Genomic DNA, 121,896 nt, shown 5'->3' on the forward strand with positions numbered 1-121,896 from the left:
CTCAGGGATAATACTGAAAACAGAGGAGCCAGAGGTGTAATTGGAGCAAGTTTTAAATTAGTAGTACAGTGGATATGGACAGAGCAGGAGAATTTGCCGGACACACAGCTGGGGATCAGCTGATGATACTGAACCCCAATAACACTAGAGCAAGCGTTGACTGTGCAGACGGCACTTCTGAGCAGCAACTAGCGGTGTTGGAGCCCAGGGTAAATACTAAAAACAGAGGAGCCAGAGGTATAATTGGAGCAAGTTTTAAATTAGTAGTACAGTGGATGTGGACAGAGCAGGAGAATTTGCCGGACACACAGCTGGGGATCAGCTGACGTTACTGAACCCCAATAACACTGGAGCAAGCGTTGACTGTGCAGATGGCACTTCTGAGCAGCAACTGGCGGTGTTGGAGCTCAGGGATTACAGTTCAGGTGGTAGAAACATGAACACAACAGGAGACCTGGATACTGTTGCCAACCAATTATTTATTCTGGAAGAGGACTGGCAAATTCATGCAAGATCCAGGCCTTGTTCATTTTCAGAAAAGTAAGCCGGTCAATGTTATCGGAGGATAGGCGCATGCGACGGTCTGTTAGTATACCACCTGCAGCACTAAAGATGTGTTCCGATAATACACTAGCAGCAGGGCAAGCCAGCACCTCCAATGCATACTGGCTAAGCTCTGGCCATGTATCCAGCTTAGAGACCCAAAACTTGAAGGGGGAAGAGCCGTCTGGGAGTACACGGAGAGGGCAAGACATGTAGTCTGTCACCATCTGACGGAAACGTTGCCTCCTGCTGACTGGAGCCATCTGTGATGGTGCAGACATTTGTGGTGGCGAGGACCCAAAACTTTGCCACATTTGGGCCATACTGGTCTTGCCTTGTGCTGAGGTGCCGCTTCTGCTCCCTCTTTGTGCAGAGCTTCCTCCACTGCCTCGACGCACTGAGCTGCTTTGTAAAGCACTAGCAGCACTGCTCTCGGTTGGAATGTAGAACATGATGGAATGCACCAGTGCGTCTTGGTACTCCCGCATTTTACGCTCCCGGTTCAAGGGTGTTATGAGGCTTTGTAAGTTGTCCCGGTAGCGAGGATCTAGGAGGGTGGAGACCCAATAATCAGCCATGTTGAGAATGTGGGCGATGCAGTGGTCGTTTCTCAGGCACTGCAGCATGAAATCAACCATGTTCTGCCGACTGCCAACTGGCCAAGAAACGCTGTCCCCTGCTTGAGGCGTGATCTCTGCCTGCTCTGCATCACCCCACCCTTGCTCTAGATACTGACTACTAGAGCATTGTGTACCTCCCTCCTCTGGACAGATGTCTTCCTCCTCCATTGACTCCTCCTCACAAAGTGTCCCCTGCCTAGGCCTTTGTGAGGAACCACGTTGCGCAGACTGTACAGAAGCAGATGGCATTTGTGACTCCTTATCCTCCACCTCTTCCAAAACCTCCTCCCTTAGTGCTTGCAGTGTTTTTTCAAGCAGGCAGATAAGGGGGATAGTCATGCTGACTAGTGCATCATCTGCACTCGCCATCCACGTGGAATAATCGAAGGCACGCAAAACGTGGCAAATGTCCTTCATAGAGGCCCACTCAGTGGTGGTGAAGTGTGAACGGCGCGCACTGGGACTTGTTTGCGCCTGCTGCAGCTGGTACTCCATTACTGCTGCCTGCTGCTCACACAACCTCTCCAACATATGTAACATTGAATTCCACCTGGTGGGTAGGTCACATATGATGCGATGTTCCGGAAGACGTAATCGGCGCTGCAGAGCTGCAATGCGCGATCTTGCGTTGCTGGAACGCCGCAAGTGAGCGCACTCTATGCGGACCTTGTGCAGCAGTGCATCAAGATCCGGATAGTCCCTCAAAAAACTCTGCACGACCAAGTTGAGTACATGTGCCAGACATGGGATGTGAGTGAGGTTGCCTAGGCCCAGAGCTGCCACCAGATTTCGGCCATTGTCACACACTACCATGCCTGGCTGGAGATTCGCTGGCACAAACCACACGTCACTCTGCTGCTTGATGGCATTCCAGAGCTCCTGCGCTGTGTGGCTTCGATTCCCCAAATAAATTAATTTTAATACGGCCTGTTGACGTTTGGCCACAGCTGTGCTCATATCAGTCATCATAACAGGTACGTTCACGGGTCAATGTGGAGGTAGACCGTGACGGCTCCTGCAGCGCTGATTCAGAGGAACTGGAGTATGAGGAGGAGTCAATGTATACAGGCTGGATTCCTGCAATCCTTGGAGTTGGCAGAACATGTACAGCGCCACTCTCAAGATCTGTACCCGACTCCACAACATTTACCCAATGGGCAGTGAGGGAAAGGTATCGTCCCTGTCCATGCTTACTGGTCCACGCATCGGTGGTCAGGTGGACCTTGCTACTGACGGCGTTTTGTAGCGCATGTTTAATTTTTCCCTCCACATGCTGTTGCAGGGCAAGGACGGCTTGCCTGCTGAAATAAAAGCGGCTGGGCACGTTGTATTGTGGGACTGCCAATGCCATAAAGTTACGGAAGGTGTCAGTCTCCACCAGCCTGAATGATAGCATTTCAAGGGCCAATAGTTTTGCAATGCCAGCATTCAGAGCCTGTGCTCGGGGGTGGTTTGCCGAGTATGGGCGCCTTTTCTCCCATGCCTGTGCTAACGATGGCTGTAGACTGGCCTGGGAGTGTGAGGATGACAGGGAAAGTGGTGCTGTGGGTGGAATTACACTGTGTCTCTGTACAACAGTGCCAGAGGTTCTTCCATGGCGATCCTGTGAGGAAGCCGAACCAGCTGTGTGTGAGCTGGAGGAAGAGGCTACAACACGAGCTGAAGAGGTGGTAGGTGGCGCTGTAGGTTGGCCTAGGTCTTCAGTGTGTTTTTGTAACTCCACCACGTGTTTGGTCCGCACATGTTTCCACACATTTGTGGTATTGAGGTTGCTGACACTTTTCCCTCTTTTCACCTTCTGATTACACAGCTCGCATTTGACAAAGCAAATGTCATCTGCAACTGTGTCAAAAAAGGACCAGGCACTGCAAGTCTTGGGAGCGCCCGCTTTGGATTTTGGAAGAGCCATGCTCCTAATGGGTGCCGAAGTGGAGGCTACAGGCAACCAAGTCTGCCCCCTCCCTCTCCCTCCTTTTTGGGCCGTTCGGGGAATCTCTTCCTCAGAGCTGCTCCCACCACCTTCCTGTCCCTCACGCCATGATGGGTCAAGGACCTCATCATCTACACCACCCTCTTCAAACAACTGCTTCTCCTGGATAGTCTCGACAGCACAGTACGCACCAGAAAGTGGCACCTGAGTCTCATCATCAGATGCGTACTGAGGTGTGCTGCTGACCATAGGCACTGGCCCACCCGCCTCTTCAGATTCAGAGACAAAACGGTTGCGCATCACTGCATACTTCCTCTTCTTCAAATTCTCGAATTCTGCTTGGCTGGCCCACTCTTTCCAAGCCAAGAGATTCAGAGAACAGAAGTAGAGATGGTTCCTGTCCAGGGCTCTCTGACTGCCTGGGCAATTTGGCAGGTGGTGAAGAGACAGATGGGTGCTCCTCAGTGCTCAGGACCTGAGAGGATCTGGAACTAATTGAAGTCGATGCGTTAGCTGCCATCCATCCGACAACGGCTTCAATTTGGTCCTCCCGCAGCAGTCGGGTATGGCTAGCTCCTACAAAGCTGCGCATAAAGGACTGTTCCCTGGTAAAACTGAGGGATGCTGAGTCACTGGTGCCTGCAGCAGGCACAGAATCCCCACGTCCTCTCCCTGCAGGCACAGAATCCTCACGTCCTCTCCCTGCAGAAACTTCACGCCCACGACCACATGCCTTACTTCTTGCCTTCTTCATCTTGGTAGACTGATAAAGATAGGCAGAAAAGTACTAAGGGCTTAGTGTGCTTATTCGTGAACAGCTGCTAACAGGTATAAGAAACACTAATTTTATAAAGTGTGGACTAGACTTTAATATGAGCTAATGTGGCCTACACAACTGTAAAGTGGAGTGTTTGGTGAACTCTATTTAGGTTTTTTTGGTCACAAAAAGACACTGGATGTGCCCAAAGATGTAATACCGATAGTATCACAAACTTTTTGTAGCTATTACAATGCAGGAAGGTAACCTACAATGCAATAGATGAGGCTACAAAAAATAGGCTAATACTAATCTGGCTGGGGCTGCAGGGCACAATGCTGCAGAAAGGCTCCTCTATATACTCCTATATAGTGTGTTTGGAACTATTGTAGCTGAATACGGATGGAACCACCACACTAATAGGAGAAATCAGGAAAAATGATCAATTAGCAAAAAAGGACAATGTATGAGGCAGTGACGCACGTTGAGCGCACTACAACCAGACGTGGCTGAAGCACACACTACAGCGTGAGCTGCACTCACACACAGAGACCTTGCAGACAGCCGTGAACAGTGCAGATGCAGAGCACTGTGCACTAGCGCTGCAAGACAAAAAAAAAAATTCTCTATCTACTCCTATATAGTGTGTTTGGAACCAATTTCGATGAATACGGATGGAACCACCACACTAATAGGAGAAATCAGGAAAAATGATCAATTAGCAAAAAAGGACAATGTATGAGGCAGTGACGCACGCTGAGCGCACTACAACCAGACATGGCTGAAGCACACACTAAAGCGTGAGCTGCACTCACACACAGAGACCTTGCAGACAGCGGTGAACAGCACAGAGAACTGTGCACTAGCGCTGCAAGGCACAGCGATTTATAACGTAGCTTGGGTAAAGCAGCATAGAGCAAATAGGTAGCTAGAACTGTCCCTCAGACCAACAGCGTCCTATCCCTAACTGAATTCACAGCAGAGTGAGCTCAAAATGGTGGCGGCGGCTTTTATAGTGCATCATGACATCATTTCAGCAGCCAATCACAGCCATGCCATTAGTTAACATGCCTACATGCCTAACCGGATGTGCCCACACTTCTTAGGATCCTCATTGGCTGAATAAAATGAAACTGGCTCATTGCATTATGGGAACTTCCGATTCCGGTATACGATATTCTAAAAGTATCGGAATTCAGATACCGCGAATATCGGCCGATACCCGATATTTCAGTATCGGAATGCTCAACAGTAGTGGCCATCATTACTTTAAGAAATGAAGGTCAGTTAGTCTGAAAAATTGGGCAAACTTTGAAAGTGTCCCCAAGTGCAGCTGCAAAAACCATCAAGCGCTACAAAGAAACTGGCTCACATGAGGACCGCCCAGGAAAGGAAGACCAAGAGTCACCTCTGCTTCTGAGGGTAAGTTTATCGGAGTCACCAGCCTCAGAAATCGCAGGTTAACAGCAGCTCAGATTAGAGACCAGGTCAATGCCACACAGAGTTCTAACAGCAGACACATCTCTTCAACAACTGTTAAGAGGAGACTTTGTGCAGCAGACCTTCATGGTAAAATAGCTGCTAGGAAACCACTGCTAAGGACAGGCAACAAGCAGAAGAGACTTGTTTGGGCTAAAGAACACAAGGAATGGACATTAGACCAGTGGAAATCTGTGCTTTGCTCTAATGATTCCAAATTTGAGATCTTTGGTTCCAACCACCGTGTCTTTGTGCGACGCAGAAAAGGTGAACGGATGGACTCTACATGCCTGGTTCCCACCGTGAAGCATGGAGGAAGAGGTGTGATGGTGTGGGAGTACTTTGCTGGTGACACTGTTGGGGATTTATTCAAAATTGAAGGCATACTGAACAAGCATGGCTACCACAGCATCTTGCAGCGGCATGCTATTCCATCCGGTTTGCGTTTAGCTGGACCATCATTTATTTTTCAACAGGACAATGACCCCAAACACACCTCCAGGCTGTGTAAGGGCTATTTGACCAAGAAGGAGAGTGATGGGGAAGCTTGGCACTTCGGGGACACATATCTCCCGTCCACGACCTGTCCGGCAGCCACCTTACATACCCCCCCTCTGCCCAAAGCCGGTCGGCTTGGCACCTTCTGTCACCATACAATAAACCCTTGACAAGGCATCAGCATTCCCATGTTGTTTCCCAGGCCCATGCTCTACCCGGAAACTAAAATCTTGTAGAGCCAGGAACCACCTAGTCAATCTGTCATTGTTCCCCTTCTTTTCTCGCATCCACCTCAGTGGGGAATGGTGTGACACTAACCTGAACCTTCTACCTAACAGGTAATACCTCAGAGTGTCTAACGCCCACTTAATGGCCAAACATTCTTTTTCTACAATGGAGTAGTTCTTCTCACAAGTGGAGAGCTTCTGACTGAGGTATATTACAGGGTGTTCTTCTCCGTTAATCTCCTGGGACAAGACTGCTCCCAGCCCGACATCCGATGCATCCGTCTGGAGCACAAACTCCTTGAAGAAGTTGGGCGCCACCAAGACTGGCTGTTTACAGAGGACCAGTTTCAATTCCTGGAAGGCCGCTTCCGCGGACCACTTGGCCATAGCTGACTTCGTCCCTTTCAGAAGATCCGTCAGCGGGGCAGCTATCAGGGCAAAGTTAGGGACAAATCTTCTATAGTATCCCACAATGCCTAGAAACGCCCTGACCTGCTTCTTCGAGAGGGGCTGTGGCCAGTTCAAGATAGTCTCGACCTTATTTATTTGTGGTTTTATTTCCCCTCTACCAACCACGTACCTTAGGTACTTGGCTTCCTCCTTCCCCATGGCACATTTCTTCTGGTTGATAGTAAAGCCTGCCATCCTTAGGGCATCAAGTATGGCTTGAACTTTGTCCAGGTGACTTTCCCAGTCCTGTCTGAATATGACGATGTCATCTAGGTAGGCCGTTGCATACTTTTTGTGGGGTGCTAAGATCCAGTCCATGGCTCTCTGTTAGGTGGCCGGAGCTCCCTGCAACCCAAACGGCATCCTGACGTATTGATAACATCCGTCTGGCGTCAAGAAGGCTGTCTTCTCCTTGGCCTCTTTGGACAGGGGAATTTGCCAATATCCTTTGGTGAGGTCCAGAGTGGTGATGTACCGAGTAGGTCCTAGCCTTTCGATAAGCTCATCTTCCCTAGGCATTGGGAAGGCGTCGAACTTCGAGACCTCGTTCAGCTTCCTATAGTCGTTGAAAGACCCCCATTCCCCCATCTGGTTTCGGTACTAAGACTATAGGACTGGACCATCCACTTTTGGACTCTTCAATGACTCCCAGGTTAAGCATTCGCCTCACTTCTGTTGAGATCACCTCTCTGCCGGCCTCGGGGATCCGGTATGGTTTTAGATTGATGCGAACATGAGGCTCTGTGAGAACCTCATGCTCTGTGACCTGAGTGAGTCCTGGCAACTCCGAAAACAGGTTTTTATTTCAGAGTTGCCACTCTTTGCACTGTTGCTTTTGGGCACGTGACAGTGACTCTGCCACCTTGACCTCTTTCACATCGGCCTCAGCCACTAAACAGGGAGCTTCCACGGGCTCTCTATCTTGCAATGGCTAAATCAAGTTAACATGGTAAATTTGGTAGGGCTTCCGCTTCTCCGGTTGGTGGATTTGATAGTTGACTTCCCCACCTTTCTCTACCACCTCATAGGGGCCCTACCACTTGGCCATGAACTTGCTCTCCACTGTGGGTACTAGCACAAGCACTCGATCTCCTGGGTTGAACGATCTCACCCTGGCCGACCTATTATACACCCTAGACTGTGCCTTTTGTGCCTTGAGGAGGTGCTCCCTCACAATGGGCATCACGTGGGCAATCCTCTCTTGCATCTGGGCAACGTGCTCCACCAGGCTCCTATAGGAATTGGTCTCAGCTTCCCAGGACTCTTTCACCACATCCAGGAGTCCTCGAGGGTGTCGTCCATAGAGTAGTTCAAACGGAGAGAAACCTGGGGAAGCTTGGGGAACTTCCCTGATGGCAAACAACAGATACGGAAGCAGACAGTCCCAGTCTCGGCCATCCTTTTCCACTGCTTTCCTCAACATTGCTTTCAAGGTTTTGTTAAACCTCTCGACCAGTCCGTCCGTCTGGGGATGGTACAAGGAGGTTCTCAGTTGTGCAATGTCTTGCACAATTCCCTCATGACCTTCGACATAAATGGAGTTCCTTGGTCTATTAGGATCTCCTTAGGCAACCCCATTCTTGAAAACATGTGGACTAACTCCCGGGCTATACACCTGGCAGAGGAGTTTCGTAATGGCACGGCCTCCGGATACCGTGTAGCATAATCTAATACCACCAGGATATACTGATGCCCTCAGCGGACTTGACCAGGGGCCCCACTAGATCCATTGCTATGCGTTCAAATAGAACCTCGATGATGGGCAAGGGCACTAGGGGACTGTGGAAGTTGGCCACTGGGGAGGTTATCTGGCATGTGGGGAAGGAACGACAATAACTCTATTTCTTTATAGCAACCTGGCCAGTAGGATCTTTGGATGATCCGTTCCTGAGTCTTATCTGCACCCAGGTGACCACCCAACACATGAGAATGAGCCAGGTCTAACACCATGCGTCTATAGGGCCCTGGCACCAGCAACTGCTCTCTTACCTCACCCCTTGGCTTAGTTACTCTGTACAGCAAATCCCCATTCACAGCAAAATAAGGGAACCGAGTGTCAGCCCCTGGTTCCTGAGTCACCCCATTTAACGCAGTAACATTTTAAAAGGCCCCTTTCAGAGTTAAATCCCTGAGTTGGACAGTTCCAAAGTTTCCCTCGGACACCTCCAGCTCAGGGATATTGGCCTCAAGGGATGTTGCCTCATCTTCATCGCTCACAAACACACACATGGGAAACTCATCTACCATGTTCTGCAGGTAAGTTTCCTTAGGGGCGATCTGGCTGTCGTCCGAGCAACCAGCTATCCCCGCTTTCCCCCACATTTCCCAGAATAATGCAAAATCACACCCAATTATTATGGGATGCAATAGGTCCTAAACGACTGCCACTTCATGAGATGTGGTGCCACAGTCCGTGTTTACATCCACCTTTGCCACCGGATAGTTTTTAGTGTCCCCATGGATACACCGGACACCCACCACCTTTCCAGGAACCAGTCAATGAGGGAGTGTGGCCCTTATCAGGGTCACCAAACTTCCGGAGTCCAATAGTCCAGAGACTTGTACCCAGTTTACTGACACTGAGCATGCCTGAGGGCCCTTGCCATATTGAGGAACCGCGCTGCAGGCGGGGTAGGCAAATTAGGAGCAACGCCGGCCCATGTTGCGGTCCATTGGCTCAGAGTTTATGGGACACCGGGCGGCAATATGGCCAGGGGTATGACATCTCCAACACACTATATTATGGGGTGGGACCTTGGGCAGCAACTCAGACACCTCTTGAACTCTAGGACGCCCCCAGGTGTGGCGCTAGCTCCCTTCTTTTGGGTACCCCAGTATTGAGAGGCTACGGCCCCTTGTTTTCCCAAAGGACTCTCAACCGCCTGGTATCTTTCCACCAACCCTACCAAGTCATCAGCATTATGGGGATCTCCCTGGGCAACTCAGGATTTCACCGACTTCGGGAAATAGTGTATAAACCTGTTTTTAACGATCTTCTCCACCATCTATGCTGGGGAGGAAGATTCAGGTTGCAACCACTTTTGGACCAGGTGTAGGAGGTTTGTCACTGCAATAGGCCCAGTGGAGCACCCCTTGCGCCCTGACAGTCAGAGTCACTCCCAAGCGTGCCAAAATCTCAGTTTTCAAATTAGCGTACTCTTTCGCGTCCTGCAAGGCCAAGTCATAATAGGCCTTCTGCGGCTCGCCTGTCAAATATGGCGCCAGTACCTCTGCCCACTGCTCTGAAGGCAATTTCTCCCGCTCTGCCACCCTCTCAAAGACAGTCAGGAACTGCTCAACGTCATCACCCGGGGTCATCTTTTGTAATGCTCTTCTTACCGTCTTCCTGACGTGTGAGTCATCACCTGGATCTGAGGATGTGGCGGTTGTCCTGTCACGGATCTGCTCTGCCAAGATTTCCATTTGTCTTTGCTGCTGTTGGATCTGCTGCATCATAAGTTTGTTTCCTGCTGCTGCCTGCTGGCTTTGCTGCCTCTGCAGGTACTGATGCTGGTGCTGCGCTTGTTGCACCTGCAACAGATGTTTAAGCAGGTCCTCCATTTTGTCCGGCGACACTTGCTGGCTTATGCCCTACTTCACCTAGGACATATACGTCTTCTTGTAGCAGTCACACTGCCGCTTGGGATCTGTGCCCGCATTCTCCACCAATTGTAGGGATTTGTACTCACTGAGCCGCGTTAGAGGTAGGCACAGGTTCACACAGTGATGCAGTCCGCGGGTTCAAACAAACTGGTGGTTTATTTAGTGTCCATACACCAGTGAGGAAACAAAAGTAACAGCCTTTTCCTGGCACAAAAAGGAATAACAGAACAAAGCTCAAAATAACAAGTCCATGCAGCATGGCCTAAGCCGTTTAAACAAAGTCCTTTTCTCTGCCTCCTGCAGAGACAAAGAAGCACATGCAAGGTCTGCTCACCTTGTCCAGCACACACAGACAGACTGAGACAGGTGCAGCTGTCTTAAATCAGCCTTCCAAGACCTGGACTAGAGGTAAGTGAGCAGCTGTTCCCCCCAGCTCTTTCAGCTGCTCGTAAAACCCGGCCTTGTAAGCCGGTCCCATTAAATTCCTCTCCGCACTATGTGTGCTGGAGCCTGCTTCTCCGGGTCCTACATCACCGAAGCTTGGCACTTCGGGGACACATACCTCCCGTCCACGACCTGTCCGGCAGCCACCTTACAACACACATACATATATATGCACACACATATACACACACACATATATATTTTAGTACTTTTTTTTCACTTACTCCCATTATGGGACTTTCACTTTCTGCAGTCTGATCGCAGGTATAAGGTATAGCAGTGCAGGATCACTATACTTATAACCTGTCAACCCTGCAGACACAAGATAGTTTGATCATGCACTGCGCATGATCAATCTACCTTGCTAGTGCCTGGTGACCCGGGTGTCATCATGACATCGGGTCACCATGGCAACAATCGCGACCCGCGATGATGTTGCGGGGTCTCCGATCCAAGAGCAGTGGGGTTTTTGTCCCTCTGCTCGCTATATGCTGCAGCATATATATGATCTCAGCAGTTAGGGTGTTAAAGTGCCGGGAGCGGTGCGGGCACCGCTCCTGGCACCGAGTGCCAGGTGTCAGCTGTCAGACTCAGCTGACATCCAGTGGTGATTGATCCCGCACAGCGTCTGAGCAAAGAGTGAGATATGTACCTGGTCCATAAAGCCCAGGGCTCAGGTACGTATTATTACGGCTCACATCAATAAGGGGTTAAACTTTTATTAGTCTGATTGCTGGTATAATGCATTACAATGCATTATATCTGTCAGTGCTGCACTGACAGAAGCCTCTTAGACCATGGTCTCATAGGCTTGCCGTAGCTGGCTGACATGCAGATAGTCATGAGAGAGCACCCTCCCTCTCCCAGCCTTCTAAATGCTGCAATTGCTATTGATCGCACGCAGCATTTAGGGGGTTAAATGGCCTGGGGCAGTGACAGCTGGGTTTCGGCTAGAACTTATAACTGTGCCCACATGATCGCCATGATGTAAATTTACAACGTTTTGCAGGAACCCCTTCCGGACCATTAAGTAAATTACTTCAAATGACGAGAACGGGTTGAAATAAAGATAAATTCCACAATTGGTGCATTAAAAACAATGTTCCAGTGCTGAGAATGTTATAAATATGCCCCTGCTGTATACTGTGTAATGGCTGTGTCTGACCGTGCAGGAACATGGTCTGATCATACTACAGCTCCTGGGCAGGGAAGGAAGCAAAAGAGTATACAGACAGGACAGCATGGGATCGCAAATGATTCTTTTTGTAAGAAAAAACAATTCCCTGCCTGTTTAAAAACTTATCAGCCGCGATCACATGGTGTATTTTCTGTATACTCTTGCTTCCTCCCCTGCCCAGGAGATGTGGTATGATCAGACCATGTTCCAGAATGATCAGACACAGACATTACACAGTACACAGCAGGGGCACATTTATAAGATTATATCAGCACAGGAACTTTTTTTTTTTTTTTTTTTGAACACATCCGATTTTGAAACTTATTTTTATTCCTTGATCTATTGATTAAAATGTAATTTGTACGTGGGAGATTCCCTTTAAATGTCTGTAATAGAAATACTCTTAGGTCCTGACTCACCATTTCCTTTGCATTTGAATTTTGTCTAGTCTTTTGTGTGCTTTGCTCCATTTCTTTGTTTGCAATCAATTCATTATTCTATTTGCGTCTATTTTATATGTGCTCACCTTTTTTTTGTTTTCCACTTTGTAGGTGGCATTTAAAGATTACAGATGTTTTTGCGTGATTCATCAACTACGACTTTAAAAGATGTCCTAAAATTTGGCACAACTTTACTCCGGTCCCCAGCTTGTGTACTTTTGAGTATGCTAGCATTTTTGTGATATTTAGAGCCAAAACTGTTAAAAAAAAGACCATTTTTAGACTTTGCATCAAATTCTTGAATAGAGTGCACCATTTTGATGATTTTGGCACCAAACGGCAATACCTAAAGACAAGGAAAGTGATTTAAAAAAACAAAAACATGCAAATGATAAATCGGGGCCTTAGTCTTCTGGTGGAAGCACAGGACTATGTTTGTTTCAGTGATAAAAAAAATTGCTGAATATGTTAGAGATCGCATATAGAGATAGATATTCTAAGGGAAGACTGGAAGCAGTTGACCTAGGGTAGAATTATCTCCAGTCCCCAACTTCATTTCTCAACTGGGGACAGACTATAATACAAAACAAATCAAACTATTTAAGCATCTGAAGTAGATATCACATTTATATAATTAACATTTTTGTAATGTAATTTTTTTAGAACTTTTGGCTCACCTCATTTGCAATGTTTTTTTCCATCATATTTGGTTCCCAGCAGCTATGACCTTTTCTATTGGCTGCATACAGTATGATAACTGAACCTGTCCAAACATCTGCAATTCTTGGTTTTAATCACTAGCATACAAACCAGGCAAATTTGCCGGAGTTTTTAAGATGCACCTAATTAACAGGTTGAATTCTTGCATTACGTAATGACCATGTACATTGATCAAATGAAAGTTCACATTGTATCTAAATTCTTCAACTTATTACTAATTGGCACTTGTGTGGCTATTGCTGGGATGCGGCATGCCAGGGGAGCAGTAATTCTGCTGGATACTTTAAGGCCATATAGACACAGAGGGACATGGTACATCCCAATAATGTTAATCTGGATGTCTTACCTTGGCAAATGAGATTTCTATAAAACACGGTCAGTTGAAAGCTTCAAAAATTCTATGTGGTTGAAAAATTTACAATTGGCATCTAAAAATCACTAAAGTTGACAAATCCCCGGGCCCGGATGGGATACACCCGCGAGTACTGCAGTAATAAAGTAACGTCATAGATAGACCATTATTTTTAATCTTTAAAGATTCCATAATAACAGGGTCTGTACCACAGGACTGGCATATAGCAAATGTGGTGCCAATATTCAAAAAGGGGACAAAAACCGAACTTGGAAATTATAGGCCAGTAAGCTTAACCTCTACTGTGGGTAAAATCCTGGAGGGTTTCCTAAGAGATGCTATACTAGAGTATCTGAAGAAGAATAACCTCATGACCCAATATCAACATGGGTTTACGAGGGACCGTTCCTGTCAAACTAATCTGATCAGTTTTTTATGAGGAGGCAAGTTCTGGACTGGACCAAGGAAATGCAGTGGATGTTGTGTATATGGACTTTTCAAAAGCTTTTAATACGGTTCCACACAAAACGTTGATACATAAAATGAGGACAATGGGGATAGGGGAAAATATATGTAAGTGGGTTAAGAACTGGATCAATGATAGGAAACAAAGGGTGGTTATTAATGGAACACACTCAGACTGGGTCACCATTAACAGTGGGGTACCACAGGGGTCAGTATTGGGTCCCCTTCTTTTTAACATTTATTAATGACCATGTAGGGGGCATACAAAGTAGTATTTCAATATTTGCAGATGGCACTAAACTCTGCAGGGTAATCAATACAGAGGAGGACAATTTTATATTACAGGAGGATCTATGTAAACTAGAAGCTTGGGCTGATAAATGGCAAAAGAGCTTTAATGGGGATAAATGTAAGGTAATGCACTTTGGCAGCGGAAATACAATTTTAATTATATGCTTAATTATACAACACTGGGCAAAACTGTCACTGAAAAAGACCTAGGTGTATTGGTGGTCGACAAGCTCACGTTTGGTGACCAGTGTCAGGCTGCTGCTACAAAGGCAAATAAAATAATGGGATGTATTAAAAGAGGCATAGATGCTCATGAAGAGAACATAATTTTACCACTATATAAGTCACTAGTGCGACCACACTTAGAATACTGTGTACAGTTCTGGTCTCCAGTGTATAAGGAAGACATAGCTGAACTATAGCGGGTGCAGAGAAGAGCGACCAAGGTTATTAGAGGACTGGGGGGTCTGCAATACAAAGACAGGTTATTACACTTGGGGTTATTTAGTTTGGAAAAACGAAGGCTTAGGGGTGATTTTACTACTACTATGTACAAATATATGAGGGGACAGTACAAAGACCTTTCTACTGATCTTTTTACTCTGAGGCCTGAGACGGGGTCAAGGGGGCATCTTCTACGTCTGGAGGAAAGAAGGTTTAATCATAATCACAGACGGGGATTCTTTACTGTAAGAGCAGTGAGACTATGGCACTCTCTGCCGCATGATGTTGTAATGAGTGATTCACTACTAAAATTTAAGAAGGGCATGGATGCCTTTCTTGAAAAGTATATTATTACAGGTTATATATACTAGATTCTTCGATAGGGCGTTGATCCAGGGAACTAGTCTGATTGCCGTATGGAGTCAGGAAGGAATTTTTTTCCCCAATGTGGAGCTTGGTGTTTGTGGATCAACATGTTAGGCTATGGGTTGAACTAGGTGGACTTACTCTTCCTTCAACCTTAAAAACTATGTTACTATGTATGTAACTTAGTTCTACAGAATTTGCTTACAAGGCAAAAAAAAAATTGGAACTTACAATAAAAGATTAGGAAAAGAAGTTTACCAAAGCGTGTACTTTTAAAGGTAACTATCTGCAGGCACGATATAATGGTGCTTGTAGACATGTCCCTGTAGAAAATACAGATTTTAATAGACGGGAGTAAGTGAAGTTATAAAGCTGGTGAGCACTGCTCACCAATAGTCATCTGGGTGGTACTGTAGCAGGAAGACAATCAAGTCACAGGGGGCAGCCCCGCCAATATGACTATTGCTTGCCAATTATTAGAACTTGATTTTCTACTGGCACGTCTACAAGCCGTATTAACCACAACGTTACTAATAGGTTCCCTTCAGCAAGACGTCTTCATTACCGATACATTACACCTCTCTACTACTACCCATTTCATTTTGAGGGCACTTTATATATGCTACATATAGTATCCAGGAGCTTCTTTAATAGCAGCATCACGACCCTGGGAATGTATGACAGTAACTGTCAGTCAACTCTAAGAGGAACACTAATACTAAGATGTGAATAGTAACATTATGAACATCTCATTTCTCCATAATGGCTTTAATACTGAGCAATGTCACCACACAAAGCATTACCTGATTCTGAATCGATGTTACGTATAGACAGAATCATGGCGTCTCTTTAGCAACACTTGTAACAAAGGCGGCTGAAGGCCTCATGTCTGCAGAACACAAATCATTCTACCAGGAATACTCCAACTGCAGCAGACGGGAGCATTTTGTGATTGTCAGCAGATGACCACTGTTAGCCTGCGCACAAGTGCCAATTGCATGCTTGGACAGAGCAGTAGAGGCTCAGTCTGTGTGGAGCATTACAATCATTTTCATTACTGGCACAGCTGAAACACCACCCTTGGTTAGGAGGGAAGCTGATAGATAGATGCCGATTAGCATGTAATATTTCATTAACACCAGAAAGCAGCTCAGAAGGGATGGACTCCTCTTCTTGTGCGGCCTTTGAAGTGGGAGCAGTGTTGTTGGTGCCAGTTCCTGCTGACCTCATTACTGACACCTCAGGCTTCTAGAGCAGACATCCCCCACTCCTTTCCCTGTTCTCCATCTGTTCTCTCCTACTAACACCCCTCTTCTCCCTCCCTTTTCTCTCCAGCAGAGTCTGTTTCTCCCCAAATCTCAAATCGCCTAACATACTCTATCTTCAGCACATAGCGTGCCCGTCTTACTACCCCCACCTCCAATCTACCTTTGAACCTTTCTTCTCTCTGTTAGGTGTTTTGGCTGCTCTTTCCTAAAAGATGGGAAATAAGAGGTAGCGCAGAAAGGAGAGGGGGAGGTGTGCAAAGGGAGGGAGACAGTGGTGCTGAGGAGATTAAAGACTGGGAAAAACCTTAAATGGACAGCATGAGACAAAAAAAACAGTAAAGGCCTCTTCTTCTCTCCCTCCTCTCCTCTGGTATCCATGGTAACATGTCACCCTCACACCTTCTGTCCCTGACATGTCACACAGCTCCTGGCTCTGTCCCCAGCCCCTGACATTGAGTGACAGTGGAAAGGGAAGTGCCTCGTAGAGACAAAACTCAGCGCCACGTCTCCTGTGCATCTCCTACAGTCAGCTACTTGCGCACAGTTATGCATCACCACACACTTTCAGGCATCTTTATATTCACACTGCACATTCTTCGCTGATCGAGATCAGGCTTATCTCTTAGTTGTGTTATCACGCAAAATGTTCACGTCACATACACTTTGCAATGACCAGAACAAATTTCATTTCCAATTTGAAGAAAATCACACCTCCTCTGTATTACCTATAATAAAGAGATGGCATAAAAAGGGGTTGTCCAGGGTTAGGCAAAGAGAATCTGCTCCTCACCCCCCTACCTCTTCCCGCCCTCCAGAACAGCACCACATCTGGTGCATTTAAGTGGGATCTGCTGAAATTCAAGGAGTAGTTCATGGTCAGACAGACAGGGTCTACTTTTAGGAGGGTTGTGGAAGAGGGGGTGAAATATAGTGAATGATAAAATTTAGGAGCAGTCTTCGTTTATCTGCCAAGTAGGTCCAGTAGGCTACAGCTACAACGAGGTTAGCGACTTTTACATCATGCAAACCTTTCTCTAAATGATCTAAAAGTGTTCTAAAATGACTACTCATTAATGTGTTATGATTTTAACAAGAAAAATTCTAAAGCTGCAGAAATCTCCCATTCTATAAGTACGTGTAACAAATCAGAGGTAAACCTCTTTTACTGACATACTGTTCACCATTACCACTGGTTGGCACTGTTTCACATCAGTCTAATGACTGAAGCAAGCATCTTGCCAGTTCATTGTATTTTGTTTTATTAGTGTGCTGTTCTTCCAATGTCATCTAGTTATGACCCTGACCTCTTCTTTCACTTGCATCTACAGTAGATATAAGAATGATCCATAAGGTTCTAGTAACCCAACGAATGCCAAAAGAGCGGCATCGAACCGGTATAAGTGGATCTAGTGGGCAGAAAAAATATAGTAGACTAAACAAAAAATAATACTATACTGTATACTTCACTGAAGCCTGGAGTTTGTTCTGTTTTGATGCAGTTCTGAGTGATCATCTTGGAAACCTTCTATGGTGTGCCTCTACTGTACATTGTGTCCACCACTAATCTTATGACCCTACGACCAAATGTTCTTTCACTGTTTAGTTGGCACTCATTTTTTAAGCAGCTATGGACATCATTTATCTTGTTAGCCTAAGTCACAGAGGGCAGTTATATGATTTCTCTTTACAAAGGAAAAAAATTATTGAACCCATCAGAAAGGAGCTGTTCTAATACCCCAGGAGACTGTACGCTGCTTTGTGCATCCGCCCCTGCAGGAACATTAGGGAACATCACACATTAGCGATCATTGGGGGTCTAAGAATCTAGAGAATCGCCAATCTGCAAAACATAAAATTCACTCCTAGTTTTTGCTGAAAAAAGTAAAATAGCAAATCAACATTAAATCTGTGCTGTGAACAATTGGAACTATGGTATGTTGGTCATCAGAGTTTTCAGCATAGTTTCTGCTCTGTCCAATAAAAATGTCTTGGAAATAAGTTTCATATTGACAAGTCAGGAACATGTTTTGATGCCTGGCATGGCTACTTTAGAAAGTTCCCCATGAAACAATTCTGGTTGGGTTGTGCCATTATACCTCTTGGAAATGAGTGAATAAATTGACAACTGTATGTCACCATTTCACTTGTCAATAAGGTACCTAGTTTGACATGGTCAGCGCTAGAGAGGAGTCAGAATTGATTTATAGGACTCCAGTCCATCGGTCAGGTTAGTAATTTTTGACCGCTTGATGGGAGTTCTGTGAATCTCCTTACCTCCCAGTATCTCTTTTAAATAGCCAGGCTGGCGCAGCATTGGGCATGTCACACCGCAATGATTTCGTCTGGCTAATCAAAACAGGAGCCGGGACGTAAGGGGATTCGCTGGGCAATGGACTGGAGTCCTGCAAATTGATTATCCCATCTATAATCAGGTCTAATTGGACAAAGCCAAGAAATATTCACACTGAATGATCATGTTCAAACCGATTCTTCAGTGAAATCTGCATTAAAAATTCTTTGGATAAACTTTTTATTAATTTCAAAATAATAACACCTATAGTTTAACATGGGGCTGCATCATTTTCCCTCATTTTTTGTATTTATTTTATGTTGATAAAGCGTCTCAGCGTAAAAAAAAAAAAAAAAAGGTTCAAATTTTGCAACGGAATGATTTAGCAGAAAACCCCCCACCCCATTCACAAAAAGCCAGAAAAATCCAAATCATGTGGCAAGGTTTGTTAAAGGCTCGGTATGGACGTTTATTATTGCTACCTCCAATAAGTGGCGCTAGAGTTCAAGTCCTCTTCCTCTCTGAAGAGGAAATTTGCATATGTTTAAAAAAACAAAAAACAAAACAAAAACCCAGGAGGATTCCCTCAGACCGTGTAGGAATATATAGAATCCATAACACACCAAAATAGGAAAGCACACCATCACACAAAGGGAGTGGTAACACCTATCACTTTCTACATCAAAGAAAAGCTAGCTTGATCATTTTATGGGGAACACCAGTATTTACGACTTAAAGGAGGCACTTGAGTCAAGCTGTAAAAAAAAAAAAAACATTTTCACTTCCCCATGCTTTACAATGCAGCATCCTCGAGCCTATAGAGACATGCACAACCCTGTATGCACATAAAATACCATATGCAAATTGCCTTCTCAGAGAAAAAGAGCACTTGAACTCTATAGCGCCACCTATTGGAAGCAGCAATCCTACTAGTCACAATCAACCCTTTAACGAGTGGTGCAATATTACACGGTGTTTCGGGCTGTTGGCCCTCATCAGTGCAAAGTATGAGAACTGATTTGGCTAGATGAGATAGCCGAAACTAAACCACCAGGGGTTTCACACAGAGAGGAGTGGAATGAAACAAGATTTATGGCACAAACAGACTACACCAGGGTTCCCCAACTCCAGTCCTCAAGGCCCACCAACAGGTCATGTTTTCAGGATTTCCTTAGTATTGCACAGGTGATAATTCCATCATCAGCACAGGCAATAATTCCATCACCTGTGCAATACTAAGGAAATCCTGAAAACATGACCTGTTGGTGGGCTTTGAGGACTGGAGTTGGGGAACCCTGGACTACACGGTCCATCTAATCTGTCCTAATTAGTGTTGAGCGAAGTTGCTCGGATAAGGTGTTATCCGAGCACACTCGAGTCCTAACCGAATGTCTTCGACGTGCTCGTAAAATATGTTCGAGTCATCGTGGCTGCATGTCTCGTGGCTTTTAGACAGTCGCAACACATGCAGGGATCGCCTGTTTGTTAGGCAATCCCTGCATGTGTTGCAACTGTCTAACAGCTACAAAACATGCAGCCACGGTGAAGTGACCATATTTTACGAGCATACCAAAGACACTCGGTTAGGACTCGAGCATGCTCGGATAACCCCTTATCCGAGCACGTTCACTCAACAGTAGTCCTAATATTTCCTTTTTTAAATGGGCAACACGGTGGCTCAGAGGTTAGCACTGCAGTTTTGCAGCGCTGGGGTCCTGGATTCAAATCCCACCAAGGACAACATCTGAAAGGAGTTAGGAGTGAGGGAGGTTTGAAATTAGAGAGCATACAAAGACATACTGATAAAAAATTTAGATAGTGAGCCCCATTGGGGACAGTGATGATGAGGTCTGTGAGGCATTGTGGAAAAAATGGTGATATAGAAGTCAATAAAATAAATACGTTTTTGGATAGATATTTCTGGCATGGTCATTTACTGTTCATGGTCTAGTCCCATCTGCTGAAAGCTTGTTCCAAGCATCTACTAATTTAAGTAAAAATATTTTTTTGCCATTGTTTGATCTTCCTCCCAAATTATTTCAGATTTTGCCATCACAAAAGGGCTGAGAAACAAGTTAATTTAAAGGTCATCCATAGGTAAAGACCATGTTTAACTCCTTATGGGGGCTGTAGATCATAATAAAAAGGGTGCGTTTACTCCCAGAAGCCACACCATGTTTGCTTATGAGCTGGCTTATGTCTGGCATTACAGCTCTGGTCCACCTTCTATTTTTATACTCGCCTACAGCTCCCTGCAAGGGTTGTCCCATGGCAAGTGGCCATCAGCTGACCAATCAACCAGTATAGGTATGTGAATATGGGAAAAAAAAATATATATTATATACACACACACACACACACACACACAGTTGAAACCAGAAGTTTACATGCACTATATAAAAAGACACATACGCATGTTTTTCTCAATATCGGACATATTGGGTCAATTAGGATAACCATAATTTTTTAATATTTGCCAAATGCCAGAATAATGAGAGAATGTTTTAAGGCATTTTTTATTACTTACTGCAAAGTCAAAAGTTTACATACATTTCATTAGCATTTGGTACCATTGCCCTTAAACTGAATGACTTGGGTCAAACGTTTGGGATATCCTTCCACAAGCTTCTCACAATAGTTGGTCGGAATTTGGGCCCATTTCTCCTGACAAAACTGGTGTAACTGGTCCAGGTTTGTAGGTCGTCTTGCTCGCACCTGCCTTGTCAGCTTTGCTCATACATTTTCAATAGGATTGAGATCAGGACTTTGTGATGGCCACTTCAAAACATTGACTTTGTTATCCTTAAGTCACATTGTTACCATTTTGGCAGTATGCTTTGGGTCATTGTCTATTTAGAAGACCCGTTTCTGCCCAGGCTTTAACGTCCTGGCGGATGTCTTGAGACGTTGCTTCAGTATTGCCACTTAATCGTCTTTTCTCACGATGCTATCTATTTTTTTTAAAGTGCACCATTCCCTCCTGCAGCAAAACAACCCCACAAGATGATGCTGCCACCCCCGTGTTTCACAATTGGGATGGTGTTCTTAGGCTTCCAAGCTTCTCCCTTTCCCCTCCAAATGGAACGATTGTCATTATACCCAAAAAGTTAAATTTTTGTTTCATAAGACCACAGGACAGGTCTTCAAAAATTAAGGTCTTTGTTTCTTTGAGCATTTGCAAACATTAATCTGGCTTTTTGTATGTTTATTTTGAAGTAATGGCTTCTTCCTGGCAGAGTGGCCTTTCAGTCCATGTTGATACAGTACTTGTTTCACTGTGGTTATTGACACAATCTTACCAGCTTCCGCCATCATCTTCACAAGGTCTTTTGCTTTTGTCCTTGGGTTGATATGCACATGTCTGACCAAAGCACGTTCATCTCTGGAACACAGAACCCATCTCTTTCCTGAGCAGTATGATTGCTGGATATTCCCATCTTATTTGTACTTGCGTATAATTGTTTGTACAAATGAATGAGGTACCTTCAGGTATCTTGAAATTGTACCCAAGGATGAGCCAGACTTGTGCAAGTCCACAATTCTCTTCCTGATATCTTAACTGATTTCTTTAGACTTTCCCATGATGGTACACAAAGAAGCAGTGTGTTTCAGGTGTGCATTAAAATACATCCACAGGTGTGTCTTTAACTCAGATGTTGCCAAAAACACTATCAGAAGCTTCCAAACACGTGACATCATTATATGGGCAGTCCCGAATTGTTTAAAGGCATAGTAATCTTAGTGTATGTAAACTTTTGACTTTGCAGTAAGTAATAAAAATGCCTTAAAACATTCTCTCTCATTATTCTGCCATTTGGTAAATATTAAAAATTATGGTAATCTGAATTTACCTAAAACGGGAAAAGTGTATTCTGATTTCATGTCAGATTTTGAGAAAACATGCATATGTGTCTTTTTATATAGTGTATGGAAACTTCTGGTTTCAATAATACATATATTATATATATACATGGATACCAGGAAGAGGGGCAGGTGAGGGGTGCCAAGCATACCAGGATGGTGGATGAGGGGTGCCATGCATATCAGGATGGGGGATGAGGGGTGCCATGCAGACCAGGAAGGAGGGGCCATATATACCAGGATGGAGGATATTAACAGAATTGGAGGACATTACCCCTATAACCGTGTCAGCAGAAGACCCCCTCCCACATTACAGTGCATCATGAGCACATTTTTTTTTCTATTTTACTTCTCTAAAACCTAGGGGCATCTTATGGTCTGGTGCATCTTAATAGTCCAAAAAATACGGTGCATACGTTGTCTTCATGGAACAACCCCTATTCATATGTGGATAGCTCATTTGACTTATGGAAATTTCTGTAATAGACCTACTAAATGTAATCATACCCATACTGTCGTAATTCTTTCAAAGCATAGCTTCCTTGTTAATACTTGATCACCCTTTATGCTTGAGAATAATCAGAGGTGGAATCTTAATTTTAGCGGATCAAGTTTGTTTTTACAGAATGCTACTTTGTAACTGGACTTTGTCAGGCAGGAGAAAGACTAAATGTGTGTGTGTTTTGTCGATGAACTAGCAAAACGACCCCCAAGACAATGAGCCAGTGTCCAAGAGGCTCATAAATTGTGCTGGATGAAAACGGTGACAGCAGCTGTGACCTCCAGTAAGAGCTTTACTGCAGCACCCTTATGACTGTCCGTTCCAGCTGCTTACTTCTCCATGGCTATACAACTGCTTCATCAGAGAAAATATATTTGAATTGTGGAACGCTATTAATAAATTAATGGAAACCAGATCTATATGATGCTGGGATTAAAGGCTGTAGGGGAAAACTCATGTTTTTTCACTAAACTAGGTAAAATATCCTAAACTGTTATGTATAAATGATTGACCAATACAAATGCCAATCACTAGGCAGTTTCTGCCCTCCTTTTTGTATACAATTAAAAAGGGAGGCTTCATCTGTGTATGTTTTCCAGGCAGGAAGCTGTATAATCTGCACGAATGATAATCTTAGTAGATATAGAACAGACAATAAATATGACAACTTAAAACAATAAACCCAGAAATTCTGGAGAAAAAAAAAAAGGCAGCCTGAAAATGACCACCAGCATCCTATGCCCTAACTAGTCTGATCATAGAGGAAGCCAAAAGATAATGGCTGTTGCCCCCACAAAGGCTACAGCCCATCAGATCTTGTGTAAGAATGCATAGCCCGACACATAAAAAGGCATTCTGAGGCTTCATCTTTTATTACCCTCCATGGCTGTTGTGACTGCATATTTCACAGCTGTATCTTGTGACCGTCTGATGTCAAAACAAGATTGCAATAGAGAGATAACTATAAAAAAAATATTAATAAATGAAAAATATATATTAATAAAAAAACCACAGGTAATCGATGTTACCCTGGAAATACTGGGCTGCATGGCATTGCATACACTTGTTTTCCTTAAATCTCCCTTTGAGCCTTCTCTTGTATTTGCCCACATCCGTGCCCTGTTAAAACCACCCGATACATAACTTCATGCACACGACAGATTTCTATTACACATAGCGATCTTGGAAATATTTCTCATTTTCACACAAACACATCCATTATATCACGCAAACAACCTTTTCCCTTTCTTGCATGCACACCTCTTACACACAGCTGTGTCAGTGCACATTGTACAGGGTCAGACATCTGGGCTGTTGCTGGGCAACGCAGCCCCCCCACTCGCCACTTACCTGGCAGTGAGACACCCCCCTGCAGGCAAATCTGGAGGAGCAGCAGTGACCTCCACCCCCCCACTAATCTACAGCAAGGCCAGAACAGAGGATTAACTAGCACCCTGCCAGAGAAAACCCTGCAGAGCTTTGAAAAAGTAACCCTTCCCCGGCCAGGGAAAGACATACAAAGCGTAGCAATGTATAAACCCTACAGAGCGTATCAATGCAACCTCTACCAAGCTCCTTCTAGAAGCAATCAAGACAACATTTCCCAACCAAAATGCATGAGCAGCAACTATATTAGTTTCTGAAAAGCCATCACATTTGTACGAATACGTCTCTGTCCATGTATGTGTAAATATGTGCTGGACGTGGATGTTTTGTATTACCGCAGTATGTGGAAGGCTTTCAGCAAGCAATGAGGTGTATCTGGGATAATTAGTATTGGAGGGCGATAGTGTTACAGGCCTGGGGGGATTGTGGGAGGACAGTCTGTTCTGAGCAAGAAGGGTCATAGAGCAGCAGGAGATTGTCACAGTGCTGGCACAGCTAGGAGAGAGGAACTGGCGATGGGGACATCAAGAGCCTGGTGTGAACTGATGAGGGAGAAGGGGGGCGCAGGGTACAGCAACTGCTGAGGAGAGGGCTAATGAATACGCACAAAAATCCAAAAATAACAAGGATGAGAATGCTAAAGGAAAATTTCAGGTACACGATCATATGATGAATTACTGGAATTGATGCCAAGAAACGGTAGATGCATTGGCAAGGTCAGGAGGAGAAGGAGATGATAGCAAGGAACAGCTGAGGAGAAAGATCACCACAAAGGTCTAAAAGTTAATGCGCATGTAGATTACAAGCAGAAAGGATTTGACAAAGCAAGTGTCCAGGCAGAGAGGTGCATGATCAAGGAGAGGGTGACGAGGATATAAAAGGTGAAATAAAGATGATAAACGATAGCATGAAGGCAGGCAGAATGTGTGAGGGAGAGATAACAAATGCAATGATGTGAGATAAAAGATAGAAAAGACAGGAGAAAAGAAGGAAGAGATATTAGGAAAGGGGGAAAGCTGGCTAAAGCTTTGTAAGAAGTAATACTGAAACAAGTGTTAATGAACGAGGGGAAGCACAAAGGAGCTCCTGGAGACCTGATCACAGTCTCCTTGGATTATCACACTTCTCAAATAACGCTATACAGACTCCAGGAAACGTATACACAAACACACATTCTCAGATGAAAAACACAAGGCTGGTTTGGACAATACACAATTTATGAGAAATCCTTATTTACAATAAATAGTTTTAACCGCCGAGGGTGGTGTTAGGGCTTTTAACATACGCAATTTCAGTGCAGCCGGTAGATGGGGGACACAGGGTGGTGGTGTAGGATTGGGGGTATGTGAGGGAAAGAGACCGGACTGTGGAACCATCTCCATGACAGAGGAGCCAGTGCACTGCAGGCAACTCGTATCAGAAGGGAATAAGATCAGACTTATACCCTTGCTACATTCCCTACCTCCCCCTCACATACTCCCCTTTACCCATATTTTTTTTTTATTTTATTTTTTACATTTTGAAACATTTAAAAAAATTTCTTATGTACAATTTTTGCTGGTTTTGTGAAGAAAGTAAAACAAGAAAAAAATTTAACAAAAAAGCACAAATTTCTTCTCAGAGGAGAACTGGAGGGAGCAGGTTCCAGAGCTCAGGGAGAAAGAGCACACTCATGATGTAGGTGGTGCAGGCTCAGAAGGGGATCCCACGGCGTTTTCTTCTGGCTTCTGTAGAGGGGAATGGTCTCAGCTGTGGATTTTAAGGAAAGAACAAACAATAATGTCAATAACAATCCACAGTAACAGGAGAAAAGTCAGAACACTATTACAGAAAAAACACAGACATGACTCACTGTGCTGGGTGTGTGCACGACATACAGCAGTATGGAGCATTAGCACGAATAGGACCGCAGTAATCGAAGGAGCAAAAAACAAAAAGACTGATCCCAGTCAGTTACCAGTCATGCTCCTGTGCTAATGAACAGCAAAACAATGCTACACAGGTTATATACTTAAGTACTAGCACTTTGGGCTAATCCACTGATTAAATAAGCCCAGAAAATTAGAGTAGGATCCTTAGATTTGCCAGGAAAAACAGCAGTAATAAGGTGGTAGGAAGGAAAGGAAATAAACAAAAGCAGGTAGGTGTGAACAGTGCACCACATATCTAAATAAGCCGTAGATTACTGATGAATTGGCACAAATACAAGATCTGCCCAATACACCAAACACACAATTCCAATTTAGACATCTTTGTTATGGAATAACTAAATAGGTTAAACTCCGTCACAATGTTATTTAATGTTTCAAAAGGATTCATTATAAATTAGTCAATTTAGAATGAGAATTGTGCAATACCTCTAGCTACCCAGCAGGTGTCAGTATTCAAACTAATGTGCATGCAAAGTACAGTATTTGACAAAGCTGCAAGATCAGCAGCAGAAACAGTGACATCTGCAGGCTAGACAATATATGTATACTAATTTCTTACTGAAAACCAAACTTTTATTTGTTAACAGTAGCACAAGCACCATGTGTAGTGTGTTAAATTAGTGGACTTTGGCCAATACCAAGACCATGGTTCACTTTCTTGTTTTAAACAAAACACAAATATCCAACCGTTGGCTATATTCAGCAAGGATACACTGCCTCAACACAAGATTGATACACAAAACCGAAATTGTACCGTAAAGTAAAAAAAATTATATTATACTTTGGGGGTGTGGTGTATACATTTCTCCAAAAGATGAATTCCAATTCAAAACTCTGTTCTCACTAGATATAATATTAATAAGTTAAACCTTCGGCCATGCTAGAATTCCAAGTGCACTAGTTCCAATTGTACACAGCAGTGTTAAGAGTCTTGCGACAGATCAATAGCCACAGTTTTACTACGACTTCGCCCATGACAAAATCACAATGCCAAAGCTACATTTCAGTGTACAAGGTACCACAACCACAACAAATCGCAAAAAAATCCAGATATTTCTGACATTTTGCAACCTGTTTGTCGCCATCGCGGTGCACTGCAGGTCACAATGCCATCGTATTCACCTCCAACAGACTGCAATATAGCAACTGTATGAAGCTTTGGTTGAATGACTAGTGTCGCGCCGAAAGTCACTATTTAGCAGAGCCTATAGAAAAAGGGATATTGAAATTACAAAATATCCTAAAACCTCTAGCATTAAATCTTTAGCAAGACTAAAAAGCGAGTGCGTGTTACTCTTCCAATCACCTTGGCAGTCTGCTAATATATATATATATATATATATACACATATACATACACATACATACATACACATTATATATATATATATATATATATATATATATATATATATATATATATATATATATATATACACACACACACACACACTGAAGGTATCAAAACTATGAATTAACATGTGGAATTATATACTTAACAAAAAGTGTGAAACAACTGAAAATATGTCTTATATTCTAGGTTCTTCAGAGTAGCCACCTTTTGCTTTGATGACTGCTTTGCACACTCTTGGCATTCTCTTGATGAGCTTCAAGAGGTAGTCACCGGAAATGGTTTTCACTTCACAGGTGTGCCCTGTCAGGTTTAATAAGTGGGATTTCTTGCCTTATAAATGGGGTTGGGACCATCAGTTGTGTTGTGCAGAAGTCAGATGGATACACAGCTGATAGTCCTACTGAATAGACTGTTAGAATTTGTATTATGGCAAGAAAAAAGCAGCCAAGTAAAGAAAAATGAGTGGCCATCATTACTTTAAGAAATGAAGGTCAATCAGTGCGAAAAATTGGGCAAACTTTGAATGTGTCCCCAAGTGCAGTTGCAAAAACCATCAAGCGCTACAAAGAAACTGGCTCACATGAGAACCGCCCCAGGAAAGGAAGACCAAGAGTCACCTCTGCTTCTGAGGATAAGTTTATCAGAGTCACCAGCCTCAGAAATCGCAGGTTAACAGCAGCTCAGATTAGAGACCAGGTCAATGCCACACAGAGTTCTACCAGCAGACATCTCTACAACAACTGTTAAGAGGAGACTTAATGCAGCAGGCCTTCATGGTAAAATAGCTGCTAGGAAACCACTGCTAAGGACAGACAACAAGCAGAAGAGACTTGTTTGGGCTAAAGAACACAAGGAATGGACATTAGACCAGTGGAAATCTGTGCTTTGCTCTGATGAGTCCAAATTTGAGATCTTTGGTTCCAACCACCGTGTCTTTGTGCGACGCAGAAAAGGTGAACGGATGGACTCTACATGCCTGGTTCCGTGACGCATGGAGGAGGAGGTGTGATGGTGCTTTGCTGGTGACACTGTTAGGGATTTATTCAAAATTGAAGGCATACTGAACCAGCATGGCTACCACAGCATCTTGCAGCGGCATGCTATTCCATCCGGTTTGCGTTTAGTTGGACCATCATTTATTTTTCAATAGGACAATGACCCCAAACACACCTCCAGGCTGTGTAAGGGCTATTTGACCAAGAAAGAGAGTGATGGGGTGCTACGCCAGATGACCTGGCCTCCACAGTCACCAGACCTGAACCCAATCGAGATGGTTTGGGGTGAGCTGGACCGCAGAGTGAAGGAAAAAGGGCGAACAAGTGCTAAGCATCTCGAGGAACTCCTTCAAGATTGTTGGAAGACCATTTCCGGTGACTACCACTTGAAGCTCATCAAGAGAATGCCAAGAGTGTGCAAAGCAGTCATCAAAGCAAAAGGTGGCTACTTTGAAGAACCTAGAATATAAGACATATTTTCAGTTATTTCACACTTTTTTGTTAAGTATATAATTCCACATGTGTTAATTCATAGTTTTGATGCCTTCAGTGTGAATGTACAATTTTTATAGTCATGAAAATACAGAAAAATCTTTAAATGAGAAGGTGTGTCCAAACTTTTGGTCTGTACTGTATACATACATACATATATATATATATATATATATATATATATATATATATATATATATATATATATATATATATATATATATATATATATATTACAGTGCCTACAAGTAGTATTCAACCCCCTGCAGATTTAGCTGGTTTGATAAGATGCCTTCAAACTGCAAACGAGAGTAGGTTTTATGAACAGAAGCATAAATCTTACAAACCAAAAAGTTATGTTGCTCAGTTGAATTTTATTAAATTTTAAACATAAAAGTGTGGGTCAATTATTATACAACCCCTATGTTTAATATTTTGTGGAATAACCCTTGTTTGCAATTACAGCTAATAATCGTCTTTTATAAGACCTGATCAGGCCGGCACAGGTCTGTGGAGTTATCTTGGCCCACTCCTCCATGCAGATCTTCTCCAAGTTATCTAGGTTCTTTGGGTGTCTCATGTGGACTTTATTCTTGAGCTCCTTCCACAAGTTTTCAATTGGGTTAAGGTCAGGAGACTGACTAGGCCACTCCAACACCTTGACTTTTTCCCTCTTGAACCAGGCCTTGGTTTTCTTGGCTGTGTGCTTTGGGTCGTTGTCTTGTTGGAAGATGAAATTAAGACCCATCTTAAGATCCTTGATGGAGGAGCGGAGGTTCTTGGCCAAAATCTCCAGGTAGGCCGTGCTATCCATCTTCCCATGGATGCGGACCAGATGGCCAGGCCCCTTGGCAGAGAAACAGCCCCACAGCATGATGCTGCCACCACCATGCTTGACTGTAGGGATGGTATTCTTGGGGTCGTATGCAGTGCCATCCAGTCTCCAAACGTCACGTGTGTGGTTGGCACCAAAGATCTCGATCTTGGTCTCATCAGACCATAGAACCTTGAACCAGTCTGTCTCAGAGTCCTCCAAGTGATCATGAGCAAACTGTAGACGAGCCTTGACATGACGCTTTGAAAGTAAAGGTACCTTACGGGCTCGTCTGGAACGGAGACCCTTGCAGTGGAGTACGTTACTTATGGTATTGACTGAAACCAATGTCCCCACTGCCATGAGATCTTCCCGGAGCTCCTTCCTTGTTGTCCTTGGGTTAGCCTTGACTCTTCGGACAAGCCTGGCCTCGGCACGGGAGGACACTTTCAAAGGCTGTCCTGGCCGTGGAAGGCTAACAGTAGTTCCATAAGCCTTCCACTTACGGATGATGCTCCCAACAGTGGAGACAGGTAGGCCCAACTCCTTGGAAAGGGTTTTGTACCCCTTGCCAGCCTTGTGACCCTCCAGGATCTTGTCTCTGATGGCCTTGGAATGCTCCTTTGTCTTTCCCATGTTGACCATGTCTGAGTGCTGTTCACAAGTTTGGGGAGGGTCTTAAATAGTCAGAAAAGGCTGGCAAAAGAGATCTTTAATCCACACATGTGAAGCTCATTATTCTTGGTGCCTGAACTACTTCTTAATACTTTAGGGGGACCAAACAGAATTCTTGTGGTTTGAGGGGTTGAATAATAAATGACACTCTGAATTAACTTTTAACGTTTGAAAAAAAAAAAAAAAAAAAAAAGCCAAAACAAAATTTGCTGCAGTGCATTTCCCACTTCCAGGCTGATCTACAGTACAAATGTCACAATGCCAAGTTAATTCCGCATGTGTCAACCAGCTAAATCTGCAGAGGGTTGAATACTACTTGTAGGCACTGTATATATATATATATATATACATACACACACATACAGCATATACACACACATTATATATACAGTGGGTACAGAAAGTATTCAGACCACTTTAAATTTTTCATTCTGTTTCATTGCAGCCATTTGGTAAATTCTAAAAAGTTCATTTTTTCTCATTAAAGTACACTCTGCACCCCATCTTGACTGAAAGAAACCAGAAATGTAGAAGTTTTTGCACATTTATTGAAAAAGAAAATCTGAAATATCACATGGTCGTAAGTATTCAGACCCTTCACTCAGTATTGAGTAGAAGCATCCTTTTGATCTAGTACAGCCATGAGTCTAATTGGGAATGATGCAACAAGTTTTTCACACCTGGATTGGGGATCCTCTGCCATTCTTCCTTACAGATCCTCTCCAGTTCCGTCAGGTTGGATGGCGAACGTTGGTGGACAGCCATTTTCAGGTCTCTCCAGAGATGCTCAATTGGGTTTAGGTCAGGGCCCTGGCTGGGCCAGTCACGAATGGTCACAGAGTTGTTCTGAAGCCACTCCTTTGTTATTTTAGCTGTGAGCTAAGGGTCAATGCCTTGTTGGAAGGTGAACCTTCAGCCAAGTCTGAGGTTAAGAGCATTCTGGAAGAGGTTTTCATCCAGGATATCTCTGTACTTGGCCGCATTCAAGTTTCCTTCAATTGCAACCAGTCACCCTGCCCTGCTGCTGAAAAACACCCCCATAGCATGATGCTGCCACCACGTTTCACTGTTGGGATTGTATTGGGCAGGTGATGAGCAGTGCCTGGTTTTCTCCACACATACTGCTTAGAATTATCACCAAAAAGTTCTATCTTCGTCTCATTAGACCAGAGAATCTTATTTCTCATAGTCTGGGAGTCCTTCATGTGTTTTTGAGCAAACTCTAAGCGGGCTTTCATATGTCTTGCACTGAGGAGAGGCTTCAGTCGGGCCACTCTGCCATAAAGGTCCGACTGGTGGAAGGCTGCAGTGATAGTTGACTTTGTGGAACTTTCTCCCATCTCCCTACTGCATCTCTGGAGCTCAGCCACAGTGATCTTGGGGTTCTTCTTTACCTCTCTCACCAAGGCTCTTCTCCCATGATTGCTCAGTTTGGCTGGACGGCCAGGTCTAGGAAGACTTCTGGTGGTCCCAAACTTCTTCCATTTAAGGATTATGGAGGCCACTGCTCTTAAGAACCTTGAATAATGCAGAAATTCTTTTGTAACCTTGGCCAGATCTGTGCCTTGCCACAATTCTGTCTCTGAGCTCCTTGGGCAGTTCCTTTGAGCTCATGATTCTCATTTGGTCTGACATGCACTGTGAGCTGTGAGGTCTTATATAGACAGGTGTGTGCCTTTCCAAATCAAGTCCTATCAGTTTAATTAAACACAGCTGGACTCCAATGAAGGAGTAGAATCATCTCAAGGAGGATCACAAAGAAATGGACAGCATGTGACTTAAATATGAGTGTCTGAGCAAAGGGTCTGAATACTTATGAACATGCGATATTTCAGTTTTTCTTTAATAAATTTGCAAATATCTGTACATTTTTTCTTCCAGTCAAGATGGGGTGCAGAGTGTACTTTAATGAAAACAAAAAAAAATGAACTTATTAGAATTTACCAAATGGCTGCAATGAAACAGAGTGAAAAATGTAAGAGGTCTGAATACTTTCCGTACCCACTGTGTGTGTAGATTGTGTGTATGTGTGTATGTATATACAGTACAGACCAAAAGTTTGGACACCTTCTCATTTAAAGATTTTTCTGTATTTTCATGACTTTGAAAATTGTACATTCACACTGAAGGCATCAAAACTATGAATTAACACATGTGGAATTATATACTTAACAAAAAAGTGTGAAAAAACTGAAAATATGTCTTATATTCTAGGTTCTTCAAAGTAGCCACCTTTTGCTTTGATGACATCCTTGCACACTCTTGGCATTCGCTTCACAAACGCTTCTACCTGGCAGGAAAAAAGCATGTACAATCCGCATGCGCTTTTCCTGCCAGGGAGAAGCGGAAAAAATATGCATTTCTGCATCGTGGGCTCATAGCCTAATTGTGCACATAATGATGCCTAATAAAATTTATGGAAATGTTTGAGCATTTTGTAAACTGAACACAGAGTAAAGTGGGATTTCCACCCCTCTCCCCTTCCAAAAAAATAAAAGAAAAAACAAACCCCCAAAAACATGTCATCTCTGGCTTAATGTAAAAGTCATTGTTTTTGTCCCATCTCTTCTGAAGATTCTTAAAATACATTGAAGCAAATTACCCTTTTTGATTGGGAATGAAGTAAAGAAAGATACTAGAGAACTAGCTGATTTTGCCAAGAGCATTTAATCCTCAGTCTGTCCAGTATCAGTTCATTTAAAATGGCAGTACTAGAGATGATCAAACAGACAGATTTTCCAGACCCTGGTTCAGGATCCATTGGACCTGAGCCCTCCAAGCTTCCTCCTACCAACATCCCAGGGTCCTCTTCTGACTGGTAGGCAGACGGCGACATCATGTGTCTATCGTGCCGCACCTTCTAATCAGAAGAAACGACTTGAATGCTTGGCTGCAGGTAGGAGGAGGTTCGTAGGGCTCTGGTTCAGTGGCCAAGGACTACCGCTGGACCAGGTCCCTGTGAATCTCTGATTATCTTTAGGCAGTGCCTATTGCACCTTACCATAGATGCTATACAAGGAAAAAGTGATACAAGACAAAAGGGAACCTGTCCTGTTTAACATGCAATTTGATCTTCCTACAATAAAGCAGGAGGTGCTAAGATTGACAAATAATTTTGTAGTAAAAGATCCAGAATACCTTGAATTTGTCATTTAAACCCTCGTAATTCTAATTTTGGGTGTCGGGTGGACAGTGAATCAGTGATTGACAGAATCTCTGCATGCATGCTCTTACTGGGAAGGCTGTCAACCATTGTGGATAATTACCCAACACACTCCTAACCATAGAACAGAACGTTTTAATCAATGAGTTACTATTGAGGTTACTATTGGGTTAGTGATCATAAAACTGGCACAGCCATAAATCTGCCATACTCAAACTAGTGAGCCATTCTCAAAGACCTATAGATCATGCAAGGGGTATAACCAAGAAACCGTTGACCATTTTGAATGGGTGTCAAGCTTATGTGCTTGATATGTAAGAAATACCAAAACAACAATCAATGTATCACCATTACATAGGGATACAAAAGGATCTGATATCACATGTAAAACATTTTTTTTTTTTTTTTTTTTTACAAATTTTACAAACTCTGCAAATGAGACCAGAGTGAATTAATGTCGCATGGCAAACATCTCACACTGTTAGAAACACATTTATGATAAAACAAGGTGCCAGAGGCCATGGAGTGCTTGTCAATGTAGAGGGTATATTGATTGAAACTAAATACATGACCGAGTCATTTTTAAAATACTTCAGAAAAGGTCTTTTTACCTTCGATATTACACCATATGCATGCCAGAGATGCCTGACAGATATGGGTCCCACCTCTGAGACTTGCACCATCTCCAGAACAAAACAAGCCCATGAGCCGGCCGCTGTATCCAGTCAGCCGGCTGCAGCATCCAGTCAGACTTTTGCTCACAACTTCCATAGAAGTTAATCCAGAAAGTCTCGCACATGGTTGGCAGCCATTCTATGGAGACTGACCGCAGATTCACACCATGCAGAATGGGGTTCTGGAGAGAGGTGTGAAGAATTTAAAGGGTAAAGAATAGTGATGGGTGAGCGTGCTCTGCACTGCTCGATCGAACACCGGGGTGCTCGATCAAGTATTGAGCAGTGCCGAGAAACACATGTCGCTCGAGTCCCCGTAAGAAGCTTATTTGAATTATCTGAGGAGAGACAGACTTGAGTTTGCCGTTCACTTCAACTATGCTTGCTACTCGAATCGATCACGCTTGAGCGTCTGACCTGCTTGACTCGAGTACCGAGCATTTCAGTGCTCAATCAACACTAGTAAATGAACATTTTGTAATTTTTTTTTATATTTTGATGTTCTTTTAAATGTAAGATGATCGGTCCTGAGACCCCCACCGATCACTCAAAAAATCTTAAAAAGCCTATGGTATCTTTTGTATCCATACTCCATTCTGTGTATGTGCTCAGGCAAGGAATATGACAAGCTTTTAAGGGGGTTTTGAGCAATTAGTGGCTGATCTCAACACCCGGACCACTAATGACCTGCTTACAGTTGAAAGGACATCAAAATGTAACAAAAATGTAAGGTTTAGTTACTCTACAACAGTACATTGTTTGGAATAAGAGTACTCAGCTATCGTCACGCTGATGACTACTGTTCTTGGTACTCATCTGACTTTCACTGGTGCATCAGAGCTGCAATTCTTTCTAGAACCAGGTAAGTGAAGCTGAAATCTTAACTTTGAACATAGAGTAGATCGCCATCAGTTAACGCTATGCTCATGTGTCCATTTAACTATTCAGTTTGTCTGTTCTGCTTAGAACAGAGATGAAATGAGGATCCTGTGCATTCTGGTTTCAAATGGAAATCAATGGAGGTAGAGGGGGCTCAATGATTTTTATGGGTTACATCTAGTTTCAGTTCGGTGTCAGTTTTTTTAGAAAAAGAAATAAAAAAAATCCTACATTCATAACTACTTCTTACCTTCTAAAAATAAATCGTAGAAAAATCGAGTGTGTCTGCTTTCCCTACAAACAGCAATACACGGAACCCTAAATCTGGTTGTCCGTTCTAAACCAAACAAACTGAATAGTTAAACGGACATGTGACCTGGGCCTCACACTTTGACTCCATAGGCATGCACATGATATTATGAAATCCAACATAACTAATCTTCTAACATCATAGCTAGGAAGACCCACATACAGGTACCCCATAGAATGGAAGCCAATTTCACAGAAATTGGCAGGTTTAGCTGATTTACCCAATTTGTATGCCCAGCTGGAAACGGATTTTTTTTTAAATTGGTATCATAGCCATTTACACAACATGTGTAAAATCAAATATGAAATGCCACATTGTGTGTTTTCTTCTACTGTTAGCATTCCCACTGGATTATTCCGCAAATCGTGTTGGATTACCAGACTGTTTTTATCCCTCATTGCAGCATAAGTAGAGAAACTCTAAGCAGAACCATGGGAAGACGTGCAACCTTTATGTCTTATACAGTGGTGTGAGAAAGTGATTGCCCCTTCCTGATTTCTTATTCTTTTGCATGTTTGTCACTTAAATGTTTCAGATCACAAAACAAATGTAAATATTAGACAAAGATAACACAAGTAAACACCAAATGCAGTTTTTAAATGAAGATCTTTATTAAGGGAAAAAGATATCTAAACCTACAAGGCCCTGTGTGAAAGTGATTGCGCCCTAAACCTAATAATTGATTGGGCCACCCTTAGCAGCAACAACTGCAATCAAGCGTTTGCAATAACTGGCAATGATCTATTACTACGCACTGGAGGAATTTTGGCCGACTCATCTTTGCAGAATTTTTATAATTCAGTCACATTAAAAGGTTTCCGAGGTTCAGAGACAGCAAAACAGCCCCAGACCATTACACTACCACCACATTGTACAGGAAAGTGAGGCCTGCAGTTCTTTGGATGTTGTTGTGGGGTCTTTTGTGACCTTTTGGATGAGTAGTCTTTGCGCTCTTGGGGTAATTTTGGTCAGCAGCCCACTCCTGGGAAGGTTCACCAGTGTTCCGTGTTTTCGCCATTTGTAGATAATGGCTCTCACTGTGGTTCCCTGCAGTCCCAAAGCTTTAGAAATGGCTTTATAACCTTTTCCAGACTGATAGATCTCAATTACTTTGTTTCTGATTTGTTCCTGAATCTCTTTGGATCGCAGTATGATGCCTAGCTTTTGATGATCTTTTGGTCTACTTCATTTGGTCAGGCAGGTCCTATTTAAGTAATTTCTTAATTGAGAACAGGTGTGGCAGTAATCAAGCCTGTGTGTTAGAGAAATTGAACTCAGCTTCAAAAAGATGTGATAAACCACAGTTAATTTATGTGTAAAAAGGGGTGGGGCAATCACTTTCACACAGAGCCCTGCAGGTTTGGATTTTTTTCCCTTAATAAGAGACCTTCACTTTTTCTCAGCACTGTACCTCTACTATATGGTAACAGATAAAACTATAAAAATAAACAAAAATGTCTATGCAGATACGTAAACACATCAGATTTGACGAAGACAGCGAGTCAATTTGTTCAACTGTCAACACCCTGATGGAAGTAATGTGTAATAGGCCTCAAGTCCGGTGACACTAAACCTGCCCTGTAGGAGTCTGCCCCAAAAGCAAGATAGCTATCAGCATGCTAAAAAGCATCAATTAATCTGTGTATGGCTATGTTCACATGTCCAGTAATGATCCATTAAAACGGATCCAGCAGAAATTCGTTAGGAAAAAAAAAGCTGTGCTTACAATTTTTAGTCTGTCATTTATGAAGGGAGGTCAAATGCCAAATTCAGTTACAGATACTATACCTGACCTAAGCAATTTAACAATTATATATTAATATATGCTGTTCATTCATCAATATTACTGAATGCACAGTAAACTTGGTTCTGATGTCAGATTATATGAAAGAATAAAGAAAAAAACATGGCTCCTAAATTAGTGGCTTGCAAAAGTATTCACACCGTTTAGCCTTTTACCCATTTTGTTAATTTACAACCGGTGTTAAAATATTTGTGTAATCCAAGATGTGTGTGATGCATCATCACTAAATAGGTAAGTTGGTGAAGTGAGAAAAATATAGCCATAAATTTAATTTATGGGATCAAATAACTAAAAATTGCCATGTGCATTATGTATTCACCCTTTTGATATGAAGCTCCTAGAAATTTCTGGTGCAAACATTTACATTCATAAGTCACATGCTACCTGTGTGCAATCTAAGTGTCACATGGTCTGTCAGCATATACACACCTTTTCCGAAAGGCCACAGAGGCTGCAACACCATTAAGAGGCACCGCTAAGCAAACACCACCATGGAGACCAAGTAGATCTCCAAACAAGCCCGAGACAAAGTTGCTCAGGGTTGAGTTATAAAAAAAAATAAAAATTATCCCAATCTCTGCTGACCTCCCAAAGCACCATCAAATCCATTATCATCAAATGGAAAGAACACAGTACCACAAAAAACCTGCCAAGAGAAAGCAGCCCACCAAAACTCTCAGCCCGGGCAAGTAGGGCATTAATCAGAGACGCAGCACAGAGACCAAAAATAACCCTGAAGGAGCTGCAGAGTTCCCAAGCAAAGACTGCAGTATCTGTCCATAGAACCACAATAAACCATACAGCTATTTCTTGAGCAAAACCTGTTTCAGTCTGTGAGTGATTTGAGACTGGGACGGAGGTTCACCTTCCATCAAGTCAATGACTAAAAGCATACTGCTAATGCAACACTCGAGTAGTTTATGGGGAAACATGTAAATGTTTTGGAGTGGCATAGTCAAAGCCCAGACCTTAATCCAATTGAGAATCTGTGGTCAGACTTGAAGATAGATGGTTTCCTCTGGTGAACAGCAAACTTTGAAAGAGCTGGAGCAGTTGTGCTTTGAGGAATGGGCAAAAATCCCAGTGGCAAGTTGTGGAAAACTCAGAGACTTATTCAAAGCAACTTGCAGCTGCAATTGCTACAAAAGGAGGTTCTAAAAAGTACTGACTTTAGGGGGGGGGGGGGGGGAGTGAATAGTTATGCACACTGAAGTTTTCAGTTATTTTTTCCTATTTGTTGTTTGCTTCACAATAAAAAGAACCAAATGTTCACAGTTGTAGGCACGTTCTTTATATGAACTAATGCAAGCCCACAAAAAAAGAAAAAAAAAAATCCAGGTTGTGATGTAGCAAAACCCCAAAACTGCCAAGGGGATAAATAGTTTGGCAAGCCACTCTACATTTTATGTCAAATCTGTGTTGAAAGCAAGCTGTGGACACCACCACACACATTTCTGGTTTTCGTTTAAGAGATATTTCCCAACATTAGGGATGAGGCTACAACACACCCTTGTGCTTTATGCATAATGCCCTACTTTTGGTGATGTCACTATGACTGTTTGCCTTCATATCACAATGCAAAGTTGCTGTCTATTCTCAGACAGATTGTACTCAAATAACAAAGATGTCCCAATCTCCAGATATCAGCATTGGTCCCAGCAGCTCTACTTCTACTTTTCCTGTGTTGGCATGTGACCAGTCACCTTCTCTTTGTATGCATCGCCTGTGCATCTTGCTGACACAGGAAACACTCTGCTGTGTTGAATACAAGCTAGTATCAGAGGTGCCAAGACCCAGGATTGACACCGATAACGGGAAATGGAGGCACCTTTGTTAATTGAACTATATGGGAAGATTGTGCATCTTGGTATTTTAGCCACATGTAAAGACAATTTTTAACCTCACTTATTCAAAATGTTTTTCAAGTTTCACTCATTTTCAGCACTATTTTTTGCATCTCTTAAAAACAAAATACGATAAAAAATGTTTTCCCTAGCAAAAGTCAATATACAATTAATATATCCAACATTGTTCAGCCTTCCCTGTTTAGGACATTCCTTGCTCCATGTATGTACAGCAATTAGCCGATAAATTTACATACTAATGTCACATTAGACAATGCATGGGTCTTTACATAAACATGGAACCTTTACTGGCTATTTCAAGTGACAGCTGTCCCTGTGGATGGATTGACCCTTAGTTGTCATGTTAAAAAAAAAAAATGAAGATAAAGCTAGCTCATAATTCAGTCCTGCTCATCGTAATTGGCACCCATGAAGTTTAAGTACATACTGTGGAATATCTCCTGCAAAAAATTAATCAAGTGAAATAGTTTTTTTTGTATAGAGCACTCATGTTAAATTCAAAAGGGTATATGTAAAACAAAAAACAATGGGAGTGAAAAACAGAAAAACCCATGTGAGATGAATTAGCCAATGAATGATGACGTCACGGTTTTAAAACGCATGGTAGGCCCTGTTCCTTTGTCACAACGGTGAAGACAAAGTAAATAACTGCTATTATTAGCAAACACAAGACCTCCAAAGGGTATAATATCATCTCCAAAGACCTTGGTATCCCAGTTTCAACAGTGCGCAATGTTATTAAGAAGTTTGCCAAGCATGGAACCGTCAAGAACCTCCCTGGATGTGGGAGAAAGAGGAAAATTGACAAGCGATGTCTTTTGAAGGTTGGTGTGAATGGTGGAAAAAACACCACATCAAACATCCAAAGACCTGAAGCCCAACCAGGGACAGTCTGCGGTCGTGGTTTCAACAAGTACCATACGGCGCTCACTAAACCAAGCAGAGCTTTATGGTGAAGACCAAGGAAATAACAATTGCTGAATTAAAAAATATAAAGCCAGGTATTAATTAGGGGTGCCTTTATTGCTGCATATGCTGCTTATTCGCTTTCTTCTTTGAAATTGCAACATGGAAGCTGAAAAACAATATTTTATTGTTGTATTACTTTGGAACACTAATTAAAAAATCCTGAGGATATAACTTTGGTACATTTCCATTTATTTCTGAAAATATTGTACAGCCTATGAATAAAATGAAGGGTGCCAATAATGGTGAGCAGCACTGACGATGTTGTGTCATACTTTACAACTTCTACTTAATGGAAATGCAAAAACCTGGAACTTTAGGAAAGCTAATTTCAACAAATTAAGGGAAGAGCTTAATCATGTAGACTGGGACCACGTCATGGTAACTGGGCATACTGAACATAAATGGGGCATGTTTAAAAGGAATCTGTCACCACCTGGGAGATATCAGACCTCTACTATGGGCATACAGGTTATAGAAAAGTAAATCTATACATACCTGTATGGGCCATAGCAGATGTTTGATTGCAGAGAAATGTGCTTTTATCACGTTTTCCATAGGCTTGGCGTACTGGGGACGCCAAGAAATCCCCGCCTAAATGTTTATTATTCCCTGAAATCCCCGCCTATGTGCTTAGTTATCATATTCCCCCCTCCCCTGCACTGTGCTCCCTGACCTCCCGGCCAAGCGCAAAGCGCCGCTCACATAGAGCGCGCTTTGCTTCATCCTGGCCGTCTACCTGTGCTCTGTGCCGCAGGGTTCTATTGCGCAGGCGCCAGGAAGTGACTGACTCCCCGGCGCCTGCGCAATAGAACCCTGCGGCGCAGCAGTGCACAGAGAGACAGGACCTGGATGAAGCAAAGCGTGCTCTATGTGAGTGGCACTTTGCACATACCCGGGAAGTCAGGGAGAACAGTGTACGTCACAGGGCCCTGTGACGTGCAGGGGAGGGGGGTGGGGTATATGATAGCTAAGCACATAGGCAGGGATTTCGGGGAATAATAAACAGTTAGGCGGGGATTGCCTGTGGAGAACAGAGGTGATAAAAACACTTTTTTCTGCAATCCAACCTCTACTATGGGCCTTACAGGTATGTATAGATTTATTTTTTTATAACCTGTATGCCCATAGTAGAGGTCTGATATCGCCCAGGGGGTGACAGATTCCCTTTAAGGAAATACTGCTAGAATCCTGTAGAAAATTTATACCCCCTGGTAATAAAATGTCCAGAAATAAAAAGAAATCATTATGGATAAATAAGACAGTACTAAGTTTAAGACTCAATGTCAAGCAGCAGCTGCAAAAGCAAACAAGATTTTAGGATGTATAAAAAGAGAAAATCCCACAATCCCTATCGTATTGTTAGCCCTTTATAAATCATTGGTGAGGCCACATCTAGATTATGGGATCCAGTTTTGGGCTCCACATTTTAAAAAGGATATTCAGAAGTTAGAGTCAGTTCAAAGACGGGCAACTAGATTACAAGGGATGGAAGGCCTCTCATATGATTGAGGTTAGAAAAGTTGGGCTTGTTTAGTTTTAAAAAAAAAAAAAAAAAAAAAAAGCCTAAAAGGAGATCTCATTTACATGTATAAATAAATATATATGGTCAGTACAAAGGACTTGCACATGACTTATTCCTTCCAAAGACCATACTAAGGACCAAGGGGCACTCATTATGGGTGGAAGAAAGACTATTCCGGCAGCTAAATAGGAAAGGGTTCTTTACAGTCAAAGCAGTCGGACTGTGGAATGCCCTATCACAAGAGGTAATAAAGGCAAATGCTATAACTAGTGTTGAGTGAGTATGTTCTGTTAACCCTTTCGCCGAGCATGCTCGGGCCGAGCTCCGAGTATTTATAGCTGCTCGGTGATGTGTTTGAATCGCTCCCGTGTACATGATTTAAGACTGTTTGACAGTTTTACTACATGTGAGGAATGTCTATTTCTTACACATTCCTCACATGTAATAAAGCTGTAAAACAGTCGCAAATCATGCACACGGGAGCGATTCAACCATATCACCAAGCAGCTGTAAATACTCGGAGCTCGCCCGAGCATACTCGGACAGAACATACTCGCTCAACACTAGCTATAACAGCTTTTAAAAAGGGCTGGATGATTTCCTTGATACACAACATTGTGGATTATAGTTAAATTACTGACAAAATGTACAATTGGTGGAGAAAGGTTAAAGACCTAGGTCAATCAAGTTCAACCTATGTACGGTAACTGTTTCATGAGGGAGGCTCTCCCTGCGCCTTTTTTAAACAGTGAGCAGAGGTTAAGCTACATATATTTTACAGCGGGGTATAATACCCCTTGGCATTATATATATGTAAATTTGCAATATCTCAAATTCAGAACACAAAGGAATACATATTCTATGCAAGGAAACATTACTCTGTCTTATAACAATATTCCATGCAAAAATAAAAAATTGAGGCAACTGTAAATCGATCTTACATTGTACAAATTAGACAAATATAGTGGGAACAAGCCTATATTCATGGTGATCGCCATCACCTGTAGTGCTGACTGAAGTCACTGTTGTGTGCTACTAGCACAGAGAGATGGAATTGGGTGGCGCTGCCTTAAACTGCAGTATGCTATATATTCTGCCCATCAAACAATTCCATATTTTCCCATATACAGTTATAATACACTCCAAAGACATACTGACAGGGAATTTTGATTGTGAGCCCCAGTGGGGACAGCGATGCTGATGTCTGTAAAGGGCTGTGGAATTAATGGCGCTATATAAGAATATTATATTATGTTGCCCTGGTGGATATGCCAGCACTCTGATCATTTGGTGGTCTGGTCACCAGAATCACCTCCCAAACACTAGAATTAGGTCACCACAGATAGAAAAATCCCTTACATTTAGGCCTCATTCAGATGTCTGATTTCTTTAATAAGTAAAAACTCGGACTGTTGGTCATCAGTTTTTGATTCGCTTTTCAGTAGTGTTTGGTCCGCCTGTCCGTTTTTACCATGAATGTTTTAATGATTTTTCACTGATGAAAAAATAAATAGCTAAGCTTGTCCTATTACAATGTTAATCACGGACAGCACACAGATATCATCAGTGTGCGATCTGTGATTTTCTAACTTGTAAACCTTGTATGGGTAATTTTGAATAATGACTTATATAAAAAACGGACACATCTCCATGATTTTTTGCCAACCACTTGGTCTGCAAAAATCAGACATGTGGACAGCCCCATAGACTCAAATGGGTACGTGTTCTCTGTGAAAGCCACAGCTAGAACACGTATGTAACTCATGAACGTCTGATCTGTTTAAACCTTATATAAACTTCAGTATTTTATTCTCATTGTTCCTTTCATAGTGCCATCCATAGATACGTTATACAGACAGAATACTCATTACATACAGGCATACACATATGAATTACAACATACATGAATGCATTTCCATATACTCCCTACATACATGGACGCACTCATACACATTCACTACACACATGGATGCACAAATAGACATTCACCACGCATGAATGCATTAATTACGCATATTCGGTACATACTTGGACACCTTGTACACATTAACACTGATGCAGCCCCTCAACCCCCACTTTATAGATATAGAGACAAACCCCTGAAAACCCCATAAGAAGCGATTGAGGGAGACCCTAGCAGCCCAGCCATAATTACAGTCCCCCACCCACATAGTAACAGTGATAGCAGCATTAATTATTATTACACTTGCTTATATAGTACCATTAATTCCACAGCGCTTTACAGACATAACCACTATCCTCATTGGGGCTCAATATCTAGATTCCCTATCCAAATGTCTTTGGAGTGTTTGTATGGGGAGAACATACAAACGCCTTGCAGATGGTGTCCTTGGTGGGATTTGAACCTAGGACCTCAGTGCAGCAAAGCAACAGTGCTAACCACTGAGCCACCATTAATCAAGTGAAACAACTGGGATTGATACTGAATCACAAAGCAGCTTCTTCTAAGTGCAAATGGATAAAAGGAAAATGAGGGTCACAACTAGAAATCAACTTCAGTCACAGCATGGCTGATCCCATCCTGAAGGAGTGGTGGGATTCGTAATCACAAGTTATATCAGAGTGTGGACAATAAAGTCCAGATCAGTGTTTCTCAACCTATTCAGGCTCAGTACAACATAACTAGAAATTCAAAACAGGTACCCCCAAGAAGCACCAATGTTAATTGAAAACAGGGGTCCACTCACACGGACGTCAGAGGCTGCATTTGGTGCCTATGTAGGCAGTTCCTTTAAATCTGACAGGAACAATAATGAACAGTGGCAGGACAGACTCACCATGGGAGAAGAACGGGCTTCCTGACCTGTACACATTGTGCTCTTCATGTCACAGAAAACTCTGATGGTGCAAGTGGGTTAGGGGCAGGTGTTGGTTTATTTTATATTTGACTGTGTCTGGAGTAAGCTGGGATAACATTATCTGTGTAATTTCAAGCAAAGTTCTGCGTGCAAAACAGAGAGAATAGTGATCTAATGCCTGCTGACTATCTAGGCCTTCTTCACCTTTCCGACATTCATGGCTTGAGTACGGACCACACTGCCACTGGAGTGGCCAAACTCAATAGCCTCATGAGCATACCTGAGGCTGTTAAGTTCAGGTCAAGAGAGCAGGCAGCAAGTGACTACATAGTACATACTCCAACTGAATATCAGATGTGTGAACCCGGTCTTATCAGTGATCTGCTCACAGAGGTTTGCCAGGAGGACATGCTCTTCTCCTCCATCAGACCACTGGAAATGTGACGTCAATGAGCAGTCAAAGGTTTCCATGGCAACGGCCCAAATGCAGGAAGGAAGCTTCCTGCAGCCGGGTCTTATTGCTTAACACAGTGCTCCCTTTCAGCAATCTGTTCAGGTTTTTTGTGTGACAGGGAGCTGATCATTTCACGTCAGAGTGATAGGCGCTGTCTGAAATACCTGTAATTAATATTACTGCTGGAAAGCTTTTGCAGGAACTGGCTTCCTGTTTTGAATAGTGGCCGCTCCTGTGTTCAGAAGTCGCATGCGTAGTAATGCACATTAGACTTTAAAGGGGTTGTCCACTACTACTGCTAGTGTGCCCCACATAAAAAATACCCTATAGAGCATCTTGGAGCGGCACCATTGCAGCCATTTGGGTTATCTGACTCCTGACGTTCATATGACTTTTGTTATGTCACGTGCATTGCAGTCGTTCATTGGCCACTGATTGGACTTATTTAATTTCACAGGAATGCTGGGAGTCACAATGCTCACATTTCTGGAACCTCGTCCAAGAGTATAACCTCGTCCAAGAATATAGTTTTTTTTTTATTTTTTGTGGGGCACAAGCACTACTAGCAGATTTCCAGTAGTGGAACATCTCATTAAAGCCAAAAGAGAAGAGAGAAAAGCAACATAATATTAATATGCACTCTTGTATATAATAAGACATTTATTGTAAAACCAGAAATCAGTACTCCATAAAAACAATTAAAATGTAAAAGTCACAACACTTAAAATCCCAATTATCAATGTGTATATGCAAAATATACCTAAACCGCTATACAATACAAAACAATAGAGGAATGTTGGTGGAGAAACCCCACGCGTATCACCGAACAAGTGCTTCATCGTGGGAAAAGAAAAGTCCCCCGATAAAGCTGACTTGTACAGCGATACGCGTGGAGTTTCTCAACCGATATTCCTCCATATTATGGGTTTTAACATATTAAATACTAGAATTACATTTCATATACATTATATTGTTGTTTAGGTTTATCTTTAACCATATTATATTTTTGGGCTATATACTGTAGTTTGTGCGCATCCATTTATGTACTGTCTTTATATGCTCCTTCACATTTATACACAGGCATTTGCACTTTATTATGAACAGAAATCTGCACCTTACTCAAATTCCTGCATATACTTAGGATTTATTTCTGAATATGTAGTCATTTAGCCATATTTGCACACAAGATCCACCTTTGTATATGCACACTGATACTGGGATGTCGAGTGTTGTGAATCTTTTTTGGATTTTAATCGCTTTTATGGCGTATTGATTTTTGGCTTTCTAATAAATATATGTTATATACAGGTGTGCACATTGATATTGTATTGCTTTTCTCTATTCCCTCTTGGCCATTTTATATTCTTCCTGATATAGCACCCTCATATTATATTTTTGGGCTGTGCAACTACTGTTACCTATATATTCATGAACCCCTTCAACAAAAGCATAAAAAGCTTGCAGAGCAATCAATGACATATGGGGTTAGTGACTTATGCTGATAACGGATTACTGCATATGCACACACGAGGCAGCCTATGACTTATACAAGTTGCTTTACTTTGCATCATAAATTTGTGGCAACATTTTGGAGCTAGCTGTCACATCTCAAACCACAACATTTTCCTACCATGTGCCTAATAGATGCACTAAATATGGTGTGAGGCCAGTAAGATAGTTCTTTTTTGGAGCAACTTGTGCAAGAGTTCTGGTGCATTTAGTAGTAGATCACCCCAGGATTTCTCTTGGACTGGGGTGATGCTTTTGCGTTATATTTTTAGTGTAGCTTTTGATAACAGGACAACTGATCAGCCTATATAATATGGTTCGCTTATATTAAGTGATAGATTCACGTTAAATACACTTCTTAATTAAATTAACAATTTGTTATCAGCTTTACTTTTCTAAAAGTTATGTAAGTTTACTAGGCTGCTAAGAACAGTTTTCAGATTCAATTCAACAGAAGCATGAAGAGAGCATTACCCACTATCCTACATCGTTAATTACAAAATATGCTTTGCATTGTTTTCGCTTCTCAGTAGCCAGTGCAATATCCCATGATATGCAGTGCTTTTATACCACTCCATTTTATGTAGGTAGCTATCCCAGGATGGATACAAACCAAACTTTGCAACAGGATTACTGTCTTTTATATCCAACATTTGCTTTTCACAGCTTCTATGGGAAACCTTGAGAAAGTAGCACATATTGATTCACTTGTAAGTTGCATTACTAAAAAATTCAGCTCACAACACTGGGTTCAAATCAACACATCACAGGTCATATTTGTCTTACAACGGACTGGCCATCTTTATATGCAATCTTCCATGGCAAAAAAATCTTTGCCAATGTCATGCAATTGTGGTTACCAAAACAATTCTTGGTATCTGTGTGATACCAATAGAAAATATGGAGATGTGCATGAGGCTTTAAGGTGTAGATATTGATGTGGACGGTGATTTTGATTCACAGTCCCCATGGCAACATGAAAAAAATAAGAGACATTGTCATTAGAAACTAATCACTGCAGTGGTCTTATGGTTATTACAACCTGACTTCACATTGTACATCAATTGATTTTCTGTATGTTTCCTCTGTCAAGTCTCCATTCACTGGATACGGCAAATATAACATTTAAAAATTTGACCGGTCTTCTGGTCCAAAAATAAATTGTCAGAAAGACATGTTGTTACTTCTAAGCACCTGGGGATGGAAAGCAGGAGATGCATTCTGCAGGCTACGAACAGTATCCCTCTTTAAACATCAAGGTATACACATCGCAAGAAATAATACACAACTCCGTGATTTAAATGCATCTCCTTTTTCGTCATATCTGGGGGAGAAAATTAGAATATGGGGTGCCCTTGCTCTGTCAGTGGGGGAATCAATGACATTAAAATTATGGTCCTCTCTAAATTCCTATAGGTTCTGGAACATTCAACCTCTAGAGTCTCACAAACTGACTTTGCAATGATCAACTCCCATTTAGCATCCTTCATATGGGGCTCAAACTGGCACAAACTGAAAGTGACCACACTTCAGAGGCCCAGGGATGAGGCAGGTTCAGCACTCCCGGACTACTTCTTATACTACTTAGCTGGCCAACTTCGCTTTCTACAACGCTGGATAGCAAATAATCAATTGCCTAATTCTGACCACCACCTTGAGCACTGATTAGAGTCTTCGAGTCTATAGGGGAGGCACCAGAGCAAAACTCAAGATCCTTCTTTCCAATCAACAGACTTGCGGTTCAAGAGTGGAGATTTTTCAATTCAAGGACACAGAAGCCGAGTTCCCCTTATGGTGTAACAGTGCTCTTCCCAAATTGCTACATTCCCAAGATGTTCAGTTTTGGTCAAACTCAGGGGTCAAGAGTGGCACAGGTATGTATCTAGGGTGTTCTTGCTTCCTTCGATCAACGTCAACAGCTCTATAAAGCCCCCAAACACGCTTTCTTTAGGTATCTACAACTAAGACATGCCCCAAATACCAAGTTCCCAGAAACTGGAAATATTTTCATATCCTTATACCGCCCAATATAAGGAGCCAGGGACCCTAGGGGTTGATCTTTTTATAAACCCAGTTACTAAGCAGGAGATGCTCCTCATCGTCATTGTTGGTTGAGGCCAAATGGAAAAAAGTAATACCATTCCTTACTGAGGAGGATTGGAGCGAGCGAAGTCTTAAGTTCCCCACAATATGTTCACCCGCCATTAACAAGCTAGTCCAAATGTATACCATCAATGCTACATGACAACTAGCAGGTTATATAAAATAGGTAGATCTACCACTATAGATTGCCATAGGTGTGGGGAAGAGGCGGCAGAATTTATACACCTGATGTGGCATTGCCCTCCTATTGAAGACTGTTGGAAAGAGGTCATCCTCAGCAAGATAATACAACCTCCTGCACCACTCTGCCCTAAGGTTTGTTTACGAATCCTTGATGAGGAAATCTGGTCTCACTACTCTCCCACTATTCACAGGGAAAAATTTTTAGCTCGTAAAGCTAACTACATGGCTAGAAGACCTCCATGGATTTCACATTGGGTCAATATGTTAAATACTGCAGCTTCTTATAAGAGGGTGGTATATAAACACACATGTGGTCAAAATTGTTGGTACCCCTTGTTTAATGAAAGAAAAACCCACAATGGACACAGAAATAACTTGAATCTGACAAAAGTAATAAATTAAAAATCTATGAAAATGAACAAATGAAAGTCAGTCATTGCTTTTCAACCCTGCTTCCACAGAATTTTTAAAAAATTAAACTCATGAAATAGACCAGGACAGAAATGGTACCCCTGAAAATAATGTGACAAAGGGACATGTTTAATCAAGTTGTGTCCACTAATTGATTACAAGATTGTAGACACCTGTGTTGCTAGTCAGTGGGCCAGGGGAAGCAAAGGAAAGCGTGGTCTCAGATTAGAAAGACAATTATAGACAAGCATGTTAAAGGTAAAGGTTATAAGACCATCTCCAAGCAGCTTGATGTTCCTATGATTACAGTTGCACATATTATTCAGAAATTTAAGATCCATGGGACTGTAGCCAACCTCTCTGGACGTGGCCGCAGGAGGAAAATTGATGACAAATCAAAGAGACGGATAATATGAATGGTAACAAAATAGCCCAGGATAACTTCTAAAGAGATTAAAGGTGAACTTCAAGCTCAAGAAACATCAGTGTCAGATCGCACTATCCGTTGTTGTTTGATCTAAAGTGGACTTCATGGGAGACGACCAAGGAGAACACCATTATTGAAAAAAAATCATAGTAAAGCCAGACTGGAATTTGCCAATTTACATGTTGACTAGCCACAAAGCTTCAGGGAGAATGTTCTATGGACAGATGAGACAAAAATGGAAGTTTTTGGCAAGGCACATCAGCTCTATGTTCACAGATGGAAAAATGAAGCATATCAGGAAAAGAACACTGTCCCTACTGTGAAACATGGAGGAGGCTCTGATATGTTCTGGGGCTGCTTTGATGCATCTGGCACAGGGTGTCTTGAATCTGTGCAGAGTACAATGAAATCTCAAGACTATCAAGGGATTCTAGAGAGAAATGTGCTGCCCAGTGTCAGAAAGCTTGGTCTCAGTCGCAGGTCATGGGTCTTGCAACAGGATAATGACCCAAAACACACAGCTAAAAACACCCAAGAATGGCTAAGAGGAAAACATTGGACTATTCTGAAGTGGCCTTATATGAGCCCTGACCTAAATCCTATTAAGCATCTTTGGAAAGAGCTGAAACATACAGTCTGGAAAAGGCAACCTTCAAATACAAGACAACTGGAGCAGTTTGCTCATGAGGAGTGGGCCAAAATACCTGTCGAGAGGTGCAGAAATCTCATTAACAGTTATAGGAATCATTTAATTGCAGTAATTGCCTCAAAATGTTGGTCAACAAAATATTAAGTTAAGAAGAACCATCATTTCTGTCCAGGCCTATTTCATGAGTTTAATTTTTTTTTTAAATTCTGTGGAAGCAGGGTGAAAAAGCAATGTCTCACTTTCATTTGTTCATTTACAAAGATTTGTAATGTATTACTTTTGTCAGATTCAAGTTATTTCTGTGACCATTGTGGGTTTTTCTTTCATTAAACAAGGGGTACCAACAATTTTGACCATGTGTGTAAAAATAGACACGGTCCTCAAAAATTTGATAAGATATGGAAGCCTTGCTTTGATTCTCCATTGACTCACATTAGTCCCCATGCGACGAGTATTCGCATGATAAACTATGTCATATTTGGTGTCTGACACCAAGGGCAGGGTTAAATTTGCTAGACAATACTGGATTTCTCTAGAATAAGACATTGGATCACATATCAACGTATAATTTTATTCAGCTTCCTATGACCTGCGTGCCCATATACAGTGCTGGCCAAAAGTATTGGCACCCCTGCAATTCTGTCACATAATACTCAGTTTCTTCCTGAAAATGATTGCAATCACAAATTCTTTGGTATTATCTTCATTTAATTTGTCTTCAATGAAAAAAACAAAAAGAATTGTCCTAAAGCCAAATTGGATATAATTCCACACCAAACCTAAAAAAGGGGGTGGACAAAAGTATTGGCACCGTTTGAAAAATCATGTGATGCTTCTCTAATTCGTGTAATTAACAGCACCTGTAACTTACCTGTGGCACCTAACAGGTGTTGGCAATAAATAAATCACACTTGCAGCCAGTTAACATGGATTAAAGTTGACTCAACCTCTGTCCTGTGTCCTTGTGTGTACCACATTGAGCATGGAAAAAAGAAAGACGACAAAAGAACTGTCTGAGGACTTGAGAAACCAAATTGTGAGGAAGCATGAGCAATCTCAAGGCTACAAGTCCATCTCCAAAGACCTGAATGTTCCTGTGTCTTCCGTGCGCAGTGTCATCAAGAAGTTTAAAGCCCATGGCACTGTGGCTAACCTCCCTAGATGTGGACAGAAAAGAAAAATTGACGAGAGATTTCAACCCAAGATTGTGAGGATGGTGGATAAAGAACCTCGACTAACATCCAAACAAGTTCAAGCTGCCCTGCAGTCCGAGGGTACAACAGTTTCAACCCGTACTATCTGTTGGCGTCTGAATGAAAAGGGACTGTATGGTAGGATACCCAGGAAGACCCCACTTCTTACCCTGAGACATAAATAAGCCAGGCTGGAGTTTGCCAAACTTACCCGAGAAAGCCTAAAACGTTTTGGAAGAATGTTCTCTGGTCAGATGAGACAAAAGTAGAGCTTTTTAGGAAAAAGCATCAACATAGAGAGTGTACAGGAAAAAAAAAAAAAAGGCATTCAAAGAAAAGAACATGGTCCCTACAGTCAAACATGGCGTAAGTTCCCTGATGTTTTGGGGTTGCTTTGCAGCCTCTGGCACTGGACTGCTTGACCGTGTGCATGGCATTATGAAGTCTGAAGACTGCCAACAAATTTTGCAGCATAATGTAGGGTCCAGTGTGAGAAAGCTGGGTCTCCCTCAGAGGTCATGGGTCTTCCAGCAGGACAATGACCCAAAACACTTCCAAAAGCACTATAAAATGGTTCTAGAGAAAGCACTGGAGACTTCTAAGGTGGCCAGCAATGAGTCCAGACCTGAATCCCACAGAACACCTGTGGAGAGATCTCAAAATGGCAGTTTGGAGAAGGCACCTTTCAAATATCAGGGACCTGGAGCAGTTTGCCAAAGAAGAATGGTCTACAATTCCAGCAGAGCATTGTAAGAAACTCATTGATGGTTACCGGAAGCGGTTGTTCGCAGTTATTTTGGCTAAAGGCTGTGCAACCAAGTATTAGGCTGAGGGGTGCCAATACTTTTGTCAGGCCCTTTTTTGGAGTTTTGTGTGAAATGATCAATGATTTGATTTTTGCTTCATTAAATGGAGAATAATACCAAAGAATTTGTGATTGCAATCATTTTCAAGAAACTGAGTATTATCTGACAGAATTGCAGGGGTGCCAATACTTTTGGCCAGCACTGTAGATGGCTTAGGAGGGTTGATCTTACTGACTGGTTCTCTTTAAAGAGTTACAGAGTGCCCCATTCTATATAGGACTGATAGAGATCGCTAATGAAAGCAGCTTTTTCAGGGGGATCCTATGGAAAATCCACAGGCACCACTCCATTCTAACGTGGTATTTTACAGCCCCAAACTAATTATAACTTGGGGTCCTCCTGCCAAATCAGAAAGTTATCACACCTATCCTGTGAACATGTGATAAGTTTCAATGTTGGGACTAAGCATGTAAATACTGATTTTGTATTTAGAAGTATTGTAATATAGGCAAAATATGCCTGTAAAATTTAATTTTCATTTTTTGATTGTTTAAAGCGGTGGCGTAATTAGTCTCTGTACACATCTGCATGCCAACACAGATCTGGTCTACATCACCTCACAAAGTAGCACTGCATGCTGCACTATTTTGTCCAGAAAAATGGCAGACACCAAGACAGAAACCAATGAACACCAATATAATCGGTTGGGTCCATCAATTAGCATTGATGTCAATCATGTGACATATCCAGCACTGCGGTTTAACAAAGATGTGCACACAGCCTTAGTTGCAGAGTTTAGAAAAGCTGTAGCTGCCATCCATAGGTTACTAAAAATATAAAATGACTCTAGGCTAGTAAAAATGGTCAGTGGTAAAAAGTAACCAAACATGCTTAAAATGCAGCAAGACAAACTTTTCCTTGTCTCACCTCACCCCTTTGTCTGCGTTGCTCCTGATGACTCTGGACATGTCACTCCCCCTAGAGGGATGTGACTGTGAAGTTGTCTTCGGGGATGTTCTCGGGTCCCAGGAAGCCACCCTTCAGATTTGGGGGTGACAGAACTGGGGGACCCTGGGGAGGAAAGGCCGGGTAACGATAGGAATCCTGGAGCTGCACCATTGAGTCTCTTTGCACCGGGGAATGGGTAATATCGTTGAGCAAAGGGCATGGGTATGATGGTCTATGGTGCCCCCTTACCATCTCCAGCGTCTCTTTGTCTCTCTTGGGGCTTGGTATGTGAGGGCTCAGACAAGACACTCCCTCTCCCCGCCTACCCATGAAGTCTGAAAGTAAACCACCCTTTCCATCATAGGGAGGACTGCGTGGTGGGTACCAGTAGCCAGCATTCTTGCAGCTGGGAGGGTCATAACGGTGATGGGTTGATGGCTGGGGAGTCAGCTGCTCCCTACAAGAGGGCAAGTGGGGAGGGAGGCTATGTTTCAGGGGATCACAAGATGAGTGGGGAGGCGGCACAAGCTTTCTTCCCTCTCCCGGTCGTAGCTCAAGAGTAGGTGAGCAATTAGGGGAAAAAGGAGAGTCTTGTAGTGGGTGATCATATCCCAGGCCAGGTGGTGGTGGGGGCGGAGGTGGATGAGGTGCACCAGTACTGGTGTTGCCAACTGTAGGAAGATGGGGAAAGTGTTTACCAGGATCAAGTTCTGTAGACGGAGGGCACAGCCCAGGAGAGTCACTCTGAAATCCAAATGTGCCATCAGAAGGGGTAGATGGGTTCATGGAATAAGGTCCAGAGAAATCACATGTAGGCTCCCTCTCACCCACCCCATACGCCCGCGAGTGGGAGGGCAGAGGGGACATGCTGCTGTCCCCACTATAGCAGTCCAGTCCTAAGTCAGAGGTGTCCTGAAAGAGGGAACTGACTGAGGAAGTAGGTGGCGGAGCAGGTGGTTTGGGTGAAAATTTGGCTTTGCCTGAACCTCTCTCTTTCTTGCTGGCTGCACAGCTACCACCTCGTCCTCCTCTTGGACCTCTGGGACCGCCACCTCTCTTAGTTGGAAAACCTGCTGGTGGAGCAGCAGCTGATGATGAAGATGATGATGGGGAGGATGATGAGAAGCCTAGGTGATGGTGCTGTTGATGTGATTGTTCAAATATCTCTGCTTTCTTCCTGCGCCCTCTACCAGGTTTAGCAGTGTGATGAAAGAGAACAGTCTGGTTCCAACTGTATCCTGGGGCAGATGATGTGTCATTCCAGTCCATCATTAGCTTTTCAAGGCTGGAGAGACTTGACTGACCTTCACTGGAAGAGGCTTCACTGTTGGCCCTACGATAACCAGCACTAGGCTGTGTGTACTGTGTGCTGTCAGAGGAGGATTCTGACATGTTGTCAGTATTTTGCTTGGCCTTCTGTGGCGTATAATTACTAATGTCCAAGATAACATTGGATTCTGTCATATGGCAATCAAACCCTGGACCATAAAGTTGCCCAAAACTCTCATTGCCCCAATCTGAGTGGCTGTAACCTTGTCGAAATCCCCACTGACCAGCACTTACAGACCCAGTAAAGTTGCGATTATTCTCACTAGGAAACATTGGACCAGAGACTTTGGGCATTATATACCCAGCTGGTGAAGAGGTGCTTGAACGACTTTCACTTCTAAGAGGTGGAAATGGTGGCAACTCAGATGTGCTGAAAAAGGGAGTTTTAGCAGTGTTTGCAGCTGTCCCTGCTGATAACTGTTGTTGCTGGCTGAAACTTGTGCTACTATGGGCACTGCCTGGTGATGAAGGAAGGCTATTGCCTCCGCCACTAAAGGAAAAGCTGCAGTCCTTATTACCTAAACAGTCAGGAGGAACTGGGTACTGCTTGTTTGGTGCAAATATACCATGGCTAGGCAAATTCTGTCCACTAGAACCAGAAAAGCCTCCAAATTGGCCAAAGCTTCCAGCATTTTGGGAGTTGGGAGAGCGTGACAGCAGCTTTTGAAAGGCATCTGAACCACGGCATTCTTGTTGAGAAAGTGAGCCAAAATTTGCATTTCCACGGTTTGGAGGGAAAGGTTGCCTGGCAGCTGTTGAACTTTGGTATAGTGATTCTTGGGTACCAGATTTTGCACCCCGGGAATTGGAATAGGATTGGAGCACCCTTGGGTTTGGGGAGGCTGATGACCCAGAGAACGCAGATGCAGATTTTCTTGCTTCCTGTCTCTGAGCAGCAGAAGCAAAATCCACAAGATCTGAGGAATCATCCGAGTCCAGCAGAGATCGGAAATAGCCAGTAAAAAGCCCATGATCTTGTCCTCCACTTTCAGCCTGAGACAAAGAAGAGCCTGTTCCAGTATAATAACTTGGACGGGAGGGTGATCCACTATGCAAGGCAGAAAAGCCTCTGTGCTCAGGTCCTTGGTAATTACAGTGTCTGCCACTTGACTGACCATGGGATACCTGTGTCATCCATGGCCCACCTTTCCCTTCGCTTCCCCAGTCTGACATGCCTTGATATCCTAAACCAGGTTCTCCTCCCATTTCACCAAGCAAAGCACCATTTTTTCGAGATCTTCTCTTGCGTTTTGGTTTGGCATTAGGATCTGGTTCTGCTTTAGGCTGTCTACGTTTTCTTGGTTTCAAAGGGTCAACAGCTCTTGGCTTTGATTTCTTTTTTCCAATCCCTTCAAAAAAGTCACTAAATGAACAGCGAGATAGTTCTGCATTATGACTATTGCATGCACCTCGACGGCCAGGCCCTCCACCACGTCCACCTCTCCTCCGATAACCCTGGACTCTGTGCAGAAATTGTGAGATATTATGAGTTTCAGGAGCCTGGTGTACTGAATCAGGCAGTGTAGGTGTCCAACATCGAGGTGGAGAAGTCCGTCCAGCACCTTGACTCTGACGATTCAGAAAAGCAAGTTTTGCAAGAACATCACTGTATTCAGACTTGCTGTCATTGGTGTCAGCTACATAGGAAGGTTGTGGAGATGCCAATTTTTGCTTTCTTCTCCTTCTCTTTTTCACAAATTCTCCATCAGAAACTGGTGGGGCTGGCAAAGGAGTTGGTGGAGGTGGTAAAGATGTTTCAATAGGTGGGGGCTGAGGCAACATTGGTGGGGTCTCTCTAGCCAGGACCAGGTTTTTGGGTGGCCGTCCTCTTCTCCTCTTAAGGATAATTGGAAGCTCGCCAGGTGGGAAAACCATTACAACATTTCGTCCATTGTTTTTCATCTTTAGTAGGGAGGTGGGACCAGGGCCTGTACCACCAATCAGTTCTCCTCCTTCAACACTAAGAGTACTACTAAATGAAGATACTTTATAGCTGGTTTTAGTTCTCCTTCCCATGGGCATTGGGATTCTGGCAATACGCACCACCATCTTGCGTACACCTCTGCGTTTTGGTTTTTGTGGTGGGCCCTCCTCCTCATTTACTTCAACAGCAGAGGTTTTTTGATTAAGAGAAGGAAGTGGAAATACAGAGTTTTGTTCATGAGTTCGATATGCTCTAGGCTCCTCTAATGTTCGGTGGTAAGGAGGCATGACATAAGCACGAGAAAGGCTTTCTGAAGCTCGAGGTCTTCCAGGTCTTCTTCTCCGGCCCCTGCCAGGTCTATCCCCCCTGCGGCCTCTGAGACCGAATCTGTGGCCTCCACGAGTAGAAAAAGGGGTTCGTCTGAGGGTTTCTGATGTTGCAGAAAAAAGAGGTAACATCCAGGGCATTTCTTCCATTCTTGGCTCTACCATAGCTTCCCTTTCTTTATATTTATCCAACCTTTTTCTACACTGCTCTACTCTTTCATCATCCGATGACTCCCCTTCATCCTCATTCTCTGTCCTCTCTTCATCTTTAACACTTAAATTTCTTTCCTGATTTGCATGTGCATGTGCATTACTCTGTCCCCCTTCAGATTTTACCTCCTTGTCTTCCTTTATTATTTTTACTCCCAATTCATCTTCCTGCTCATCTGATGATTCTTCAGGCTTACTATCAATCTGATCCTCCCCAGATTCCACTTCCTGTTTATTTTCTTCCTGTTCATCACCTGATGATTCCTCTGCTTGTGTTTTCTCTTGCCTAAAACCCTCCGATTGCTTACTTTGTTCTTGCTCGTCACAAGACTCCTCTTCCCGCTTATTTTCTTCCTGCTCCTCCCCAGATTCCTCAATTTCATGCCTTTCATAGCCCTCCTCATCCCCTGATGACTCCTCTTTATTTAAAATGTTGTGCCTTGTTTGATTTTTATTTGCACTTTTCTCCCAATTTTGACTGTCTAAGTCTTCCTGTTCCCTTTCCTGCACACTTGGTGTTGGTTCTGGCTCCATCCAAGCAAGTGCTGCTAACTCTCTAAGAACATTGGAACTGGCAGATTCACTCGAGTCTGGATTGGGTGATACAGGGCTTGGCTCCTTAGTATCAACTGATTCTGATGGCTTTTCTTCTGGGCTCCGCAGTCCACATGCAAGGCTCTGAGAAGAAAAGAAGCTGTACTGTAATCCTGGCTCTACATCTTCATTCTCTGATGGAGGGCTAACAACATGAGTATAATCAAGACGAACACCACTGGTTCGTAGGTCACTGGAAAGTTGGCTAAGGTCCTTCATAATATCCATCAAACGAACAACTGGCTGTAGATTGACACGACCATTGCCACATTTGCTTTTAAGTAGAGCAATGATTCCATCAACACCTAGCTTTGCAGTTCCTGCAGATGAACGACTGAAGGATTTGTTTGAATGGCCACAAGTATGCGGAGATCGACTATCTTCTTCTTGGTGTTCAAGTTGGATAGGCGTAGAATCTGAAATAGAAACTTAGATTAGTACTGAAATCCAGTGTCGTGAAATAGGCAAATTGAAGAGTACAGCTTTTTTTCTACATTCTTACAAAAAGTACTTATTTTCACAAGCAAACCCCTTTATCACCTATCCACATGTTAGGTATTAACTTGTTGATAGGCGGGGGTCCAATCGCTTGGACTTGCACCAATCGGCAGAACAGGGCACTTTTATTCCCATTAGAATGTAGCAGCAATGTGCATGCTTGACCATATCTCCATTTATTCTGGCTTTTTTCCAGGAGCCACATAGAGAAAAAAATGGGGTGGCGGTCCGCCATCCGATTGATGCTAGTCCCAGCAATCTGACACACTGATCATCAAGTTAACACCTAACCTGTGAATAGGCGATAACTTCTTTTCATTGGACAATAGTCTTTAAAAGGGGGATTAATAGGAGCTCAAAATGTAAAAATCTCACCAATTCCTCTCTAAATCTCTGCATTTTTTTTATACTATTTTGTTTCATATTACAGGTAAAACAAAGGAATATATAAATAAGTCTTGTGGCGCTAAGTAACGTCCCCACTTACTTGTGTGTTACTGTCAGACAACTGGCTACAACAGAAAATTGCCCTGCCTGCAGTAAGACCTAGCATAACTAGACACTTAAAGGGAACCTAGCAGGTGATACATGCTGCAAAAACCTTGGGAGCATGTATTAGCCAATGGCTGTATGGTCATAGCCACGCATGTTTGACTATGAAACGCGGGGACCGAGCAGCACTGTGCACTAGTCATACAGGCAGGTCACCAGTGGCTTCTCTCCATCCGCTGATAGTGACTGACAAGTTTCTGCCTTACGGTGTTAACTATTAAAAGAAAGTTTTTTTTCTGAAACGCCGCAGCATTTCAGAGACAATCATACATGGTTAGAATACTAGCCAGTGGCTGATACATGTTGCTCACCGTTCGGGCATCACGTATCACCTGTCATGTAGGCTGTGGAGTTGGAATCTGTATAAAATGGACCGACTCCTAAAATATATAATAAATTGCGTACAGCAGTACAATACATTGTGCTGTAAATGTTTTCATAAGAATTTGGGAAAGATATGAAAGGTCCTATAAATGTCTGTCCTATTCCTGATCTAAGGATTTAGGCTTTTAGTTGAGATGAATCTGTGCTGCACTTTATGTACACGCTCAGCAGTGAGATGAATCTGTGCTGCACTTTATGTACACGCTCAGTAGTGAGGCAGTGAGATGAATCTGTGCTGCACTTTATGTACATGCTCAGCAGTGAGATGAATCTGTGCTGCACTTTAAGTACACGCTCAGTAGTGAGGCAGTGAGATGAATCTGTGCTGCACTTTATGTACACGCTCAGTAGTGAGGCAGTGAGATGAATCTGTGCTGCACTTTATGTACATGCTCAGAAGTGAGGCAGTGAGATGAATCTGTGCAGCACTTTATGTACACGCTCAGTAGTGAGGCAGTGAGATGAATCTGTGCTGCACTTTATGTACACGCTCAGCAGTGAGATGAATCTGTGCTGCACTTTATGTACATGCTCAGTAGTGAGGCAGTGAGATGAATCTGTGCTGCACTTTATGTACATGCTCAGTAGTGAGGCAGTGAGATGAATCTGTGCTGCACTTTATGTACACGCTCAGTAGTGAGCTGAATCTGTGCTGCACTTTATGTACACGCTCAGTAGTGAGGCAGTGAGCTGAATCTGTGCTGCACTTTATGTACACGCTCAGTAGTGAGGCAGTGAGCTGAATCTGTGCTGCACTTTATGTACACGCTCAGTAGTGAGGCAGTGAGATGAATCTGTGCTGCACTTTATGTACACGCTCAGTAGTGAGGCAGTGAGATGAATCTGTGCTGCACTTTATGTACACGCTCAGTAGTGAGGCAGTGAGATGAATCTGTGCTGCACTTTATGTACACGCTCAGTAGTGAGGCAGTGAGATGAATCTGTGCTGCACTTTATGTACACGCTCAGTAGTGAGGCAGTGAGATGAATCTGTGCTGCACTTTATGTACATGCTCAGTAGTGAGGCAGTGAGATGAATCTGTGCTGCACTTTATGTACACGCTCAGTAGTGAGATGAATCTGTGCTGCACTTTATGTACACGCTCAGTAGTGAGATGAATCTGTGCTGCACTTTATGTACACGTCTCAGCAGTGAGATGAATCTGTGCTGCACTTTATGTACATGCTCAGTAGTGAGGCAGTGAGATGAATCTGTGCTGCACTTTATGTACATGCTCAGTAGTGAGGCAGTGAGATGAATCTGTGCTGCACTTTATGTACATGCTCAGTAGTGAGGCAGTGAGATGAATCTGTGCTGCACTTTATGTACATGCTCAGAAGTGAGGCAGTGAGATGAATCTGTGCTGAACTTTATGTACATGCTCAGTAGTGAGGCAGTGAGCTGAATCTGTGCTGCACTTTATGTACACGCTCAGTAGTGAGGCAGTGAGATGAATCTGTGCTGAACTTTATGTACACGCTCAGTAGTGAGGCAGTGAGATGAATCTGTGCTGCACTTTATGTACATGCTCAGTAGTGAGATGAATCTGTGCTGCACTTTATGTACATGCTCAGTAGTGAGGCAGTGAGATGAATCTGTGCTGCACTTTATGTACACGCTCAGTAGTGAGGCAGTGAGATGAATCTGTGCTGCACTTTATGTACACGCTCAGTAGTGAGGCAGTGAGATGAATCTGTGCTGCACTTTATGTACATGCTCAGTAGTGAGATGAATCTGTGCTGCACTTTATGTACATGCTCAGTAGTGAGGCAGTGAGATGAATCTGTGCTGCACTTTATGTACACGCTCAGTAGTGAGGCAGTGAGATGAATCTGTGCTGCACTTTATGTACATGCTCAGTAGTGAGGCAGTGAGATGAATCTGTGCTGCACTTTATGTACACGCTCAGTAGTGAGGCAGTGAGATGAATCTGTGCTGCACTTTATGTACACGCTCAGTAGTGAGGCAGTGAGATGAATCTGTGCTGCACTTTATGTACATGCTCAGTAGTGAGATGAATCTGTGCTGCACTTTATGTACATGCTCAGTAGTGAGGCAGTGAGATGAATCTGTGCTGCACTTTATGTACACGCTCAGTAGTGAGGCAGTGAGATGAATCTGTGCTGCACTTTATGTACATGCTCAGTAGTGAGGCAGTGAGATGAATCTGTGCTGCACTTTATGTACACGCTCAGTAGTGAGGCAGTGAGATGAATCTGTGCTGCACTTTATGTACACGCTCAGTAGTGAGGCAGTGAGATGAATCTGTGCTGCACTTTATGTACACGCTCAGTAGTGAGGCAGTGAGATGAATCTGTGCTGCACTTTATGTACATGCTCAGTAGTGAGGCAGTGAGATGAATCTGTGCTGCACTTTATGTACATGCTCAGTAGTGAGGCAGTGAGATGAATCTGTGCTGCACTTTATGTACATGCTCAGTAGTGAGGCAGTGAGATGAATCTGTGCTGCACTTTATGTACATGCTCAGCAGTGAGATGAATCTGTGCTGCACTTTATGTACACGCTCAGTAGTGAGGCAGTGAGATGAATCTGTGCTGCACTTTATGTACACGCTCAGTAGTGAGGCAGTGAGATGAATCTGTGCTGCACTTTATGTACATGCTCAGCAGTGAGATGAATCTGTGCTGCACTTTAAGTACACGCTCAGTAGTGAGGCAGTGAGATGAATCTGTGCTGCACTTTATGTACATGCTCAGAAGTGAGGCAGTGAGATGAATCTGTGCTGCACTTTATGTACACGCTCAGTAGTGAGATGAATCTGTGCTGCACTTTATGTACACGCTCAGCAGTGAGATGAATCTGTGCTGCACTTTATGTACATGCTCAGTAGTGAGGCAGTGAGATGAATCTGTGCTGCACTTTATGTACATGCTCAGTAGTGAGGCAGTGAGATGAATCTGTGCTGCACTTTATGTACACGCTCAGTAGTGAGCTGAATCTGTGCTGCACTTTATGTACACGCTCAGTAGTGAGGCAGTGAGCTGAATCTGTGCTGCACTTTATGTACACGCTCAGTAGTGAGGCAGTGAGCTGAATCTGTGCTGCACTTTATGTACACGCTCAGTAGTGAGGCAGTGAGATGAATCTGTGCTGCACTTTATGTACACGCTCAGTAGTGAGGCAGTGAGATGAATCTGTGCTGCACTTTATGTACACGCTCAGTAGTGAGGCAGTGAGATGAATCTGTGCTGCACTTTATGTACACGCTCAGTAGTGAGGCAGTGAGATGAATCTGTGCTGCACTTTATGTACATGCTCAGTAGTGAGGCAGTGAGATGAATCTGTGCTGCACTTTATGTACACGCTCAGTAGTGAGATGAATCTGTGCTGCACTTTATGTACACGCTCAGCAGTGAGATGAATCTGTGCTGCACTTTATGTACATGCTCAGTAGTGAGGCAGTGAGATGAATCTGTGCTGCACTTTATGTACATGCTCAGTAGTGAGGCAGTGAGATGAATCTGTGCTGCACTTTATGTACATGCTCAGTAGTGAGGCAGTGAGATGAATCTGTGCTGCACTTTATGTACATGCTCAGTAGTGAGGCAGTGAGATGAATCTGTGCTGAACTTTATGTACATGCTCAGTAGTGAGGCAGTGAGCTGAATCTGTGCTGCACTTTATGTACATGCTCAGTAGTGAGGCAGTGAGATGAATCTGTGCTGAACTTTATGTACACGCTCAGTAGTGAGGCAGTGAGATGAATCTGTGCTGCACTTTATGTACATGCTCAGTAGTGAGATGAATCTGTGCTGCACTTTATGTACATGCTCAGTAGTGAGGCAGTGAGATGAATCTGTGCTGCACTTTATGTACACGCTCAGTAGTGAGGCAGTGAGATGAATCTGTGCTGCACTTTATGTACATGCTCAGTAGTGAGGCAGTGAGATGAATCTGTGCTGCACTTTATGTACAAGCTCAGTAGTGAGGCAGTGAGATGAATCTGTGCTGCACTTTATGTACACGCTCAGTAGTGAGGCAGTGAGATGAATCTGTGCTGCACTTTATGTACACGCTCAGTAGTGAGGCAGTGAGATGAATCTGTGCTGCACTTTATGTACATGCTCAGTAGTGAGATGAATCTGTGCTGCACTTTATGTACATGCTCAGTAGTGAGGCAGTGAGATGAATCTGTGCTGCACTTTATGTACATGCTCAGTAGTGAGGCAGTGAGATGAATCTGTGCTGCACTTTATGTACATGCTCAGCAGTGAGATGAATCTGTGCTGCACTTTATGTACACGCTCAGTAGTGAGGCAGTGAGATGAATCTGTGCTGCACTTTATGTACACGCTCAGTAGTGAGGCAGTGAGATGAATCTGTGCTGCACTTTATGTACATGCTCAGTAGTGAGGCAGTGAGATGAATCTGTGCTGCACTTTATGTACATGCTCAGTAGTGAGGCAGTGAGATGAATCTGTGCTGCACTTTATGTACACGCTCAGTAGTGAGGCAGTGAGATGAATCTGTGCTGCACTTTATGTACACGCTCAGTAGTGAGATGAATCTGTGCTGCACTTTATGTACACGCTCAGCAGTGAGATGAATCTGTGCTGCACTTTATGTACATGCTCAGTAGTGAGGCAGTGAGATGAATCTGTGCTGCACTTTATGTACATGCTCAGTAGTGAGGCAGTGAGATGAATCTGTGCTGCACTTTATGTACACGCTCAGTAGTGAGCTGAATCTGTGCTGCACTTTATGTACACGCTCAGTAGTGAGGCAGTGAGCTGAATCTGTGCTGCACTTTATGTACACGCTCAGTAGTGAGGCAGTGAGCTGAATCTGTGCTGCACTTTATGTACACGCTCAGTAGTGAGGCAGTGAGATGAATCTGTGCTGCACTTTATGTACACGCTCAGTAGTGAGGCAGTGAGATGAATCTGTGCTGCACTTTATGTACACGCTCAGTAGTGAGGCAGTGAGATGAATCTGTGCTGCACTTTATGTACACGCTCAGTAGTGAGGCAGTGAGCTGAATCTGTGCTGCACTTTATGTACACGCTCAGTAGTGAGGCAGTGAGATGAATCTGTGCTGCACTTTATGTACATGCTCAGTAGTGAGGCAGTGAGATGAATCTGTGCTGCACTTTATGTACACGCTCAGTAGTGAGATGAATCTGTGCTGCACTTTATGTACACGCTCAGTAGTGAGATGAATCTGTGCTGCACTTTATGTACACGCTCAGCAGTGAGATGAATCTGTGCTGCACTTTATGTACATGCTCAGTAGTGAGGCAGTGAGATGAATCTGTGCTGCACTTTATGTACACGCTCAGTAGTGAGATGAATCTGTGCTGCACTTTATGTACACGCTCAGTAGTGAGATGAATCTGTGCTGCACTTTATGTACACGCTCAGCAGTGAGATGAATCTGTGCTGCACTTTATGTACATGCTCAGTAGTGAGGCAGTGAGATGAATCTGTGCTGCACTTTATGTACATGCTCAGTAGTGAGGCAGTGAGATGAATCTGTGCTGCACTTTATGTACATGCTCAGTAGTGAGGCAGTGAGATGAATCTGTGCTGCACTTTATGTACATGCTCAGTAGTGAGATGAATCTGTGCTGCACTTTATGTACATGCTCAGTATTGAGGCAGTGAGATGAATCTGTGCTGCACTTTATGTACATGCTCAGTAGTGAGGCAGTGAGATGAATCTGTGCTGAACTTTATGTACATGCTCAGTAGTGAGGCAGTGAGCTGAATCTGTGCTGCACTTTATGTACACGCTCAGTAGTGAGGCAGTGAGATGAATCTGTGCTGCACTTTATGTACACGCTCAGTAGTGAGGCAGTGAGATGAATCTGTGCTGCACTTTATGTACACGCTCAGTAGTGAGGCAGTGAGATGAATCTGTGCTGCACTTTATGTACATGCTCAGTAGTGAGGCAGTGAGCTGAATCTGTGCTGCACTTTATGTACACGCTCAGTAGTGAGGCAGTGAGATGAATCTGTGCTGAACTTTATGTACACGCTCAGTAGTGAGGCAGTGAGATGAATCTGTGCTGCACTTTATGTACACGCTCAGTAGTGAGACAGTGAGATGAATCTGTGCTGCACTTTATGTACATGCTCAGTAGTGAGGCAGTGAGATGAATCTGTGCTGAACTTTATGTACATGCTCAGTAGTGAGGCAGTGAGATGAATCTGTGCTGCACTTTATGTACATGCTCAGTAGTGAGATGAATCTGTGCTGCACTTTATGTACATGCTCAGTAGTGAGGCAGTGAGCTGAATCTGTGCTGCACTTTATGTACACGCTCAGTAGTGAGGCAGTGAGATGAATCTGTGCTGAACTTTATGTACACGCTCAGTAGTGAGGCAGTGAGATGAATCTGTGCTGCACTTTATGTACATGCTCAGTAGTGAGGCAGTGAGATGAATCTGTGCTGAACTTTATGTACATGCTCAGTAGTGAGGCAGTGAGATGAATCTGTGCTGCACTTTATGTACATGCTCAGTAGTGAGGCAGTGAGATGAATCTGTGCTGAACTTTATGTACATGCTCAGTAGTGAGGCAGTGAGATGAATCTGTGCTGCACTTTATGTACACGCTCAGTAGTGAGATGAATCTGTGCTGCACTTTATGTACATGCTCAGTAGTGAGGCAGTGAGATGAATCTGTGCTGCACTTTATGTACATGCTCAGTAATGAGGCAGTGAGATGAATCTGTGCTGCACTTTATGTACATGCTCAGTAGTGAGGCAGTGAGATGAATCTGTGCTGCACTTTATGTACATGCTCAGTAATGAGGCAGTGAGATGAATCTGTGCTGCACTTTATGTACATGCTCAGTAGTGAGGCAGTGAGATGAATCTGTGCTGCACTTTATGTACATGCTCAGTAATGAGGCAGGGCTGAGGAGTCAGAGTTGGAAGTCATGGAAATTGAGGAGTCGGTGGTTTGGCTTACCGACTACATAGCCCTGGGTCGGGTTCCCTTTAATTTCTAGATATTGAGCTCAATGAAGGGGAACCGGAAATCAAATTCATACAATTGCAGCCGGATATGTTTTACTATGAAGCACTGCTAAATTTCAGAGAAAATATAGTTTGCAAAGCTGTTTGGGGACTATAGGGAGATATCCGACTAGTATGGTACGGTCTCTGGCCATCTTTGCCTCGCCCCACTGCAGTTGACTGATCTGGAGAAACCCCCTGTCAATCAACCTCAAAATGTTGTTTTTTTTTTTTAACAAAGTTAAAAAAGCTCAGAGTGTCAGAGTAAAACATACACAGCTGAAATAATGCAGCCAGGCTCTGATTCATACTGCCCTTGGTTCGGGCAGCATAAATCTGACAAGTCTCCTTTAAAAGGAGTTGACCAGTTTTTTTTTATATACACAAATAAGCTGTAAATAGCGAGATCTGCAACATAATTTAGAGTTAGCACCTCAGCTCTAATGTTCTTGCAATCACGGTCTACTCCATGAGCAGTACTATGCTCCCTGAAATGATAGCCGATAGAGGGCCAAGAGCCACACCCATGCATCAGCGGTTTCCACTGAACAATACTTCATACGACACCATGCGTCAGCTAATTTTCCATGCCCCTTAGCGACCACTTTGAAGACAGGAGTGCTGTATAGTCTGTGAAGCAGACTATTCTTACAAGGGGCAGTGCTCCACACAATGTGACAGAGGCTGAACTGCTGATTACTGGTAAATTGGTGAGTTATAGATGTTCTTTTTGACTCATTGGTAAAAACACCACAAATGTGTTTGACCCCTTTAACAGAAAAATACTGTCAGCTTGTGAGAATTATCAAAAAAAGAAAAAACACCAACTTGACAATCTGTCAAACTTTGCACAAGTTAATAGAGGCAGACAACTAAACCTAATCAAAGATGGAGATAACCAAAAGTTAAAGGGGTTTTCCCACAAACAAAAGTTCTTTTTAATCAATAGATCTTGGAAAGATATTAAGTTCCACAATTGGATGTGTTAAATTAAAATATTCCTGTTCTGAGATAATCTTATAAATGTGCCCCTGCTGTGTACTGTATAATGGCAGTGTCTGACCGTACAGGAACATGGTCTGATCATACCACATCTCCTGGGCAGGGGAGGACACAAAAGAGGATCCAGACATTATAGCAAGGGATCACAGCTGATTCTTTCTTTGAAGTAAAACATTGTTTAAAAACAGGCAGGGAAATGTTTTACCTCACAGGAAGAATCAGCTGTGATCTCCTGCTGTAATATCTGTATACTCTTTTACTTCCTCCTCTGCCCAGGAGATGTGGTATGATCAGACCATCTTCCGTGTACGGTCAGACACAGCCATTACATAAGGGAACATTTATAAGATTAACTCAGCACAGGAACGTTTTATTTAAACACATCCAATTGTGGATCTTCTTATTATTCCAATATCTATTGATTAAAATGAACTTTTGTTCGTGGGAAAACCCCTTTAACACAACTGGCATTTGGCTAGTCTGAACAATGTAGACAAGCCAGTAAGTTAAGTATTCACCAGTAGAAAGCAGCCTTTCAGAAACAAAGCAGACTAAGCACCATCCTTTACCAGGGTGCGGGGAGAAGAAAAAAATCAAAATTTAAATATATACATTTTTATTTACACATTTTTAAAGACGTCCTTTCACCAGTTTCAGCAAATTAAACACATCATGGACTAGTGGTGACAGAGCAGAATAAAACGTAAATTTTTTTTTTTTCATTCTCCTCTTGTTGTGGAGACATTAGCTTGTAAAGTTTAGGTTAAACATTAAGTTTATCTGGGAGTTACTAAAGATTGGTCTCTGGGGGCATGTACTGCTTTCCCTGCATGAGATAAACCAATCATAAGCATGCGGCTTCATACAGGGGAAAAAAAGCACACGCCCCCATTACAAACACTTCCAGATCTCATCTCACAATGCTGTCACACTGACAGCAGTGACATGAGATCTAGAAGGATCTGTAACAATACAGCAGAGCTAAGTAATGTATCTTTACACAGTAGCTGTAGAGATCAGGGAGGAGAGGAAAACATGTTTTTTTTCCCCTGCATGATACCTCCTGGTCAACGTCAAGCAGGGGACAAATCTCTGGTTACACTCTATTGAACTACAACAAGCTATAACCTAGACCAGGGGTGAGTAATTTTCCCAAGGGGCCACCTAAGAAACAGTGACTGTTGTAGAGAGCTGAACTAATGGGCTGAAATTAATTCTGACCAATATAAATATTACTATTACTAATTATTTTATATTACTTGCATCACTTAATATTGCGCAGAATTTAGTATGTTGACATCCCCCTATATACTGCATGAGCCCACACACAGCCCCCTACATACCATAAGAACCCACATATAGCCTCCTATATATAGCGTGAGCCCCCACATAGCCTCTTATATACAATGAGCCCACACACTGCCTCCTATATACAATGAGCCCACAGACTGCCTCCTATATACAGCATGAGCCACACAGTTCCTCCTATATACAGCATGAGCCACACAGTGCCTTCTATATATACAGCATGAGCCCACACACTGCCTCATATATACAGCATGAGCCCCCACATAGACTCCCATATACAGCATGAGCCCCCACATAGCCTCCCATATACAGCATGAGCCACACAGTGCCTACTATATACAGCATGAGCCCCCACATAGCCTCCCATATACAGCATACATACAAAAATCCCAGGCACATGAAAAGAATAAAAAAGAAAACACCACATACTCGCCTCACTTCCGTTCCCCCGGCTCTGTGCTTTCTCAGATTCACAGACTTCGCAGTGCGCAGCTGATGCGATGAAATAATGTCATCGCGACTGCTGTCTCAGATGATGATTGGTGGTAGAAGGAGCCTGTGGCAGCGTCCTCCACCAATGTATGCAACGCTGTCTGCCTCCAGAAGATGTGAACAGAGGTGACAGTAGGCGGCGGCGAGCGAGGGCATGGTGCGGCGCGTGGGCCACTGTTTCAGCCCTTCAGCTGTCTCGGTCCAGTGGCCAGACTGGAAAAGCCAGAGGGCTAGATGTTGCCTGCGGGCTGCACTTTGCCCAGGTCTGACCTAGACTTTAACAGAAGAGAAACTAAAAAATAAAACTTTTATTCAGCTCTGCAGCCACTATTCCATGATACAGCCAGTTTAATATGTGCAAACTGGTAAAAGAACTTTAACTGTGATAAGGAATGTAGCAGAGTTAAATGAGAATTATAGTATGTAAAACTTTTTTTTAAGTTGTTTATTTTCCATTTTAAGACCATAATCCATCTGCCATTTTTAAAATCATCACTGCTAGAGAGTAGGAAAATCAGATGTATAACATTAATCATGTGGACAATACAAATGTACTTACTTTCTTGCCTGTCTTGCTTTGAACTTCTCCCGCTGTACTTGTGGTCTCTGTGGAAAGATTAATTATATTTAAATTGACAAGAAGTAGAATAAAGTTTTAACCATTTAACTATAAAAATGTATACAAGCAAAATAATGAGATTCAAGAAAACCGCAAAAACTTTGGTTGTTCACCCTTTTCTCCTTTTTCTTTAAACAGCTACGCAAACTGTGAAATGAATACAGTCTCAGACTGATAGAACCTCTGTTGATCAGCAATCAACAGAAAAACATTTATTAAATTAAAAAAGCCGTTTAATGCCGCAGCTTTCTGCTCTGTCCTGTAGAAAAGTAAATGGAGTAAAATGTTCACACATTGCGGCTGCACCATGACAAAACTGCGCTTAACATGCAAGCATAGCTTAGCTGATGCGCAGCAGCAATGTGTGGACCCGGCCTAGATGAATTTTTGTTGGATTCAGAAGACTCTGAAGAGTCTTAACTTATTCCCAAGCCTATGTCCAAACCAGAAAAACAAAACAATCAATTTGATATGCTTTATCTTGGTAAGTGCACGATAAACCTTGTCTGGCAAACTATCAGGTTTACTTTTTCAGGTTTTTCCATTTAACACAACAGTGCACAACTGTGCTATTAGTCAATTTTTGGTGGAAAACTGCACTCTAAGGTTCACATGTATAATAAGCGGAATGTATGTTGCTAACTTATTTTCAACAGTATCTGTAAGCATTTTTGGTCCCTAGAACAAAAAGTTCTCTGCATGGTCTGTAACCACTAACAAGGAAATATGCCACTAACCCAGCCATTTAGAAGTAGAGATGAAAATGGAGCCGCCTGAATATTTACATACAGGTGACAGGCAAAAAGGATTCTCATGACACTGCCAGACTAACCTTGAACGAGGATGTCTACAGACTAGGGTCACTCTGCGACCCCTCTCGGTCTCCTTTGAATGTGGAGGACGCTTTTCGGCAGGAGTATCTCCATTTTCCAAGCTAGGAGGGACAAGGCCAGCTGCACTGACATCTGTATATAAAAAAACAAACAAGAAAAACATCACATTTATGATACTTCTTGGCTGCTCATGCAATGGCTAGTCTTTGATTATAAAGAACAGTGCACACCTAATCTTGAACATTCATGCGAATTAAGCCACTATAAGGAACTGCCTAACATTTATATCTCTTGAGCCCAAACCTTTGGACTAGCTTGGCTCTTCCGTCTTTTTCCCAGTTTCTACCTCCTTTTCCTCCCCCTATTTCCTCTACTCTTTCCTCCCCTGCTGTCTCTCTTCTCCTGCCTCTATCCGCCTTTCTCTCTTTCCTGTTATCCGTATCTCAGCATCCAGCAGAGTGGTGTATATATAATGTGTCTCTTCTCCACATACTGACACAAGTCCTCACCTCAGGGCTGCATGCTCTCCCTCCTCCTCTCTCCAACTTAATCCCATGATCTCCTCATGCCTCTCCTCAAGGCTTCATGCTTTCTCCCTGCAATCACTGCTTTCCCATCTATACCTCACCTTAGCCTACAAGACCCATATACCTCTCGATGCCTACTCATTCATCCTCACTCTTCTGGTTTTTATGTATCTGACAATGCATTCTACAGTCCATTGTACTGAATTATGCCCTCTCTGGCTGCGGGCACCATTCCAGTGCCAACCTTTTTTGTGCTCCCTTATCATGGTTGTGCCAAGGGAAGTTTCTGTGCGCAAGTGTGCACCTGCGGCCTCAGCGCACCTCCATTCAAGGCTTTCTTTGCCTCTGCAAAACCAGCGTTTTCAGAAACAATATCCACAAAGTTAGAAACACTCCTATCCGAGGCATTCACAGCACATGTAAAATATTTATCTCTAGAGATCATCCGCCATGCCAAAAATTACCAGCATCTAAGCAGAGAACTCAATTTAGTACAAGCAAAAGCAATGCAAACGTTCAAGATGAATAAACAGCTAAAATCACATGTAAAATACATGACCACGTTATAGCAATTTTCATAGAAAGTAGAACACATGGATGTGCAAACTTCTAAAACAAAAAACCTTCAGACTGGCTTAGAAACAAAGTCTACTTCATGTAATCATCCTCACCAAACGTCCTGCTGTCAGCACCTGGTGCCAGCACATGGTCGGTGAAGGACGATGGCAGATAACTATTACTGACAGAAAGGAGGCTGGCTAAGCTAGTGAAAAGTTAATTCACAGACCGAGAAGGGGACTTGGGCTAATTATTGAAATGACACAGGCAAATATCACATGCCAATACAGGAAGCACTGTCCTATGTCAAACCATAGCTGGTATTGAAGTTGCCAGGACCACCGATGACATTGGTGGGCATTTGGTAAATGACAGTATTAGCATGTTGTAAGTATTTTTTTTTTTAAATACATCTGAAGATTTTTTTTCTATATCGCAATTTTATATAGAAACCAATTTAACAGAAATATACCATGGAGTAAAGCTAATATGGCAAAAAAAATAATTTTGGATTCAGAAGAACCTGCAATATGCCCACCTAAGGAAATGCTATTGAGTGGCTTGGAATTGCCATGGCGTTTTAGGGATAACATAGTATTATCTGAAATATATCAAGGCAAAATAAAAACAAGATTGTGTGAAATAAGGTAGACCTCCTTTACCTCACATTGAGAAATTTGACAAAAAGAAGAGACTTTAAAAAAAAAAGTTAAAAGGGTACATGGATGTCTTCGGATTTGAGATCAACCTCCTCCATAAACCGAACCTCCCAATATCATCTCCAAGATTTCTCTCGTGTTGCGCCAGTTTTCTGGAATGTACTATCAGGATAATCTAATACCTAGGACCCACGATTTTAAAGCATCTGTCACCTTATTTGACGTATTTAAACTATTAATATGGACATAAAGGTTATAGACTGCTGAAAAAATGTCCTACCTGTATGCCTCATAAAAGATGATTTATCAACAAGGCATCTGATATTACTTTATGTAAATGACCTCTTCCAGGCTATGGGGAGGACGCTGAAGGGGCAGTTACCAGTGTGATGGCCGCTCTCTACTATCCTGATTTCACTGCAGAGCCGGGTGCGATTACAGTGCTGCTAACCATTATTGGCACGCCTTCATTTATTTCATAGAGTGTGCAATATCTTCAGAAATTAATGGAAAATATACCAAAGTTATATCCTCAGGATCTTTTAATTAGTGATCCAAAGTATAACAATAAAACATTGTTTTTCAACTTCTATGTTTCAATTTAAAAAAAACAAAACAAAAAACCCAGCATAAATAGCATGTGAAGCAATAAAGGCACCCCTAATTAATACTTGATTGCACACGCTTTGGCATTGCTGACAGCGTCCAAACGTTTCTTGTAGCCATCTATGAGCTTCTTGCACTTCTCAGCTGGAATTTTCTCCCACTTTTCCTTTGCAGTTTGTTCAAGCTCTTGAATGTTTGCAGGGTTATTTTTCCCAATGGCAGATTTCAGCTCACCGCAAAAATTTTCAATGGGATTGAGGTCACGACTCATTGCTGGCCATTTTAAAACAGTCCATTTTTTCTTTTTCAACCATTCCTGTGTACTTTTGGATGTGTGCTTTGGATCATTGTCTTGCTGGAGGACCCATGATCTTCGACTCAAACCAAGTTTTCTTACACTGGGTAGGACATTCGCTCTAAAATCTCTTGATAATTCTATGATTTCATGATTCCTGTGATACAGTCAAGGCCTCCAATACCAGATGCAGCAAAGCAACCCACAGCATTATGGATCCTCCACCATGCCTAACTGTCGATAAGGTGTGCTTTTCCTTATGAGCTTCATTGCGCCATCTGTAAACAAACTGTTTCTTTGCATTGCCAAAAGGCTCTATTTTTGTTTCATCGGTCCACAAAACATTTTCCTAGAAGTTTTGTGGTTCGTCAAGGTACTCTTTGGCAAAGATCAATTGTTCCTTTTTATGTCTTTTCTTCAGCAATGGTTTCTTCCTTGGCCTTCGCCAATAAAGCTCTGCTTGGTTTAATGTGCGGCGTATGGTACTTGTTGAAACCATGGCCCCAGAATGCTCCAGGTTGGCCCTCAGGTCTTTGGATGTTTGATGCAGTGTTTTTTCCACCATTCGCACCAACCTTCGAAGACATCTCTTGTCAATTTTTCTTTCCCCCATGTCCAGGGAGGTTCTTAACAGTTCCATGCTTGGCAAACTTCTTAATCACGTTGCGCACTGTTGAAACTGGGATACCAAGCTCTTTGGAGATGGCCTTATACCCTTTGGAAGTCTTGTGTTTGCAAATAGCAGTTCTGATGTCCTCAAACAGCTCCTTTGTCTTCACCAATGTGACAAAGGAACAGGGCCTATCATGTGGCTTTTTAAAACAGTGAAGTCATCATTCATTGGCTAATTCATGTCACATGGGCACCGACAATCACATGAGAATTTCTGTTGTGATTTACCACAGGCGAGTCAAAATGTGTTTCCATATTAAATTAACCCCTTTACCCCCGAGGGTGGTTTGCACGTTAATGACCAGGCCAATTATTACAATTCTGACCACTGTCACTTTATGAGGTACTCTGGAACGCTTCCCCCTGATTGAGATTGTTTTTTTGTGACATATTGTACTTCATTATAGTGGCAAAATTTCTTCGACATCACTTGCGTTTATTTGTGAAAATAACAGAAATTTGGCAAAAATGTAGAAAATTTTGCAATTTTCAAAATTTGAAATTTTATGCCCTTAAATCAGAGAGATATGTCACACAAAATAGTTAGGAGGTGAGTATTGCGATCACCTCCCCTTGCCACCGCAATGCTGCGATCGACTTCGATCGCAGCATTGAGGGGGTTAATGTGCCGGGAGCGGTGCGGGACCGCTTCCTGCACATAGTACCGGGTGTCAGCTGTGACAATCAGCTGACACCCGGTGGCGATCGCCCCGCATCGCTTGTGTGCGGGCGCGATTGCCATATGACCTAATAGTACGTCATTGGTCCAATCGGCCCAGGTCACCAAGACGTACTATTAGGTCATACGTCAGAAAGGGGTTAATGCAAACGGTGCCAATACCAATGACACAGCAAGCTTTACGTTTTTCTATTTTTTTCTCCCATTGTTTTTTGTTTTCAATTATTGTTTATCATTTGCTCTTTTGTATTTAACACGAGTGCTTTATACAAAAAAACTTTCACTTGATTCATTTTTTTCAGGAGATATTAGACATTATGTAATTAAACTTCATGGGTGCCAATAACGATGAGGAGGACTGATATCTGCAGGTTCCTCTCAGCTTCCATCTCACAGGCAGACAGGGCTGCAGTATTGTTGCAATACAGCAGAGCTGAGAAAGAAGGAAAAAATGTGTTTGCAAGAAGACAAAGTTCAGTTCTCCTGTTCTGTGTTAGTTACTTGTCTTACTATGGTAACTGCCCCTTCATGTAAAATAATCTCTGGAGGCGGTGTTATCTTCCAGGCACTGGCCGTCCCATAGCCTGGAAGAGATGATTTACATATAAGAAAATCCTGGATTTCTCGGGAACAAGACATCAGATCGCAGATATTTTATTCAGCTTCCTATAACCTACATGCCCATATAAACAACTTAAAATGGTTGATCTTACTGACAGATTTTCTTTAAAAACATCTCTTTAGACAGGCCTATTACCTCACTTCACTAATATAACTCTTCCATGTTACCTTCTAAAATTTCCTCAGAATCTGGTCCCTCCTATTCATCCATCTCCATGCACCCAATAGCACTGTAGATACTAGCTAATGGCTGGAACATGCAGCTTATTTGACATGCCCTATTATAAAGATGGTTGGACCATACAAGACTAGCACTTTACACCTATTGTGTCCCCCGTCTCCTCATAGATTTTAAGCTTGTGAGCCAGACCCTCATTCCTCCTATAACTGTTGATCTGTGTGTTACTTTGTGATGTATTTATCGTCTGTACATGTCCCCGCTCAATTGTAAAGTGCTGCGGAATATGTTGGCGGTATAGAAATAAATGTATTAATTATTATGAAGGGGACCTCACTCCAGAACCCCTTTATCAGCCGTAGAGGAGAGCCAATCTGTACTAGTGGCTATCGTTCAGGGAGCCATGAGCTATTACTGTATTACAAGGTTAGCAATTCATCTGAATGGCTGCCACGTAATATTTGTCCTCCAGTGGTCAGAAGCGATCACTTGATAAGCCCCAGCCGCTCTAATTTCAAAGCAGTCTTTAATGACAGAACCCCTTTAAATTGACATGGTTTCCAATTTGCAGACCCAAAATGACCAGGACAATGAACGTCAATAGATGTCAGTCTGTAGATGTTGTAAGCAGGGCCAGATTCAAGCTGGTGGTGTCTAACTTTATAGTCTGACCTCCAAGCCTTACAAAACTCCAATAACTGGCTTTGCGCAGTCCTAGCATCACACACTAGAGTGTTGGTTAAAGGATACTAGATGTAAATGAGAATGATGTCAGTAACACACTATTAACCAGCCTTGAACATAGGCTGACATTGCTGGTTTATTTGTAGCAGACTTATATACCTATATAGTCAGACATCAGGAAGTGAGCTTGTGTCACAGCTGAGGGTGTGGGGGGAGGGTAGAGGGCAGACAGATGGTGCAGTGATAAGAGGAGGGAGCAGGCATTGGATTCCAGGCACAGGACTAATTATAGCTGCCCTCCTCCCAGAATGCTTTGAGGCAGAAAGCACTCAGCCAGGGAACCACATCCTGGCAAAGCATTCCCTTTCCAGCCAGAAAGCCCTGCAGACCTTGGCATTTTGACCAACCTCTTTCTTGCCTGATAGCAGCATGTGACAGTATAACCCTTTCTGCTGCAATGAAATGTTTTAAAACCCCTCCGCCCAAAATGAAATCTTCCACCTGACACGGTGTATATCCCACGACCATGAGCAAGGCCAAGGCGATCATGTGGCTGGTTGACTACAAGAAAGAAATAATGTAAAGCACAGACGTGTGCATGAGCGAACCGAATACATATCGAGATATATAGTACAGTATTCCTGGGAATTTAACACTACATAATCTCAGGCTAGTGAGACGGCAAGGGAGGAAGGATGGCTGCTCTGCCAGCGGATCCCATTACCGTAAAGGCTTTCTTACTCTCCAGGTAATATATCTCCACTAGGCAGGTCATTAAAATATAGTGAAAGTCGCCTCCAAGCCAGACCCGAGAAGGCAGTCACTGGCCCCCGGTCCTCATGCAGTATACCTACTCCCGGTCTATGGGCACCCACATTGGTAAGCCCAATGCAGAAAAAGCCGCTCTCCCAGCAGATGTCTCTCTTTACTTCTTTTCCCACTACAAAGACCTGCACACTAACTCCTTCCTTCCCTCCCTTCCTTTCTCCTGTCTGTCCTGTCTCCTCTGTCTCTCTCATCCTTTATTTATCTGCTTCCTCCTGTGTGCACAGATTAGCTGCTCCCCGCTGGATCCAGGATCTGTCAGACAGGCAGATAAAATACACAGCTACAAACAGAGAGGGGGTGTGCAGATACTCAGCATCATTATACAGCTCAGCGTGTGCATTTTCTCTACAGATACTCAGTGCCACTCTCTGTTCTAACAGGATGCCGCTGTACCGGGCGTTACATGTGGTAGGGCAGAGGGAGCAGGAGCATGTTGCCTGGATACCGAATGTGGAAGTGGGTCATGCAGCAGTGGGGACACGGTGACATCCGAACGGGGAGTGCTCGCCATTAACCCATGGCGCGCCACAAACTTGTTGATCAGGGACGCACTCTGCACAAGTCCTAACAACTCCTTCGGGTATAAATTGATTCACACAAACGTTAGTGATAACCAAGTGCTACTTGCGGAAAAGTTCCTAATTAAAGAAATCCAGAAGTTGGGGGGTGAGGGGAACAACTATAGACTTCATTGAGCACAAGGGACTTGGTATAAATAAGCAAAGCAGTCCCTTCTAGCATTTATTATGCTTGCTTATATAGTGCCATCATTTTCCACATCGCTTTACAGACATCATATGTCTTTGGGGTGTGGGAGGAAACCCACGTAAACATGAGGAGAACAAACTCCTTGCAGATGTTGTCCTCAGTGGGATATGAACCACTGTGCTGCCCACTCTGATCTCCTGTTTCCTTACGACTCCAGCCAATCACATAGCTACAAACATGGAACGATGACAGAAAGCCACAGACATATATATTCCCAGTATTGTCAGCGGTGTTATTAGCAGGCCCCATAGAATGCCCGGTACAACAGACTAGATATCACATACCGAGTTTCTCTACTAGTCAAGAGTCTACAAATTTGGAAACAGTTTTGCAAATTGGTAAAAAGATGTGTCATGGATGGCTCCATATAGCCCTAGACAATGGACACATGGCCCTACCTGCACTGACAGACAGACAGAAAAGGGCTCGTGTGCGAGAACAATATATGGGCCCTTTGAGAGCTCCTAAAATGCAAAATTGCACCTGCTTTGGAGGTGTGAATGGCCCATCTACCCCCAGGGTCCCTGTGTGGCTGCACAGGTTGCACCAATGATATGTCCGCCCCTGCTTACCTGCACTGATGGCACATACCCATCCCAGTACTGCCACTATAATACAGGGAGTGGGGGGCTGATATGTGCACCACTAGGTGTGGAGAACATCTGTTAAACACCATTGATTTTCCTTCCCAATTCTAGCGCAGCTAAGTGATTTTTTTCTCCAGACATTGTACATCTATAGACACATTATGTGTGCAGGAAGCTTTTATTCTAAGCTGTCTCTGGCTAGAAGGTGACAAGGTCACATTATCCCCAGAGCTGACAGTGACATCATATGACAAGGGAGGGATGCTTTCTTACTTCCAAGGTGCTGGTTACCATAGGTACAGATCTCAGCAAGGAAAGTGTTACTACATTGCTGTGCTTGGCAGGGTGCTCTGATGCAAAGCTCTCCAGATCTCTGAGGCAGGGAAGAGGCTGGGATGAGCAAGCTGCCAGGAAAGGGTTACACATTGCCACACTGCAGTGAATGGTCTCTCACAGCCTGACCTCTCTCAGAATAATCAGTTCAGTGATTCGGACTCTGACGGCTAGAGATGGCTATGCTGCTGGAGCTTTCTAAATAGAGAGCAGATGGGCCCCAGTATAGCTGACTTGGCCAGTGATAGCTGATACAGAGAACAAAGCCATGGAAGCGCAGTTCTCAAAACAGATTTTACAGCATTTTTAATGTCTAAAGCCACCATCAAGTAGTATTTTGCAATCATACAAAATATTTATATGTGCGAATAGAAGAAATGGCTTCCCCCCCATTTACACTGCTCAAAAAATAAAGGGAACACTTAAACAACAGACTATAACTCCAAGTAAATCAAACTTCTGTGAAATCAAACTGTCCACTTAGGAAGCAACACTGATTGACAATCAATTTCACATGCTGTTGTGCAAATGGAATAGACAATAGATGGAAATTATTGGCAATTATCAAGACACCCTCAATAAAGGAGTGGTTCTGCAGGTGGGGCCACAGACCACATCTCAGTGCCAATGCTTTCTGGCTGATGTTTTGGTCACTTTTGAATGTTGGTTGTGCTTTCGCACTCGTGGTAGCATGAGACGGACTCTACAACCCACAGAAGTTGCTCAGGTAGTGCAGCTCATCCAGGATGGCACATCAATGCGAGCTGTGGCAAGAAGGTTTGCTGTGTCTGTCAGCGTAGTGTCCAGAGGATGGAGGCACTACCAGGAGACAGGCCAGTACATCAGGAGACATGGAGGGGGCCGTAGGAGGCCAACAACCCAGCAGCAGGACCGCTACCTCCGCCTTTGTGCAAGGAGGAACAGGAGGAGCACTGCCAGAGCCCTGCAAAATGACCTCCAGCAGGCCACAAATGCGCATGTGTCTGCACAAATGGTTAGAAACCGACTCCATGAGGGTGGTGTGAGGGCCCGACGTCCACAGATGGGGGTTGTGCCCACAGCCCAACACCGTGCAGGACGCTTGGCATTTGCCACAGAACACCAGGATTGGCAAAGTCGCCACCGGCGCCCTGTGCTCTTCACAGATTAAAGCAGGTTCACACGGAGCACATGTGACAGACTGAAGACGCCATGGAGAGCGATCTGCTGCCTGCAACATCCTTCAGCATGACCGGTTTGGCAGTGGGTCAGTAATGGTGTGGGGTGGCATTTCTTTGGAGGGCCGCAAAGCCCTCCATGTGCTCGCCAGAGGTAGCATGACTGCCATTAGGTACCGAAATGAGATCCTCATACCCTTTGTGAGACCATATGCTGGTGCGGTTGGCCCTGGGTTCCTCCTAATGCTGGACAATGTCAGACCTCATGTGGCTGGAGTGTGTCAGCAGTTCCTGCAAGATGAAGGCATTGAAGCTATGGACTGGCCCGCCCGTTCCCCAGACCTGAATCCGATTGAGCACATCTGGGACATCATGTCTCGCTCCATCCACCAAAGTCACGTTGCACCACAGACTGTACAGGAGTTGGCGGATGCTTTAGTCCAGGTCTGGAAGGAGATACCACAGGAGACCATCCGCAACCTCATCAGGAGCATGCACAGGCGTTGTAGGGAGGTCATACAGGCACGTGGAGGCCACACACAATACTGAGCCTCATTTTGACTTGTTTTAAGGACATTACATCAAAGTTGGATCAGCCTGTAGTGCGTTTTTCCACTTTAATTTTGGGGGTGACTCCAAATCCAGGCCTCCATTGGTTAATAAATTTGATTTCCATTGATTATTTTTGTGTGATTTTGTTGTCAGCACATTCAGCTTTGTACAGAACAAAGTATTCAATGAGAATATTTCATTCATTCAGATCTAGGATGTGTTGAGTGTTCCCTTTATTTGTTTGAGCAGTGTATATATTTTTTTTTAATATAGCGCCACCTATCTAAGATTGTAATCACTAATTTAAAGGCCACATAAGGGCCAATGTTCTATGGAGCCAACAGACTTACTAGTATGTTGTTAGAGGGTGAGAGGGAACCAAAATACGCAGACAAGCCCAATGCGTACGCCAAGAAAACAAGCCGCATACAGATACTGCCTGGACCCTTGAGATCCATTACATATACACAAGTATTTCGGGTGTAAGGAACACAAAAAAATCATGTGAATGCTCCTCTGGTGAAACATAACCATACTCATTTCACTTCACTGCCTAAAATAGTGGTGTTTTTTTTTTATCTATTTCCTACATCTATTTTTAGTAATGTCTAATGAAGCCTGGTGTCCAGTTAAATATAGTGAATAGGGCTTCGTCCCATGTATACGTATTAGAGATTGAGCCTCCAACAGAAATGTGAGCAATCAGAGATGCCATAAAAAATGCTGGGCCTAATGACAGAAACCCAATAGACCACATTATAATAAATGGGTCTGACTAGCACCGTTGGCATCAGTCATGTCAGGAATCCAGCACTTCCGTTATTTTCATTGTCCCATTCCAACGATGGAGTACAACGGAAATAACCAATGCAGATGTGAACTGAGCCTTAGGCTCAGGACGTCTCTCAGTGGCATTGCTGACAATTGCGTGCTTACATTAGAAATGCTACATTGGTGAGCTTCAGCTTGTACAAATGAATCATACATTTTCACATAGGGATCAATTACCTCAATCAATGTGCGTTAAGTCTCTTCCACAAAGCCATCTTTCCAGTGTGTGCTGCAGAGGAAGCTGCTCACACGTAAATGTAGATGAACATCGACACAAAACTATTTAAAAAGACTAAAAATAATACCACCACATTTCTCATCAGATTTTACTCCATCCTTTTTCATGGTACAATAAGGACAAACCAGTGCTACCATATAAATGCACATGGCAAAATGGTTCATGAAATCAGAGAAACATTTCAAAACACTTATCAAAATAGTGCAGATTAATAGCAAAATGCAGGAAAAGTGCTTCCATGAACCACCAGGCAATTAAAGGGATTTTAACCTCACAGAATAGGTAATAAGTGACTATTGTGGGCCCTTCCTCCTTGGCCCACTACACCAATTACTAGAATAGGGGGTCCTCAGTCTCTTCTTCATCCTCACCTGTGGTGAAGGGAGCATGACTGGAGTGATCAGATGTGCTCTCATGCGCCACTGATAGTGGCAGAAATGGCCAAGCATAGACAATGCACAGCTAGCACGTAATTTAATCTACTGACTGCGGTCACACAGTCAGGAGGAATGGGAGCTAGGGACCCCTGCCTGTGATTGGCGAGTTTCCTAAACAACAGACATTTTAGTTAATCCTTGGAAAACCCCTTTTAATGAGTGGAAAACCTTGAAAACTGAACTAAACCTGAAAATTCAGTGAATAACTTTCAATTTCTGGAACTCTTAATGTTAATGTATATCAGGTAAATATTCTTCTTGCAAAATAACTCATGTGCATTACCTTTTAGATTTGTTTTAAAAGGTGAATACAATGTAAAATCAGCAATGGGATCTTTAGTAGTTAGTAATGCCACTTTGACAGGTCAACCACTGGAGAATCAATAGTTGGGAGCTCCTTTTGGCATGGTCCGCAATGTGTCCACAGTCTCTTGAATCTTATAATATTAAAGGGGTTTTCCCAAAAAATATCAAGTCATCACTTTATCCCTAGTTTTCAGATTCTGCAGCCCTGTGTGTGATCACTTGGGGTCCCAGCAGTCAGATCCCCAATGATCCCGAGAACGTGTTCCAGAGCCATAAGAGTGTGGCACTGTAGAACTTAATCTTGAATGGAGCGAAGTTCCCAGGCTCAACTTCCACTTCATTCATTGTCAATGAGAATGCAAAAAATACAAGAAAGCAGTAGTCTGCTTTCTCCATTAGTCCGATTTATAGTGAAAGGAGCAGAGGTAGAACATGGAAACCACTGGCCCATTTAAGACAGAGCATAACAGAGGCCCTTTTTTGAGGTTCTGGAACTCATTCTCAGGACTGCTGGATACGGACATTTGTTTTAAAAACCATGCCCACGGCTGCATCACTAGAGGCCAGGTTACAGAGACCACTTGGGCACCTGGGAAGAAGCGGCGCAGAGTAATCTAGTCGGTTATCACTTGGAATGATGTTTTACACTTTTTTTCCTTTGTAGAGGGCCTTCGTATAATAAAGCACAGTCTACTGTTCTTTCCTATACAGTTAATAAAATATATATATATTTTACACACAAACAGATATACAGTGGGGAAAAAAAGCATTTTAGTCAGCCACCAATTGTGCAAGTTCTCCCACTTAAAAAGAGAAGAGAGGCCTGTAATTTACATCATACGTAGACCTCAACTATGAGAGACAAAATGAGAAAACAAATCCGGAAAATCACATTGTCTGATTTAGAAAGAATTTTTTTCAAATTTTGGTGGAAAACAAGTATTTGGTTAATTACAAAAGTTCATCTCAATACTTTGTTATATATCCTTTGATGACAATGACAGAAGTCAAACGTTTTCTGTAATCTTCACAAGGTTGGCACACACTGTTGCTGGTATGTTGGCCCATTCCTCCTCAGATCTCCTCTAGAGCAGTGATCTTTTGGGGCTGTCGCTGGGCAACACGGATTTTCAACTCCCTCCAAAGGTTTTCTATAGGGTTTAGATCTGGAGACTGGCTAGGCCACTCCAAGACCTTGAAATGCTTCTTATGAAGCCACTCCTTCGTTGCCCTGGCGGTGTGCTTGGGATCATTGTCATGCTGAAAACCCAGCCACGTTTCATCTTCAATGCTCTTGCTGATGAAAGGAGGTTTGCACTCAAAATCTCACGATACATGGCCCCATTCATTCTTTCATGTACACGGACCAGTCCTGATTCCTTGGAAGAGAAACAGCCCCAAAGCAGGATGTTGCCACCCCCATGCTTCACAGTAGGTATGGTGTTCTTTGGATGCAACTCAGCATTCTTTCTCCTCCAAACATGACGAGTTGTGTTTCTACCGAACAGTTCTACTTTGGTTTCATCTGACCATATGACATTCTCCCAATTTTCTTCTGGATCATCCAAATGCTCTCTAGCAGACTTCAGACGGGCCCGGACATGTAATGGCTTAAGCAGGGGGACACGTCTGGCACTGCAGGATCTGAGTCCCTGGTGGCGTAGTGTGTTACTGATTGTAGCTTGGGTAACGTTGGTCCCAGCTCTCTGCATTCACTAGGTTCCCCTGTGTGGTTGTGGGATTTTTGCTCACTGTTCTTGAGATCATTTTGACCCCACATGGTGAGATCTTGTTTGGAGCCCCAGATCGAGGGAGATTATCAGTGGTCTTGTATGTCTTCCATTTTCTAATTATTGCTCCTACAGTTGATTTCTTCACACCAAGCTGCTTGCCTATTGCAGATTCAGTCTACCCAGCCTGGTGCAGAGCTACAATTTTGTTTCTGGTGTCCTTCGACAGCTCTTTGGTCTTCACCATAGTGGAGTTTTGAGTGTGACTGTTTGAGGTTGCGGACAGGTGTCTTTAATATTGATAACAAGTTCAAACAGGTGCACTACAGGTAATGAGTGGAGGACAGAAGAGCCTCTTAAACAAGAAGTTACAGGTCTGTGAGAGCCAGAAATCTTGCTTGTTTGCAATTGACCAAATACTTATTTTCCACCAAAATTTAAAAAAAAATTCTTTCCAAATCAGACCATGATTTTCAGGATTTGTTTTCTCATTTTGTCTCTCATAGTTGAGGTCTTCCTATGTCAATTACAGGCCTCTCTCATCTTTTTAAGTGGGAGAACTTGCACAATTGGTGGCTGACTAAATACTTTTTTCCCCACTGTACATAGTTTATACACACACACACACACATATATATAATGCAGATTGCAGATGCACACCAGCCAGCCAAACGCAAGCATCTTGCCTTATATTTGTATTGCATAGTAAAATGACAAGATATAAATGTGATCGTTACAACCACAAGCCATTTAGTAATTTCATCCAGTTTTACAGGTATCAGAAACAATTCCACTTTGCTACCACATATCCATCTAAATAAAGGCAAGTGCAGTACATTAAAAAACAAACAAGTGAATGTCCAGCCAGCTAATATTTTTCTGTTTCAGTAAAAAAAAATTTAAAAAAATGTACAATTGGTACCATTACTGCTTTTATTTCTCTACAGAGCGGAGAGGTACACCTTTGCTTTCACATCTCCACAGTTCTGATTAAACACATGCCTATGTTATCTTAGTTATAAAGTTACATTTTGTATATTGCACTATTTCACATCACAGACTTTGTGCATAAACGAAAAAGAAAACATTCTGTAAACTGGTTGTGCATCAGAAAAAGCCTGATGATCCACAAGGGTGGCGGCAGTATGTGTTTCCTACTTCAGATGTTGCATGCAGCATATATCACACCCATATGCTGAGATTTCTAGTTATAATAAAAGTTCATGTGTCATTGGCAGCATGATGTTGTAAACCAGTATGTACAAGAAAAAAGGCCAAAGAAAAAGCACAAATTATAACACCCAAAAAGAATCCCATTTCGGCTAGAAAGCTGGTAGATGATATCATTGGTTTTCTATATTAACAGAAAAAGTTGTCATCTTTGGATGTTTGCAGAAGGCACGGAATCCAGAAATATTGGATGCCACAGTATTTTCTAACACTGAGCGACCAGCAGTAATGGGTATGGGTGACATTATCTGAACACCATTTATGCTGTAACATAGTCTTTATGAAAAATAGAAAGATTATATTTCTTTTTCTCCCATCTGAAGTGTAAAAGCAACAGGTCAGTCACAAAAATTATATGACTCTTCAAAAAGAGATGAAATAACCACCAGGTATGCCTGGCACCATCCCTGGAATCACCCTATGCCCAGCCTCATCTTGGATTACATGTCTTTGTCCATTAATGTGTTTCTACATGGGCTCCTTCAAACTGATAAACACATGTAGTGGACAGAGTATGATTTTCCATAAATTTGCCAGTAATCATTCATATCACATATCTCTAGTATCCGGCTAAATACATTACTAAAAAATGCACGTTAAAGAAATCCGTTCTTGTAGTAAGGATTCCTATAGTTCTACATTCCCAAAACCCTGTTTTCAGGTGACCATTGTGAACAATGGCTTTCAGCAGCGGTCACCGCTGCAACCAATCGAGAAAGGCAGGGGAGGGGGAGAAGAAGCAGCAGAGCAGAGGCAGTGCTAGACTTGCAGTGGCACAGTACAAGCAATTTTGTTATTTGTACAAAGCTCTTATGAAAAATTGGTTTATACCCATAGGAAATGCTGTGGGAAATTTCAGCATGTTTGGGGTCAGTGGTGTGGCTCTGATGCTACCATGCCCTCATCTCATGAATTGACAGGATCCATTCACAATTTGACAGGATGATCATCTACGCCTAATCAAAGTTTCTTTATTTGGTTTCATCTGGACTGATAAAATATATTACCTTTATTCTCAGTAATACAGTAATAACATGCTTAAGTCTATTACGATGTAACTTGATTCACATTTTATTGTCTGATTTTGCCTTGTATATCTCAGTCAGTGTATAATATTTTGGTATTACTTTTATGTTATATACAGGGCTGTGGAGTTGGAGCCTATTTTGGTGGAGTCGGTATAAAATGTACCAACTCAGACTCCTAAAATATATAATAAATTGGGTACAGTAGTTCAATGCAGTTTGTGGGGAATATTTTTTCATAAGAATTTTGGAAAGTTATGAAATGTCCTATAAATGTCTGTCCTGTTTCTGATCTAAGGGTCTAGACTTTTAGCGGAGATGAATCTGTCCTACAGTAAATTTATCACTTAAACATGAGCCATGTATAAGGGAGTCAGTGTCATGGAAATTGAGAAGTCGGATGTTTGGCTTACCGACTCCACATCCCTGGTTATATATGCTGTTTATTACCATCCTAGATGGTTAAATGTCCTACTGAACAATTGTTCGTTTGTACGTTTGTTTGTTTTTTCTTTAATAAGATGAGTGCAATTTTTTTTTAAAAAGTGCTTGCAAAAACCTCCATTATCAAGAACGGTGGGATTTTTAATTCCATAGTTTATAACTCGTTTCCTAGGATACCAGTGACTGTACAGTCTCAAGAGTGGCCAGTTACCTAAACCAAGAGCGCATGCCGCTTACTGGCTCTATGCTTACAGGCTGCCAAGTACTACACGGACACTGGCCAGATCAATGGATCCAACCAGCCTTAGTGCCCCCTTTGCTTAACCCCTTTTGCAGAGGGAAAACTGCCTCTGCTACAAGAATGGGAGAGAATACAGTTTGGACCAGCAAAGCAGCCTTGCTGCTAGTCCGACCTGTCAATCATCAGGAACATACCGCCCCCTAGACTACACTACATACACACAGATGATTTTTCCATAAGAAAATATACTTTAGTGTTGCTCCAACTAACCAGGAAGATTATAGCTTTCAATGGTCCGCTGCAGATTATAAAATGAGAAAAGTGGTCTTACTTGTTATTAGGATCTTACGGTCCGCAATAGCTTTTATCCAAGGCCCCAAGTATCATCAATACAAGAGAAGAACTGTTTAATGCCAGATATAAGCACAATTGCTTATATAAATGATAATGAAAAATATTAAGATTTGAAAGTCCTCAGTGTTTTTTTCAGTTAGCCATTAAAAGGTAACAAATTGCAAGCTTTCAAGACTACTCCGAGACAAGTGACATGAAGCAGAACTGAGTATGGGAGGGGGGAGAAAGTTGTGGCCGTAAATATTGGAGCAGTTATGGCCACAACCCCCCCTCCCCATACTCATAGTTCTGCTTCACGTCACTTGTCTCATCTATTGCATTATTCTTGTGCCCTGTTGTGTATAAATATGTGATTCTTTAGATTGTGCGTTATACTAGCCTGATGAAGAGGCCTGAGTGGTCTTGAAAGCTTGCAATTTGTTACCATCTTTTCAGTTAGCCATTAAAAAAAGTATCAACCACTGAGGACACTCAATCTACTGGCTACAGTACAAATATAGATCATCTTCTGGTATAAAGATGCATCAGATGTTTATATTTGGGTAATATATGAATAGTGTTGCTGATAAAACAGACGATTTGGTGATAATAGCATCCTTATGAAAATGTTGCTTGTCATAAATTTGTGCAACTTCACCGGGGTGGGAAGCCCGTAATGACAGGACCAGCATTTTGTTATATTAGAAACTGAAATAATCCATCAGTTAAAATATTGCAGCTATACAACCATATCAACAAAGGATATTCAGCAGAGGAGAAACTTTTTTTATATAAATATGACACATATGTAGCCATTGTTGCAACGTTTTGGTGTTATTCAGAAATCAAGAAGGAAACTGCAATAGCTGGCAATGAGACCACTGCGTGTGATTCTCCTGGTTAACCATTAAGGAAGCATGTAAAGGTAGCGTTCTCATAGGGAAATAGCGAAGTTTCCAGTGTAGTCTTGAGAAAGTCTTTGGTGTTACTATTGTGGACATCTTTACTTGCACTGTGTAGCAGAGTATAAATGTAACACTACGCAGCATAACATGAGCATTAATGTGCACTGGGATAAGGAACATAAAACGTATAATGAAGCTGAGTAATGTGCTTAGTACCGGTATATACTGCACCAAGAATAAGGGCCTCCCTCCAGGCATGGTGCTGAAGGTTATTCTAATGGATGTTGGATCTGAAACAGATCCAGGGACATCTGTTCCACCCTGTAATTATGGAGAGCCAAGAGGGAGAGAGACAGAGGGAAAGAGATTAGGAGGCAGGAAGATAAGGCCAAGGAGAGAGGGAGGAGAGAGGAGAATGCCCTCGGCCATACAGCCACAGAACACATACCTCACATTTTACAGCTGGAAAATACCATCATTGTCCCTGCAGATTTCCTGCCTCACCTGCAATAAATTCCCCTCCTCTTGTCACAACTCTCCAACAATCACACATTATACAACCTGCATGGTATCTGACTTGGCAGCATGCACATCTCCCTATAGCAGCCAGCTAGCCACACAGTAGTGAAGACTTTTCAGAGTTCGCTTTCTGATAGCCCTATAGATCATGAAAGTATTTTATGAAAGTCCACGTCTGAAAGCTAAAACTGGTCATGGAAGGGATAAACAAGCCTCTGTAATCTCACACCCTGCTTGTTCTTCTGCCCTAACACCACATGGCCATCACTCCACCCCCCTCCTAATCCGGCCTGGAGCAGAGAGGGCAGAGCTGGGATTCCAGGCCTCCAGCCCTGGGGAGAGGGGGGAGCAGAGGATACTGTCTTCTCAAACATGTGTGAAGCAATGTCCAGAGAGAAGAAGGGAGGGGAGATAGAGAAAGGGGAGTTGTAGTACTGACGGAAAGGGAAAAATATATTGGAACATACAAATAGGCTGTGAAAGTGCAAAAGCGAGGGAAAAAAAGTGTAAAGGAGGAAGAGAGAGATAAAAGACACCGTGAATGAAATAAACTTGGGAGAGATTAAAGAAGAAGGGTGAGAGAAATAAGTGAGAAGATGAAAAAAACAGGGGAGCTTGGGGGTGGAATTCAAGACACAGACAGGAGAGAATAAACAGAGCGAAGAAGGGGGGTGGCGGTGAGGTTTGGGGAAGGGGGGAGTGTGGGAGAGGAAGAGCAGAGGGAGGGAGACAGATCCGCCAAGACATTATCACCTCTTTCCAACATCTGAGACAGACCAGGAATAACCACACAGGCGCACAGGAGGGAAACAGGGAGGAGGGGAGAAAGGCGCTGACACACTACACAGAGCTATGTGGCACGGCATGGGTTATACTGCAGTGCTTGCTAAAGCACTATGTCCAGGAAGGGTCATGCTGCAAGGCTCCCAATGGGGATTTAAATTCCACACCATATGCCCTTAGTGATCTTAGGGAGGCTGGGGGGAAGTTAAGCCAAGTAAACATGCAGAGGCGATAAGACTGTTACCAAGGCCAGTAGAGTGAAAAAGGACAGTCCAGTTGCCTGGTAAGTAATGACCAGATGAAAGCCGGGCTATTTAAGGAACAATTAAAGGTGGCTTTCCATCCAGAGATGAGTCAAGGTGGCAGCTGGCAGCACTGTGACTACATCCTGGCTTTATTCTTTAAGGTTAGAGTTCCCAGGATGAGTATTTTCTGCATTTTTTGTCTGATGCATTTTTTACCAACGTTAGCTAATTTCATGTTTTAATAAGTTTTTTTACAGCGTTTTTTTCAGCTGCGGTTCTGTCTCTTTTTGGTAAGGTTTTAAATAAAACTGCCTTTTTTTATAAACTTGTTTGCAGAGTTAGCTAGATTTCATAAAACTTTAGTGATAAAGTCATAAGCGGTTTACATGCGTATTTACTGCTTTCCGCTATAGAAACAAGATAATATCCGCAGATAAACATGCATTTTTATGTATAATATGGAGAAAATATGCAAATAAAACGTAGATTTACTGTAAGACAAATAGACATAATGCAAATTCCAAAAACACCAAAGGTCAATCTCCGCAGCGTAAAAAAATAGCACAGTGTTCATGAGATTTACTTACATCTCAGCCATTAGGAGGGCCTGGATGCCTTTCTTGAGAAATATTACAGGTTATGGGTACTATTCTGTGATCGGATTCTGAACCAAGGAATTTGTCTGATTGCTGTATGTGGAGTTGCAAAATAATTTTTCCCCTAATCTGGGGCAATTAGCATCTCTCTCATGGGAATTTTGCCTTCCTCTGGATCAAAATTTTAGGCTGTAGGTTGAATTGGATGGACTCATGTCCACCTTCTACCTTAAAAACTATGACATTTTGCTTGAACTACCTATAGGTGATCAGAATCACCATCGCTAATAATGCCATGCTGAATGTCCATCTTTTACATTAGTAATAAACTCAGACACAAACTTCCAAACATCCCCCCTATATATGTGGGACTTTCCCGCTGAAATAAAGTAGGTTATTATGTACATTTTCCTATAGTGAGAAAGGATGTTTCTACAAGTTCTGGGGCTGTTCCTGGACAGAACACAGATGGACTTAACCACAATTTGTGATTCTAAGGCCACATACACAAGATCAGTATTGGGTCAGTATTTTACATCAGTATTTGTAAGCCAAAACCAGGAGTGGGTGATAAATACAGAATTGGTGACTTGTTTCTATTATACTTTTCCTCTGATTGTTCCTCTCCTGATTTTGGCTTACAAATACTGAGGTAAAAAACTAACGAAATCTGAACGTGGCCCAATTGGGTTCTTTCAGGGGCTCTACACATACAAACAGTTGGTGACTTACTTATGCCTTGCATAGAAAAGTGACCTTCTTACATGACAACATCACATTAGCTGGAGAATGCATAGTCAATTTTGATTTATTGTGCCACTGATCACATTTGCCTCACTGATGCCACTGATCACCGAAGACCGCAACTAGTCTCTCCGAACATTGAAGCACACTACTTCGGGCAGTCTGAGAGGTTGGCGGTCATCCTAAGCTAAAGAATAGGAGACCGAGAACTAGCAGTACAATAAGGTAAAAAGAAGCCACCAAGTCCATTTTCCAAGTCATTCTCCAGCTAATGATAAACTTTCTTATAAAGGGACCCTCTAGTTTTACATCTATAGTCTAGTGAACTGCAAGAGATGCACATAAAAGCTTAGGGTTACTCACTAGAACAGTTTCTTCTAATGAAAATGAACCTCATATAAAGAAGATTACTAAAAATCTTTTTTAGAAAATATATCTCAAAAGTAAAAAAAATATTCAAGATTCCACATATGAGGTTCTAACCTACCATATCAAATCTGGATATGGCAAGAATGATACTACAATATAGCAGTATATATTATATATACTGCTATATTTGTACCTTCAATCTATAGGTCACTTGCCGATCCCATCATTCTAAGGTAGGAAAGCCTTTTCTTGCCAGAAAATACATCAAAAGGCAATAGAAGAGCAATGAAAACATAGCCTTGTGAATGTAGCTTAAAAGTAACCATATACATAAGCCTCTGTTCACATATCTACTATGATTGACGATACAAACCAAAGCCATGCTCCTGTGGTGGAGCAGTCCCATGATGACACCATCCGTTATGATGTCTGTAGCTTTGATCAGTACAATAGCTCTGCTTGCTTCGCTATTTTTTTTTTTTCTCTAACAAATATGATAGAAACTATAACAGGCCTCTGACGCAGATGTAATTAGAGCTTAAGACAAGTTCAATGGCTGCTAGATTTACCATCTCCTCCATAAACATCTACCATTGATTGTGTGTTTGTTTCAGTTGGGAGTTGAAAACAAGCAATCCCTGGATTTATTCAAGGTGGGAACAAAGAATCTGGCATACCGAGAGCCATCTGTTGTCAAAGGACAGTTGGCAGGCCACATTAGATGGTCAAGTGATCCCATTAATATTGTTGGTTTCACCCAAACTTTGTCCCTTATGGATATCCACCTTTAGGTCCCATGTAGAAGTCGTATATTTTAGTTACAATGAGTGATTGGGGCATCTGACTGTGACCTGTGAGATTAGGAAAGAAAACTTTGGCAAAGGATTAATTGATCTCAAATATCACTGCGTTCTTGAATCATTTCTGCAAAGGAATATTTCAAAAAATATAATTTTAAAGCGTTTCCCCCAAAATTGATGTCAGAGAACCACACGGTGGCTCAGTGATTAGCACTGCAGCCTTGCAGCGCTGGGGTCCTGGGTTCAAATCCCACCAAGGACAACATCTGCAAGGAGTTTGTATGTTCTGTGTTTGCGTGGTTTTTCTCCGGTTTCCTCCCACATTCCAAAGACATACTGAATGTAGATTGTGAGCCCCAATGGGAACAGTGCCCATAATGTCTGTAAATTGTCCGAATTGTAAAGCACTGTGGAATATGTTGGGGCTATATAAATAGAAAGATTATTATTAACCACAAGATAGATAAAGGTCTGTTAGCTGGTGGTCCAACCTCAGGGACACCACTGCCCACTGTCACTATAACCACAGTATGAGATTGAATGGAGAAACACTCAAGTATGTGCCCTGCCACCCATGTATGTTTGGGAGCCCAATTCTAATGATCAGTGAAGGTCCCATCCCTGTGGATAGATGATAAATGGTGTTGGTGGGAAAAACCCTTTAAATTAGTGTTTCTTTTATTCATTCATTTCTAGATTTAGTTTTATGGTTGTGGTTTTTTTCTTCACTGTACCAGTATAGATCCTACATTATAGCGACCTGGTGCTGTTATATTTCAGGTTCAGTTCTATGCTACCGCGAAGTATGCGAGCCATAAGTTAAACTGTCATTTAAACTGGTTTTAAGGCCGCCATACACTTTAGATGGCTGTTGGTCGAACAATGATTTGGCCGACTTTTTGGATGGCAGCTGCCTCGGCCGGTTATCCTACACACGGGAGCTCTCATTCGGCCGAGAATGCTGTTTTCTGCATATGAGAGCCCCCGCCAGAGATCTCTACTAGTCTGGCAGAACAAACCGATCAACAGCCCAAAATCAGACATGCTCCATCAACATCACCCCTGCCAATCAGTTGCCGGCGCCCCCACACACATCTGACGGTAAGCCAAACTTGTCGATATCGGCCGACGTTAAGTCTAATGTGATAGGGAGCTTTAGAGGTGGAGTGGTCTTGTCACCCATATTAACAACATGACAGCTGTATTTTCTAAAATTCAGTAGGAAAACGTGACAACCGATCTGGACAACAAAGTAAATGTTTTTGACTAATACGTTTTATAGGCAGGGTACTAAGTACACAATTATATCCTATTCTTGCTACATTGCGCTCACAAGGTTTAATGAACCATTTCTGCAATTCCCAGGAAGGGGCAGAGAACAATAGATCCATGAGAACAAAAGCAACTAGAAAACTAAATTTTGTCCACGTTACGTGGAATCAGCGGCACAGCATTGCTCTGCAGCCTCACGGCTTGCATCTGGTCAAACCGCAACCATGTCCTAAAAGCGGTTATTTTACTTCATTACTGAAAAATGGCTCTAAATGTATTGAATATGTGGATATTCAACACATTGTTGAAGGTTTTTATGTCATTTTCACGCAAGTAGAGTACGAACTTTTAAAGTGTACTCACTACAGCTAAAATATATGCAACATCCTCGTCAGGAACTTTTCTAGCGTAACACTGGTCTGAATTGAGTAACAGTAGGCTTTTATAAAATGAAACAATGTGTTTGCCATTATCAGTTTTTATACATGTGCGAGCACTACATCCATCGGAATCCCAGAAAATCTATATTCCAAAAGGAACCCGGACAGAGCAATTCACTTGTACAGAGCCAAGGCAATTACAGTATGGCCTCCCTTCTGGCACGCACAAAAACGTGGCTAGCTAGGCCATATTGTGTCCACATTGGACAATGTCTTAGCTGGTAAATGAACATTTCCCATGGTAGCACACAGTTACTTCTGATTCAGTGGAAGGCCGTCCATAGATGTAATGACTGTCAATGATCCACAATGCACAATTCTTATCAAGATTCTCGGAATAAAGTCTATCATTCACAGACTAATGTTGGCCGAATCCAGCAACATTGGCAGGAGCGACTGACAGGCTAATATCTATGGAGGCCTCTCACCTCTCCCCCAATCCTTTTTTTTCCTGGCAGCGGCACTCTCAGAGAGCAGAGGCGTGTTTGACCAAATCCTCCTCTGTATAGTGCTGTTGGGTAAGTGTCATCTACTGTATATGATGGGGTTCAAGGAGAACGTTTTGTGAAATCTCATCCACAATGCTGTGGTACTGTAATATGCAGCACGTTTTCTACTGGGAAAATCAGACAGGAAATCAGACCGTAAAGAGGGTCGGCAAAACTGAAAGTATAAAGTACATAGCCTTGTATGGGACAAATAGACCCTTAAACATTTTTAAAAATGAACACACCTCAACTGTAATTATCACTTCCTTCTTTTTGTACTTTCTGCAGAATGAAGTTTAATCAAATATGCTAATGAGGGTGCTCTCTAGGTGTGGCCGAGAGGCTCAGTGCATCGAGAGGCCCATTGATATTGCATGCCACACCACCTTCATTAGTGATTGACCACACTGGCCTGAGATTTCTCTGAAGACATTGCTTGCTGTTGATCGCCAGTGAGGAAGGCAAAACCGGTGAGCAGACCAGTGCACTGAGCCTTTTGGTCACCCCTAAGGTGCACAGAGAACCTTAATTAGCATATTTGATTAAGCTTCAGTATCTGCAGAACTGAGGTAATGATTAACTTTAGGCCTGATTCATCAAGAATGGCGCTTTTCACGCTGGTCTTGATGAGGGGGTGGAGAAGGAGTGCAAGGCGTCTGATTCAGTAACAGGCACATCCTCTTAATGAGCCAGGCAAGGCATATGATGGCGTGCTCCTTCATGTGTGCCTTGCCACGAATCAAACCAGTCAGGGACTGGCGTAAGTTTTGTAATGTAAAGAACACCACAGCTCGTCATGAATTGGTTGCTATGCCCGCTCCCCCATCCCGCACAAGCTTCACCCAATTTTTCAGAGCTGGGCGAAAATGGTGGGCGAATGCTAGAAGTCACACAATGTTTGAGCAGCCTAGTGCTGTGACTTTTGTAAGATTCATGTCAGTTTTCCGGCATAAGGGCTTTTAAGAATCGGGGCCCAAAGCCTTCACCATGTTTTTTCCTCAGGTGTCATTTTCGTTGTATTCTGGCATCAGAGTTTCATCAGTTGTTTTCTTACTGACTAGGTATGTTTGTTCCCAAGCCAATGAAAAGATCTCTGGAATGTCACATGGTTTTATTGAATTATCTTGTCCACAGCTTCAGAAACATACTAAACTTAATACTTTTTATTTCCAAATGGGAACACAGTCATGGCCGAAAATGTTGAGAGGTGTAAGAGTTGTCGTTGGTTATAGGAAGCAATATATTGCAGTTATTTATGCCAAAGCGTATAAGTTAAGGGTGCCACTAATTTTGTCTGACCCATTTTTGGGGTTGTGTGTGAGATTATGTCCAATTTGCCTTTTTTTTGTTGTTCCAATACACACAAAAGGAAATAAACGTGTATAATAAAACATGTGAAATTGCCATAATTTTGTGGGATAAATACTTCATTTTCTGGAACAATTTCAGCCATGACTGTATTAAGCATGTTAACAATGATCAGAAATCCACAAGTGACAATCTTCAATTTCTTCTATACACAATATAACGACCAGAAATTAAAGTGACTCTACACACATCCGTAGCTGGTTTACAAGTCTCCTTCATGTCACAGATCCCAAATCAGGGTACATTATTTGCTCAACGTTTCCTAAAGAACTGCCTCCCTAACATAGGCCACGGCCATGATGCAGTGTCACAGACTACTGTAAATCCTTTCATCTGCCGTCCTATTGCCATGGTATTTTCCCATTAGAGAAGAACGCACACCACCATTCTTCATTTACTTCTTGCCGAATGATAGTCCACCTAACTAATGATCTACTGAGATTCTATTTCTGACATCAGCAGTTAATATTTTCCATAGGCTAGTTCATACAAGCATAGCACAGCTTCCTAATGTCCTATAAAACAGTGAATTAAAGATGGAGCATATGAATAGGTAAATGTATACTATCCTTAGGTTAGAAGCTTAGATAGAAACTTCTGTTCTACTACAACCCATTTAATAGCACAGTCACTCTTTACTTTCAAGGGAGTGAAACAGTCACAAGATTCTTCAGTATGGCCAACCCTGCAGTAGTCCCCTTCAGCACTGGGCGTCATGGTTGCATTGAGCGTGACCGCATATGTACACATGCATGCGTGACTAGTTGCCAAACACCTAAAGTTTGGGGTAAAGGAAAATTTGAGAGGATGGCCATATTTATATTTAGAATCCACGCCCCCATGTTAAGTATAGAAATATGGAGCCAAAAACACAAGGACCTCTTTATACTGTGTTTCTGCAGTGTGTTCAGTCTAAACCCACTAAAAATGGGATTTAGCTAAACCCCATGGAGTCATATGACTGAAATGGTCAGCTTTTTCAGAAGGGCACAGAAACTTTCTGCACCTATCCGAAATGTTGCAATAGTAGAAAGGGATATACGGATAAATCTGCTGGTCAAGGAGATATCCAATGGCGATGATGGTGTTGAACAAAGAGCAGTGTTATTAATCTATGCGTTTCAGAATTGAACAAACTTTATCAGGAAAAAAACACAAACTTTTTGATGAGTTGAACAAACTTCTGATGGGGTTTGTTCAACTCAAATGAGTAGATTAAGAAAACTGCTCTTTGACCAACACCATCATCAACATTGGATATCCGCTTGACCAGCAGCGCAGCAGATTTATTCGTATACCCCCTTCTACTATTGCATTTACTGCTGGTTCAATCCAGCATGTGGAGCAGCGGCAGCTGGTATCTATATCTGCACAGGAGTAGTCCCTGGCAGAACCAGGTGAGCTACACCATACTATCTACAACATTATTGTTTTTGTGGGACAAGTTGCAGTTTTGAATGACTCCATCTACTTTACCATATAATGTACTGAAAAATGGGGGGAAAAAAACAAACTTAGCTGCAGAAAAAATGGTGAAAGGAAAAAAAAAAAACTAGAAATTCTGAAATTGTTTTTACAACATTCATTCTGTGGTGAAAAGGACATGGCAATCTAATTCTTTTAAATGTAAATAAACTTTAAAAGTAAAAAAAAAAAAAATCAGAACTTTGCTTACAAAAAAAAAAAATATATTGGGTCCACCTTTTCTGAAACCCCTAACTTTTTTATATTTCTTTCTTTCTCAATTGAGCAGTGTGAGGACTTCTATTTTGTGAGCTGAGCTTACATATAACATTTTAATCAGTTTATATTGCATTTTTTGTGGGAAGTGCAGCAACTGAAAAAAACAAAAAAAAAAAACAACAACTTTCTTTTTAGCGTTTAACATATGGGTGTAATAAATATCTTATATATATCTCTATCTATCTATCTACACACACATAGTATCTTTTTAAACCTTTTACTTCATTTTTTAGTGTCATACACCAATACTGCAGTATTGCAGTATACAATGAAATCGATGTTCTCCTATGATGCAAAGCCTGTGACTGAACTTCACGGGAGGACTAAGATGGCAGTTACGGGGGATTTGGTGGTGGGGCCTTCAGCAGGTTCCAGCTGCAATGGCAAACCAATAGTTCCAAGTGATCACCGCACTGCAGGGATCCAATGGGAGTCAGTGCACAAATTCATTGGCTGTAAAGACATTTAAATGCCGCAAGCTCCAGACGGTGCTGTTCCAGGCAAATCCTGGCTATGTAACAGAGCCAGCATCTGCCAGGTATGGTGCAGGCTTAACTCCAAAAAAATGCAGCATACACCTCCTGAAACTACATGCCATAAGTTTTAGTTGTTTGGTCATTACAGAGTAAAAAAAATCTTTTTAAATAGTCTAATCTCGATGGCTACATATACAAATCAAAGGAAAACCATTGGCAAAAATAATGTGTACAGTTACCGCAAAAGATGCCAGGTACTATAAACAGTAAAATATAATTATAACAGTAAAATATTTCATAGAATGCAATAATGAAGATATTTGCATTGCTAGCTCATGAACATTATAACCAAGATAGGTAAAAAAAAAAAAAAAGCTACAAACAATATAAAAAGTACAAAAAGTTTGATTCTAGCTTTATTTCCATAAGTAAAAACGGATAATGATCTTGGACAAATAATAGATACATCAATCTAAAAGACAATGAACCATAGCTGGAAAGCAGAAATTCCCACCCAATTCCTAAAGGTCTATTTACATAACACACCAAAAAATGACCACTGGTCAGCTATGTTTTATAGCCACTGGCAGACCACTCTTTTACTGAAAAACTAGATTGCTCAGTGTGCATAGGCTCCCATTGTTCTTGGCAGCGCAGGTCCTGTTTACACTAAACGATGTGCTGCCGAGATTGGTGATCTTTTGTGCAATCCAAAAGATCTTTTCACCCGACAATAAGCAGCCTGTTTACACTGCACTATTATGGATAATCTTCCAGTGTAACTAGACCTTCACCCCAGATCCCTGCAATAAAATCAGCATGATATATTAGAGAAAAGTCTATCATCCATATCGCATACAAATTATCGCTTATAGGGTCATCATATTACATTCAGGCATATGCCAGAACACTATTGTAAAATACTGAGCAGAAACAATGAAAAGTAATGAAATTGCAAAGGATTACTACACCTTAACTTTTATTTTAGCAATATCTACATAAATGTGTTACTTTTGTCCCTTACGATAAAATACAATAAAAAAGGAAAAGTATATCGCAAACTAGCTTCCATCAATAAAACTAGTCAGAACTGATTTTTCTGCAAACCTCTCTGCTTCAGACAGTAATATGGATGATACCTATCTAGATATATTTGTTTAAGCATTATTGGCTAGTAGATTGCACATAAGTGACAATGGCGCTCATGGGGATGGGGGGTGCACTGAATTCCTTCCCAGCTGCAGGCCGCCTGCTCCTCCCCCTCCTATCAGCACACACCTGGCAGGACACAGCTAGGCTTCACAATGCAGCTCTCAGCTCACAGGAGCAGCATTGTGTGGGACCTGACATGGGAAGGAGGAGGGGGAGGAAGAAGACACAGTGGGACCTGTGTCAAATCCACTGACAACCAATACAACCCACAAAGAATGTAAAGAGGATCTGCCTGTGAGAAGTCCTCATCAGACTGGCAGCTCTTCTGGACAGACATCATCACTTTTTATGCTTCACCTGGAAATAGAGGCAAATAGCTGGTCAAGCTAAACAGGAAACATACAGACATTAGTTATAGAAAAACTATAGCTAAGAACAAAATCAAATATGTGGTAGATATATACAGCTAGTGTTGACCGACCAAGCGCCGCTCAGGAAGTGGTGAGGAGGTCTGGGTAAAAGGGAAGGTATTCTGTCAAAAATGACTGCAGCACAGAGTGTGCGCACTCACAAAGCGGTTTTATTCCTCCCTTCCTGGCACTATTTACAGGGTGGGAATTCCAAATAAACACTTCCTCCCTGAAGACTCTGCCCCAAAGGGGATAAAAGCCACATGGTAACCATCTGCTTAACTGCATACTTACTTGTGCTCAGCAACTCTACCAGCAACCAGGCCGGGATAGCTTAGCATCTCATACTGACATTGTAATGCTTTGCCATTTATGTAGAGCGATACAAGTAAAAACTAAAGCAAGCAGTAACTGACACAGAGGTGACAGTACCGGATGAGGAGGTACACGGCGCACACAGGCAATGAAGTTTAAAAGGAAAAAGGGGTGGGCGCAGAGGAGGAGGAAGCCAGCTGAAAAGGAAAGGGGTGGCAGAGTGCATATACCAGGACAGGCTGAGGGGTTTAAGTGATGCAATGAAAAAGAAAGCAATGGTGCTCCTAAGGCTTGGAGCAAGTCAACCGACAGGAAAAATTAAAGAACCGTTATATATGTAGATTATATCAATAAAAGAACACACACAAGACAAGAAATTCAGAGACTGAAAAAAAAATGCATCATAGAGCAAGCACAGGAGAGAAAAGCTGAGTGCAATGAAATGAAAATGAAAAAAGTGCAGAGAGCGCACAAAAAGGGAAAAGAGCAAGAAAAGCAAAATGAAGCGAGGGAGACAGCAAAGGGGAGAGGACAGAGCAAAATGAAGGAAAGGGGTGGGAGTGAGGGGAAAAAGTGCAGACGCCACAGAGTGGAAAGGAAAGGGAGGAAGGAAAAAAGCTTTAGAGAAAGAAGCCAAGGAGAGTGAACAGCAGAAATGAGACAGAGGGGAGAGAGCTGGCGATACAGGCAGAGAGATTGAGCGTGAAAAGCATGCAAGAATAAAATAGCTCAGCAAAGGTGTGGGAGACATGGCCAGAGAGAAGAGGAGGAGGAGGTGGGGGTGGTGGAAAAGTAGGGGAAATCAGGAAGCACACAAGTCAGGGAAGTGGGAGTTAGATGCACACTGATGGGGTAGTGATTACTAAGAGGCAAAGATATAGGAAAAAAGAATCAAGCTGTAAGGGATGTATTAAAAAGGCAGAAGCAGGGGAGGGAGGGAGGCACAGAAAGAGGAGTTAGAGAGGCAGCAGTTAGCAGCAGGCAGGGGACCTGGCAGTGCCAGCCCTCAGCATGTAACACAGAGCACAGATGGGGGGAGAGAGAGAGGAGAGGAGAGAGGAATAGCATGTTGTTCAATCTCCTTTCAGCGTCCAAATCCTACTCCCCCCTCCTCCTCTCCTCACTCTCTCGCTCCCTCTCTCCCCGGCTGCAGGGCTGGAATTTTCCACTGGTTTTTTGCACATCCCTCAGCCTCCAGGAATGCGGCTGGCTACTTCTCCCTCCATGCACAACCAGGGGAGAGGAGGCCAGGACATCAGCGGCTGTAGGGGGTGGAGGAGAGGAGGTGGTAGGACACAGCTGGCCAGCCCCCTAGAAGGGAGGCTCTGACTGTGCAACACATGTGCTCTCCTCAACCAACCCCCATAAATAGCCTCATAGCATGCAGGCACAAACGACTTGGGACCTGAGTAACGTCATAGTCAAGTTACACAGCCAGGTCTGTGTTATTTTATAATGTGATACAAAGTACAATCACGATCTAACCGATATTCACTGAAGTGGCCGGTACGGACAGCATATTCTGGTACATACATATCAGAGTTAGCCATTATACTAAAGCCACTAATTGTGCACCAACCAGAATTCATATGCAACCGCTGGTACAGGTCATCATAGTTCCGTCAAACCTAATTTGTTATTTATCCCATTGCAATCAGCCATTGCGCTTTACCTGCAGGGTATTTGAAGATGCACTCAACATGGACCGTGCGGCTGCGTGACGCCACAAGAGAGCCCCTACCTGTGCATCTGTGTTTACACACTGCCACTAGTTTGGCCTAATAAAAGCCAGCTGATAGTATAATCAGAACGGATAGATGGGAACTAAGTCAGGCTTTGTACACCAGTCAAATTGAAGTATGTTAAATATAAATTTGCCAAAAGCATTAGGAGGTGCACATCATGGGCTGCCCTAAAGACAAGGTAAAAAAACATAATCTATGGCTGCTGTTAGCATAGATTTGTATAAAATTGGCACCAATTTCTACATTTTGGCCCAACCCTCTACTGGTTAACCCTGCCCACTCAATCTTAGTATTTTTCAAAATAACAAGGTTACAAAATAATGCAGAAATATGGGATTATTCCAATAATTTGTTACCAAACTGTCACAAATCACGTAATAAACTCCCCTCAAAGTGGATTATCATATTAATTTGTAGAATAAAAATCTACAGCTGCACAACCAAACAGGAAAACAACACAACATACCCGTTTAAATCTACAGGAATCATTACTTATCAGAATTTTATTGTTTTTCCGGTTATCACATTGTGACAGGTCACACATTTTACAGCGGACTAAAGATAAACTGTCAGTTTCCAAAGGCAACAAGCAGAACTTTCAAAGGCAGTATTGATATAAATGGAGAATACAACATAGTATGAGCTTATTCCTGCAATTGTATAGCAGCAGTGTTCTACAATTCATGCTAATCCTCGGCCAAGCTGTGGGTTTTGTGGCCCGAACTAATGGATTCGTAGGCATAGATGAGCCTATTTGTTTGGTTCAGGAGACAACTGGTCAGACAGAACATGGACCTTAAGAATTCAACAGCTAAATGGTGATATGAATAAGCCCTATAAAGGCTATGTTCACTTCACATTCTACTTTTACCATATACAGGTGAACCTGCCAACTTGTGTGCTGAAACCAAATGCCGGATTTATGCAGCTATATGCCGCAAAATTGCACTTGCTACAGTTCCATCCAGCCTGCCATGTTGAAGAACAAGCAGACTAATCTATTACCTAAACATTTCAAAAGGACACTTTTGGCATAATGTTGGGTCAACGGGTGTCTGTGGCTAAAATCGATGCATGTGCCAAGTGCATTCACATTCATTTAAGCAAAAAGGCAAAAAATAAGGAACAGAATTTTGGATAGGTTTAAATTCTGACACCTTGATGCAAGTGGAACAAGGTAAGGGCTCATGCACACAGCACAGCTCTGTGCACGTAGCAGCACCTCCGCACATAGGTAACAGAAGCATGCTAGCATATAGGGCTTCCTCTCAGACGTGCACAGCATCTTCCCACTAGCAGCCGTCCACACTGCTGCTTCCAATTGGTCACAACAGATTTGAAATTTAAAGGAGTAACCCGACTGGTTGCTATAGAGAACATTCAGAACTTTAGCATGCAGCCCAATATTCTAAATATTGCTAACAAAGTTTTGCTCCAAGTAGAAAGTAATGGTCCACTGTCCTATAATTACATCAACAGAAAAAAAAAACAAATCTGCGGTACTTTAATCACAAAAGATCATATTGGTTCCATGAACAGTAATACATAAATATTAAAATTTGAGAGTCCTCTGTGGTTGAGCGCTTAATGGCTAACTGAAACGAAGGTATCAACCACCGAGGACTCTCAAATTTTAATATTTATCTATCTACTGGATAACACGGTACAAAGATAAATATTTTTCCTATAAACAGTAATACAAATCAAAGTAATACATTCAATACCACCATAATAAGTGACAGAATACACGTTTGTAAGAGTATCACAGTTGACAATACTGTTCTCTATACTGCGCTCTCTGAAGGCCAATGATACCTTACACTGCATTTTTACTTGTTATATCTGAAAGGAAGCGAGGGGGGATTGACCAACGTTTGGCACTGCAACTGTTGTAATACTGCAACTTCCAGCATCTCCTGATAGCCATGGGCTGTGAAAGCTGAGCGTTGTAGTTTCACAACAGCTGCAGGTTCCTGGTCCATGTTGCCAGCTTTAGGCTACTAGATCTATAATTCAGGCACATAAAACACTGTCCATATGCTGCAGATTTGGGTGTAGGCATTTCTGAGACCTATTTGAGTGTAATTAGCCAAAATTCATGTATATGGTCTACAACTCTTATTCACACATAGGCAATTCATATTTCAGGTGCAAAATTTCTGTATTTAAGCTGCCTTTGTGTGTAAATATAACCTTTCAGAGACTCAGACGTGTACTCATTTTATACTTTGTGCAAAGTGTAAGTGATGGCTGTGGTTTATTACTAGCACAGATATAATGAGTGATACTGATCAGAATTGTATTCGTTGAAAAAAAATCTTTACATCTACAGTGAGCTGTCTACAGTTTAGTAGACTGAAAACAAGCACTAAGTATACTAAACAGGCAAAGATCTTCTTATTATAAAAATGGGGGCAAATTAAAGCAAAGATTTTAATTTGCAGAAACAATGTCCTCCTATTACATGACTGTATTTGTCACTTGCACAACAGGCAGTTGTATAACCGCATAGGAAAATGTTGAAAAAGGGGATAACTTGGTATAGATAATGAATTGAAATGGTTATTCACTCTGCTCTTACCTGCGTTAAAGCTTATGAACTTGCCAACCACAGCCTCTCCTCATCTCCATTTCTACAGAAGAAAATGGTATTTTCTGGTTTTCCCTGGTGTTTTATGTGATCAGCAGAGTTCTCCAGAGTTTTTGTTAATGTGATCTAAAAAGACCATATCTCACTACAACTCTTCCCCTTCTACATGCTAAAGAAAAAAGACAGATGCATTAATGAATGTAAATATAGCTCAAATCCTCTTTACCTTCAGAACAGAATCACCCATTAACAGTAGACAATCACAAAAGTTCTAGAAGTAATTCTAACTATTACTGCTAGATCTAAATTCTAACAGATCAACTACGACATGAAATCCTATTTTGTATTGCCACCGAGAGTATATCTATGGGCTGAGACTGCTGTAAGAAAACTTTCCCAGTGGGATCTTTCCAGTCACACAGGCTTGTGGCCCTGAAAGAATTACAAAAATCCCTTTCACATGAGGTGAACTTTCAGCAATCTGACATTAATGACCTATTATATAGCCTCATTAAGAAGTCTGTTTGTTATATGTGTGCACTACTCGTTTTTCATGGATAGAAAACATAGCATACCCATTATAAGTATATGGTTCGGTTTATATGTTCGTGGTTTATTACAGTCAGTGTGTTCACAAAAGTGTCAAATGCAGACAGCATCCATGTCATATCAGGTTTTAACATTGTACTGGGTAGAAGTTTTGTGATTTTGTTTTCTTTTTTTGGCAAACGAGATAATGGCTGATGGTAAAAATGGACACACTGACCAAACAGTGCTGAAAATTACGCTCTTTTCTCATGTTAAAAAAAACACAACAAATAAAAAGCACATAGCAATAAGAAAAAAGAAAACCATTGTATGAACAGGTATGTCCACACTTTTGACCGGTACTCATACCAACACTTGTTTTTCGCCTGATTGGATCGTTTATGCCAGGCATTAAACAACTGTTATCGGCAGCAAACTATGTGGAAACAATGATCAGAATAAACTGCATTACTAGAAAAACACCTTTATTACGAAGTCAGTTAGGATTCGCCAACATGCAGTCAGTCAGTATGCAATAGGCACACTGCCAGGGTTCTACCATTTGCCTGGTAGAGTGGTCATCATGTTACCGATCAGAAGTGATTTGCATGCTTGTTTTCATGTACCAACAATCTGCTTTCCTGCTTCTCTAAATATTCTTTTGAGAAAAAGTGGAAAGAAAAAAATAAAATCTAAAAAAAAACCACGCATGGCGGTCACATGATGACCACTTCAACAAACAAATAGGAATACTGACGACGCATCTTGCTGAATCCTAGCAGTGTACAATATGCAGTCAGAATGCCTGCATAAATTCATGCCTGATCCGGAAAAACTATTACACCATCGCTCTGTACCCAAACCATATGAATTGGCCAACGTGAACGGTCACTTGAATATAGTCGACCCTGCACTCAATTAGGGCTTACTATCTAAATGCAGCTAAAAACACACATTTACAGAGCATATCCCACTGTACACACATTAAGGCCCTATTGCACATCTGCATTGAAGGCAACATTAGAAGCCTTTGTAGCAGATTTACCAACAATGACAAACAAAAACAGTGCCGCACTACAGTCAATGGGAACACCTGAAATCCTCATGTATCAGTCACTCACTATTTTCATAGGAGCAGAAAAATAAACAAAATAACCAATGCGTGCACAGATCCTTCATGCAATAATTGGTGGTTCGCTACAGTGGTGTAGTTGTGACATCACTGTTGTAAGCAATCATAGCACTTTACAATCTCAGGCAATACCACTAGTAATGGAGCGATGTGGGCATGCTTTTATCCTACTTGCTTCCTATTTCTATGAAAATATTAGGATATCAAACCCTTCCCAATGTAAAATGTAACAGTAGGACCTATGCTTTGTCACCATACATGGAGTAGGCTCAAGAGCCGAGCTTGAACCATACCTGATAGATGTCAGCTGGTACACGGCTGACATCTGCCAATTACAGCAGCAACTGGAGCTTGCTCCGATTACTGCTGTTTAACCATTTAATTGCCATTGTGAATTATTGATGCAATCATCAGGATGCTGACGGGTTGTCATGGCAGCTGGGGTGCTGCTCAAGGCCCTCAAGGGTGCAATCTTAGTTTTCTACATACTAAAATACATATTAAAGTATATAAAACAAGCAATGATTGCATGTTCAAATCCAATAAGTAGACAAAAAAAGTAAAAATAAAAAAGCTTTTAAAAAACTGAATTACCAGTACCCCATTTTATCCCCATTAAAAATATAGAAATAAAATGAATCAATGTGGTATCGCTATGTCCATAAAAGTCCAATCAAAATATAAAATTAACAGTGTAAAGAAAAAAATGGAGACGCCAGAATTGAGATTTTTGAATTGCCGCATTTACCTAAAAAATGCAATAAAAAGCGATAAAAAATGTTGCATGTACCACAAATGGGTATCACTAAAATAACGACGACTTGCCATGCAAAAAAAAACAACAAAACAAAAACAAGAGCTCACACAGTTCTGTTCATGAAAAAATAAAAACATTATGGGCTACAAACATTTATTTTTTTTTACAAATTTTAAAAACAGAGATCATACTGAACTAGAAAATAATGCTCCCAGCTGATTTTTACTGTACAATGAACAATGTAAAGATGGAACTGAAAAAACAATGATGGAATTGCATTATTTTTACCATTTTACTGCACTTGGAATTTATTTTCTTCTTGTTTTTCAACATATTATTTGGTAAAATAAATGGTGTCATTTAAAACGACCACTCCAGGGGCACCGAAAAAATATGGAGACACTGGAGTGTAAGTATAATAGCCAGGGTCAGGGGATTTGGATTTAAAGCACCACTCCAGCGCTGAAAAAAAACAACAACCCAAAACACCGGAGTTGTGCTTTAAAACTACAACTAAAGCGCAAAAGCAAAGATTGGCCAAGGCGGGAAGAGGATTAAAAGATATAGTAGTGGTTGGCAACATTTGTGCTTAAAGGGGTTTTCCCACATATCTTCAGGAGTGCACCGCTCCTGGCCCCAAGCTTCCTGAAGATTGGGATTAGTGGCATGGTCCGAATTCTGTCATTTTGCAGGCGGCTACCAGAGGCAGCTTTGGCTTTGCATCATGGAATAAGTGCAGGGGGACTGAGGCTGGTCAGATCGTGCGAACCAGCAAGCGCCGTGCACAAGCTATAAAGTATATAGCCTGCTCCTGCCATGTGCTCCTTTACTTGGGTAACCAGCCAGGCTGGGACGGCAGGGTGGCCGGTAACCTAGGAAACTAGCTGTAAACTACACAATTAAAAATCCCCTCGTTCTTGAGAACAGAGAGGATTTTTAATACGGTGTAAATTGCAACAGTGCTTGTTTTTACAAGCAGTTCGCAATTTCACCTGCTATGAACTTGAGACAAGCATATTAAAGTTCAGCCCAAATTAAAAGAGCATTAGGCTGTGTTCGCCTGCTGAAACCGCAGTGCATTTTTCCCCACATTTTAATTGCATCAAATCCACAGTGCATTTGCTGTAATTTCGTAAAGTCATGGCATAAAAAAATGCACCGCAATGTGTGAACACAGCCTAAAGAAAGCAAGCAATGTGAAGGAGGTGTTTATTGAACTTCATGTCGACAGGCTGTAGTAGGCTAGGGTAAGAATACTAATGTCAAGAACATGCATTCTTGTTGTACAACACAGTATTAAGGGAAAAAAAATCAAGTTTGAGCACTTAATGCTTTATGTAAAGAGAAGGTTCAGTGGCTGGCGCCTTCAAAAAGTATTTAAATTCTGTTTGATTTGCAGGATTTCTGTAAGTTCGGCTGTTTCCATAGTAACATAATGCTGTACAGAAGCCTCACACTGCCATAGACAAATGTGTTTGTAAGACTTCACAGTCCCTTGCACTGCCTTCAGGAACACAATGCATTGTTGAGACAATATTCAATCCTTGACCAAAGCAAATTTATAGAAGTCTAAGGGTTTTACACCTACAAGACCTTCACATATGGGCAGGTGTCAGCACAATATTGTAGAATAATTTGTAAAATAAGGTTAGGTGAAAATGCATTAAACAACTCAAATCAGCATATTACCCGTCTACTCCATCCACATGCCACCTGTGCCCAACAGTACCATTGTGTAACCCAATTGCCAGAGAAAGCAAAATAAGAAGCTTATTTTACTCTGCATAACCCCAAACCTATTGTTGCCAAGGGTACTAGGTCCTAAATAAACACATAAAATACATACATTTACAAAAACATTTAAAATAAAAATACAGTTTATGGTCCAGCGCAACAAAATCTGCCATGTGCAGTAAAACAGCCAGTGAGCCCATAGAATAGAATGCTATGCAGCCATAAGAATATTTCTGCAAGTAAAAAATGTTTTCCATATATGTTTTTCTGCAGCATATGCATTAAATGGGACCATCTGAGAAATCTCTGCAATAAATCTGCCAAATGAACCCTAAAGTACTCCTACCACAAACACTCCACAAGTAAACCAGCACAATATCATTGATAACCGTGCCACATTGTCCTCTGCACCACTCCTGAACGGGTATTCAAGGACTTTGACACTAAAGTCCCATCTGTATGATAGGTCATCACTAGCAGATTGGAGGGGCACACCCACTGATCAGCTCTTTGTAGCACCCAGATGTACTAACTGGCAGCTCCACTCACACTGAAGTGAACTGCCAACCAACAAGGTGCTCTTTGTTTGCAGCTCTCCGTTGTGGCTCAAGAAGTCCCCAAATGGGGACGCCTACCTATGACATGAAGACACAACTGCTGTAGTCATGGCCCCACTGTGGCAGGATGTTAATCCCCAGGAGCAGAGGTGGAGAAGCCTCGCTTTATTAATGGATTAATCTGTGCACAAGTATACTTGGTAACATAATTCCGGAATGTAGTGGAGAGTTATCATTCTAGGGCTGTGAAGTCACAGTCAGCAGAAATCTAACGACTGTAAATCTGCCTTTAAAATAAATATTGATATCTTAAATTTGTCATTTATTAAAAGCATAGCTTGTTGCATATTTATTTTCTCATTAATCCAGAAGTTTAGAAAATTAAATAATGCTGGTTATGTTCTATTAATCCAAGGTTCCTATTTAATCCACTTAAATTCATTATAACTTGTTGTACATGAGCCACTTCTGAAGGTTTCGGAGTATGGAAAAATTGAGGAGTCTGAAGTTTTGTTTACCAATATCACAGACCTATATCATGCTAAATCAAGAAATATGTAGCATGTTTTCAGTCTAGGATCATAGGATTTGAATATCATGGGTAATTACCACTGGCAGGTAACGTTCTGGCAACATTAGCACCTAACAGAATACATTATTGGGATGAAATTTACATTTCCATGCAGCTATACTGCCAGTTTGGGAACTATAGAAATGGTTCCTGAAGTAGCAAAAGCTACTATATACTATCTGGTGATTAAAAGACTATTCACCTCCCTGCATAATTATGTTTCTGATCTAGAATTTGGTAAAGTGTCCTAGGCCATTTGCTAGCCTTATTCATTTACAGCGCCACTAATCTCGACCTAGGTTGGAGTAGGAGACTTTATGTAACGTAACCCTTGACTGAGGTAAAGAGAAGAGGTGACCGAAGTGCAGCTTTACTTTATCTGACTAAACGTCACCATACACATTAGAATAATGTTGGCAAAACGCACAGTTTGGTCCAGAACACCATCTAATATATATGGTGGATTCCAAACACTCTCCTGATCGCAGATGTTGGGGTACATGTTACACGAATGCCGCCTAAGTTCAGATAGGGGCGAGACCGGTTACATGAATTTGTTGGAATCCTGGGGGAACCGTTACTCAGGGCGACCATAGGCTGCAGCTTCTCTCAGGCACACGATAGATTCAGTTGCTGACCAGACACATCGGACAAGAGTCTTCATAAACGGTAGAACAGTAACATTTAATGAGGCACGGCCAGTGCAATGTAAACGTCTCTTTGAGCAACAGGCTCCAGTAACAACAGTACAGTCTCCTTTGCAGCACAGCAGTACAGTCTATTATCCCGTAGCACAGTACAGCACAGTTTTGATGCATACACAACCACAGGCTTTTCCTTCACAAGGACTCATTAGTACACAGCATTCTTTATGCTGCATGAAGATGGGGGGGGGGGGGGGTGTGATGAGGGAGATGATCTCCATGACAGGCTTCCTTCCAGTCCTTATCCTCTTGGCCGATAATACTCCACACTGTTAGCTCAGGGAGTCTAACTGACCTTTGTTTAGCTTCCCTCCTGACCTGAATTCTGTTCCCTTGCCTTCTGTGAGATACAGATCATAAGCCACCTTTCTCTTTGGCTCCAGCCAGACAGTAAACAACTTCCCCACAATCCCCCTGGAGCTCTGCTAAAACACTCCCCTTCTCCTGTGACTGTGTTAACCTCTCTAGTTGCTGGATGCTTCTGGAGCACAACACTTCCTTTCTCATGTGCTTGTGTTACTTCTAATAGTTGCTGAATGCTTTTAAAGCAACAGCACTACTTCTGCATGTCACGTAAAGGATTGTTAGGCGTGCTTTATTTCAACACTTCCAATCCTTTTGTCATCATGGGACAGACTATGCTGCTAGGTTTCTAAAGCAGGTTACTCCCCTCTACCCATTAGAAAGACAAGTACTCACAGCTTAGCCAAGTATGCACAGAGGAAAAAGCTGTTGGCTATCAGGGGTGTATGCACCTTATGAAAACAACTTTTTGTGCATGAAATAGGAAGCAAGAGAGCTCTGTAGAACTGAGGCGAAAGAGAAAGGCATCACAAAAGTACTGTACATGTGAACCTAAGAGAGCTTAAGTTCCTATATACCAATGGAGGTATGCTGTAAAAGAGAAGCTACCATCAGAATATGAGCCATCGTTTATATATGACCCATCGTTATATATTTTGTGTTTCATGTATTTTTTGGTCTTTTTTCATATCAGTCTGTAATAAAAATGAAAAACTGAATTCCTGGGCTATGTTCACACACGTTGTGTTTTTTTCTGCTGCAAACTTTTCCTATAGGTGAAAAAGCGCAACAAATACGCAGCAAAAATGCAGGTGCGTTTTCTGCTGCAGAAAAGTTGAAAGAAGTGACACGCTCTATTTTCCAAATACGCAAGCAAGGCAGAAAATATGCAGCAAACAAAAAGCAACATGTGTGAACAGAGAATTCTGGTTTCTCATAGACTTTGCTGATACTCCTAGAAGCAGCTGAAAATTTGCATAAAATGTGATGCAAAATACGTGTGTGAACATAGCCTTAGAGTTCTCACACTAGCAACTCGGGCTGCTTTAGATACTAATTTCCTGTTTCAGGAAACAAGTACATTAGCCACAATGAATACACCCCATCTTTTGTATTGAAACATCTAATGTGCATGTGCAAAGGTCATTATAAAGAGGGTGAGCAAGATCACCTGTGACATTGCCTATTGTGATTGGTTCATCCTGTGTTATCTGCCATGTATAGAGACATTGCTGATCACTGTAATCCTGTCTGATAAAGAAAAAAAACATTCCCAAATTTATTTTAAAGAAATACATACAACAAAAACTTGATTCAGACAGTAGCCTATTTTATGAGGATAGCTTCTCTTTAAGTATAATACGGTAAGCTGTCTTCTTTGAGTACCCACCAATGCACTGCAATGTTCTTTGCTATTCAAAATGTGAAATACATATCTGCTTGAATACAGAAAACACAGGCCAGAATAGTAAATGTATAGATCACTTTAAAGGGACTGTCAGCACAGAATGACTGTTGAAACCAAGTACAGGTGCTCGGTGCACCATGGCATGGCCAAACATTTAGGTGCACCTTCGCAACCTACTTGCTTCTCCTCTCTCTCTCTAGCACCCTTCTATTTTGATTGACAGCGCTGTCTTTAGAGTCAGAGTAGGGCAGAGAGAGATGGAAAACAAGTGTGAAGGTGCACTTAGTTGGAACCTGTCATGCCAAAAAACCTTATTTAACCACATATCTGCATGGCTAATAGCGTTTTAAAGCCGTTCGGCCGCCGCACTGCAAGCCCGGCTTCTGGGAGGAAATTAACTATTCGTCCCAGAAGCCTACGGCTTTCAGTTATAGAGGCGCGGCTGGAGCAGCTTCAGTTACCACTCAGTATATATTGTAACCATGCCCTGGCACTGACAGACAGACAGCTCTTCAGTGTATCAGTCCCGAGGAGTGGTTTCAGCCGCCGCTCACTATTTTGAGCATAAAGAACTCTGTACAGATGAGTCACAACACAAATGTCGGCATTAGTTTGGGCTAGCTATTCTAAATCAGAAACGACTAATGAAAATAATAAATACATCAAAGTTTAGACCAGGGTCCAGTACTAGTGATGAGCGAGCGTGTATTAACTCTTTTGGAGAGCACGCTCAGGTGCTTGCCGAGTGTTTGCGGAGTGCTTGGCATCTATGTTAGTGTCGCCGCGGCTGCATGTGTCATGGCTGTTAGACAGCTGTGACACATGCAAGGATTGCCTAACAAACAAGCAATCCCTACATGTGTCACAGCTGTAACAGCCATGGCACATGCAGCCGTGGCGACACTAACAGATGCAGAGCACGCTGCAAATATTCAGCGAACACCCGAGTGTGCTCGCCGAAAAGGTTAACAATAAAGGCTCGCTCATCACTATCCAGTACATCTCAGTTATGGATATCATTCGTCAATAGTACTATAACTTTTAAAGAGAATCTGTTATCAGGATTTTATAACCTATACTAATGGCATGTATATAAAGGTGCTTTCATGCTGAGTAAATCCTTACCTTTCTTGTTCAAATCTGTTTTGCTACTTTAGAGAAGTCCAAAGTTGAAATTGTATGCTAATGAGCCACAAGTGCAGTGGGGCGGACATTGCACTTGCAGCTTTCCTGACAGTCAATGACAGCAAGCAGGCAGGGAAAAGGTAGACAAGCAGAAGAGCAGTAAATGCAGCGTCCACCCCACTGCACAGGCAACTCATTAGCATAGGATTTCAACTATGGATTTCTCTACACCAGCAGAACTCATTTGTATAAGAAAGGTAAAAACTTAAGCAGCAGGAAAGAGCCTTTATTTACATGCCATTCATTTGGGATATAAAATCTGGGTTAATTTTAAACCTAAAACTTTCTTACAGTACAGGGTAGTCAACCGTCCAGTAATTCCAGAACAGGCTGTAAAAATAGGGCACTTTTTTGCCCTGTCCATAAAAAAAGTTTAAGATGTTTGTGATTTTTTGGAGGCTGAAAAAACTTGGATTTTGAGTGTAATATTTTACAGTGAACGCAGCTGATGTCTTTATATCAGCATTATAAGCTGTTGACACGTATCACTTATAATCAATGATATGTCATGGTTTTCCAATGTGTACGTAAAAAAAATATTGTCTGTCCGTAGTTTTTTGATAAGCTGTTAAGAAAAAATAATAAGTCACATTGGCGCATGGCTTTATTTTTATTATTATTTGTAAGCAGATATTCTGCAAAACTGGCGTTTCCACTACAAAGCTGCCTGCTGCTTTCCTACAAGAAGTTAACTTAAATTCCTATTAATTTTTGCACTTCATGAAGCACAACTTTTATTCCACTATATTGTATCTCTTCTTGTGATGCACAAATGGATAAAAGTGGGACAGTCTAAATTAACTCTGCAAATATATATTGGAAAGCATTAGATGGACACATACATGTGGTAAGTTTTTAGACCAATTCTTAAAAAGCAATTATACTTTTATCCAAAATCAGCTGTCTCCACAATTAGGGGGTGGACAGAACCTTATCACATTGCATAGTCAATTTCATCACAATCAAATTTACAAATAAAATTACAAAGAGGCGCTTAAGGGCCACAAAACAGGTTGTCACCATGGGATGGGTAGACAAGAAAACTGGATGAGACCAACTGGAACCGGTATCTAGAATTCAATAATATTGACCAGCATTTTAAAGTGTTTACAAATTTATTTTAATTTTTTTTATTTTTTAAGTATGCATGATAATGGAGCGAACACAATCATACAGAACGCAAACTCTACCCAGTCAACTCAATGCCTTAGACATGTCATCTGCACCCCATCAGTACCCACAAAGTCAAGTGCAGGGTCATGTCTATAGCCTGGGCTCACATCCTGAGCTACTGCTGGAGAACCTATTTCCCCTGCTGGTTTTTTTAACAGGCCGTTGGTTATTAGCATCATATGAAGATATAGATTTTCAATTAAAATGTGGCAAATCTTTTTACAGGAGTTACTACAGATGAACCTCGTCATAGGGCTTAATATTGCTTCTTTTCATGCCACTGGCAAGACATGGACACATCTTTTGAGCTCAATAAGCACCTTCGCATGTAATTTCCCTTGCAATCCTATCACAGCAGCTAAATAAAATAAAGAAGGTAAATGGACATACATGGCCCTAAGGAGTCGGACACACTTGTGGCCCTCGTCGGATAAACAGAGGCCTTTGGTTTACAGAACAAGCAGAACTGAGCCTTGGTAGTACAATATAATAGAATAACCTTATGTATAAGGTTTATACTGCCAGAACGTACACATGCAAAGCTGAGAAGCAATAAAAACAATTAGGTCTAGTATTATTGCGCTCTGTAAATAAATGCAACAGGTTACACACTACAAAACAGGCGATGGTGACATTAAGTGAGGAAGTAATGAAGGCAAATCTTAAAATCCTTCATCTTAGACATTTATAGTTGTTAATTGGATTTCATCTTCCTAATACAGGCACCCCCGAAAATGATTTGCTTTCAATTACTTCCTCGTTCCAATAGGCTGAAACCCCTCCACCCCCTGGTATATAACCACTTTTAATCTACCTGCCAACTCCCCCTTTCCTCATGTCTTTCCACTATCTCCCCTGTTCCAATTTATCCCCCATACCTCCTCCTTTTCCAGAGCTTCTGCCTTATTCAGGAATATCAGCCCCGGCTCTCTCCTCCCCCTCTCCTTTGGGATGCGGCCTACACTCTGATGCCTGCTGTCTGTCAGGTCCTTGCCACATATTTTCCGCTGACCCCCAACCGCTCCTTGCTGCAGCAGTTTGGGAGGGAGGGGTAGAGAGAGCGCCAGCACAGGCTCCAGGGCACGAGGGGGAGGAGGTGGGGAGAAATCCGACAGGGCTCTACCATCGATCTGATAACTGAGCTTAAGCTGGCACCTCTCCCTTCCTGTGCAGATAACACACAAAAAGTGGTAAGAAGTATCCATAGGAGGTGGTTCTGCATGGTGGTGATGTGGACAGCACTAAGAATTTTTACACAATGCTCTTCTACTTGCATGCTACTTCTCATTTACAGCACAATGATACCAGAGATGCCGCTGATCAGTATCTGCGTCTCATGTGTGTGAAGGTACACAGCTCTGTACTGCTTGCATTATTCCAACCGAAACATGGCTGCTATGTGGAAACTATGAAATTCAAAATCCTTCTGTATACACCCAATGAAAGAACAGATCCAGCTACAATACCGAACTTGCCTATTGTCTCCTGCATACAAAGAAATGCTTGGATGGCTAATTTAGTAGTAGAAGAAAATCCACTGCAAAGATCCATTCTTTAGCATAAAAAAAACTAAAAATACAAAACAAAATCCTAAAGAAATCATTTTGAGCTGTGTTCAAGATATTATGTGTTCTGTGATGGCTGAGGATGACTGCACATGACTTCCCCTCAACACCTGTTGTTCTAAAGGGGAGGAGAGAATCCAGGCGATGCTCTACATCTAATACATCTAATACCGGAACTAATGCGACCCAGCAAAAGTTCAAAACTGCCCGTTTAAGGTGAGCAGGATCGTGTTTTTTAGCTTTAGTACGTGAATACCACACAGATTTTGATTCCACATTCTGGTTGTGTAGCAATGGAAAGCCACACACGACGGGGCTGTGCAACGTGCACAAAACTGTCATGTGAGCCTATTAATGACATTATCAAAATCTACAGGGTCGTTTCGACAAATGCAGAATAAGCAGCTAAAGGACTGTGTGTGGTCGCTCACAAGGTGACTGGGATGAAAAGGGTTGTGTAATTTTCCAATCTGGCTTGGAACTGTCACCTAGCATGTCAAATAACTGGCTATAAAAATGGACGACTGCGAATATTCTACAAAAATATATGGTCCTATACTGTGATTGGTAGGAGAACAAAGTTTACACTTCTAGCATTTATACTAATGTCAGTCTTATTACAACATAAGTTTCTGATTTTAGTGGCCTCTACTTGTAGCTTGAATCGACGATGACACGTTCAGTATTTTACATCAGTATCTGTAAGTCAAGACCAGGAGTGGGTGATAGAAACACGTCACCACTTCTGTATTTATTATACTTTTCACTGATTGTTCAGCTCCCGATTTTGGCTTACAAATACTAGTGTAAAATACTGACCAAATGCTGAACGTGGCCTTAAAGGAGTTTTCCAATCTTAAATGAAAAGTTTGTGTGGCCACTACCAGCTGAGTGGCACCCACCCGAAATGCGCATTGTGGGGGGGCGCCGCCACTCAGCCGGGAGTCTCATTCTTCCATTGCAGTAAGTATAGCTTCCATTACCCTTTGATTGTCCATCCATAACAATACTGTATACAGAGGACTTCTGCACTTTCTATATCGGCTATATGCCATAACTACGTACACTTTTATGCATATATAGTATAGCATATATGATTTTGCCTAAGTTTGGCGTTGTACCCGATTCCCTTTTATATACCTTGGGTGTGCGCCCCTGCATCTTTGAATATTCCTTTGTTACCTTCCTGACTTATTCAATAAAATATATATTTTTAATAACAGTGTTCATTCTGGGCTTTCATGGTTGGTTCCCCCTTTTTTCATTACCGATTGCTTGGTTTTTAGTTATCACAATCCCACATAGTTGTAGTATGTGTGTGTATGTATGTATGTATACACACACAATATTTACCTATTACATCACCACACTCTCATATGCATGTCATACTCCTAGGTTATTCCCCTTGCTTTTTCTCATTTAAAACCACAGACAGCGTGCACACAGAGGAGCATATAAACTAAGAGTGCTGGCACAACATTAGCTCTTACACGCTTACATTTCACACTTACACAGTAACATTGTACATTCAACCTGGTCAAAAAGCAGGTTAGCAGTCCTTAACTCCCATCAATATGCTATTTACATTGGTTAAAATTAAAGCCCAATCAATGCGAGATCATACGGTTACTGTGTAGATTTTGGACATAAGGAACAAAATATAATTTTATATAATGCTTTTGCTTTATGGAATTTAACTAATCTCAGTAATGAACATGCTGTGGTAAGGTAAGCACATGCTGCATGATATGTAATGGGTTGAATGCCATACACATACCAAGACAGAGACCAGGCACCTTAGTTTTCAGGATAGGTATAAAGTCTAGGCTGCTTTTCGACCCCCCAACTAGACATTGATGGCTTGTCTACACTGGGGTTTCACAAGATTATTTGTCATCGGGCTAGGGCTTTTGCCTTTTATTCTTAATGATGGCTACTGTACGGTATCACACTATTCATTCTGGTGGTCCTACTCATACAGCAGAAATGGCAATAACGTATACTTGCGCATATTTAAAAAACAGAAGAATGATGAACATACTCCCCTATCATGGTAATAGTCTCTTACATGCATATTCTGGGATGGAAAACAAAAAAACCCTCATACCTACAAAATAACACAAATGAGACCTTATACCAAAGAGTTGGTAGAGTACCCATTCGCACACTGCCTTATTGCATGTTGGGATGGAGTTTTTAAAATACGACACCATTCCTCACATATATGCCAGAAAGGAATGGAGGAAAGCCTATATGCTGCAAGGTCCCAAGTAGAGGGAATACATTAAGCTGCTTCCATTCCCATCTTGCTGTAACCTCAACTTATCCGGAAAAAAACCCTACCAAGTTAGAGAATACAGCATACTTAAACATGTATAGACCAGAATGGTTAAGGTCGATATACTCATGCAGAGTGCCATCAATTGGTAACTGTAATCACATATTTTGGACGCCCATACAAACTCATAAAAAGTGTAAAATAATTACCACAATTTCCCCATGTTTCACAATAACTCAGTTATATTTAATATAAAAACATAATAGTATTATATTGAGAAATAAAGTCATTACCCTGACTAAACACACCATCCTCCACCTAACAATCTTGTTCTAACTCCTCCCATTATATATTTGTCTATGATCAGTGAATGCTAATTGGCTATTTCCCATACAAACTGGAATCTTGCCATAAAACTACTATCACTTAACAGCACACTGGACTATATTCCCCAATTACCAGTACTGCAAGCCAAGCAAATACCAAAATCTAGGGCCTTGACTGCCACAAAGATATCCTCAGATGACCAAAATGGCACAGTTTAAGAAAGAAGCAAGCAAATACTATCAGCACTGGCCACAGAGTGCCAGCTGTACCATTCACTGGCATAGACAGATTACTACCATATAAAAGCTGCAGGAGTTAAAGACATAAGAATAATCCAAACACTAGATACAGCCAGAGACTTTGGATATTAGGCAATCTCCAAGTGCAAGAACTAAATATTCAATAGCAGATTTAAAAACCAGGTAGTCACAACGCCCACCCAGAAAACGAGGTCTATCGTCAGTGCACGTTTAGCATAAGCTCTGTCAGTTTATATGTAAATAGAAATAACCTGTTTACAAACTATATACAGTATGGGATATATAGGTATCCACCAGGAAGAAGAGCACAAACGTGCACAACAGGATAAACCAGCCAGAATATCCCAGCAGAGGGTCCAACATAGAACTAGTCCCAGAAGATGAGAGATCAATGTACCATACAATGAGCAGCATCTGCAGGTATAGTACCATATAGAGCCGTCCATAGTAGTCTTTAGCCAACATACAGAAAAAGGACTAGAGAAACAATAATCAATCCCCCGAGCATTACTAGCAGATGAGGGTATATAATGAGCCTGGCACAAGGAGGAAGGGCGGTGAGCATGCACTTACGTTTAACTTGCCCTGCTCCCTTCTCTCTGCCACCTCAAGCTCCTCCAGACTACTGTGTAAATGTAAATATGTATATATGAGTGTGATATTTTCCCAGGCACCGCCCCTTCACACTCATTGGCTGCTGCACCCCAGTGTCATTGTTTTTGCCTAGGACACACACATTTTATATAATACACACCAAAAATAATAAACAGTATCTGATAGGCAGGAGAGTGGGCCTGTGATGTCACCTGGAAAGCACACATCTGGGGTCTGTGGATGAGGAATGCATGGCCAGCTATGAGACCCTGATCTCCAGGGCAAACAATAAAGGATGGACACATCATCCAGACCCTATTGGACATTTTTCTCCAAGTGCTAAGCATTAACGCGGCTGCACAGAAATACAGACCGACCATTGTTCTGACTAAGGGGTTAAAGGAAAGGGGAGAAACCAGAGGCACTCAGACAATGACTGTCACCTGAGCTGGGACATATGTCCCCTGACCCTCCGCCCCTCCTCCACCTCTCAGAGGGTATAATGGCACCTTTTAATTAGAAGAGAGGGGGAGGGAGGGGAGATAACAAGCTCGATATGGTGTCATCCCTTATTTTAGGCACCAAGTAAATTAAAACTATAGTAATACACAGTGATATGAAGGTGAGAAGCAAGTGTAAAGGTGATAATGGTTAAGCAAGGGGAACATATGACAAGTGACAGCTCTGAGCCATGCAACATACAGGGCAGGCAATGACTGCAAGTTTATGACCTGTGCCCTATATAGATGCCAATACACACAGGGGGGTTTAAAGGGACAGCCAGCCAGAGGGGCCTACACAGCGATCGCACAGGCACCAGCAGGGCTGGGGTGCTGACTGGCAGTCACTGGGGGGCATGCAGACATATGAGACAGGCACAGAGAGGGCGAGGAGGAAATAAGAGACGGCTGCGGTGTGTGCAGGATGAGACAACCCCCGGGGTATATATAGTGCAGACTGTCTCCAGAGGGACCCCCGAGAATTCAGCCTGCGCCGCACTGTACTGGAGACACACACACACACATGCCCCGGGATAACCCCCTGGCACCAGCCCCTCCCTGCACTGCTGGACGTGCCCCTGTGCCCGGTGCCCACACTGACCGCTCCCTGCCGGCTCCGGCTGCTCCCGAGCGCTCATGGCTGATCCAGGTCCGGGCACGCTCAGCATGGTCACATCATCACGGGGCCTCAGTGAGCGGAGATTCCCGGGGGTGCGGGCGCTCTCTGAACTCGGCACTGGCCGGTGCTGAGCGCGGACTGCCCTGCTGCGTGTCCCGGTGTGCGCCGGTTCTCCCTGGCTGCGTCTTCGCTTCCGTCCCCAGGTATTCCCCTGGTGCAGTCAGCCAGCCCCGCGGTAGTCGGCGCGCCGCTCGGTCCACGTATGCACCGTCTGCCCCTCGGAAATGTCTTTCTGGCGCTGTAGCTGTCTCTCCGGTATATCCCCGGTCTCAGCGCCGCTCTCCCCTCTCCTCCTCCGTGTCTCTGCGCTGAGTGCCTCTGAGCCGCCTCCGCCCGCCGCTGGCACCGCCCCCTTCTCCTTTAGTGTCGCAGAGCATGTTGGGACATGGAGTCCTCCCTGCTGGGCCTCTCACAGGAGAAGTAAGGCATGCCGGGAACTGCAGTTCGTGCGACCTAACCCATCCTTACGCGCATGCGCTAGCTTCATTTAGCGGAAGTAGAATGCAATCACCTTGGAAACAGCAAAGGATGTCGGGAGATGTAGTTTTTTTTTCCGTCTACGTATAGTGTGGTGTTGTAACAGTAACTAGTCAATCACTATATTTTATCAGTATTTGAGTAAATAAATACACAATTGAATCCCCGTGACTGAATCCGCAATGTTTTTTCTAATTATACTTGTGCAACATGGGATTTGTAGTCCATTAAAGAGGTCATGCATGACGGTAAATGTAGTCCAAGTGCTTGACCAGCAATGGATATTGGAAGTTGTAGTAGTATACCTAGCACAGCTTCTGTGTCAGCGAAATTGTGACCTGTGTGTGGTATCCTGCTGCTATTTATGGGCACTAATATCACTACAAGCGGCCACGCTACAGAATACCACTACAAGCGGCCACGCTACAGAATACCACTACAAGCGGCCACGCTACAGAATACCACTACAAGCGGCCACGCTACAGAATATCACTACAAGCGGCCACGCTACAGAATATCACTACAAGCGGCCACGCTACAGAATACCACTACAAGCGGCCACGCTACAGAATACCACTACAAGCGGCCACGCTACAGAATACCACTACAAGCGGCCACGCTACAGAATACCACTACAAGCGGCCACGCTACAGAATACCACTACAAGCGGCCACGCTACAGAATACCACTACAAGCGGCCACGCTACAGAATACCACTACAAGCGGCCACGCTACAGAATACCACTACAAGCGGCCACGCTACAGAATATCACTACAAGCGGCCACGCTACAGAATATCACTACAAGCGGCCACGCTACAGAATATCACTACAAGCGGCCACGCTACAGAATATCACTACAAGCGGCCACGCTACAGAATATCACTACAAGCGGCCACGCTACAGAATATCACTACAAGCGGCCACGCTACAGAATACCACTACAAGCGGCCACGCTACAGAATATCACTACAAGCGGCCACGCTACAGAATACCACTACAAGCGGCCACGCTACAGAATACCACTACAAGCGGCCACGCTACAGAATACCACTACAAGCGGCCACGCTACAGAATACCACTACAAGCGGCCACGCTACAGAATACCACTACAAGCGGCCACGCTACAGAATATCACTACAAGCGGCCACGCTACAGAATACCACTACAAGCGGCCACGCTACAGAATATCACTACAAGCGGCCACGCTACAGAATATCACTACAAGCGGCCACGCTACAGAATATCACTACAAGCGGCCACGCTACAGAATACCACTACAAGCGGCCACGCTACAGAATATCACTACAAGCGGCCACGCTACAGAATACCACTACAAGCGGCCACGCTACAGAATACCACAAGCGGCCACGCTACAGAATACCACTACAAGCGGCCACGCTACAGAATATCACTACAAGCGGCCACGCTACAGAATACCACTACAAGCGGCCACGCTACAGAATATCACTACAAGCGGCCACGCTACAGAATACCACTACAAGCGGCCACAATGCATAATATCACTATAAGTGGCCACAATGCATAATATCACTATAGCCATGTGT

At 42.5% G+C, this 121,896-nt stretch overlaps 1 protein-coding gene across 3 annotated transcripts; it reads right to left on the reverse strand.

Annotated features, from left to right (window-relative positions):
* Positions 1-25,312: 25,312 nt before the first annotated feature.
* AHDC1 (AT-hook DNA binding motif containing 1) lies at positions 25,313-120,224 on the reverse strand. Of its 3 annotated transcripts, none has more exons than XR_012288418.1 (5): positions 119,775-120,224; positions 70,118-70,250; positions 69,226-69,272; positions 53,041-57,860; positions 25,313-25,862 (listed from the first exon to the last, which is right to left on the reverse strand). XR_012288418.1 is itself a non-coding variant. In XM_073666195.1 (5 exons), the coding sequence occupies exons 1-4, from the start codon at positions 119,839-119,841 to the stop codon at positions 53,092-53,094; spliced, it is 5,016 nt and encodes a 1,671-aa protein (XP_073522296.1). In that variant the 5' UTR covers positions 119,842-120,224; the 3' UTR covers positions 25,313-25,862; positions 53,046-53,091. The 3 variants fall into 3 exon arrangements, 1 of the variants encoding a protein (XP_073522296.1); XR_012288434.1 differs by lacking the exon at positions 119,775-120,224 and adding an exon at positions 88,815-88,842; XM_073666195.1 differs by having other exon boundaries at positions 53,046-57,860.
* Between the last annotated feature and the right edge of the window lie 1,672 nt (positions 120,225-121,896).

This window comes from Phyllobates terribilis, unplaced genomic scaffold, assembly GCF_046119375.1.
Source record: "Phyllobates terribilis strain yellow unplaced genomic scaffold, ASM4611937v1 Scaffold_2__4_contigs__length_985480577, whole genome shotgun sequence".
NCBI classification, from domain to species: Eukaryota; Metazoa; Chordata; class Amphibia; order Anura; family Dendrobatidae; genus Phyllobates; species Phyllobates terribilis.

Bases quoted from the DNA above. Each gene is read 5' to 3' on its own strand.
- AHDC1 (XM_073666195.1), bottom strand. From the start codon at position 119,841: ATGCTGAGCGTGCCCGGACCTGGATCAGCCATGAGCGCTCGGGAGCAG. The intron at 69,273-70,117 runs GTTAGTCTGGCA...ATCTTTCCACAG, and splicing joins TGTAGACATCCTCGTTCAAG to AGACCACAAGTACAGCGGGA. The intron at 57,861-69,225 runs GTAAGTACATTT...TTTCTATTTCAG, and splicing joins AAAGCAAGACAGGCAAGAAA to ATTCTACGCCTATCCAACTT.